Consider the following 139,504-nt stretch of genomic DNA (forward strand, 5'->3'; position numbering starts at 1 on the left):
TTTGTATTAAACAAGTATTAGGTTAAACATCCACAACATGTAAAAAGCGTATGAGAATATGAAAAATTGTTCTGCATCGAAAGTTTACTGAACCTTTTTATTAATTAGTTGAGAAATGCTCAGGAGATTCTCTCAAAAGAAGAATTTTCTGTGAACTCTTTGTTATCTCACTGTTTAATGTCTATTTTCATGTCAACATTATAAAACATTGTACAAAAAATTGAATTCAGCAGAGAATTTATAAAGAATTTTACTTTTAAGAAAATTCATTAATTTAGCATTTCTCTAATTAGTTTTATGCGAGTCGGCAAATAATTTATGAAGGGAAATAAGGATCCGTGCTGTGGGACATTTCTCCATTAAATTGATCTTGGATTGCGCCCCTATTTACTATTGCCGTCCTTTGCCATAAATCCACTGATGAAGAACTGAATTCCGTACAAACATATACCTAACAAAATGGGAAGGCAGATTGTCTGCCCTCCTGTTTGATGCCCTTTCTATCCCCTCCTATTTTATCGATTACGGTTAAGTCACGTTAATATTTTATATTAATTTTTTTATAGAGATAATAAGACAAAAAATAATAAGAATATAAAATGTTGATATGCTTTAACCGTGACCGCATAAATAAAAGGGGATGGAAAGAGCATCCAAACAGGAGAGCAAACAATCTACCTCCAACAAATGGGGTGCATTTATTTATTTATTTATTTATTTTTTTGGCAAACGGGTGCCTTTTTGTTCACCACCGTAACTATGATGTATACTCATCATACACCTAACTAATTGTTATGTGTTCTTTAACCTGATTCTAGTTAACTTCCACATTAAATGTTACTTTTTTCAGTTTTGAAAAAAAAAAACCAAGGTTTGGTACGTGGCAGATTATTAGACGAATGATGAGCATACACCAAAGTTTAGAGTGGCGAGCAAAAATATTTCCTAACAAATTAGGTGGCCCTATTTGGTAATTTTCATTTCACCAAAAGCTGCCACATTTAATGTTAAGCAAGAAAAAAAAAAAAAAAAAAAGACTAATGCTAAAGAAGCCAAAATTTTTAAACTAAATTTGCAAACCAAATGATGCGGTTGTAGATTAACGTGCTTATTGCTTATTGGTGACACATCATTTGATTTACAATTTGATTTAAAAAATTTGATCTCCTTAACATTATACATAAAAAAAAAGTTTAGTAAAAATAAAATAACATGCTTATTTTTAAAGCAATAGCTTCCAACATTTTTTAAAAGCATGTAGGTTACTTTTAAACGTTACTGTTATAAAAAGCATAACTAAATCTTTAATGAATATTTTTATACTCTCGTTAACATTTAAAAATTACATTACAACTAGCACACCCTTCAATCTTAAGAAAAATAACTACTGTGATGACCTTTTTATGAAAAATAAGTCTGATATTGATCAATATGCTCATATTAAGCATGGACATCCATATTTTGAACCCTTTCACGAATCACGAACAAAATGAAAATCAGTATGAAGGTGGTTTAGATAAGAACACATAAAGGTTGTGCAACATCTGTAAATTGACAGAAAATTTATTGACACACATAAGTTGTTATAGAATACGGTGTGTCTGATCTGATGAAGGTGATTAAGTTTTCCCACGAAGATCCTACTAAGTGTAGAAGTAGGTACAAGAATTCCATTTTTAAGAAATTACATGAGGTGTATTACATATCCATGCAAGCTTTGGAAAGCAAATCCTTAACATGCTTAATTACCTTGATTAAGAAAAATGTCCACGTTTGATGCATAAGAAACCTCAATTTCTTAGGAAAATATTGTCTTGCCATGTCTTTCATATAAAAAACAATTCCCAATTCATCAATTACGCTTTGAACAAAAGGACTTAGAAGATCCTATTAATATAATGTCATGACATATAATAACAATATAACCACATCAGCAACATGTTGTTTAACAAAGAGACTAGGTTCAGATGAGAAACCGTTAAACCAAGAGAGGGTGAATACCCTATAAATTTGTCATTCGACACTCTTGTTTAAACCAAGAGAGGGTATATATCTCATATGTGTGTTGATAAAAAAGTATCATGTGCAAAGTTTATGTTTGAGTGATTGACGATTGCAATCAGTGTCGTGCCACTTTCGTGCAAAGAAAGCAAATTTGTTGAGTACTCAACTAACCAGGGCATTGAGGAAAAAGCTGCCTTCTAGTATGCATGTGTAATAAGTTGAGTTTTTGTCAAGTACTCAAGTCCCTTTTGTATTTGTTTGACTTAGAGTAGATTGATTTTTGCCAGACAGAGTGCTCGAAGATTTTATCATTGGTGAGTTTTTTCTTGTTAAATCCTAGACGACTGTGCATGGTGTATTCCTAGTTGATAATATATATGAAGCTAATTACATGATTGCAAGACTATTTTAATAATGCGATATATGACATTAACAAACTCGTGTACCATTCTAGCATTATAAAGCTCTCTATGAAAGAAATCATGTTTCACATCTATTTGTCACAAATCCCCCCTTTTTGTTGCAGCTAAAGCCATTACTACTCCTTCGTGTAGAGACTATAGTTTCCTCTGGTCCCCAATATGATGTTCAAATTATAAAATTAATGAAGAACATAAAAGACTTCCTAATCATATGATTTCTTGATTCACTATTTATTGAGGATATTAGCAGTTGATCACTTGTTACACAAGAAGGATTACTAGAGAACTCTTATATTTAATCACAAGAACATGCATGGGCGCTCCGAACTTAATCGAGATTCCCACTAATATTGAGAAGAGTGATATCAATAGACGGCCGAGTCAGTTGACAATTAGGGTTACACATTTGAACATATATAATAACGCTTATATCAGATCCAAAAGTATAGATCATAAGTGGTAAGTAATAGTAAAGAAAATAAACGATTTAATATTAAGATAATGCTTTTGACAAAAAAAATTTAAATAATGCTAAGAAAACCAAAATTTTAAATCAATTGGCAAATCAAATGATGTGTAACCAATAAAAAATAAGCACATTAATCGATACTTAATTAATAATTGAATCATTTATAATTACATCATTTAATTTACAAATTTTACCGTATAAAACATTTGGTTTCCCCCTCAATATAAGGGTTGTCAGTTTCGGACCTAATAAAATCATGTGTACATTAACTGAGTGGCAGGTGAGTAAGTGCCATTAAAATCGTTACAGTAAAAGAAGTTCTACCAGCACGTGTTTTTACATTTCATATGACGTTTTGACGTAGACGTCTGGTTTTTAAATATCATAGATTAAACATTTTCTCTACAATTTTGGTACTTTAATTTTATTTCATTAGAAGTCTATTCACGTTAGCATTTCTTTTTTTTCCTCCTATTTTTATGCATCTCTTATTATGATGATTTAAGATTTTTTTTTTAATTTTTATTAAAATATTTATTTTAGTAAATTAAATAGAATGTAACTAAACTCGTTTTTAGGTACGTTTGGTTATATCATTACGTTTGATTATAATGATGCATTTAGTTACTTGGTACATTTGAATTTTTTGTCCAGTTAGCTTCTTGGTACATTTGAATTTTTGGTACGTTTGTTTTCAAAACATAAGTTTTATTACTTTTTGTCCTAATAACAAGGAATTGCTTTAATTAATTTCTTTTTATATAGAAAGAGTCGTTAACAATGTAAAAGTTTAAATTACTTGAATTAATTATTTTTTTTATAGAAAGAGTCATTAATCAACAGACAATAGCCTTTTTGTTAATTCAAAATTATATGATTTATCGTTATTATTTAGCAATATCTACAATAATAAGGATTTATCTCTGATCAACTAAAAGTTGTTCTATAGACTTATCTACCAAAAAACAAGACTATCTAGATATCACATCCCGGCCCGGGGTGGATCACTTCCCGGGCCCGCTCCACCACCATAGCACGATATTGTCCGCTTTGGGCTTACCATTCCCTCACGGTTTTGTTTTTGGGAACTCACGAGCAACTTCCCAGTGGGTCACCCATCATGGGATTGCTCTAGCCCCCTACTCGCTTAACTTCGGAGTTCCTACGGAACCCGAAGCCAGTGAGCTCCCAAAAGGCCTCGTGCTAGGTAGGGATGAGAATATACTTATAAGGATCATTCTCCTGGGCGATGTGGGATGTCACAATCCACCCCTCTTAAGGGCCCGACGTCCTCGTCGGCACACACGACCAGGGTTAGGCTCTGATACCAAATTGTCACATCCCGGCCCGGGGTGGATCACTTCCCGGGCCCGCTCCACCACCATAGCACGATATTGTCCGCTTTGGGCTTACCATTCCCTCACGGTTTTGTTTTTGGGAACTCACGAGCAACTTCCCAGTGGGTCACCCATCATGGGATTGCTCTAGCCCCCTTCTCGCTTAACTTTGGAGTTCCTACGGAACCCGAAGCCAGTGAGCTCCCAAAAGGCCTCGTGCTAGGTAGGGATGGGAATATACTTATAAGGATCATTCTCCTGGGCGATGTGGGATGTCACAATCCACCCCTCTTAAGGGCCCGACGTCCTCGTCGGCACACACGACCAGGGTTAGGCTCTGATACCAAATTGTCACATCCCGGCCCGGGGTGGATCACTTCCCGGGCCCGCTCCACCACCATAGCACGATATTGTCCGCTTTGGGCTTACCATTCCCTCACGGTTTTGTTTTTGGGAACTCACGAGCAACTTCCCAGTGGGTCACCCATCATGGGATTGCTCTAGCCCCCTTCTCGCTTAACTTCGGAGTTCCTACGGAACCCGAAGCCAGTGAGCTCCCAAAAGGCCTCGTGCTAGGTAGGGATGAGAATATACTTATAAGGATCATTCTCCTGGGCGATGTGGGATGTCACACTAGAGCATTGTGTATGAATCAAACACATTTTTAAACATTCCAAAAAGATGAATATTCATTTTAATATAGTTTATAATTGGGTACGTTTTAATTCGGGGTTGGTACGTTTTCGTTTGACATTGTACGTTTTCATTTAATGTTGATACGTTTCCATTTGGCGTGGGTGTACATTTAGATTTGAAAATTTCAAATTTTTAGACTTAAATAAAGTTGAAATTATTTAAAATATATAACAGATATTTAAATGTAATTAATTTCAATTAATCTGAAGTAGTTCAAAAGCTTAATCAAAAAATCAAAAAGCATAAATGTTTAGTCTACAAAAGTCTAAAATGAGGCATCTAATTCTAATTTTTTAATTTAATTTCAGTAATTTCACCTGAAAATATAAAATAAAGGAGTAATTAGGACCACCAAATTAAATAGAACCGCAAAGAATTAGGGTTTGATCGCTTGCCCTAGAAACCTCCCCGGCAACAAACACCACCGCCACCCCCTTTCAAATCCGGTAGTACCACCTCCTCTCTCTCTTTATCTCCCTCATCGTCGAAGAACAACGGGAAGAGAGTGGCAGGTGAAGCCCCGCCGAAGCCAATCAGCCCCCGCCCAAACCCGAATCATCATCTTCATCGTCGCCATCTTTTTCTTCTTCTTCCTCCGCTTGATCACCCAGTTTTTCTGCGACGGTGGCGCGTGTTGGAGGTTTGGTTGTAGACCTAATATTCGTGTCGTGTTTTCCGTGTTCATGTCATTTTTGTGACATATTCGATATCTTAACATGTCGTGTTGTTTAACATCCATTAAAGTAAACAAGTAATATAACCCGACCCGAACTCGACCCGTTAATATTATTAGGTAATATGACCCGACCCAAACTCAACATGTATGCCATTTCAAGGGTAATGCTAAGAAGACTAAACTTTGTAAACTAAATGACATGGAAGTTGATGATTAGATTATTACTTAAGTGTTGATTAACATACTTATTTCTTATTAGTGACACATTATTTATATTGCAAATTTAGTCTATAAATTTAGTTTACCTAGTATTATCCACTATTTCAACGCACTAATTTTAAGAGAATGGCCAAATTAATGTGTGGTAATCAATTTCAAGGACAAAATTCATCGATTTTGAAATTCAAAAAAATAAAATAATAAGAATTTAAATCAATTTCAGAGGTTTGATAAAAACCCAAACAAGAATAATATTACTGTAAACCTAATTAAACTCATTGCACATTCAATTCACTATATATCATTAGCCAAAAGGCTGACATCAAACTTTGGATCATCATAAATGACAAGGCATTGTTTTATAACTTGGCTATGGGATTTAGGGTTTCTTTTCTCAATTAGTACGTTGTTCTTAGTTTCTTACAATATTACTGTAAACCTAATTAATATATCCATGCAATAATATTTTTGTTTGAGGAACACCAATTGGGTTTTGGTTTGACATGATGTAATTGGTGATCCCTTGTTTAGCTGATAATTAATAATATACTTTGTAATGCTTGTATCTGATACTCTTTTTTCTTCGTATGAGTTGAAAGGTCCATTAAAGTTTTAACGAGGTCACATTTCCTGCACCCTAAAAAGACCAAATTCACATCTATATTCCCAACCCTAAAAGGATCGATCTTAAAAAGAAAATGTGTATGTTATATGTCATCATATTAGTAGAGAGAGAGAGAGAGAGAGAGAGAGAGAGAGAGAGAGAGAGAGAGAGAGAGAGAGAGAGAGAGAGAGAGATATATATATATATATATATATATATATATATATATATATATATATAAACTTTAACCCCTGAAAATATGGGAAAAGAAACTTCAAGGGTAATAAACGGTCTGATATGATGTCTAGCTGGAAGCGGGACACAAAATTTTGCTTCTTGAACTGCATGTGTATAATGCTCATAAACAATCATAACGGCTCTAACTCTGCATGGTAAATATAACAATCCAAATAGATCATGAACTTCACGTGGGTGTTAAATAAAAAAAGGTTTTTTTAGCCAAAATGGTTACTGAGATTTGCATAACTCATCATTTTGATCTTTGAGATTTGAAATTAATAGAAGTAGTCCCTGGGTTTGTCCACCATCAATTATTTTGGTCATTCCATGAAAAATTATGTTAAATAAGGAACAAAATGACAAAAATACCCTCAATTTAATGAACAATGGACCAAATAATTTGACAAAAATTAAGAGTATTTTTGTCATTTTAGCCTTATTTAATGAAAAATTTTCATGGAATGACCAAAATAATTGATGGTGGATAAACTCAGAGACTACTTCTCCTGATTTCAAATCTCACGGACCAAAATGAGGAGTTATACAAATTTCAGAGACCATTTTGTCTAAAAAGTTAATAAAAAAATTAATAAAAATCCATTTGTGCCCGATATAAATAGTAACGCAATGTGGGGGTTCTAGGTCGTAGCAAAAATCCCAACACAAAATCTTACAGAAAAGGAAATCTAGTTGCTGGCTGCTACCACTCTAGTCTCTAGCTACGTACTACTCCTCATCGATCTTGTCATTAGAGGCATTAAGGCGCATGCCTTCACTTTTGAAGTCCAAACAACTTAAGTAATAATTGGAACTCAGCTAGCTAACTAGGCACCCATTGCCTTTCTGTTTTAATTAGCGTCGCCATTTCCACCAAGATATAAATACTTAATCCGTCAAGCTAGAGAGATGGGAAAGTCTAGTGGCTATGCACCGGAGTCAGGCATAAAGAGAGGTCCATGGACTCCTGAAGAGGACAAAAGGCTTTTAGCTTACATTCAACTACACGGCCATGGAAGCTGGAGTTCCTTGCCCCAGAAAGCTGGTACGTTCTTATGGGTTGGGTTTAGGGATTGTGGTTATTGTGTTTGTGCAGTCTGTAAAGGGTTAAGTTCTAATTTGCTATCTTCCATTTCTTTCATGTAGTTAATTAATATGCTGATTATAACCAACCCTAATTAACTTGGCCTTCTGTTTATATGCATACAGGTCTAAAAAGATGCGGGAAGAGCTGTAGGCTAAGGTGGAGAAACTACCTCAGACCTGATATTAAGAGGGGAAATTTCAGTTTGCACGAAGACCAAACCATCATTCAACTCCATGCACTTCTTGGCAACAGGTAATTAAAAGACATCACTAATATTTAGGGAATGCATGCATGTTGTTGTAGTACTTAATTTGTTAGTTTTGTTTTTGTTTTGGTCATTTGACTATCGTGATATCATTAAAACACACAAAAACGCGTTCTCCAGTGGAAGTAAGTCTTTTCATTGTATGTGAGGTGTTTCTATTGTATTAGAGAGTGTGAGCAAGTATGTCAGTTTTATATGTTCGAATAATTTCACTCTTATACTATTATACTTCCATGTGAGCTAATGGTAAATACATAAATATCGATGTGTAATCTGTAGGTGGTCGGCCATAGCTGCACACTTACCAAAGAGAACAGACAACGAGATCAAGAACTACTGGAACGCACATCTGAAGAAAAGGTTGGCCAAGATGGGATTTGACCCTGTAACCCACAAGTCCAAGGCTGCCATTCTTGCCTCTGCAAATGGCGACCCAAAAATGTTGTCAAATCTCAGCCACATTGCTCAGTGGGAAAGTGCCAGGCTTCAAGCCGAAGCCAGGTTCGTCAAAGAATCCTACCTACGTATGCCTGAATCTGCGCCGGCGGTGTTGCTTTTCGATGATTATCATCAGCTTGCTCCACCAATAGTTCCACAGTGCCTTGACATGCTAGAAGCATCCGCATGGGAAAGCCTAATATCCATGTCAAAGTCATCGTCAAGATCCGCTGCCCTAACCAACGATATAAACGGCCTGGATCATCATCATGTTCATGACCAGGGTCTTAATATGAACGGCCAAGATTGTGGTCCTAATTTTCAGGTTCCAATATCTGATCAACAATTATCAAGCCTGATGGGATTTGATGAAGCAACGGCGCCATCAGCGGCCACTGGATCGATGAATATCAATGAACTTTTCGGTCAATATTGTGGTAACGAATGCAGTGAATTATTGGCGGTACTCCATCACAATATCGGTTTTGAATCCGAAGATGCTTGGACTAGTTTAGGAAAATTAATGTAACAATCAATGGTGGACTTTATGACGTGAACGAACACTAGTCAGATTATAACTTGACGGGGACTTGTCACTCAGCTTGTCACGCAGTATCAAATTCTGCGATGTAGTTTTCTCATCAGAGGAGGGGTTAATTAACAAACTTGACGGGACTTCTGATGGAATAATTCTCCACGCGCAGTACCATCTGCATGAAATAATAAAAACTAGCTGCTAAGGTAAGCGATGGTTTTATTAGGGTTTAAGAAGTAATATTATAAGTACTTTTTGGAGGATTTGTAGGTCATCCAATTAATGATGTAATAATATTGATCACCACTTTTATAATTGATGTGTCTCTTCTACTCTAGTTTAACTAATATTATTGACCAGCCTCTTACTGCCAAGAAAAAAAAGGGGAATGGAAAAGGAACATGAAAAGAAATATATAACAAAATACTTTGTTTGGATGCTTCTCTGAAAATAAGAATTTTGGACTATTTATGGGCAAACACTGCTATATTATGCTTTTCGTTAGTTCTTTTGGCTTTTGTTACAAGCATTTTCAAACATTCCCTTGATTTTCTCAAAAAAAAATTATGAATTCCATAATTATTTTCTTATCTTTGTTTAGAAGCTAGAGTTCTATTGTACATCAACATATAATATATACGTAACACGAAAATTTCTGCAATGCATATCAGCATAACATAATGAAATTAGGGTTACAATCTCAATGGGTATTCTTTTACAAGAATATTCTTCTGATTCAATCTCTAGTATTTGTGTTGATTCAAGGGTGATGCACACTTGATCTTGAATTGGACTTGAGGTTTCTTCAAGGACCGTCAGGGCTTGATTTTGAACGAAACGGGACCATGAGTGTTTCACGTGGTAGCTTCGATTTTAGTGTGGTTGAATTCGCACATGTATTTGTTGTGTTTGTTGATTCTTCACTAGCTTGATAAAGAACATCGGTGTTTAGTTTAGCCAAAAAGCTTTAGGCCTTGTTTGGCAGCTCGGATTGTACTGACTATTTCTGTTGGATAGGATAAATAGCCACCGGATAATACTGACTAAATTAGTCGGGTGTTTGGTGCAGTATCGGACTAGTGACCGTATTATTTATACTGTGTTTGGTATTATACTAGATAGGAGGAATCAAACTTAAAAAAAAAAAATTAAAAAAAGTGAAATCATTTTTTTGTTCCCAGATCTCTCGGCACCCCCCAAACACCCTCCCTCTCTCTCCCTTCTTCTTCCCCGACTGCAGAAGAATCCCAAATAATTGTTCCCCAGCTCTCTCCACCACACCCCCCAAACTCCCTCCCTTTCTCTTCCATATTCTTCTTCCCCGACTAAATAATCCGGGCGTTTTGGTTGGTTTTATTAAGCGGGTGTATACCGTGTTATCTTATCCGACCGGTTAAATTAATCCGGCGTTTATTTAGTACGAGTGAACACCAAACACCCGAGTTCGTATAACTAATCCTATCCGATCTGCCAAACAGGGCCTTATGGTTTCTCCAAAGGCTTTGCTTCTCTCCCATCTCCTCTTTCTTGAAAATGAGCCCAATGTTTATAAGCAAGCAATTAAGTGTTAGTTTAGAACCCCCAATCCGAATCCCATAATTTGCGGGATTGATTTTCTGATTTGATTTACATTGAGCTAATTATTTAATTTAGCTCTTAATTAAACCAGCATCTTTAATTTAGACCAATTCATTTACTTTAGTCATTAAAATCAGAATTAGTAGCTTAGGAAAGTAAACCATAATTGAGGGATTTGATCAAGTAGGGTTAATTTGTTCTTTTTTTTACTTGATTTGATTTGTTTGACAGAGATCTCAAATGTCGACATATGTCACTTTTGATGACTCGTTCGCCTTTGATGAGTCACATGCAATGCGTGCCATTTGGCAAGACCTAAGATTTGCACAACATAAGCCGTAGTAAGTCAAAATTTAATTTATTGGTGAACATTTATTTCACCAAAATTTCGATGTCTACAATATAATATTTTTTAAGTGGTTCAAACATCTGTGAAGTTTCATTATAATCTTAAGCCAGCATATCCAACCGTAAAATTTCAAAAATACATGCTATCCATTTGTCTATCGTAGAAGCCAAGCAAAGGCAACCCCAGCACATTAATACGGCGATGTGACAAAACTTGGTCATATCATCTATATGTATTTGTAGACCGTTAGCTATATATGAATTGGCCTATATATACTAGAATTCATAAACAAATTTAAGCTATGTAATATAGCTGAACTGAAATCATATATCTTTAGAATATTGCTCGTGGGATTTCGGACGACATATCAAATCACATTTGTGGATATTTTCAAGCATTAATGTTGTCTTTCGTCCCAGATACATATGGACCATGCTAGCTATGACTTATGCCATGCATGCATACATTTGAGCTGAGTACGTCGTTGATTATTTATTCAACAATATGTATATATGTCCCCCATGCATGCACAAAGATGGTGAACTGCTTTATTTGTTTAGTTAAGTTTTGCCTTGGCCTTCATAAGCTTCAACATTAAAGCCTCCACATTGATAAGGTACGTACGTTATATATCTTCATGTAAATTGCCGTACGTAGGGTTCAACACCAAAAATACAATACCATAGGCCAGTATCCAAAAGTGTGTCGGCCTATTGCCATTTGTGATGTGTAAAATTAATTAGTTAGTCATCATTTCTCTTTCAATTGTCCTTCAATTGGATACAACAATGTCGACGCCGATGCTTGAACTTTTTCATTCGTTCCTTGAGGTTGTTGTCCGACTCTTTTAATCTTTTGAGATACATAAAGTTTTTCTTCATGCTTGATAGATATAAAAATCTATGACTGTAACATATATCCAAACAGAACTTGCACAAGATAATTAAAGGTGGAAAAACATTTCAAATATGCAACTTATACTTAACCAAGCAGTGAACAAAATAAGTGTTCACAATCAGCAAGGAAAGGCACGTTACCTAGTAATACTTTGGCCATTCACAAATATGGAGAAAGGCGAAAGATTTCGGGTTAGGATATTAGGATTATACACACATATATGTATGAATGTGGATTTTGAACTGTTGCGTTGTTGACTGACTGAATTGTTGCAGTTCTTGGTATAAGGAGCTATAGCTCCATTGAAGAAGTGAAAAGAGGCGTACGACAATATTTCTTCAGTCTGGTATGTCGTTTTAATGATTGGAATTGCGCAATTTAGTTAGTTTTGAATCTTTTGATAGTTTCCGGAAGAAGAAGGCTGCTCTGTGTGTCAAAGTTTTGAAAAGCACACTCTGTAATGCTTCAAATTTTCATGCTTTTTCAGGAGTTCAGACGGGCAGGCTTTGGATACTTCCGATTTTATCAAGGTCAGCGAATTCTGTGGTTTCTCCGTGGGACGGAGTTTTATTGTTCCACGTAGATGGAAAACTTAGTGTAGCCTGATTTAGCAAATATGCGATCAGATGATAACATTATACGGCTTTACCAAAGAAATGAGAGGAAATAGATTGAATTGGGAAGTTTTTATTGCTAACATTTTGAATACATTACACGAAAATGGTCGTTGTGTATATAGAATACAATTATAAGGAACTGATGGCACGGAAAAGCACATTTTTTTTCTTTTCAAAGCATGTGTTTTTTGTTCACTATTTTCGAATATAAGTAGTATAATAACTTCTGTGTCAATGCTTTTAGAATGTGTAGCCTTCAAAGTCAGTATTTCGTTGATACTATTGATCTAAGTATGGCGTTGGGATGTAAGTGCAGATTGAGTATGCTTATGAGTTGCTGACAAATCCTGTGTGGAAAAGAAACTATGACATATTTGGCATTGATGAGCAAATAGTGAGTTCTTACTCCCATTCCAAGCCTTACAACAGTGTGATATAAAGGAGAAAGCTTTTCGAAGATAGACCTTCCTTTGCTAGAGTCTGTTGCTTCTGGTTGGAACTGAACCTCTTAATCATGTTAAAATTTCAGTTACATAACATTTTTTTTTTTGTTCTTATAACATTTGTTAAAGGATAATATTTTCTTTTTATTAGAAACTGAAGACCATGATGGTACAGTCATGACCTCCAAGGATTTTCAGACTATGTTCGAGGGTAACAAACCAAGGCTGATTCAGGTAAAGCCATGTTATTAACGACGCCTTGCATGGCATGGCAATTATATCCGGCATATGCTTATATCTTCTCTTTGGTTTCCATCCCCTTCCATTAGATTTTCACTTTAAATTAACGAGGGATATGCGTAACACAACAGACTAACATAGTTTGATATAAAGATCTAGTCAACACATAACTAGAATGTGCATACATGTTCTGTCATAGATAGCCTTATATTTTCTTGTCATATTTTGTCATCAATAAAACTTCTTGCTTTTCCTTTTAAAAGTATACTGACTCCATGCTTGTTGGATTTTGGACCAGTTGTGTTCATTTGGAAGAAAAAACTGCGATCAATTTTCCGATGTGTGGAAGTAAATTGATACGTTTTCAGTTTGGAGAACCTGGTTTAAGATTCTTTACCTGTATTTGAAATGGTTTCTTGAAGGGTGAATTCATGTTTAGTGGCCAATCCATGCACTCAACAGAGTGGAGACCTTCTTTTATCAATTGATTAGTTGGTTTTGTCTACTTAAGTTCCTTAACCATTCAGTTTGACTGGGAAAATTGTTCCCTGCATTATAATAGTCACAAGTTTACAACCCATTTTTTCCCTTCTTTTCTTTGTTTCCCTCTTTAGATTCCAATTTTGACTCAGATATTATTTTTATGTATGATAATTTTTGTTTGAGAATATGATCTTTTTGTTTTGTTACCCTCTAGCTGCTTATTTGGATGGTGTGGCAAATACTGGTATGTTGGAACTTGGAGAGCTTCAGCTAGCTACACATTTTGCTGAGAGAAAACCAACTGGGCAACCTTTCTTCAGGAATGGTAAGTGGTTTGATAAATGATCAATATTGCATGCTGTTATTTGCCAAAATTTCCGTTCTTACTTAATTGGAGGTCTTGGAATTTGTGAATTTTAACTGAAACTGCTCGAAAATATGCATATTTTGATAAACAAATGGCTGGTGATAGATGAAATTAGGGGCATGGTAGGTTTTAGAAATAAGATACTTGAAACTCAAGGGATATTCATTACATATAATACTGCATGTTTTATTCCTGGGCATTGTATCTGTTGTGCCAACTGGTGTCAGGATTATGGGGCTGCAGAAATACTAAGCAATCGTAAATTTGACCATGAATTCTTTGGGCGGAAACTCTCTTGATGAAGTCTTTTCATTTTCTTTTGTTTCATGTTTCTAACTGCATATCGGTCTCTAACAGGCCTTCCTTCTCTTGTTACATGTCATGTTTCTTTCATTAGTTATGGAATGGCATCTTGGTCTGATCTTTTGTCTCAGGTATGAAGGAGAGCTCTCAGTTGATTCGGTCACAGATTGGTTTGCAACAACCGTACTTGGTTTGCCTCGTATTCTTTACTACTCAAAGAAGACACTGGTAATTCTATGAGAAGCTTTCTTTCCTTCTCCTCTCTAACTTTAGATTAAATACAACTTTGTTCGAAAGATAACTCAAGGTTGATCCAGTATAAGGTTATCCAATGATTCCAATCTGGTTTCTCATCTCATTTTACTTTTGCTTAGCTGATTTACGCGTGTTATTAATTCACCTTTCCTTTTTTGCTTTTCTGCTCTTTATTTTCTGTCACCTTTTAACATACCCGAAAATGATATGAATCCATACTTCAATTTTCAGGGGCAAAAGTTTCTAGCAAAGTTAGTCTTCACAAGGTACTTGCAGATTCAATATTTTGCTAATGCATTTTAATTGATCAACGTATAAATAGATGCCTTCGCAACATGCTGCTATCTATTGTTAATAGGTTGGATAATGGTTTTGTTCTTCTGGTTCACTGGTAAAAGTCATTTTCTTCTAAAAAAACAGGGGTGCGTGCGGCTCCACTCATACGCCAAACTGCTAAAAATTATTGGACTCATGCTTCTTTCGCATTCGTGCTATGGTAAGAAGAGGAATCGTCCTTTTGGTTTAATTCGTGTGTGGCTATCCTAACATTAATCTTCTTGAAAGAGTACAGTTCTCCAGATTTTCAAAATATCATGTGAATTGAGTCTAAAATAACACAAACACTACTATTGTGAGTTCAAACTTGAACTATTACTATAAATTGGGTACCGAAAATTATTCATCTTTGATTTCATAGGAACTTTTATGCTTTCCAACAGGTTTGAGGTGGAATCTGCACCTGCTATATTGATTTTGAAAGGTCCTGGTGTCAAACCTGTTGTGTACAACGGCACGTTACTCTCTTAACCCTTTATAACGATTTGTTAAACTTGTGTGCTTCATGTGATCACCAAAGCTGTATGTTTTGACTTGCAGGATCTTTTAACTACTCACGGTTCTTAAATATTATGGAGCAAAATAAACAACAAGGTACTGTTGTCTTCTCGCGCCGTTCTTCATCTAATATGAAAGAGTGCATTACAAAGCTTAGATAGGTTTGGCAGTTGACCTTAACCTACTGGCAATATACCTGGACTCTCAAATAAATAGTTCAGACCATACATTATATTCTCCAAGCTACTTTGGATTCCCTATTCAGTTACTAAGTGGATCTACATAACAAAAATTAATGCATCAAATTTGCTGGCGGTAGTGAATTGTACTTTTGAACTTTTTGTAGTAATCTGCAGTAAGACTAATTAACTCCCATTTACTTCTCATATGTTCTTTCAGAGCTACCTCAGTTGAGGAGTTCAACATCCATGTAGTTGGGTTGTGATGCTCGAGGCTATTCTCGTGCTGGATATGATACCGTTACTTGGTACTGTTTGTAGCAGGGAGGCATAGCCCAGAACTCAGTAATATGCGTGGAGTAAGTGTCTTTCATATCATTTTATTCCACAATATTGCTCTAATTTTTGGTTCGCGTCGAGTATTTAGAGTTGGTTCAGTTGTCGGATGTAGATCAAGAAGTTATGTCATAGAAGTTACTTGGGTGATGATGTTAATTAGCTAATGAGTTTTCTATGCAATCTAACATTCATAATTTTCAAAACTTAACAATTGGTGCGAATGACATAAGTTTGATAGACCATTCGCAGGGTTGAAGAGAAGTTGTCAAACGAAGTCGAGACGAGGTCAGCTGATGAAGAGCAATCTATAGCACCAGCAGCAGGTGCGCTTAAAAGCAAACGACTGCCATTTGCTTGGCTTGACGGAGAAGCCCAAAAGGTGAACCTTTGTGTGTTGTTCGTGTTTTTAACTGTTAGTTCATTAAGCGCGGTCTTGAAACTTATGTCTGACTAATGATTTAATTTTTGTTCAGAAATTTTGCAAACTTGTGGAGAAATGACAGATATGATTGATGTTCCTCAGTTATTTATTGTACGCTATAAGAGGAATGTGACAGAAGAGGGTGAGAAGCCCGGGAAAAAGCCGAAAACCATATGGGATGCACTGCAAGACCAGGAACTAGATCCTGCATCGCAGCTTGTGGCAAAGTACAATGGTTCAGATGATACTCGGGAGGTATCTAACTATATGTTTGGATTCTTGATGCCGCATAATACTTACAATCAATGCCTCAGACGTCACATAATACAAATTTTCTCTAAGTTGGTGGCCTCGTCTCATACGAGCAGTTTCATAAACTACTCTTTTGTCAAGAGCTTTACTTTAAATTTCAATTTTTGTTTCCATTGCAGAGAACAAGAACTCCTCATTTGGTTCCCGAGGATTCAGAGCCAATGTGGTCAGCAGGTGTCCAAAGAATTCCTTCAACAAACACGATCATGCAGAGCATCCGTGGAATTTTACGCGGAATCTATGATCGCATTGGAGATCCAAGGGTTGGTCCAATGTTGCTTCTAGCAGCATTGATGTCTTTCGGTACCATCTGGCTTCGGAGGAGTCAAGCAACTCCAGTGTCAAGTCAACCAAATCAGCCAAATTCCACGGCGAACATTGAGAGCAAGAAAATAAAAGACCAACTTAGTACTTTAGTACACTTCAACTCATGTTTTTTCATCTTTTCCTCCCCCGTCTTGATCATTCCGATGACATGTCTAATCTCCACCTTACAGGACGAAAGTAGATGAAGGAGAGACCGGGCTGGAAACGTGCTTAATGAAGACCTACCCCCTTCCATCACCGATATGGAACCAAGAGATTCTTATGAAATGCTACTGTCAGGTTCCGATTCCGAGTAGTGGAGATGCTGCCAGCTTTCCGAAGGTTTTGAAGTAGAAACCAAATCCCTGCTGATGCTGCAGAGATCAGGTGCAAACACATTCGTTGAAGGCATGAACATGTCCGAGAGATCATCAAACTGAAGATGGGAAGCCTTGTCGTCGAATTTCGCAACTAATTTTGAGAAAAAAGTTTGCTTTTTTGTAAAGCAGAATCCAAATTTCTGTGTATATTTCAACTAAAGCATGCAATTATCTTTTAATAGACTACTGTTTTACGTATTTGCCTCGATAACCCATGACTGCTATATTAGACATTGAACTCATCGTCTATGAGAGTCGAACTTGGAATAACAGTTCACTCTTCCATTAAACTCAACGATTTTTGCTTACATGGAATAACATTCGTGTACCTGAAAAATTCAATGTTATTCATGATCAAACAGTTACAACAACAGACAAATGACACAAGCTACAACCCTAGAACTCATCATAACGATCGACCAACTTAAGACCCCAGCTCATATCCTCACAGTGCCTCACATGAGGAACCAATGTACCTGTGTCGATTCCTGTCTTGGCCTTGCAATCGTAGAAGGGAGGTGCGTGGAAGCAAGGCTCCATTGACATTGCTCGTCGACAAGGAGGATTGGGTGCTGTTCTGTTCTCCGGTTTATAGAGTATCCACGGTGTCAGCCCCCCAAGACTCTGCGCGACATACCCAAATGTTGACCATGAGCTTGTGACCAACGCATCTGTCAAGCTTAGTAGATACATTTCGGCCCATGCCTTGCGGTTGTGTGTATGCTTCTCAGTTTGTTGATACTCCTCATGACTCGGCTGGAAAATGCCAACCACTTCCCCTGTCACAGTAGGATGCTCCCAGTACATGTCTCTTAGCTTCTCAGAGTAACCAGAGCTTAAAGATGTCATCAGCACAGCTTTAGACTTAGAGGTTCCCGATGGACTGACGATGAAATCCTGCCGGTTGAGTTCAGGTAGCAGCTTCTCCTTCAATGCACAGGATAGGATCTGATCAAACACGTGTTCAAAGGGGCCAATCCCAGTATCAAAGACTCTGATCTGGATGCCTATTCTTTCATCTGCTTTTGCTAAATAAGCTTGATAGTATCTAGTAATCAATCCCCATACGACATTTGTGGGGTGGAACAGGTATCGACCCAAAAAATGGAAAGCTGTTTCCTTCCTTGGGAAGAGTTTATGTAGTTCCTGCTCAAAAGATGGGATCAAGAAAAGAGACGGGACAAAATAGTTATCTGTTTTCATGATCAACCACGGTATCCTTTCAAGGAAAGCTTGATCTTGATTGCAGAAGAAAAGCTTATCTTGATCATCGTAATCATGAGCTAGATGGAGATACACAAAAGATGGTCTCACCGAATCATCTGAATTTGTAAAGTTACTAGTCTTCAGCATCTTCCCATAACAGTGAGGAGATTTCTGATCCAAGCTGTTGAACTGATCCTTAAGGGGGAAATCCGTGGGAAGAAACCATGAGACTTCCGGAAACGGTTCACAGAAGAGGTCAACCATGTCAACTCCAGGGTCCACTAGTAGAACCCGGTTTGTCAAGAGAGCGTAAAGAAACGCTGAAGCTAGGGTCAGTATCCTATTCCCTAATCCACTAAAGGAAATCCATACCACATAGTTACAATCCAAGGAGCTTGTGCCATGGCCAGACTTGAGTTGTTCCAGGGTTTTGTTATAGGCTTTGGTGTAAGGTCCACAACGTTTATGCAGAGCTTCATAGCTTCGTAACTTGGATATAAGGTAAGAAGAAGGTCTGTAAGGCAGTTCTTTACGATATGAAGCTGACTGGTACCTGCTGACACAATATCCTTCATCAAATCCATCAGCGAGAAGGCCTCCAAGCAATTTATCCTCTGGCACCTCAATAGACTGAGAAAACTGATCTTCTAAACCTACGGATGGCAAAAGGAAAAAGGAACGATACAATTCTTAGAACCTATGAGTATTCGAACAACATACGGAGAGCTTTATCACCATCATGGTTGCATCATATAACTCACAAGTAGTCAGACCAGGATCTTTACATGAATAGGATACTTGAAAGCAAAAGAAAATAATTGGAACACAAGAGATCAAAAACAAAGAAATGTGGTAACACACATAAAAAGAATATTTGGTTATAAACAAAATAGTCGGAAATGGAAACAAACAGACAACTAAACAACCTAGTTGAAAAGGGGAAATAGCAGTTGGTCGTAATTAAGCGCGCTAAGTTGGCTTTCACCAACTTGGATAATTCAAAGATCTGAATAGAGCAAATCAGCCATGAGAACACTAATATAATGACCCGAAAACAAAAAATAAAACAACGCGAGACTTCATAAAGAAGAGACTAGAGAAAACCAGCCAATGAAGCTGATGAAGCGCAGGACTTGATCCAAGCTGGAGGCACTAGGACAACAAAATGCCAAGCAGTTGAAAAAGGACAAAACTTTAGCCCAACTCGAACTAGTAAAATTGTTCAGCATATCAGATCAAGTAGTTCCAAGTTCACCTTGCTCCCCAAACTACCAGAATATATGGGTCTGTTTGTAAGTTCCTTTAAAATAACCGAATTCGCTTTCTGATCACCAAAATCGCTTTTGACCATGTTCGGCAGGAAAAGTTAGAAGTTCTTTTTCAAGATTCAGGAAGCGCATGCATTGTTATGAAAAGTTATGATGTGTTTCTAATAGATTATAAAAGTGCTTTTTAAAGAAGCATTTCCAAACGAGAACAGCAATGCAGCTGAACCAAAAAGCTTTAGAAATGTCAATCTGATAGCTCTTCTTTCAGCATACGATCCAATAAACGAAATCTCAAATCCAGTCGAAACAAAGACAAAAACTTGGTGCAAAAATCACAGTGAAACAGCAGAATTACTTCGCAGTAAAACCCATAAGCCAAAGTTTACCAAAACCCACTAGTTAATATTAAAATTTGAGCTCAAATCTGTTACCTTTTCTGGCTTCCACTTCAAGAACTGCAGCTTTTGAAGTTTCGAAAACAGCATCCGAAGGCGGGTCTCTGAGAACCACATTCACTGAGAACAACACCGAAAACAGAATCAAGGCAGCCACAAAGATCCCCATCACCTTCATCGAACCCGACGCAGATTTCCTATCCGGCTCCCTCAGAGCACTACGGGTATCCAAATCCAAATGCTTCGACAAATCATCAGCATCAAGGTTTTGCTTGAACCTCTTCATCTTCTGAAAAACTTCATCTGGGTACTGCGGTGACCCGGATCAGGGTTGGCTTCGAGGAAATGGTATTCTGATCTGGGTCTATTTGGATCTATGTGCGTGGGTCGGGTCGTAGAAGTGTTCTTCCAGTGACTGGTATCGGACTTTGGACTGTCAAGTTGAAGTTTAAGGTTTTTGGGGCGAAGAAGAAGAAGCAGCCGCGGGATGGGATACAGTGTAGCCGGTATTGTGTGAGATTTTGTGCAATCGGACAGCTGGCCAATAGTGGCAGGCACGTTACTTCTAATTTGTCGGTGCTTGCACCATTGACCTGGGCTTTTATATATTAAATTAAGAGGGCGTGTATTCAATTAAGATTTTGAATGATTTTAATTCTTTTAATGAATTTAGGAGTATTCAATCATGATTTTAAGTTATTATCTGAAATTCAAAGTGTATTCAATTAGAATTTTAGGATAGTTTATTAAAATCCTTAGAAATTCGGATGTATTCAATTAAGATTTTAAAGAAGTTTATAACATTCCAGGTTTATTCAATTAGAAATTGATTTTAAAGAATTTGAGAGAGTTGAGGAATTAGAGGGATTTGGAGAGATTTTGTTGTATATTTTAAGCATCCACAAATCTCACCTCTCCCCATGAGATTTCGAGGGAATTGAATCAAAATTTTGTATGAAATCTCTACAAATTAATTAATGGATTTATAAATCCGTTAAAGTCTCTTAAATTCTTAATTGAATACACCCCCACTAAACCTACGGAAAATACTACGCATGAATTTTAAATTAAATGAATAAGAAATAATTATGTTAATTAATATTTAATTAATAATTTAATCATCAATAATTATATCATTTGATTTACAAAATTTGGTCGACCTAATATTACGCTAAATCTACACACCCTTTTTATCCATCACACACATCGCTCGCTGTCGGATCTAATTATTGAAGATGATTAAACAACAAAAAATTAAAAAAAAAAAGTGTGAAAGGTAAAAAGAGATGTATGAATAGCAACACCCTATATTGAATGTCCCAACATTTTATCAATTTTTTTTATAGAAAAACAAAAAAATGATTGCACGAAGGATAATTCTATTCGTAACAACTCATCCTGGAATTTATGGAACGGAAGGTCATTTTCGTAATTTCACTTTAGTTGGGGTACTTATTTTAATTTGTTGTCCTTGTGGTTTTATTTGGTGTTCGAGGAATATCAGGGTCGGGTGTGTCAATTTGATATCAGAGCCTAGTTTGTTCAAAGCATACTAAGGATCTTCTATCACTGTAGTAGTGTGTCAATCATGACATCATTTGGATGTCACGACTTTCGGATTTGTTGTCTTTCGACACAGTTGTGCAACCCTCATACTTCATGAATAATCACATCTTATTGAAGAAGAAGAAAATTCGTGTTAGGATTGTGCCTCATCGGTGACGAAATGGATTGATGGACGACTTTCAACATCAAACCGATACTTTCAATGTGCATTCCCTAGTTGTTGCAGGTAGAGTCAGTGTCTACATTGAAGTGACGCGATTTAGAAAATCTTAGTTAGAGGAAGTATGTTAAGACCAGCTGAAAATATTATTTCTCATGCATCCTAACATGACTTCGTCACCTTCGAGTGTCAGCTAGCACGTGTTTAACCTGGTATTTGGGAAATATCGGGGTCAGGTGTTTCACTATTAACACCCAACAATCTTATGAAGGCACCCCACACCTTAATTTTTTTCACTTAAATTTCCTCCTTTACCCCTATTTAATTTAAGTTAGTAGACAAAGAGAAAACGCAGCCACTTAACTATTTCTTGATGGCAGCCACACCTCATGTAAACAGAGGCAAAAAAGCCCAACTAGTCATAATTTCTCATCACGATAGCACAACTCTCTCTCTCTATTGCATTTGCATCTAATACTCTAGAAGAAATGCCTTGCTTTTTTTTTTTTTTTTAAATTTTATTTTATGTTCTTTTGAGAGTGAGAGACAAAGAGGAGCCACGAAGGGGTAGCCTGTGCGGGACGACGACTTCGACAACGAAGGTGATAAAGGTAAAGGAGTATCCGGGTTGGTGAGTCGAAGTGTTGGATTGTAACCAAAGAACTGGGAGTTTTCGGCCGATGTTTATGGAGGTAATCAGATATACTTGGCTGTCAAATTCGGGCTGCCAAGTGTGCTTTTTGTTAAACGAAATAGTCGACTCCAAAAAGTCCTTTACATTACACGGCGCTATTCAGGAGGATTTTTAGACCATTTCAAATTTATTCAACTGGGTTATTATGCTGATCACATCTCTCATGTTTAACACAAGATTCTGCTTCAAGCATACTACATAAGCAACATAAATTTAAAAAAAAACCCGAGCCTAAAGCATTTTCCTCTATGGAGCATATTTTTCCTTTTGATCTTTTAAGTACTCAATCTTGTGAACTTTTGAGTACTTAATTCTCTGAAAGCAATAAAATTCTCACCGCATAATTAACCAAACTTTATTTGCAACATAAAAATTGATCATAATTTTGATCCTGCTATTTATTTTTAGATACACAAAGTTCGCTTTGGTGCCTCTACAAACTCTTCTTCTCTGTCGTCTAAGACCAGGACGACGTTCATGGACACGTTTCTAGCCTGCAAAAAGGAAATGACCACCGCCAGCTCGGGTCATGTACCGTACATTGTGTGCATGTATAGGTTTTTACAACATTGCTTCAGCCGTACATTGTGTGCATAGAACTAACTGATCGGTCTCGGTTGTGATTGTGCAGCCATGCCTTGTGCTGCAGTGGATTATATATCAGTTGCTCTTTTTAGTGGGGAGGAAGCGCAGATGAGGGAGTCTATCCTCTCTAACTAAATCTAAACAGGCTAGAATATTTCTACTGATAGAGCTTTCAAATCTGCAAGACCCTTCAAACAATTGAGCAGAAAAGTTTCAAGCCTCGCATATTTATTTATTCAATAACTATAAGTTTACCTTTTGTAATTGATAGTTTTTAGTAAGTTGCAGGCAATTTTTCTTCAACTGTGGCAGTGTTTAGGTGTGGATATAGAGAAAGAGAATTGGTATCTGATAGAAAATGCTGGTTTACTCCCCCTTAATTAGAAGATAAATGCTACGATAATTGAACGTTAAAACCCCACTTCTATTGAATCATAAACTTATTTCAGTACAATCACGTTACTGTTGTTATATAGATGTTATGGGGGGCAAGCAGCTTTGATGTTGCATTATTTGTTCGAGCGGGGGGCTCGGATGCTTAATGTGGCAGTTGGTCGTGCAGTGTTTCACACAAATTTGCATTTTCTCCTTATCTGCGGTAATAAAACACTAGTTAGTCTTGTATTCACTTACTAACTGGTTAACTTTTGATGTTCATACATATGAGATAGTTAGAGAAAAAAAGCGAGAGAATCGACCAACGATAGAGAGAAAGGAAAAGGTGGTATGTACCATTGGCAAATTTGGCACATCGGTCTGGCGAGCAACCAAATTTGCAGTAGTGAATTGCAGGATCATTCACATCAACATTTTGAAGCTGAGGAGGGCACTGCACCGAGCTGCATGTAGCACATGCATCAGATAGCGATGGGCAAAAGCTAAGGCATCTTTCGTAATAACTATCATCTGCCCTAGTTGTTACTTGCATGTCCAGTAAGAATCAAAATTACCGTTACCATTAAAAAACTTGCTTGAACACTCTTTCTCTCCATTTAAAAAAAAAAAAAAAAAGAGTTCTGGTACTATTCACTTTACCCTTTATTTTGTCCTTATCATTAAAACTCAAAAGTTTTCAAGTCTATTTTATTAGTTTTCCTTTAAAAAAATCCTTAATATTTCACTTACGAGAACTCTTAATAGAAAAACTGTTAACTTAAAATATCTTGGCTAAACAAAGGATTAGAGACCACCTTTTATATATCTCATTTTCTAAACCTCTCATTGAGTTATTAGGCAGAAAATTTAATTAGATATATGCAGAGATTTTGTTCATATATAACTCAGAAAAATCTCCTAAGCTAGTAGTATGAAGGGGCAAGAGTTTAACGAAATTCCAATTGAGGAAGATTTCAAAACTAATTACAGATTGTGTTTGCAAGTGAAGTTTAAGTCGTTGCATTCACCTATAGGGGTGGATTTTTTTGTCAAATTACCGTGTCAACTGAATTGCCAACCGTACCATACTAATTTTGCGCCAAACTTTTTGTGCTAATCGGTAATGGCACGGTAATGTACCGAACCGAAATTTTTTGGTATGGTATTGGTATTGGTATTTGATACCATTACCATGGTATGGTACTACCATATCATACCAAAAAATATATATTTTAGTGTTTAGGACATGAAGTTTATATATAAAATAATATGAGTGTCAATTACATGAAAACTACTGGGATTTGTGTTGGTGTGCTGCTGCCTGAGCTTTTTACTATGTGCTTCTTGCTGCAGTTTTTTACTGCTTGTGCTTGCTACCTACTGGCTTCAAGTATGATTAAATCATCTGAAAGGTATGAATTAGTTACAGAGTCGATGAAAAAAATTGAAAAAAGTGGGCCTTGAATTGGGTTGATGAAAATTTTGTTTTCTTCAGATTTTGGCCTAAAACACTAGTCCAAAATAAAATGGTAATTATCATTATCATACGGAAAGTTTTTTGGTAATACTAAAAATTTGGCACGATAATGGTAATCGATTTTGTAAACCAAAAATTTGGTATGGTAATTGTTATGGAAGTTTTGGGACGGTAACCGTAACAAAACCACCCTATTCACCTAACCATTGCCAAATATACCAAGCTTGAAAGTTTTCTCCTCATTTGATTCAAGGGTTGCCTGTTTTTAGTTTCTTCCATTTTCAAGTCTTTATCCCGTTTGATACCGTCGCTGGAGTTTAGACATGAATAATTGAATTTAAGTCAGTCTTATAGAATCTAACCCCTCTACAAAGAATTTATAAGGCACAATACGTTATTGTTATTCAATTTCGTATTTCCAATCTCATAAATTCGTTAAACATTAGCCAACACATTAACTCAATTTAATCAAAATAGTCAAGTACAAACCGAACCTCCAAACGGTTACAAAACAAACTAAGAAAAAGAGTGAACCAAACCGTGTTTGCCCACTCGCAAGTTTACACAATCACAAGCAAAGCACGAAAGAGCGCCAACCATTTCAGATAAGAAAATCCCAACAAAAAACTGCGAGGACGACACGTGTCGGCCGCACGTTTTTTCTTCCTAAATTTCTCCGAGATTTTCCGATCCTCTCTGCAGAAAGATTGGTGGGAAGTAAATTGAAGACAGAAAAGAAAAAAAGACCGAACCGTTCTCTCTCACTACGCCGTCGAACTGACCGTTGAAGCCAGAGAGACAGAGATTCAGACGTGGTAAACATGTCGGCTGCTTCACTTTGTTCGTCAACTCTCAAGTCCCAGCAGATTAGCGGACTCGGGGGAGGTCTTAAGCTTCAAAAACCATCTGTTTCTCAACCCAGTTCTCTTACCTTCACAAGGTATTGCTTTTTTGATTTGGTTAACGTTTTTTCGTTTGAATTCCAATTGGGTTTGGTTTTGTTTGTCGGATTATGAAGGCGAGGATAGAAAGATTTGTGCTTTCGGATGAGACCCAGCTGAGGAAAGTAGTATAACGTTAAGAAATTGCTGTTCTTTTAGATTTGCCATTAAGAAGTTTGAGATGGGAATATTTTCGAATGTATTCATTTGATTTTCTTTGTAAAAAGCCGAATTCTTTGCTTGGATTGATGTTCTGGTTATTGAATTTAATGATCTGGTATTTGAATTTTGTGCCTGATGTTTTGTAATTAAGCTTGGCAGAACTTGAAGTGCAAACAATTGAGGGGAAACAGGAAAAGAATGATCATTTCCGTTTCTGATATTGCTTCTGTTATCGTTCCGATTTCAGGAGGAGAAGTAGGACTCTGGTGAAAGCTTCATCTCGGGTTGATAAATTCTCGAAAAGTGATATCATTGTTTCACCATCTATTCTTTCTGCTAACTTTGCCAAGTTGGGAGAGCAGGTTCTTTTCTGTTTTTTATTCTTTGTCAGCATATATTTCTTTTTCGGTTTCTGGATTGTAGGCGAAAACATGGGTTTTGTAAACCTTGAATTGTTTATCATATGTTTTACTGCAAAAACTTCGTTTAAGAAAGATGTTCATCAGATTTTCCAATGTAGAAATATAAGATTGAAACTCTTAGCATTAGAGTTTGACTCTCACTTTATCTAGGTAAAAGCTGTAGAGTTGGCAGGTTGTGACTGGATTCATGTTGATGTGATGGATGGCCGTTTTGTTCCAAATATTACCATTGGACCTCTTGTGGTTGATGCTTTGCGCCCTGTGACAGACCTTCCTTTGGACGTGCATCTGGTATTTTTCGTTCTGCTGGTTTTGATATCTATTAGATACGCTTTGAATAAAAAGCAATGGCTAATGTGAAATTGAAGCGGTGCAGATGATCGTGGAGCCTGAGCAGCGAGTGCCAGATTTTATCAAAGCTGGAGCAGACATAGTCAGTGTTCATGCTGAACAATCTTCCACCATCCATTTGCACCGTTCAGTTAATCAGGTAAGGTTTCCCTCGTATCCTTGTGATTGCATACTTGTTAAAGAACTGATGTAGCTGCATTACTGTTCTGAATTTGGTTAGTGTTATCTTGTCTCTTCTTCGAGTTCATGGGATGTAATATTCCAGTGGGTTGTGAGAAGTGAAGAAGTATGATATACATAGATGGTAAATCGAAGCTAGGGCTACAAGCCTACACGGTCCAATTTAGTTGTTTTTCTTTTTTTAATAGAATGCATTTAAGCGTATCCCTGCAATCGTGAAATTTTTACCAGAAAAGAATATGGTTTGTACCACGAAATCATTTTAGTAATCCTATACTTTCGCTGTAATTCAGATAAAGAGTCTGGGAGCTAAAGCTGGAGTTGTGCTCAACCCTGGTACCCCTCTAACGGCAATTGAGTATATCCTCGATGGTGAGTTTCTCTTTTGGATATAATACACGTTCTGATTCTTTTTGGGGATATAATCGTGGGGGTGCTTTATAAAATTGATTCTTAATGATATTACATGGTCAAGGCTCGTTCCCCTATGTGGTGTATTTTGCGTGTATGAGATCACGAATGGTTTCATACCTAGCCTACCCGAGAGACTAAGCTCCAAACAGCTGAAGTAGTAATAAAAAAGGTGAAGAAAATCTGAATAGTAAGACTGCAAAAGGATTCGAACTTATAGTTTGTAGGGAGGGTATTGATTCTTAACGATATTGACAGGTGAGGAGTTTGACAGAAATTGAGCAGAAACTACTTGTTCTAGTACAGCTATTGTAGATAAGTAAATGTCGCATAAAGGCAAACTTATATTCGAAATTCTGCCAGAATACTCCTCCTGTTCTCAGTCAATTTTGCATTTTACATGATGAGTGAATGCATGGGAAGGGAGAGTACAATAAGAAAAGACGATTGTTGCTCATTATTAACTCATCTGATATATCATATGGTGAAACGGGGTGATATTGATTTTCTTTTTCATGATTCAGTGGTTGATCTGGTCTTGATTATGTCGGTAAACCCTGGCTTTGGTGGGCAGAGCTTCATAGAAAGCCAAGTGAAGAAAATTGCAGACTTGAGAAGAATATGTGTGGAGAAAGTATAATCCCGATTCACATTGATTTAATCTCTCTCTCCCGATGTGGGATTCCATTCATACACTTTATGTGAACGCAAGAGGTACTCACAGGTTTGCTTGTTATTACTGCAGGGAGTGAACCCATGGATTGAAGTAGATGGCGGAGTTGGTCCAGCAAATGCATACAAGGTATGTGGACCAAGTTAATGTACGTGTTATAAATAATGTGACGTGTGTCGTGCTGAGAGCTTTCATAGGATGTAACTAAATCGACAAAAAGAACAAATTAGTCGTGTTGACTAATTGAACATGAACACATTTGTTAAGTGTCAAAGTTGTTGCACGATTTCGGATGTAATGAATCCAGTTTCAAATGCTTTCTGTTGTGGCAGGTTATTGAGGCCGGAGCTAATGCTCTTGTTGCTGGTTCTGCTGTCTTTGGAGCAAAAGATTACGCTGAAGGTACAGATCACACAGATCTCAGAACCTATATTGTTAGTCCAGATGAGCTAATCGACTTATATCTTGACATTGGTTTTTATTTGCAATCTTGCAGCTATAAAAGGAATCAAGACCAGCAAAAGGCCTGTAGCAGTTGCAGTGTGAAATGACCTCCAAATGATCGTGTTGTTTTCAAAACGTGAATCCATTTTCGTCGTTGCCATGTAAGCCATCTTCTCACTCATTCGAGTTTCTGACTAAATGAATTTTTCGGAATATGAAAATTTTCAATCTGTGGTGGGATTACTGCATAAGTTGTCTGCTTAAAATTGATCTGGTTGACGGACTTGAATTTCTGCACATCATGCACGGCTCTTTGAAAGTTTGAAGCATGAGTTTGGTTCCGTTCTGAAAATTTTCGTGACTAACCCAGATAAGTTGTCTTCATATCTGCAGACATTTACGTACGGGCTAGGAAGCATACTCATCACATCATCTTCTCCTCCGATGTGCTTTCGGTTCAAGCAACTAAGTCTGCGGTTCGCCTACGATGCGTAGGTTCTGTACCATTTCCCTGGCTATGTATGTAACAGATCATTCCAATCTTAATGAAATGAAACGAATTGTTGATTGAATACTAGTGTCCACGAGAGGTTGTAGCTCAAGTAATTAAGAGGATTATCCTCGCCCTGAAGTCCCGTGCTCGAGTCCTCCCTCCTTTACTTAAGAGGATAACGCTTGCATTAAAACAGACACCAAGAAAAAGATGTTGAGTATATGAAACATCAATTCCGTGTTAGGGAATCTCAAATGGATGGAGCAACAAACAAGGTTGTCATATGGTAGTAATAGAGAAGATACCCTGACCCAACGGAATCAAACACGCGACCTCGCGGTAATCAGACACAAGACCTCGTTCTCGGTTCAATTCAATGAAAGAAAAGGAATATTCATCACACATGCTAAAAGATTCAGTCTCTTTACTATATTTCTGAAATTTTCTTGGTCAATATTCTTATCGACATGGTTCAATATCCACTGCATCTCTAAAGGGTGCGTATACATAAAACGGAACATCTTCAATACATCACCACAAACCAAGCTATATACAGTTTTCACAAATCCAAATACGAATTTACATAATCACTAAGGGGATAAAAACTTTACTTTGTAACTCCTTTGTGATAAAAATCAACCTGTGTTTTGTTCACACATCTCGTCGGCATAGAGGGCACAAAGCGTGTCTGCTGAGCCACTTGTCCACGCACGCCAAGTGAAACGTATGCTGACACAGGGGCAGCGTCCTCACAATTTCTCCTACTTCAACATCCTGCAGAAACCACATTGTTGTTGTTAAGATTCAGATAGTGCCCTTTTCAGTTAATAAGAAGTGAATTACATTGACTATACGTGCGTAAGGAAACTGAGCTGTTCGTACCTTGATGATAAATACAGAGACATACAAAATTAAGATTTAAGTATCGATTAATCAGTTACCATAGTTTAATCTTCCAAATATGAGAATATCTCTACTGTCGTTGCCGCAAAACTGCTTGCAAACTATAATAGACAAAAAGTTCAAGTCATCTTAGAAAGAGTTATAACCTGCAAACATATCGTACAGCAGCAACCCCGAGCTGCCTTGGTATCCTCCGAAACTACATGAGATGGTAGTTTGTTCATAACATTCCTTGACAACCCCCTGGTTTCAGCTCCTCCATAGACATTATGGTTAAGATCAGCAAGGGGAACCTGCTAATTCCAGCTTAACAAAATCAGATAAATACCAATTGCGCAAAGGAACATCAGAGTTTTGATCACTAAACATGTTTTTTAACTTTCAAAACAGTCAAATTGGTATACTCGGGGTCAGCGGCTGAGGTTCTGAATTCAACAACTACCGAGCCATATGAAATTGTAGCAATAAAAAGTTTGGGAGGCCAGATGCAATCTGGGAACTAAAAATAACAGCCGCGATAGAAGGGGAAACCCAAAAAACTTGCTAGCATCGAACTAAACTAGACAACTTCTATATGCAGCCACAAAATATATCATCATTCAAATGATATTGCCTTCTAAACATAAGCGAAGGGAAAAAAGAGTGGAAACCTGGTTGGCAAGTCCCACTTCCGGCAGTGCTAAGTTTACCTCCTCGAATCTCCAACAGATAAGCTCCTCTGTAATTTCTGCCTGAATGCAAAGATAGTTAATCGGTCCAACTACTTCCATAAAACCGATAGAAACCACGATGATACAACACTATGCATGTATATCCTTAACCATGCGTCCATCGTTGTATCTTCAGCTTATATACCATATTTTAAAAATCATGGATCATTCAATTTTAACCTAAAAACCGAGATCATGACCGGTTCTTAGCAGGTCAGATTCTCATGAACAGCTACACATGTGAACAAATAAAGAGAAACAGATACCTCAAAGCTTAATAGCTCACCATCAATGAAGATCTCCGAGCGCCAGGCCGGCCTAGACACAGTAAATCGCGCGACGCCTCTAAAAGCTCAACAGACAGTACCGCCCCAGCAACAGCACCCAATCCAGCTCCACGGACAACACCACTATCAGAAGCCTTCCCAGCTAAAGCACCAGCAATACCTCCTGTGAAAAATCCAGCTGCAACAAAAAGGACAATAATGTAAAAATGCATATCAAACCCCATTAATTTAGAAAGAAAAACAGAGTATCAATCACGGGCAGTGATGAATTTATGGGAACAACAACATCAATTATCTAGATATTTAAAATAATTAAATTCCACATTAGATCACTTATAATAAAAAAACAAAAAACAAAAAACAAAAAAAAACTGACGACCAGATAAAAAATTCAACAAAAAATTATTTCAAGAAATTAAAACGCAAACCCTTTAAAAATAACCAAAACCCACAAGCTCAAATCATATTTAATAAACAAAACAAAATTAAAATTGAAAGAGGAAAGCAAGAAAAAATAATAAATAAATGAAAATAAAAATACCAAGAGCAAAAATTAAAACCAGAGCCCCAGCAACGAAGTTGACGATGAGGAGCGGAACGCGTTGAACGACTCCGACTCTTTGGAGCTCTCCGCTCTCCATAACGGCCAAAAAGGGCGTCGGATTGCTCGAAAGTTGGGGGCTTTTTGCTGCTGCTCCAGAAAACCGCTTGTACAAAATAAAGTACAGGTAACAGAAATAATAATAAAGATTAAATATTTGGGATACCATTTATCTGTAATTAATGGATTGGATACCCTAGGACCTAGGTCATGAATCGTGACAGAACAACTTAATCGCAGAATGTGATAATGACGTAGATGGAGGGGCCGTTTCCTTACAAGATAATTCTTTTTGGAATTAATTTGGGTCTCGATGAGGAGTTACTTCTCAATTCACTGACCGATTTCTGAAATTTTATGCTTATAATTGAAATAATTTGTATTGTAATTTATTCTGTAAAGATTATTTTTTGTAAAGTATATCAAATATGAGGTTATTTGGTCATTAAATTTTATAAAAATAGATAGATGAATTTGATAAAAAATTACGAATTGTATATTTATTTGCTACAATTTACTAACTGAACAACTTTAGTTTAAGTTGATTTTGTTTTTTTTTTTTTTTTTTGCTGAGATCATCTTAATAGAATAATTTGTAATATAAACCGTTTCAATTATGAACATGAAGTTCTGTAAACTGACCACTGAGTAAACAGTCGCGTGCAATCATTTTCGATAAGCGTTGTCCAAACCTAATACAGGAGCCAAGTTTGTGTGTATTGGTAGCTTTGTCGCTTGGTTTTTTTTTTTTTTTTTTTTTAATAAACGATATTATCTACATTAGATTAGTAATAATGTGATTTTGAATCGTTTTTGGCAATAATTGAATCGATTTTACATTATCCGCCCGAGCAATCGAGGTCGTTGAATGAGTAGAATTTTAGACCGTTGAAGAACAAAATGGTTGAAATAATTTTCAATTATTATTGAGAAATAATATTGTGATTTTAATCATAATGTTATCTCTTAGTAATATATTAAATTATTTGAACCTAATATTTGTCTAAATCCCAATTGATTTGAATGATGATGGAATATGAGGATATGCATTAAGGCATGGTATTAGATAACAACATGCAAAGATATTGGGGATACGTTTTGCACATGTGGTATTGCTTTGGCCACGTGACACATGCATAATTAGGACTCCTATGCAAAGTGTTATTTGATGGTAAATGGCATCTCAAGTGATTAGCTGATATTGCAATTAAATTGCATGCATGGTTGCACATGTGTCGTGGGAAGGAAAGCATTATAGTTTGCATTGGGAGTCTTGGTTATGAATGACAGCTTAATGTGATAAAGCAAGGCTACTGATGGAGTTTTGATAATGAGGTAAGAAGCCTAGGTGGGCTAGGCTTCTGATGTGATATGATAAGCCTAGATAGGTTTTTATCTTCTTTGAAAAGTCACAAACAATAATCTAAAGGATATGCTTTGGCTTCTGACACGGATCAATCTAAGGCCCGCGAGTAAGAGTTGCAGTTGGACTCTACGAAATATCATTTAATGCTAAACAAAAAGTACGGATGCTATAAGCCTATAAATACAAAGTCGCAGGCAACATCTAGGGCCCCTCCAATTCAACACACCAACCACCATGCGTAAACTCTCGCTCTACGCAAAACCTCTCAACAACCTTGATATTTTTATTTTCTTTTTTCGCCAACACATCTTCAGTTTGGATAAACAACACTATGAATGCAACTGGTGACATCTTCAGTTTGGATAAACAGCACTGTTGCCGTAGAATCAGCCGACCGCAAAGCACATTCAGTTTGGATAAAGAGCACTATGTCGAGGCCGACTGGTTATCTATCCAAGTCTCAGTCGAGAAGGATTTTCAAATCCTTATTTGCAGAGGTCATCCAAGTTAGCCTCGACGCAGTGCTGTTTATCCAAGTCGGCCTCGACGCGGTGCTGTTTATCCAAACTAAAGGTGTTCCGCGGTCGGCTGATTCTACGGCAACAATGTTGTTTATCTAAACTGAAGATGTCACTGGTTGCCTTCATAGTGCTGTTTATCTAAACTGAAGATGTGTTGGTGGAAAAAGAAAATAAAAATCCCAAGGTTATTGAGAGGTTTCGCATAGAGCGAGAGTTTGCACGTGGCAGTTTGTGTGTTGAATTGGAGGGGCACTAGATGTTGCTTGCGACTCTGTATTTATAGGCTTATAACATCCATACTTTTTTCTTGGCACGTCATGATATTTCGTAGAGTCCAACTGCAACTCTAACTCACAGGCCTTAAATTGATACGTGTCAGAAGCCAAAGCATATCCTTCAGATTATTGTTTGTGATTTTTCAAACAAGATAAAAACCTATCTAGGCTTATCACATCACATCAGAAGCCTAGCCCACCTAGGCTTTTTACCTCATCATCAAAACTCCATCAGCAGCCTTGCTTTATCCCATTAATCTGTCATTCATAACCAAGACTACCAGTGCAAACTATAAAGCTTTCTTTCCCACGACACCTGTGTAACCATGCATGCAATTTAATTGCAATATCAGCTAATCACTTGAGATGCCATCTACCATCAAATACCACTTTGCATAGGAGTCCTAATTATGCATGTGTCACGTGGCCAAAGCAATACCACATATGCAAAATGTATCCCCAATATCTTTGCATGCTGTTATCTGATACCATGCCTTAATGCATATCCCCATATTCCATCATCATTCAAATCAATTGGGATTTAGACAAATATTAGGTTCAAATAATTTAATATATTACTAAGAGGTTGAAATAATTTTCAATTATTATTGAAAAATAATATTGTGATTTTAATCATAATGTTATCTCTTAGTAATATATTAAATTATTTGAACCTAATATTTGTCTAAATCCCAATTGATTTGAATGATGTTGGAATATGGGGATATGCATTAAGGCATGGTATTAGATAACAACATGCAAATATACTGGGGATACGTTTTGCATACGTAGTATTGCTTTGGCCACGTGACACATGCATAATTAGGACTTCTATGCAAAGTGGTATTTGATGGTAGATGGCATCTCAGGTGATTAGCTGATATTGCAAGTAAATTGCATGCATGGTTGCACAGGTGTCGTGGGAAAGAAAACTTTATAGTTTGCATTGGGAGTCTTGGTTATGAATGACAACTTAATGGGATAAAGCAAGGCTACTGATGGAGTTTTGATGATGAGGTAAGAAGCCTAGGTGGGCTAGGCTTCTGATGTGATATGATAAGCCTCGATAGGTTTTTATCTTGTTTGAAAAGTCACAAACAATAATCTAAAGGATAAGCTTTGGCTTCTGACACGGATCAATCTAAGGCCCGCGAGTTAGAGTTGCAGTTGGACTCTACGAAATATCATTTAATGCCAAGCAAAAAGTACGGATGCTATAAGCCTATAAATACAGAGTCGCAGGCAACATCTAGGGCCCCTCCAATTCAGCATACCAACCGCCATGCGCAAACTCTCGCTCTACGCAAAACCTCTCAACAACCTTGGGATTTTACACTATCGGCTCAATTGCTCGAGCCAATAGTGTAAAATCGGGTCCAAATACAAGTGAAGATGAATACTATTAAACTGTAGTACTAAGTGGCCGCTTCATCACTTAGTTGCTTTGCTCGTAAAATCTTGGAGGTTTTTAGGGTATAAATTAATATGATAAGTTGCTATCGAACTTATTATTCATCAGATTTTGATTTAAGATATTTTACCTACAAATCAAGAAAAATAAATAATAGTAGCACAAATTAAATTGAGGTATTTGTCGATTTCTCTTTCGAAATTGTAAGGAGCTGTCAATTTTCCTCCTAAATTTTAATTTTTAACCAATTATCCCCCCTAAACTTTTATAATTGGTCAATTTCTCCCTTGAGCTTTAATTTTGGCCGATAATCCCCCTTAACTTTTATAATTGGTCAATTTCTCCCCTAAAAAGGTAAATTTTCCTCTAATGTGAACAACATATTGTTTTTTTTTTCCTTCTTCTCTTCCGCTAGTTCACTCTATACACTTTTTGTTTAAATTTTAGGAGGAAGAATAAAGTGGATAGGGAAATTGGCCATTTATAAAAGTTTAGAAGAGGGGGGTAATCGGTTAAAATTAAAATTCAGGGGAGAAATTGGTCAATTATATAAGCTTAGGGGTGGGGTTAATCGGTTAAAATTAAAGTTAGAAAAAAAATTGACATCTTCTTACAAGTTCGGAGGGGAAAGGGGGAGGGGGTGGGGGGAACCGGCCAATCTCAATTAAATTTTACCTAATTTAAAACTTTTTTTAGCACATAGGTTAACAAATAATATTTATGTACTTTGCTATTCTTTATTTATTTTTCATTCAAGAACAAGCATAACGATATATTTAAAGTACCAATAACACCTCAAATTTTTAATGTGTTTCGTGGTTCTTCGGCTAATAAAAAATAGTACTAAAGTTGCATTACAACCTTCGTTTTCTCTCTTTAACACTCTTTTACGCTTGAAAGCTCAGGAGAGTAACCATAAGCTTTCATACTTGCAATCAACTGCCTGAGAATCTCATACATTTCAGTCCTCAAAGGGTGATCATCATCGGCCGAAACGAATTCACTGATGCTCCTTCCCACCTCGATCGAACTGCAACCGGGCGGCCTCCTTTGCTTCATTTGATCTCTAACAACCATCTTCCTATCCCACATGCCTTTGGCCGCATAGATGTTGGACAAAGCAACATCGTCGCCAGCATAAGTAGGCTCTAACTCGAGCAACTTTACCCTTACTTGTGAGCCAAGTTTAATATCTCTGTGGAGGCTGCACGCTCCGAGCAATGTTCTCCACATCACTGCGTTTGAAGGCCCTGTCATCTTCAGGATAAAATCATACGCTTCTTGTAGAAGCCCAGCTCGGCAGAATAGATCCACCATGCAGCCAAAGTGAGCTTCCCGGGGTTTCAAACCGTATACTTGGCTCATGCTTCTGAAATGCCACTTCCCTTCCTCCACCATCCCCGCGTGGCTGCAAGCCATTAAAACTCCTATGAAAGTAACGTCGTTAGGGACAACTACACCGCTTTCGAAATCACCACTCCTCTTGTTCTTCCTGGTGTTTTTACTTGCTTCTTTCATTTGTCCAAAAAGGGTAAGCGCTTCTTCTGCTTGTCCATGCAGTGCATGCCCCACAATCATCGATGTCCAAGTCATAACATCCTTCTCTCGTATCCCATCGAACAATCTCCTCGCCGTTCCAATGTCCCCGCATTTTGCATACATGTTGACAAGAGCATTGTTCAAGCATAAATCTGTATCGAACTCGTACTTATGACAGACATAAGCGTTAATCCACTCTCCCATTTCTAACGCTCCAAGATCAGCGCACGCTGAGAGAGCAACCGTCAATGTAACTTGATCGGGTTCCACATTGTGCATCTGCATCTGCCTGAACAGCTGAAGAGCTTCGTTAGGCTTCTGGTTGTCGACATACGCAGAAACCAAGGTGGTCCAGCAAACTATATTCTTGGAGGGTATTTCATCAAACACTAGGTGTGCATTCCCAACATCACCTGCAGCAGAATACATGTTCATAAGAGATGTTTGGAGGTAAACTATGGATTCAAACCCATACTTAAGCACAAGGGTATGGAATTGCTTTCCCTCGAGCGAGACGGACTTTTGGGTGCAAGCTTTGAGGACAAACAAGAGAGTGTAGCTATCGGTCGTGGCCGGGCTTTTTCGCAGTATGTCTCGAAAGAGCAAGAGAGCTTTGGTAGCGGAGTTGGATTTAAGGTAAGTCTTAAGGGTCTGGTTTGCTTTCGGCGGTTTGAGGTGTGTGTGAAGTTGGGTTTTTGGAAGATGAAAACGCGGAGATGGATTCGCTATCCTTGTTTTGCAGCGGCGGAGTTGAAAAGCTCCACTGCTCCGGTTGAGAATGGTGCTCGTCGAATCGGATACTGGAGAAGACGAACACGAAGAAGAGGAAGAAGAAAGTGGTCTTGAAATGGTGGCAGTGGAAGTGTGGGAGGTGACAACGAGTGTGTGTTTTGTACGGAAGAGCTGCTTCAACATTAGTGATTTTGTTCCTGTTATTTGGGAGACTTTCGTCCCAATAGTCTCGAGTGTTCCAACTTTTATTTTCTTAGTATGAAATAATATTCTTTTGATATCTGCTGCTAGGCTGCTAGGCTGCTAGGCTGCTAGCCGAGTTGGTGCATGATTTATAAATTATTCAGTAATTTCATACTAGTGGTAATTGGCAGTTAGGTTGGAGACTTGTTTTTATAGTTTCGAGCATTTCAATTTTTATTTTCTTAGTATGAAACAATATTCTTTTGATCTCCGCTGCCAACAGTTCTCGTTGGTGATAATCTGTAAATTCATGCGTAAAGCCATATTAATGGCAGCTGACAGTTAGGTATTAGGCGTAAGTCTTTCTGATTTGAGGTTGTGGGTAATACCCTGGCGCTAATGGTGAGAATAACCAATCTCCCACTAAACGTTTTGGAACCTAATATTCTTTTACTAACTGGAGGGAAAATTAAAGAGATTTCAAATACATTTATCTCGTCAAATAACTTAACTCACGTATGTTTAGAGTAAAAGTTAAATTTTTGTTATTTACTGTTTGTCGCAATATAAACATAAAAGAATTAATTGCAATGCAATTGTAACTCAAGTGATTATTAACGCTTATCCTTGCAACAACATTTCTTCACATATCAGATGTTGAGTGTTGATGTAATCAGATAAACTACAAAACTTAAATCGTGACAATTGAGAAAAAAAATTAAATGCGTCGGAAACACGGTCTGGTACACCAAATATAATCATAATTTATTGAAATTTTTTTCATGTTTCCAACCGATTATATTATTACACTTGATGTACCAAGCCGTATTCCCAGCACACTAAAAAATCTTTCGACAATTGAAACTACAATGACAGAAGTGGAACTTCACTCAAATTAGGCATCTTGGTGTTGCTAATCCGTACAGCCAAAACGACGCCGTGGCCTCTTTTATAATGTTATTTCCGTTCCTGGTGCAACAGTTGCGCGGTCAAGTTAGTTACTTATGCTTTCACAAAACAAAGGCTTTTAAATGTCAGTTGAAGCCGTTCCCGCCAACACCACGGCCTCCAGAGCTCTGCAACACCGCCTCTTCTCTCTACTCCAGAGCTGCAACTCGATTAAAAAAACTCACCCAGATTCACACCCAAATAACAATTCACGGACTCACACAAAATAGCTAGGTTCTTGTTCGGATTTTATCGTTCTATGTAGCTTCCGGGTGTCTCCAAAGTTCCAAACCAGACATATCAGATGTGCTTTTCTATGCAGAATAGGAAAAGAGCAAGTCCTCAGCTTTCCTAAGACTTGAATCATTCTTAGCTGCTGAAGGGTATATCAGACGGAAGCTGGAAGGATGCATGAAACGGGAACATCATGCGGAAAAATTGAAACACATTGCAACGTGTGTTAGGTTTGAGACACCGTCACCTTGATGTACCGCTTCTCCCGACAGAAGCATGTCTTCAGCTTTCTTGGTGAGTTTTGTTGGAGTTGATAAAAACCAAAGATAGCTTACCAAGGAAGCAAAAGCCGCATTACATTTGCCCAACGCTTAATATTTTTGGTCAAAATTTAAACACTTTATTAAAGCCAAAGCTACTTTTTTTTGTCCATCTGTGATTGGAGCTGCTGCTAATATTTTTTCACCAGCAAAGTAGTGTTCTTCTTTTTGGTAGCTTACCAAGGAAGCAACCGCATTGTACATCTACTTTAATTTGAACACTTTATAAACGAGTGAGGACTTGGGTTTTGATTTGAACACTTTATAAACGAGTGGGAAATTGGTTTTGATTCGAACACTTTATAATCGAACAGGGACTTAGGGTTTTGATTTGAACACTTGAAGAACAAAAAAAAATGGCCAGTCGGAGCGAGGACCAGTGCGAAATAGCCTTCTTCGACTTGGAGACGACGATGCCGACCCGAACCTGCCAGGACTGCACCATCTTGGAATTCGGGTCGATTCTCGTTTGCCCTAGGAAGCTGGTGGAGCTCGACAGCTACGTTACCCTGGTCCAACCCGCCGACCCCTCCGTCATCAATTCCCTGCCCGACCGCCGCAACGGCATTAACCGCGCCGCCCTCGTCGACGCCCCTTTTTTTAAAGACATCGCCGACAGGGTCTACGACATTCTCCACGGTTAGCTCCTTTCCTTTTGATTTTTGTTTCCTCAGTTTCTAACTCCGTGTTTGGCTGCCGAGAAAATTGAGGGAAAAAATTTGAACTTTTATCTTTAATTTGTATGAGTGAAGTGATAACTAACATGAAGGTTTGATTTTTATGGTTGGTTGTGTTTGGTTGCTGAGAAATGGAAGGAAAATTAGCTGAAACTAAAGTAGTTCAATTTTAATTTTAAAGGGTTGCTTTGGATTTTTCATTTCTGCGGTTGTTGCTGGTGGATAATTTGCAATTTGATTTTGTGGTTGTTGTGTATAGGACGTATATGGGCTGGTCACAACATTCTGGAGTTTGATTGTCCTCGGATTCGGGAGGCTTTCGCGCAGATTGGTCGGGATGCACCAGAACCGAAAGATACAATCGATTCATTGAAATTCTTGAGACAGCCGTTCGGAAGGAGAGCTGGTGACATGAAGGTATTTATTTTCTCTCCATCTGTCAGTAAATGTCACCGGTTAGATTTTGATCCGAATCAATTCTTTAAATTCTCCAAATCCATATTTGAAGGACGAAATGAAACATGTAGTTTTGAGGAGGAGCAGTTGTGCAGTTTCTACGTGTTGATGTATGTTACTTGTGAATGTTATCGTTGATTGATACACACGACACAAATTATTTTGCGCAGATGCAATCTCTTGCAACGTATTTCGGGCTCGGAGACCAGCCACACAGGTTTTTCTGCAAACCTACTTCGAGTTTAAACTAATTACTCTTGCCTTCAATTTGGTTTCCTTGAACTAATCCTTCATGTAATGGTTCGTCAGGAGTTTGGGTGATGTTCGAATGAATCTGGAAGTTCTGAAATGCTGTGCGGCCGTTTTATTCTTGGTAATGATATGATTTTGAAGGAATTGTGAACCCATACATTTATACGAAATTTCATGTGTTGGATTTTTAATGGTAGTGAGGAGCTCACACGCGAGGGGTGCGGTGTTACCATGTTAGAATATAAATCAGTAGTATGTCCTCCTCTTTGTTTGTTTTCAATTTTGAAATATACGAGGAGGCGCGACGTAGACTTAAGACTAGTCTTTCTAAAACAGTACTTGGCTCACGTCCTCAAAGTTAGACCTTTTGAAGCTCAAGTTGAGCTGCTCAACTCAACAAATATATCAATAGTAAGAACTAACTACTGTCTGATCTACTCACAGGAGTCGAGCCTCCCGGACATATTCAAGAAGAATAGTTGGGTTCCTTCAAATGCTAACACAAGAATTTGTAGTGAAAACACCGAACGAGTCTCTAATGTGGTTGAATCTAGCACAGCTCGACCATATGCCTTTTACATGGACCCACTTCGCGATGAAGTGATGCAAGAGCTGAATCAGCCAGACAACGCCATGGTAGAAGTACCTATGCAAAAGTCTGTTGAGAGTTCTTCCCCTATCGCTGCATCGGGGAGTTCCCATGGCACTATGGAGTTTTTACAGCCAGATGAAGTTTCTATTCCTTTTATCCATGCTACCCTTGTTCCGTTGTATAATGGGAGTCAGAGGATAAAGTTGCTACACAAAGATGAAACTTTGCAGCTTTGCTGTAGGCATATGGAATTGCGGTTTGGAATCAAGGGAAAGTATTTTGATCGAGCTGGGCGTCCACAATTGAATATTATTTGTTACGCATCACAAAATTTGTGCAAAGTTCTTGATGCATGTGATGGCATTGTACAAAAGGATTCCGGTAGCAGCTCCGAATGGAAGCCTGCTGTGATCCAAAAGGACCGTACTTATACAGTGAAATTACAGTTAAGTTTTAGCCTCTCACGCACACATGCGCACAAGAAAACACATTATTACTGCAGTCTATTGGCTACTGAGAAAGGAGATTCATCTGATCAGATATGTACTGTTTCTTTGTACAATTTGTTTTTGCAGCATACAGCACACCACAGAGATATATCAAAAAGAGCCTTGGGGTGCAGAGCGGAGGCTCGTCACCAAGTTTGATGCTTCAGAACTTAGCACCCATTTAAAACCGCGGACTTTTATCGATGCATTCTTCTCCTTGGAACCGTATGACTATCAGCAGAGTGGAGGCATTAGGTCGGTGGCAAAGAAATTGATTCTTCTTTCCAATTGATGGAGGAATTTGTATCTCTGATTTCTTTGATGGGGGAAGGGGGAAGTTGCTCTGTAAAATAGTTGTTCAATTTTATAAACAAAAGTGGGAATCAGGGGATGCTGATGGTTGTGACATTTGATTGCAGTATCTCTGATTTATTATTATAGAAATGGTTTTCGCACTTTCTTCGTCTCCTCATGCCCTCCCTTCCCTTCGTCTTAGCCTTTGAATTCAATTAATTGTTATTGTATTATTACACTTGGTGTACGAGCCATGTTTTCGACACATTGAAGAATCTCCGACATTTGAAACTACAATGACTGAAGTGCAACAATTGCGCGGTCAAGTTAGTTACTTATGTTAGCTTAATAAGAACATAGTCAGCGGAATAGAATAATCACAGTACCAAAAGTAACCACTAACCTGAAGAAGACATCTCTTGAAAACTAAGGATCTTCTGCAGCTCTCCTCTCTGAATGCAAAATCGCTCAATGAATGGGATATGAGTTTTCTTTTGTTTTGCGTGATAGAGTGAGCGCAGGGACCCTTGTTTTTATACCGTATACGATGATGATTGATCAGGACTCTTCCCATTATGCAATCCTAATCAATCTAACCTTATCACCGATAAAACCTCACATTCACATCCATTATAAGTGTTTCAACACTATCGTGACTGTCATTGCTGAGACCCCTATTATACAAAATCCTTATCAGCTTACAACCTTAGTTAATTCTAATCTCTTATATCCTCACGTTTCCAAACTAAAGATAATCAAGTGTTCAGCTCTCATTAGAACTTACAACTTATGCTTTCACAAAACAAAGGCTTTTAAATGTCAGTTGAAGCCGTTCCCGCCAACCCCACAGCCCCGAGAGCTCTGCAACAACGCCTCTTCTCTTTACTTCAGATAACAATTCACGGACTCACACAAAAAAGCTACATTCTTGTTCGGAATTTTATCGTTCTATATAGCTTCTGGGTATCTCATTCAAGGACTCACACCAGATGATCAGAGGCCAATCAGACAGAAACGCTGCACATGGAGACGTGTGATAGGTTTGAAAGGTAAATCAGACAGAATCCGGAAGGACTTGCATGAAACGGGAACACCGTGTGAAAAATTAAAAACACGGCGACATGTGATAGGGTTGAGAAACACCGCCACCTTGATGTACCGTTTTTCCAAACAGAAGCATGTCTTCAGCTTTCTTCGGAGCATTTACCCTGTAAAAATAAAACACACTGTAAATTAAATAGATTTACCATTTTACATCTGCCTTCGTCTTCAAGTTTCGTTGGACTTGATCACACAGTAGACGTGGGAGATGGGGACAAGGCTCCGTGTGGGTTTGCTGCTATTAGGGTTTTGTTTGAATCTTTGGTCACACGCCATGGCAAGGAATTATACCTAATATACATTCCCATATTCCTGTCATTCGTGCAGGCAACACAAAGCTTATTGTTGTTCCGTACAAACTACCTCTCGTTCATGCAGTCAAGTCAAAGCTTTTTGTTGTTACGTACAAATCGCATGTACGCAATCTGACGCATATTTATAATCGTCTATACACGTGCTAAATTTTGATTTGTCTGCAAAGAGAAATCACCTATATTCTACACAAAATTCTCTTGAATGTGTGTGATCTTTCAAACTAGGCTTGACAAACCGGTAACCTGATACGAAACGACACGAAAATAATAGTTTTAAGTAAATTCGTTAACAAATCGAATCGTTATCATGCATTAAGAACTTGTTAATTGTTCGTTATCGGATTACCTATGAAAAGCTCAATAAGATATAGTTTGTATAATCAAAATATTAAACATAATAATTTTTTGCATAAATCGTTAACTAACATATTTTAAAAACCCGTCAAGACAACAGAACATATTAGACAAACACGACAAACATCATCCGTTTACCGGGTCTACTTCAATCGGACACAAGACTTTCTCGCGTGGACACTTCTTACATTTGGCCAAGGAAGCAGAAGCCGCATCGTACAACTGCTTTATATAGGAGCGGGGATTTGGACACTTGAATACAAAAAAATGGCGAGTCGGAGCGAGGATCGGTTCGAAATAGCATTCTTCGACGTGGAGACGACGGTGCCGACCCGACCCGGACAGGGCTTCACCATCTTGGAATTCGGTTCGATTCTCGTTTGCCCTAGGAAGCTGGTGGAGCTCGAGAGCTACTCCACCTTGATTCGACCCGCTGACCTCTCCGCCATCAATTCCCTGTCCGTCCGTAGCAACGGCATTACTCGCGACGCCGTCATTGCCGCCCCTTCTTTTCAAGACGTCGCCGATACGGTCTACGACATTCTCCACGGTTAGCTCCTTTCCTTTTAATTTTTGTTTTCTCAGTTTCTAACTCTGTGTTTGGCTGCCGAGAAAATTGAGGAAAATTTTGGACTTTTATCTTTAGTTTTGTACGAATGAATTGATAATTAACGTGAAGGTTTGATTTTTATGGATGATTGTGTGTTTGGTTGCTGAGAAATCGAAGGAAAATTAGCTGAAACTAAACTAGCTCAGTTTTAATTTTTGAGTGTTGCTTTGGATTTGTCATTTCTGTGGTTGTTGTTGGTGGATAATTTGAGATCCATTTTTCGAACGGCATGAAAACTTATTTGATGAGTGAAATTTGATTTTGCGGTTGTCGTGTATAGAACGTATATGGGCTGGTCACAACATTCTGAGGTTTGATTGTTATCGGATTCGGGAGGCTTTCGCACGCATTGGTCGGCCTGCACCAGAACCGAAAGGTACCATTGATTCATTGGCATTGTTGACACAGCGGTTCGGAAGGAGAGCTGGTAACATGAAGGTATTTATTTTCTCTCCATATGATGGTAAATGTTACCGGTTAGATTTTGATCCGAATAAGTTCTTTAAATTAAGGGGCAAAATGAAATATGTGGTTTTGAGGAGGGGGAGCATTTGTGCAGTTTCTAGGTGTTGATGTATGTTACTTGTGAATGTTATCGTTGATACATACATGACACAAATTATTTCGCGCAGATGGCCTCCCTTGCAACCTATTTCGGGCTTGGACAGCAGACACACAGGTATTTCTGCAAACCTACTTCGAGTTTAAACTAATTACTCTTGCCTTCAATTTTGTTTCCTTGAACTAATCTTTTATGTAATGGTTTGTCAGGAGTTTGGATGATGTTCGAATGAATCTTGAAGTGCTGAAGTATTGTGCAACCGTGTTACTCTTGGTAATGATATGATTTTGAAAGGATGGTGAACCCATACGTTCTTGAATAATAAAGCATTTATATGAAATTTCATATGATGGTTTTTTAATGGTAGTGAGGAGCTCAAACGTGAAGGGTGGGGTGTTACCATGTTAGAATATAAATCAATAGTTTTTCCTTCATTTTTTCCCTTTGTTTTTTCAAATTTGAAATGTACGAGGCATAAGACGTAAGACCAGTCTTTCTAAAACAGTACTTGGCTCACATCCTCAAACTTAGACCTTTTGAAACTCAAGTTGAGCTGCTTGCCTCAACAAAATATATCAATAGAACTAACTATAGTCTGATCTACTCACAGGAGTCGAGCCTCCCAGACATATTCACAGAGAATAGTTGGGTTTCTCCAAATGCTACCACAAGAAGTCGTAGTGACGGGAAATCATCTGCTGAGGGGTCTCGCATAAACATGAATACTGAGCACGCAAATCAAATAACAGGGGAGAATCATCCAATAACATCTCTTAGGACTAAAGACACTGAAGAAGTCTCTAATCTGATTGAATCTAGCACCGCTCGACCAGATCCCTTTGACATGGGCCCACTTAACGATGAAGTGATGAAAGAGCTGATTCAGCCAGACATCGCCATGGTAGAAATACCTTTGAAAGAGTCTGTCGAGAGTTCTTCCCCTTTTGCTGCATCGGGGAGTTCCAATGGCACTTTGGACTTTTTGCAGCCTGATGAAATCTCTATTCCTTCTATCTGTGCTTCCCTTGTTCCGTTGTATCGCGGGAGTCAGAGGATAAAGTTGTTACACAAAGATGTAAGTTTGCAGCTTTGCTGTAGGCATATGAAATTGCGGTTTGGAATCAATGGAAAGTTTTTTGATCATGCTGGCCGGCCACGATTGAATATTGTTTGTTACGCATCACAAAATTTGTGCAAAGTTCTTGATGCATGTGATGGCATTGCACAAAAGTTGTCTGTGGATTCCGGTAGCAGCTCCGAATGGAAGCCTGTTGTGATCCGAAAAGAGGGTTTCAATAACTATCCTACAGTGAGATTACAGTAAGTTTTAGTCTCTCTCTCTCTCTCTCTCTTTCTCACACACACACACACACACACGAAACACATTATTCCTGCAGTCTATTGGCTACTGAGAAAGAATATTCATCTGATTAGATGTACTTTTTTGTGTATAATTTGTTTTTGCAGCATACAGACAGCAGTATGTGGGGATATTGCAATATACGCCACAGAGATATATCAAAAAGAGCCTTCTGGTGCCGAGGAGAGGCTTGTATTCACCAAGTTTGATGCTTCAGCACTTAGCACCCTTTTCAAACCGCAGACTTTTATGGATGCATTCTTCTCCTTGGATCCGTATGACTATCAGCAGAGTGCAGGCATTCGGTTGGTGGCAAAGAAATTGATTCTTCATTCCAATTGATGGATGAATTTGTATCTCCGATTTATTTGATGGGGGAAGTTGCTCTGTAAATATGACATGTAAATATGACAAGTAGATTGACATATTCAGGATGATAGTTGTGACATGTAATTGCAGTCTCTGTTAATTTTAATTCTTTCTTATTAAAATTCTGTGCTACCATATATGTTCTTTGACTATGCACTCTGATCAAATTAACTTATTAGTATGAAATTATTACAGAAATGGTTTTCGCACTTCCCTTTTCTTCTCATATGCTCCTTCCTTTTGTCCTAGCCTTTGAATTCAATAAATCAAAGTAGATCAAACAACTGATCCACCGAGAAAGAGAAAACGAGAGTGTGAAAATCACTACTGTAAACTATTCGAAAAGAAAACTCTTAATAAGTTTGCAACTAATTCGGCAACATTGTCTCTTGTGGCCAAGATGGGTCCCAATTTGAGATTTGCGATTGTGAGCAAGAAAATAGGAAACTTGTATACTAATGAAGCCAAAAATATCCTTTTAATCAAACCTTAAAAATTCATAAGACTTGAGCTCCTTCTTGATCACCAAGTTAATTATGGCTCCTGCATGCCGGGCCTGCCGTGCCATGTTAAAATCATGTGCTTTATATTTGTGAGGATCCAGAATCTTGTCCTTGAGATTTTTCAGTTCGGTAAAGGATGTGATGGATGATAGCAAAACAGAAACGGGGGCAGACATACTCTGTAAGCTTTGGAGTGTAGGTTATTTTCACTTCCAATTTTGGAAGGACAACCTTATCCCAACAACTGACTTGTTTAAGGAACTGTAACAATGTTTAGCAGTTGAAAAAATTTGTGTTAACTAGTTTGACTTATTCTGCAATAGGGATTAGTTTCTGCATGATTGAAGATGGCGGCAGACAGACGGGAGGACAAGCCAAGCCATTGCGGGAGAGAGCACGTGTGCCAGAGGAATAAGAGCCGGTCTCTAGTCCACCGGGCAAGAAGGCAGGTAAGAGAGAGCAAGAGTGGCCAATGTTATGATGTTATATTAAGATTGTCCCTGCAGGCCCTAATTAAACATGTTTTGCTGAGCATGTGATTGAATTTTTGTTGGTGGCATGTGCTGTGCTTGATATTTTGTCATTTGGTAAAGGATGTGACGGCTACAATGTATTTCATGTCTGATTCTGTAAGATGCATGTACTTCTTCACTTCTTCTCTGGTAATTTCTAGCTATGTCCACATGATGATTGTATATATAGATATACACAGATCAATACAATGCTCTGCTTCAACGAAAATGGTGTAATTCTGGTTTACTGTAGGTAGCCCTTAATTCCATTTTGATTGTTTCGATCAGATGAATCTCGATTTTGGATTCTGCAACAGAAATACGGTACTCTGCAGATCTGAACATGTGGTGGTTAAGTCTGAAATGGTTCTGCTTCACTTAGTTTAGCTGTTGTAAAGCACGAGACAATGGGGGTTAATCCTTAAAATGGAGAAGGAAATCGGAGCTTAATTTGGAACTCTGAAAAGGTGAGATTTTGCAGTTGGATAAAATCTGAGACATATATATAGACAATTGTTTACAGAATTTACGATGAGATCCTCAAAAATATCTGGCTGGAGGCTGTGAAACCCGACCAAAAGTTTGGTAGACCAAACTTTTTGTTGGGAAGCTGGTGTATTTGTAGCATGGGAGCGAGTCTGATTGCTGCATTGCATGGATATATGCACTTCTTGAGCCTTTGTGTTTTTTGTGTGCTGGTTTGAATTGCAATGGAGAAAGATAAGCAGATCGATATTGGTAACAGCAGCAGGCAATATGGTGGCGGTAGAGCTAAGAGCAAGAACATGTCCGTGGATCGCAGTAGGGTAAGAATTTTGCTGTGTGATCGCGACGCTGGGAGTTGCGAGGAGGTTTGCACATTGCTGACAACATGCAGTTATCAGGGTACGTACACAAACGTAAATACTAATGTACGCGTGTATATATCAATATGATCAGTCCTTTTTTCTTCTGCATTTTTAATTCAAGTTTCCAATCAATTTTTTTTTTTTTTTTTGCGTTCCAAACACCTTTGACAGTAATATCAGTTGCCTCGGCCGTGGAAGTGTTGGATGCGCTGAATGCCGAGTGGTCATTCATTGATATCATACTTGCTGCAATTGACCTTCCTATAGAGGCAAGCATGAGCATGCTCAAGTATATAATGCAGGATCTGCATTTCAAACACATTCCGGTTATCAGTAAGCTTCACTTCTTCTTGTTTCGCCAACCTTCTATACAACAGTTTTCTGCACCATATTCTTGTATTTAATAGAAACGATTGCACTCGGTTTTGCTCACTTGGGGAGCAGAAAAGTGAGCAACTCCGAGCAACACTTAATCTAATGGCTCATTATCCCCTATATCTGGTATCCGGTTTCCACTGGAGATCTGACCGCTAATATTATCAGGTGCTCGCAGACGCTCTTTTTTGTTTGCTTTAGAGAGCATCCTACGTAATGCACTATCTGCACATTATGGAATTCTACGGATACAAATAATATTTGCTTGGAAATCCATGTAAACAGTGCATCACACTTTGCTAATCTTCTTGTTTTGAAGTGCTGGCGACGCAGGATGAAAGCCGTTTCCTTTTCAATTTCTTAAAATTTGGGGCCACTGATTATCTGGTGAAGCCACTGTGCATTGATCAAATACTAAACTTGTGGATGCACACTTGGAGGCAGAGGAAGCAACCTAAGGTAGGCATCCCTCTTGAGTTTTCGATAAATAAACAAGAAAAACGACCACGAACAAAGAAAGATGTAAACATTTCAACCGTTGTTTGGAACTGAAACCTCATGGAAATGGCAACATTGTGGTAAAATCTTTCGATCTTTTCAGGGGCTGGAGGCGCCACAGAAGAACATTGGTCTGGTGGTTTCGTCTGAAGCAACGATGAACAACATCTTGGTCTTAGATGACACGGAAGAAGAGTTTGCAGAGGATTCAAAGCCAGCTATGTGTATCAAAAAATAAACAGCGGGATCAGAATTATGCTGAGTATTTATATTGCAAATAAAATTTGGTTATCGGGTGAGAATTTCGAACCAAATTGTTGTCGGAAAATAAGCATATGCTCCATAGAGGAAAGGCTTAGGCTCGAAAGTGCTTTTAGAATCTATTCATTCTTGTTTAAATTTGATGGTTGAGGCAAAATCTTGGGTTAAAAATGAGATGTAATCAGCACTGAAATTTCCTTATCATCGAATGAGGATCCCGAGAATTCTTCAATGACATCCGTTTATCGTATATCGTACGGTTATCTATGTGTTTATCCTATTAATGAAGCTGGATGTCAGAATGTATTAACTAACAATTAACCAAATGGCAAGTGGTGTGTCTCGGCCTCGAATTCACACCCTTTTTTTAATAAAAAATGAAAAAAAAAATTAAACAATTAATCATACGACATCCGAACAGAACTTAGCTGCTGAAAATCAGCAGCAATTCTTGCTGCTAGCCAATCACATATGAACACGTGTTTAAGCAATTGGTTTTTTAATCACAAATTGGACACGTGGCCATCTGTAATTGGCTATCAGCAGAAGTTACTGCTAATTTTTCAGCAGCCAAATACTATCCATGACGCCCTACATGACGCTAGCTATTAACAAGCATCATGGAGGGAGTAAGATGACGCAATATAAGAAAAATAATTTGTTTTATTTTTATATCTTTCACAGCTAAAAAGGGGTGTTTGTTCTCATTTACTGATCTTTCATAAAAGGTTAATGAAAAAGGCTTGCGATTGATTAGGACCATTCACCTTTGTTATTCAGATCTCTAGTTCGAAATCAAAATTATCAAAAACACAAAATGCATTTTCAAGTTTTTAATTTTTATTAATGCTAATACAACCAAAGTCGAGAACATATAATATTATGCTCTCTCTGTACCGTCAACCTTTCTCCTTCCCAGAAGAACCAAACGTCTGTAAAATTTCAATTTCAATGGTTCCATCTCTCAAACCCTGAAATGTTCATGGGTGCTAAACTACCAAGGCTGCATAAAAATGAATAATCAAGCAAACCCAATGACTCATATGACTCATATTCCATATTTAGAAATTATCGTTGTACCAAGAACATGGTTCTTCGACCCAAAAACAAAAACAAAACAAAACATGTATTTACATCAATCTTGGATCAAATTATCCCAATAAAAAATATCAATGTTTATGGTTGGTCGACATTGGGTGACGCAAGCCATTTAATAAATGCATATACTGGGAACATGTGAAACATGCATGTAAATTTCCGCGAACTACGCATTATAATATTCCAACATAAACCTTATAAAATAATATTCAACCAACAATGATAGTGATAGTGATAATGCATAACATGTTCAAAGCATACATCTAATTCAGAATATAAGCGAAATGTGCTATTACAATGATGTCAAAGTAGAAAGGATGACATGATATCACTGGTAGGGGAATGCCTCATGGCACGGATCGTATGCTTCGTTCTTATGTCCTGAGGGGGCGCAAAACAAACATGAGTGAACCAAGTTTATATATATATATATATATATATATATATATAATACTAAAGAATTATTCATTCATCAACGTACTAACCCCCAAAGTTTTATGAAAACTCAATCATATAATATGTAATAGGTTTTCCGAAAATCCTAGCATGCCATAAAACCTTTCATAAAGCATATATCGTATATAATGTGCTAAATAGTGGTATCATAATCAACAGAAGCCCCTACATCACCCAACCCGTAGGCCAAATAAGCATCATCGCCCGTAGGCATAACAGTGACCACTGGATAAGCACAAAACATTAAATATAATCTTTCCAACATACGTACATATATCTCAAAACATCTTCATAATATATAGTCATCCATCATATATACTACAAAGAACATAAATTCAATAAAGTATGATATTCCAAAATATTCTCAGTAAAGCATGATAATCATAACGTGTAAATCTAAATTTACTCATAAAACGTTTCATAAAACGTAACCAAAAATCATGTTTTTCATGTATGCATTTCTGCTATTAAAACATGCATTTTAGAAGGGGTCCACTCACAACCACACCACCATCATCACCTAGACCTCCCCTCCTTACGTCACCTCTCCGATCTCTCTCTCGGCACTGTGCACCGACACTGTGCACGTGGGTTTTCCGACGAGGTAAGTCGAACTCACCTCTAAATCTTCCTAAATCGAGTTAAGAAAAGTGATTAGGTAGTTTTTGAGACGTTTTGGGGTGTTTTTAGACCTAGGAATACCCAGGGAAAACTCTTTCTAGTTTTCCAATGAAGGTTAGTGAATCTCAGGCCATTTTCCGCCCAATCCCGACCTCGACATGATCTCATCTTGGTACAACTTGAATCCTCACTCTTTTATCTTCATTTTGACTTTTGAATGATGAATTTTGGTCGAAGTTAAACCCCAAAACGCAGTCAGGGAAATTTTTTGGTCGGAATCCGGCTTTCTCTTTCGTTGGGTCCGACGACCCACGAGTTGAATTTAGGCCAACCCAACCCACTTAACCCCAAACCCAAATCCCTTTGAACCTAGGCTGTTGGGCCGTGCCAACTAGGGCATTCGGCCTGCTGAACCCAAGCCCAAACCCGGGAAGCCCATAGCCCTAAACCCTTTAAGCTTGAGACCAAAACTAGGTCTTTGGGCCATAGAGTCCGGCCCAAACTATAGGCCTAAGCCCAAGGAGCCCAAGCCCAAAACCCTCTAGCCCAAACCTAGAGCTGGCCCAAACCCTAAGCCCAGCCATGCGTGAGACCGAGTTGGTGCAAGCACGTGGAGCACATACACTGCCGAGCCACCACCTTGCGGCGACACATGAGGGTACTCGAGGTCCCCTTTATGTTTTTTGATGTCCTGAATCCATTTATGACTTCTTTATGTGCTTAGGTGCGATTATTAGTGGCGATTCCATTCTTCCTATTTCGCACAACTCTTCGACGACGATATGTATGTGTGTGTGTCGTCGGAGGGGGTGAGAGAATAGAGAGAGAGATCTGTGAAAGAGGGAGAGTGTGAGCTGAGAGAGAGAGAGTGAGAGTGACTCGAGGGGGGGGGAAGAGAGAAGGAGGGGGAGGATAGGGGATTGCCACGTGGTAGGCAGAGAGAGGAGGAGAATTTGGAGGAAATCCAAAAAGGGGATCCGGATTGGGTAGGGAATAAGGGGTAAAAATGGTAATTTCATAAATTCATGAATATAAAATTACATAGTTTGGGACCGGGTTTCACATCGAAGATGGTGTTGAAGGTGTTTTTGGGGGTAAAGATGGCGTGGTTGTACTGATCATCATATATGCAACCACAGAGGATACTCCAACACAAAAATGCCTTTTAACAAATATCTCCTGCATTTAGCGTGAACGGGACATCCTTATCTTTCTTCGAGAAATAGGAAGAAACTGAGCCAGTTTTAGTGAGATCAATTTCTGATCGTGCAACTGAGAATGCATGCATGCATCTGCTGAGCTTCCATCCAAGCAACGGTTACATATCGCTTTAGCTATTTTGATCGATAGGTGCAAGTAGGAAAGCTATCTACAACTACAAGTTAATGGTGCTTGGTTAGGCAATAACAGCAGCTCAGCTTCATCCATGTCATGGTGCAGTAAGATGGTCCCAGTCCCCCCACCTCTCAACGTGCGCGATAGATTTACGTCGATTCTTCTTGAAGTTGGCTTAATTGTGAAAGCTTTTCTTTGTTGGGTGAGTTTCCATCTGCCTATTAAGTCAGTGTGTCTTATTGACTACACTTCGTCTTGCATTTATTTTGGCTTCTCCAGCGCACTTGCTGGTGAGTGCATGTATTTGCACCTAGAGCAGTTCGACAGATAGAAAGTTCGAGCAGCAAACCCATTTGGTGAAGAGGGAGTTGGGTGTACTTGGCTTTTGTAATTTCTGTTTGATATCAATGGAATTTCCTCGCCGTTTCCGGACTAGACGTACGCTTTTGCCAAACCAGTACAAATCCTCATGTTATTTCGATTTCTGAATTTATCACATTTTGCCTTGTTTTGAACAATTCCATGCATGTGCTTAATGTGCTTGAAATTTGATTTGGTAAAGGATGTGACAGCCACCTGCTTGCGATATCATTTTGTTAAAAAGCATGTGGAGCAAAAATCTTGGAGAAGAAGAGTATAGGCTAGCAGATACATCCTCTCCCATAATACACATGCAGGCATCCTGCTTACGTTTTTTTATGATTAGAGCGACGGTCCATATTAAACTAGTCTAACTACGATAAGAGATATTCAAATTTGTGTGCATAAGGATAGAGCATATTGTTCTAGCTAACTTGGCTTATCGTGTTCTGCGTAATACATACTTTGCTTATGACTCACCTAAATGTTCTTCTTTAGTTATGGGGGTTGCTCTTGCTTTGTGGTTAGGATGGGTGGGTAGTGATTTTCACGCTTCCAATTCTCTCCTTATGTACTCCTCAATTTTCCGTGAATCTTAAATTTTTTGTAACTTATTCAATCCAAGAGAAAAACAAGGAGGAGTGCACGGGAAAAAAGGGAAATACGCAAATCAATGTAAAATTACAGTTCGGATTGGTTCCATTCATGCATAAAATTAGTTGTATAATATGCCAAATTATTCATTTAGGTAGCAGTTTAGTTTAGTTTGGTTCGGTTATTTTCATTCATAACTAAGTAAGAAAATATTACATATTAATGGATTTCATACAATAACATAACAATAGTTGAGAAATCTCATTACCATCAAAAATTGAGATTTACGCTCTTCTTTAACATATAGTCTTCTCTAGCAAAACCCAAAAAATAATAGAAAAATACTAAGAAAACTCTCTGTCACCTCATGTTTTTTTTTACATAATATTTTATAACGTTACCATGAAAATTAACTTTAAGCAGAGAGATGACAGAGAATACTTACTTTGAAAAAGTATTTCTCAAAATAATATCCAAGGAATAAATAGATTATTATTTTCAATATAAATAAATAAATAAAAAGTGAGTCCTGACTGTCTCTAACCTGAAAGGTTGAAAACACCATTACCAGTGGAAAGTGATTCTTTATGGATTCCTTCTTCTTAATCCATTAAATTAGAGAATTTATACTATTGAATTTTGATCCAACGATTATAAATCGGATTTACTTTAAAAGTTATAATAACTTCAGCCGTTGAATCAAATTTTAATAAATTGGATCCCTGATTTGATGGAACAGGAGAAATGGATCCAGAGAATCCCTTTTTCCTCACCTTTTTGCACTTTTGTTTGCTGTCACCCAACCTTCCACGTCTCCTCCCCTCTATCTTACGCCTAATACTCCCCCACGCGCACGTTTGCGAACCTTACACGTAATATTTATACAGATTTTAGTGAGATTTATTTAAAATTTCACTGTTTTTTTCCTGCTAACATTTCTTTTTTGTTTTTTTCCAACTCCTCGGCTGGTGCCATCGTGCGCCGCTGGTGGCCGATGATCCCAGATTCCGAACTTGGAACTCTTTTTAAGTAACAATTCTATCGGCTTCTCTCCCGGGGTCAACTCGAATTCCCAACCGTCCGATAAGCTTGCTCGGAGCTGCGATTGTACGGACGGGTTTGGGGTTTGGGTTTTTGACTAAGAAATGGTGTCAGCGCTTGGGATTGGGGATTGGAGACCAGCAAAACCCTGATTTGGGATTCTGATTGGAGCCCTGGAGATGGAGCGGTGAGTATTTTGGTTGGATTTATGGAGGTTTTGTAGGATCGGAGAGTTTGCCGGGGGTTTTTGGTGGGTTTTGCGATGGAGCTGAATTTGAACAGAGAGTCTGAAGCTGATGGCAGTGGCGGCGGCGGCGGCGTTTGTGGCGTCGGTAGTGGTGCTGATGGGTTCATCGACAGGAGCAGGGTGAGGATTTTACTCTGCGATAACAACGAGTACAGTTCGGAAGAGGTTTTCACGCTTCTTGTGAAATGCTCTTACCAGGGTATGAACGTATTTTATTTTTGTAAAAGTTCATTACTTTGATCGTATCTTCCTATTTGAAGTTTGGAAATTGTTAGAGCTTATCATTTGTCTGGTTGCTAAGAAAATGGAGTGAGAATTGCGAAAGAAAGGCCAAATTTTTAACTTTTTGATGATCTGAGAAAGAAAAATCAAGTTGGAGTTGCATTTTCTGTTGCTTTGTGCTGTTTTTTTGTTTTCAATCTACAAAGATAAAGTGCACTGAATTGATCCCAATTACGGTATGTGATAACGTGAATTGTTTGATCGTTTCTAACTTTCTCGAGTTTCCAAATGAATCCTTTAAGAGTTTAGGTGAAATATGGTGTGAATATATTCAAATAAGTAAATGTTTGTGAAAAGTAATGCTAAACATGCCACCTGTTGAAATAAGAATTTTGAACAGTAGGACAAGGTTTAGAAAGGCCAAGATGAAAAGCCAATGCAATTGAAGATGATTTGTGTGCTCAATTCTGACTCTCGATTTCATTGCTTTACAGTTATTTCCGTGAAGTCTCCTCGACAAGTGATTGATGCATTGAATGCAGAGGGGCCTGATATCGATCTCATACTTGCCGAAGTTGACCTTCCTATGCGCAAAGGCATGAAAATGTTGAAGTACATCACACGGGATAGAGAGTTAAGGCGCATTCCTGTAATCAGTAAGCATGTCTTATCCTATTGTTTCCATTTTCTTTCAATGATAAATGTTTCATGTTAAGGAAAATTATTGTATTAACCTCACTGCTGATCCTTTTTTTTTTTGGGTCAGTGATGTCGGCACAAGATGAGGTCTCTACTGTTGTTAAGTGCTTGAAGCTTGGAGCAGCTGACTATCTTGTAAAGCCTTTACGCACTAATGAGCTTCTGAACTTGTGGACACACATGTGGAGAAGAAGGCACATGGTTTGGTTGCACGACTTTAATGCTTTTGTTTCTGAGCTGTTCTTCGAATTACCCCTTGCTTTATCAAAATCTTTGTTGATAGAAATAAACACACTAGGGATGCCTAGCAAGCTAGCAGCTTAGAAGTGACCATCATGTAGGAGTTGATGTTTTGTTTGGGCTGTTAGTATCTTTATATGACCCATTTAGGTGGATTTACTATCTTGGATAGTTCAGAACAAAGCATGCAATCAAATTACTTGGCTTCTCACTTCTCAGCCTTCTCACTTCTAAAGCTAAAGTTCGTACTCCTTTAGTTGAATGTACTCTTGTGTATGTAATACCTCTTTTTTTCAAGTTCCTCATCCCTAACTGATGCATGTGCACTAGGATACTTCTATATCCTCTCAAATTAGTAACTAAAACATTTTTATTTTATGTATTTGGCAGCTTGGGCTAGCAGAGAAGAACCTTATAAATTATGTTGATCTGGTGATATCAGACCCTAGCCGATCTAATACGAACAGTACTACTTTATTCTCGGATGATACAGATGATAAATTGGGCAATCCAGAGACTGGAACCCCAGCTCCTGAGGAAGATAAGGTGACCGTTTACTATTTATAAATTACTTTTTGAAGATCAGTTTTTTTTTTTTGGGTTATAATTTTAACTTAATATTTATTATATATAGAGTTAAAGCATGATCGTTAATTAATTAATTTTATTTTTTAGTCTACTCCTGTTATGCAGCTTCCTGTCGAGAATATATCAGAATTTCGGCCCGATGTTCCAGGAATAAGTGACCGGCAAACTGGTGAGCCACTTGTGATATGGAGAAATTTTGTTGTATCATATGTTTTGAACACGTGTTCACTTGAAACACCGTCATGTATGGTTAATACTATTGTGTCATTCATTCAACTTCACTAATTTGGGTAAAGCAAAAACCTATCTTTAAGAAGAATAGTTTTTCAGTATGACATTTTCATCTTTTACACAAATAACTTTTTTTCCATTTTCTCTGATTATATTGTTAGGAAAGTTTTTATCTGCCCCAAAGAAGAGCGAACTGAAGATTGGCGTTGGCAAGTCATCTGCCTTCCTTACGTATGTGAAATCAAGCGAACTAAAAATCAATCCTCAGGTGGTTGCACATATTGAAGACATTGCCACTGAAAATTTGAGGATAGAAGAGAAACAAGAAGAATGTGTTCACCAAGTGGTTGGTGATCCCCAAGTACATGGAAATGGAGAGGCGTGGGAAAGCAACTCACAGGGAGATGACTTGCCAAGCAGTAACAGTATCCCAGATTCTCTTTCTTTGGAGAGGTCTAGTACCCCGTCTGGATCAATGGAACTTCAAAATCAGAGGAGTTTTGAGGAAGACAGATCCTCTCTGGTGCCTGCACATCCAAGAAATGAACCTCAACATGATTTTTCTGGCCTACCCACCCAAGCCGCCTATCAATATTATATGTCGGGGGCTGTCAATCAAGTTATGATGTCATCGTCACCCGAAGTTTATCAAAAGAATCTGCATGACATGCAAAATCATGCTGTGATGCCACAATACAATCATTTTCCACACTGCCCTCCACACCCAAATGGGATGGCTTCGTTCCCCTATTATGGTGTATGCTTGCAACCTGGTCAACAAATGCCGAATGCTCAGCCATGGCCATCATTTGGAAGTTCAGCATCCACTGAAGTGAATCTAAATAAGGTTGACAGAAGGGAGGCAGCATTGATTAAATTTAGGCAAAAAAGAAAGGAGCGGTGTTTTGATAAAAAGATCAGGTATGTAAATAGAAAGAAACTTGCCGAAAGGAGACCTCGTGTGCGGGGACAATTTGTGGGGAAGTTAAATGGTGTAAATGTGGATCTTAACGGCGAGCCTGCTTCTGTTGAAGATGATGAGGAGGAGGATGAAAAGGATGATGAGGAGCTTGCGCCAAGGGATTCCTCCCCGGAAGATGGTGCTTCTTGATAGGAAGTGATTGTATTTGGTTACGTGGGAGAATCATAAGAGTTGAATCCCTTTTCATTACGGACGTTCCTGCATCCCTTAATGTTACCTATATGGATGAGTGGGGATTGGTGTTGCATGGTTCCATTGAAGTATACTGGGTGCATCGTCGTATTGGTTGGACATTGATCAAGGGTTCAAACTACTGGTTCTATTTCAGTAATCAAAGATCTGATCATCGTAAAGTATCGCGCCGTCCATCTTCTTGAATTACAGAATAGCCCAACAGACACTCGGTGAAGAGCTCTTGAGGTCGGGAACCTTTCATCCTTGATTCATCCATGTCCGAAATCCAAACCGGAAATGAGCTCATCTTCAGAATTTTTCTGTCAAGAAGTTTTAGATTTAAACAATGACTTAAACAGGAGAACGGTGTTTTCTCTTCTTATTATCATATGGAATTTTATGGTAATTTTTGTGAAAGTTTTGAAGATTTCTTGTGCCTCTTTCCTTCTTTGACGTAAAAAGTATAGTTTGCAGAACAGAAGACACATTTGTGACTTCCCGAAAGGCGGCCTCTGTGCTCCCCTGATACACGGTCTACCCTGTTTTCTCCGGCCAACCCCGGCCACTCTGTTCGTCTCAAACGAATCCATGGCTGCTTTCTTTCATTCTAACACCAAATTTTGCAAAGATATAACGAAAAGACAGCTCTGTTTGCCCTTTGCCCGAATCAACCAGAAACAATATCCAATAACATACACACCAATATCAGAGTGAAATTCCAGACCAATATTAGCTAGCGCGTAATCTTAAGATAAAGGATAAACAAGATTGCAACGGCGAAGACTCCGATGATGGAGCCGACAATCCATTTATTCCTGTTCATACTCCTCGTCATGGCGGTCAGCACCTTCTTGCTCTTGCTGATACTTTCATCCGCCCCGTGGAGCTGCCAACACAACGAAACGAAATTAGGGTTACCACCTCGACAATCTCATTTTCTCGTTAGCCTAATTCATCGGAGATTATCTAATGTAACCATGGATATATCCCCCTCGTCCTATATCTCTCGTCACGTAAGCAACAAGCATCTGCTTTCCAGGGGAAATGACACAAAGCAAAAGGAGGAGGTACAGGATTAACAGACATACTGTATTGTGAGCATGTAGAAGTGACTGGCGTTGTTGGTGCAAATCTTGGAGGATTGAGACCCCAAGCTCCTCGGTTTCCAGCATTGCTCTTCTACTCTCCTTGATTCTGTCCGTCGACTGATTTAACATGTCAGTCGTCATCAACAATCTTCCTCGTTGATCGTTAGATGTCTGCCACATAACCAAAACATCCTATGAACAAGACCCCTTGACAAGCTAACACGCATTGAGAGAGGTAAGGTATAGAGATGATGCATTACCGTCAAGGAATCTGCCATTCCGGGCTCCAACAGCTCGTCCCGAGCTGCAAAATTCACGACAGGTGATGCGATTCTCTTCAGTTGGCTCTTCAAATTGTTCAAATCAACCTTGTATTCTCTTAGCTTGGCAAGAAGAGCAGCCTTCACACTTGGCTGCAAACTCCTCGCCTCAAGGTCCATTTTCCTCAGCTGGATAAGTTCTCCAACATGGCATAAATCATCAATCTAATATCATAAACAGAAGAAAACTTGGGTACGGTTGCTAGACCACGAAATCCGTAGAGCACCTCTCACAAAAAGCACGAGACCCTCTGTGTTTTGGTTTCCCCAGAACCTACGTTGGTCCCATATGATGTGAGAGCTGCCCTAATCAGGCTGCCCTAATCAGACAACCGTACTAAAGTTTTTCTACGTAAACACAACAAACATGAAACATCTAAACCATGGATTTTGACTGGAGTTAGTGCCATACCAAAGTATCTGCATCCTCTAATCCAGCTTTTACCTCTGCAATTATCTGCTTTTTTTTCTCTGCAAAGCAAGAATTCACATAAGCACCATCTGCATTCTAAAGTCTCTCAAAAGCACCACCTTTTATGTAATTCTAAAGTCTATCGTTGATCGTTTTATGTTGCAAATTTTCAAATTGAACCAAAAAATAAAAGCAACAAACAAATGCATGATGAATCCAACCAACACTCTATGCTTGAATTACAATTCAATATTTTTTTATTGCACCCGACATTAGCAGTTGACCGCTGACGGACCCGAATGCATGTGTCATGCATCATATTCTTATCAAACTCAAAAGAAAAGTGAAAAAAAAATTAAAATGCATCTTTTATTTAGATATATACTGCTCCAGCCAACTATTCTTGTTTACCAGGAACAAGTATCTGACATGGTAAAACAAGTTTAAAATTACTGCTCTGATTAACTGACATAATTCACGTCTAAAAATCTAGTTATCATGCATTGTACACAACTATCAATACTCCTCTAAAAACAAAAGAAAAGGAGAATTATAAAAAATAAAAATAAAAATTGCATTTCATTATTCAGAGATTTTACCACCTCCTCCATCCACGGCGGTGGCAGCCGTGCACTTGCTTGAGAGATTAGCTGAGAGCTCGCAGTATTGGCGCTCGTACCCCTCAAACACCTCACTCATCCTTCTCGATCTCGATTCCACCGCCTACCCATTTCTCCTGGATCCGATTAGTGCCTAAATTTATCAACTTTCCGTTAATCAAGCTCTGAAAATTGAACCAGTTTTCAATATAAGACAAACTGATCGAATTTGAGCTTTTGCATGGCTGGGAGTTTGCGAATGTTCCCATCATGCCCTTGGTTGTTGCGTTGGATTACGTACAAAGGACGGGTATTGACGTGTCGTTGCATACATGGATATACAATAATAAAATTTCATTTTAATCCCCAAGTAAGATTATTTTTTCAATAATACCGTATGTAAAATTAAAAACTAAAAATAGTCCACCATGTGAGATTATAATATTTCATATCACATTTAATAATTTTTTTATTTATAAATTTATGGAATTTTTAGTTTCCCTATTTACCCTTATTTCTCTCTTAAAACCAATTAGAGAAACAAATGTATAATTAACTTTCCAAGAATGCTTAAGTAACTAGATCCATAATTAACATGATCGCAATAACAATAACATTACCATAATCCTCCATGTGTTATTCCAATTAAAGACACCAAAAAACTCAAAAACCATGATGAAAGAAAAAAAGCCAGAAAACTCAAAAACAAAAAATCACGTTGTATTCGGAAGAAAGAAGGAAAAAGGGACTTTTGGATGCCAAATTGACGGTGAATCCAAAGAAACAATACAAATAGAGAAAATGGAATGTGAAATCACAACCTAATTGACCGTACCGAATTAATCGGGCCTACACTATATAGTACCTAGCTGACCGTACCGAATAGATAGGACCTAATTGACAATATCTAAATGATCAATTTTGTATGTAGAACAATATAGTGTACCTATATTCTCGATGCATTCGTTTTTGTTTTTATAGTTTTGGATTCAATAAATTAAAAATGAATCCTAAGATAAGTGAAAAGAACAATTTTGTATGTAGAGAAAATAGAATGTGAAATCACAACCTAATTGACCGTATCGAATTGATCGGGCCTAAAATATATAACGTACCTAATTTATCAGACCTAATGAACTAAAACATAAAAAATACAAATCATAACAAATTGATCGTACCATATCTATTGAACCTAAACTATATAATGTACCTAATTGACCGTACCGAAACTATCGGACATAAATTGTGCATTCTTGTAAATAATTGTAGACAAAAATGATGGCATTCTTGTAAATAGTAGTAAAACTTGTGGTTTTATTATAAGTGACATCATGGTGCATTAAAATGAATGATCTTTTTTTTATATTGAAAACCTTCCGAGTTATATTCTAAAAATCATCTTTGACAAGCCCTTATCTCTAAAATCCCCCATATTATTCTATTGAAATTTTTTATTTGAACTCATATAATCTCTTTCTACACCCAACTTAAACTTTAAATGTGAATTGTCTTTCTTATCCTATTGTATAATTACCATCAAGTACACAATAAGATTAACAATAAAACTAAAATTTATCAATAAACTCACATGCAATAATTAAACCCTAGTTTCACACAATGTTTATCCTACGTTCATTCCGGCCAAAACCCTAAGAGTTCATATAGAGAAAACAAACTTATTTATTTATTTTTGTTTATTTATTTTATTTATCAATAGATAGTGATTTTGAAGTTTTAAATCCTCCAACTAAGGTATGAATTGATTTATGCAATTTTTGTCGTTTCATTTCAATTTTTTTTGAAGTTGAGAAGATGAGTTTTTAAGTTTCAATTCACAACTATCAACGCTGAAAGTTGAAAAGATGAGTTGTAAATGGTGGCGAAGCCATTTGGTTTCCTCGAATCCACTCCATTAGCAAGGTTGAAAATCTAGGGCTAACGTAAAGAAATAAGGGTTTGCTACCACTTACGAAGGTAAATGAGCATGTTGTTTGCTACCACTTACCTTAGATCATGGAATAATTGAAGATTGGTTCATTAGGAGGCAGCAGTTACCACAACAAAGAGACACTAAAATACAAACAAATTAGCTAGCAACAATAGCCATGGGAGCCGTAGTGATGTACGCAGCAGCTCCAGCAATGGGGCACATCATCTTAAGAATTTCTATTAATTTCTACATATAATAATGTTGTACTACATCAATTACGACCTAATACTGTATTGCATTAACGAAAGCAAGCCATACGACTTTATGCTTATGCAATTTGGGATTAAAGAGATATTAGTTCTTTAATAAAAATTACTCAATTGGAATTTTATTTTCTAAATGGGTGTAAAGAAAAATTTACATGTTGAATTGAGTTTGTGAGGGTATATTAGGTAGTAAACTTGGGTTTAAAGAGATATTAGTATTTTTAAAAATAATATGGGTGTAGAGAGTAAGTTTGGTGTCAGCTAGCAGGCGATGTTCAGGCTGAGCTTTTTATAATGCACTGCAAGTGTTAGAAGGATTTCCTGTATTGATATCGAAATGGCAGCGGCTTTTTGTTGCAGAATGCAGTCAGTAGTCGGAATCTCAACGCTTTTTCGTGTTTTTACTCCTCGACAGAGTTCCCTGTGTAGTCGCCGCCCGAGCTGCAAGAGCTGTGTAGCATTGTTTCGAGTGCAATTGGCGGTCTGGATGATTTGGAATCGAGCCTAAATAAACTTACTGCTTCCTTAACATCATCGCTTGTGACCCAAGTAATCGATTCTTGCAAAAACGAAGCGCCCACTAGAAGATTGCTAAGGTTTTTTTCCTGGTGTCATAAGAATTTGGGTTATGGTTTGTAAGAGAAGGACTACAATTTTGGCATTCGGGTTTGAGGACCACACGGCAATGAACATTGTACTCTCTGATATTGTGAAGGCGGGCTGCGCAATGGCAGCTTAAACTTTTGGTCTTGTTGCTGAGGCATTGGTGAAGTTGGGGAAGGAAGATGAGGCATTGGGTATGTTTAAGAACTTGGACAAGTACAAGTGACCTCGAGACGGTGTTACAGTCACTGCCAGTGTCAATGCGCTTTGCGCTTGAGGGCACGTTAAAAGAGCAGAAGGGGTTGTTTTGAACCACAGGGATAAGATTGCCGGTATATAGCCTTGCATTTATAAAAGTCTTTTGCATGGATGGTTTGTGCAGGAGAATGTGAAGGAAGCAAGAAGAATCATCAAAGAAATGAAGTCGATCAGGATTATGCCAGACTTGTTTTGCTACAACACATTCCTTCGGGGGCCTTTGCGTGAGAACTTTAAGCGCAATTCGTCTGGACTTGTTCCCCAAGCGCTAAATGTTATGATTGAGATGTGGTCTTATAGCATTTCTCCAAATTCCATTCTTTTTTGGGAAGAACAAGAATCAAGGAATCTTGTAACATTCTTAAGACTATGAAGAACGGGTTTTACCTTGTTGCAAGAGTGTTGTATTTGTCCGGCAGATTTGGTAAAGGAAATAAGATGGTGGATGAGATGCTTGAACAGGGCCTGCAACTGAATCGTAAGTTCTACTATGTTTTGATTGATGTACTCGTAGGCAAGGAGAGACCACATTATGCTCTGGAGCTTCTTCAAAGGATGAAGGCAAGCGCATTAGGCGTATATTGTCCGGTTTATGATGTGTTGATTCCCAAGTTTTGTAGGGGAGGGGACCTTGAAAAGGGTAGAGAGCTTTGGGATGAAGCCGTATTTCTCTTAGCTGCTCGAGCGATTTGTTGGACCCTTCGATCACTGAGGTTTTCAAGCCAGCAAGGAATGAGGAAAAACTCCGCCTTATCGAATGCACCAATGCAAAGGCTGAGGTGAAAGTTAGAAGGAGGACCGTGAAGACAAAGCAGACGAAGAAGAAGAGAAAGATTTTAAGGGGAATGCTGAAGAAGAAAAAGAAATCCGCCGCGACTTAATTGGTATGCCTGTAACTTGTGCAACTGTTGTTTTAGTTTTCTCCTTGGATGTTTTGTTGCCTTGTATACTTGTTCGAACCCTTGGCCAAATGGATTGAATCTGACTTGGGAAGCGGGAATTCGAACTTTGGACATCTTCCAACATCGAATAAAGAAGTATCACTAGACTAATAGCTGGTCAGTTGAATTTGACGAGGTTGGTGAACCATATAATTTTCAATGGCCAAAACTTATGGTGAAACCTAAGAGAAATTTAGGAGACTTGAGAGGGATGTGAATCAAAGTTTGCTTTCTTTCACTATCTTCACATTTTTGTCACGTTTGTAAACTCTGATAACTCGCCGCATTAAGATTGATTTGGTTGAATTAATTATTAACCCTTTATTTAGTTGGTTGAATCCAAATTCCACATCTTTCCACCTAACTCAGAGTACTTCTGCAAGATTGCACTTTTATTAGGAATCCGGATCTTCATCGGATCCTCTTTGTGAGGATCATGAAAATATGTGAATCGTGTCCATTCATCGTACAGCGTATGGTTATAAATCATTTTAAATATTTTTATTTAAAATTAAACACAAATAGTACTCGACAAAAACTGATTGCACAATGTGCAATGAACGGACACGATTTATTGATTCTCAAGATCCTCACCAAAAGAATCCGTAGAGAATCCTGCTGGTTTTATTAGATTACTTGGGGCGGCTCTAATAAAATTTAAATCAAAAGGCTAAATTGCACAAAGTCGTATGTGGTGTCGGTTTATGTACCCTTGTGGTTAAGCTCGCTGCCAATCTCAGTCCAAATCAAAGTTTCCATCCGATTCACTTCAACTTCGACCAAATGTGTGCATCACCTTAAGTGCCAAAAGGGTCATTCCAAACCTTGCTTAAGAGTCAAACGAGCTTCTATGGCTTAAGGTAACCTTTCTACCCTTTGCACCTTGTATCGTTGCACGCACGATAGATTCTTTTATGGACTTAATTTACTATAGGACAAGCATCCATTTTACAAGTAGTTTACTTTTTTAACATGTGACATTATTTGATAGTAACATTACCGTGACTAAAATTTAGTTGCATAAAAGAATCTCACAACGTAAACCTTGTGAATTAAATTCAAATGAACAGTTGGATTTAAACTGATATCCACAAGGGTGTGATTAGGGGAAGAGGATCCTTTTCGAATCATCTTAGGAGCCCCACATCCTAATCGTTTATCGTACATCGTGTGATCAGTTTTTGTTAGGTACTATTTATGTTTAATTTTAAATTTAAAAAGTCAAATAATTTCTGATTATATAATACATGATTAATAGTTAAAATATGAAGATTTCTAAGATCTCCACAATTTGAATCCAGATGAAATTCAAATCCGTGATTAGGATTTTTTTCAACGGAAGGACAATTTGTGCAACTCATAAAAGGCTGCTAAGATCAGTAAGTTGAAACATGGCACATGGTCCATGAGGATGAAGACACTGACGTGACTGCTGAGGTGGGATCTTGTGGGACACTACTTAAAAAATTAAGTAAAAAGTTTGGGAGGAGGATTCTCTCCTCCTAATTTCTTTCTCATTCTCTCATCTCATACTTGAACAGTTACGGTTAAGTTACGTCAATATTTTATATTAATTTTTTTTATAGAAACAATAAGATAAAAATAAAGTGTGAGAGGTGGGGAATGAATGAGATGAGAATAGGAGGGAAGATAATCCTACTTCAAAAGTTTGGGGAGGTTAAGGAATAAAGATTCTCTCCAGATCAATTTACTCTTAATTTTCGAGACCCTCGGGTAAGGATCATGTTTGCTCGCAATCAGAACGGACCTAAAAATGCTTGCCTTGCGACCAGCAAGCCTGTCTTCCTCTCGTTATCACTGATGTTAATGGTAAGCGTGGCTCGAATTGGCCACCAGCAAATCTGTCTTTATCCATTTGATCGAAGTCAGAGCGATGGTGATAGTTTTCCTCTAAGTGGTCATCAAAGGTGTCGATTAATTTCCAGTGTGCAAGACGCAAAAGTTCTTCTCCATCTTCGATTTCCAAGAGGAAGATGAAAGGAATCTACACGAGGCGAAGAGGAAGGGAAAGAAAAATTTCAGACCGTAGGATTAAAATTAAACAGCTAAGATTACTTGGTATGCCGTGTTCGAAGGACACAGATTTCAAAATTGTGTATGCATTATAAAAAAAAAACTTAATATAGAAAATATCGTTAGTTAAAAATAAAAAAAATAAAAAAATATTTGAAAAGAAATTTCGAAATCCAGATCAGACAATAAAATTTAAAAGACATCAAGCCCCACGACAATCGATGTTGGACACATGTCCTGACATTTCCCCCATTTTTCCAATAATCTCCAAGCCTTCCTCCGCCATGCCCCACTCGTTCGCTCCCTCTAGGGTTTTACACCTCCTCACTCCCCTATAACCTCCCCATACAAATTTACAAATACACCCCCATAAAACACCAAACACACTCGACCCACAAGGCGATTGGATATGGGGCAAGATAGTCCTTTCGCAGCTCAGAAGCGTACCAGCTCGGGCGGGCTTCCGACCACCACCACTGGAACCTCGGCCAACGGCCGTGCGGGCCGCGCTTACGGAGCCCTGCCACGTGGACGGCAGATCCAGAAGACATTCAACAACATCAAAATCACCATCCTCTGCGGCTTCGTCACCATCCTCGTCCTCCGCGGCACGATCGGCGTCGGCAACCTCGGAAGCTCCGAGGCCGACGCCGTCAACCAGAATTTGATCGAAGAGACGAACCGGATCCTCGCCGAGATCCGGTCCGATTCCGACCCCAACGATCCGGACGAGCTGACCGAGACCGAGATGAACCCCAACATCACGTACACGCTCGGACCCAAGATCGCGAATTGGGACAAGGAGCGGAAGGATTGGCTCCGGTTGAATCCGGATTTTCCGAGCTTGGTCAACGGTAAGCCCCGTGTTCTTCTCGTTACTGGGTCTCCCCCTAAGCCTTGTGATAACCCAATTGGGGATCATTACTTGTTGAAGGTAATTAAGAACAAAATTGATTACTGTAGACTTCATGGGATTGAAATTGTGTATAATTTAGCTCATTTGGATAAGGAACTCGCCGGGTATTGGGCGAAATTGCCGTTGATTCGGAGGCTGATGCTTTCGCATCCCGAGGTTGAGTGGATTTGGTGGATGGATAGTGATGCATTGTTTACTGACATGGTGTTTGAGATTCCGCTGTCCAAGTATGATAGTCATAATCTTGTGATTCATGGGTACCCCGATTTGTTGTTTGATCAGAAGTCGTGGATTGCGCTGAACACCGGGAGCTTTCTGTTTAGGAATTGCCAGTGGTCTTTGGATTTGCTTGATGTTTGGGCGCCGATGGGTCCTAAGGGTCCGATAAGGGAGGAGGCCGGGAAGATTTTGACGGCTAATTTGAAGGGGAGACCCGCGTTTGAGGCGGATGATCAGTCTGCGTTGATATACTTGTTGCTTTCGCAGAAGGATCAGTGGATGGAGAAGGTGTATGTTGAGAATTCGTACTATTTGCACGGTTACTGGGCTGGGTTGGTGGATCGGTATGAGGAGATGATCGAGAAGTATCATCCGGGTTTGGGTGATGAGAGGTGGCCGTTTGTGACCCATTTCGTGGGTTGCAAGCCCTGTGGAAGTTACGGGGATTACCCGGTGGAGAGGTGCTTGAGCAGCATGGAGAGGGCGTTTAATTTTGCGGATAACCAGGTGCTTAAGCTGTATGGGTTTAGGCACAGGGGGCTATTGAGCCCTAAGATCAAGAGGATCAGGAATGAGACGGCAGCCCCTCTAGAGTTTGTTGATCAGTTTGATATTCGGCGGCATCCAGTGCAAGGGGGCAGCGGATCACACAGCTAGTGAGTAAAACATCCTCGTCACCTCGAATGTTTGATTATTTGGTAGGTAATGATGTAATACATCAGTTACAGAAGAAGATTTTAAACTCGATTACAGTTCACGGTTACTTTGTATTTCGTCTGTTCAGTTGTCTTTCTACTTGTTTCCAACTTTCAAGAACGGTAGAATAGAATTCTTTTACAATCTTGATATCATTTTGTACTGTGTTCTAGTAAGCCTTAAAGAAGGAATTTTATTTATCGACCGCGGTATACTTTCCCATGTTCTTGTTGTCCCATGTTATTTTGAATACTATTTGTTCGAGATTTTCTAGTTTGATCCGGTGTACAGGACAATAGAAGTTCCGGCATATGTTCTCCTTGTAAGTGCATCCATCATAACCATATTTTCGGTCTAGGGTTTGTCAACTTAGGTTAGTAGTCAGGACTTGGAAGTTAACTTGGAAGCAACAGTTGTTGAATTCTTGAGGTCTTGTTGTGATATGTTGTGCCACTTCAAGTTTTAGTTGTTGCATTGAGCATCGCGTTCGGATGTCCTCAACTCTAGGACGCGATGCTCTGCTCCGAAGTAATTTGGAAAGGATTCGACGAGCTCTACGTGATTGTTTAGATTCTCTTGTTCAAGTTTCTGAGATTTCTACCCGAGCATCAACCATGGATTATCTGGCATTGCTTGTACTTTGTTTCTGAATGTTTAAGGTCTAGAGAAATTTATACTCGGGCTTTAAGATGATCAACGAATAAGTACCAAGTAATTTAGTTACGTTCATCATTTTCTAAAACTATAACTTGTTTTCAAATTGAATGGCAGTGAAAGTTGGGTAACAACAACAAAGCTTGCAGACTCGAAATCGTACCAATCGCAGGCGGATTACGGCCTGTAAATATGTTTCCATACACTCAAGAAACCATAGTTATGTGATAATTCAAAACTAATTAATAATCCACATAAACTTAATGCAGACATTAACACCCTGCAAAGAAAATTGAAGGTCCAAAATATGTTGCGAAAATTCAAAGACAAGCTCAGTCGACCACAGCGAGAGTTTGATGCTCCTTGCCAAAAACGGCTGCTTCCACGTAATGGCGTAGCTAGGATTTTCAAATAATGGGGTTATAGTATCAACAAAAAAGCTTTATTGGGCCATTTCGTCGAGCACTTGGTAAGCAGCTGCCAATTTCTTTCAACACATGCTGCAGTTTATGCCAACATATGTCGGCAACTACTATTATTTGTAGATGTTTGTTTAGGGTGGATGCAAGACACTGGAGTAATGCTAAAGACTGGGAAGGTTTTTCAACTAAAGTATTTCACATAAGAAGAGAGAAAATGAAGACAAATATGTGAGAAGAAAATAGAAGAAGTAGGAGTGGGAGGTTGTAATTTAGTTTGTCTAAACTATTTATCGGGATCAAATACAACATACAAACAAATATACATGGATTTTTTGAAGTTAATGGGATCTAGGACAACCCATGGCCCATGCTGACTACACCACTGGTTCCACGAGATGTCACGGCTAGCGGGATGATTTTCCCGCCATCGTCCAAGAAGAACTTGACCAAATCATCGGAGTTGCTACACGGCCTTGTCGGCCCTCAATCAAATGAACAACAAAATAATAATACAAAATACTTGGGAGCACACAATATTTTTTTAACATTTCAAGGCTTTTATTTTCACTTAATTTTCAACGTTGGGCCAGCTTTATTGAGCTGATTTTCAGCTTTATTGGGCTGATTTTTGTTTGAATTTTGTCGTAATCATTAGATAAATTTATGAGTACTTTTGGTTAAAAGTTAGTTATTGAGGCCGCTATCGTTGGTTTTCCTTGGATTAGCTGATATCACCACCATTGGAAGACACGGCGGCGATACAGAGGGCTTCCATGGAGTTTTCTCGAGCTTTTTAGCCGGCTTTAAAATGGCGGGCGAGCACTTCGATTCAGCGGGATTCGAATTCAAACGCATCCCCAAAACCCAACACAAAGAATGGTCCATGGTCGCCATCAGAGACACTCCCTCACCCAATACTGACTCCTCCGTCTTCCCTCCAGTCAATCACGAAAATCTCCACCATCCATCACAACCCGATCAAAAGCATCCGGACCCATTATCGCCACTGCCGTCGTCTCCGTCGCTGTCATCTTCTTCGTCGTCGTCGCTGTCGTCATTCTCACCGTCCGATTCCGATGAATCGGGCCCGCTTTCGCCGCTTCCGTTCGATACCCTGGTCCGAAAACCTGGCCAATTCACCACCTGGGTAGGAATTGGCTTTGGGTTACTGCGTTCCAAGGTTTCTGCTATGGCTTCCTCATCTGGGTTCGATAAAGTTTGGAGCTTTGCCTCTGGCGCGGGAATGGCGGCTGTGGTGTTCGTGTTATGGTCCGTGTTCTTGCGGGCTCGGCAAAGGCGGTATCGGAATCATTTGAAATTGAGCCGCAAAGAGAAAGACGAGGTTAGTTTATCGTCCAATGGCTTGAATTTAGATGTTGCCTACCAGGTGTTTGATGCATTGCTCCAAATTTGATTGCCTTTTATGTGTTCGATGGAATGCCAATTTGGGTGCTGAAAACTTTATGCCGGAGCCGATTGTCAAGCTTCCTTTTATTTCTTGTTGGTTTGTATGATTGCTTGAAGCAGATATCTTGTTTGTTACTGTCAATGTAGCCTTTGTCTGTGTACTGAATTGTTTGAGTTGATGAATCTGCAGAAAATCAATAAACTGCTGAACCAAATCGCGCAGATGAACGAAGTTCTGGTAGCTCGGCATAAAGCTCTCGCTTCAAAACTGGCTAATTGAATAGAGAAATATAACATCTTTAGCTGCTAGGTTGCTACTGAATTCGTGAAATTAGGATTGACCTCGCAATAACAGAGCTGCAAAACATTGCGGTAGACTTGCAGTGGCACCCCGATGCTCCAGTCATCGCTGAGGAGAGAGGAGACATCTCAAGTTGAAGCACGTATAACGGAAATGCCGGTACAAGTTTGAGCTCTGCAAACGATTTTGAGTGGAGAAAACAAGCTTGGTACCCAAGCTTCGGAGTTTCGAAGATATAGCGGAGAAACTTTGATGCGCAACATTCTTTATGCATGGAAGTCACACAGTCTTATTAGTTTTGCTTGCATTTTAGTTCATGGTTTATGAACCCAGTTGAAATATCTTGTGTATATTTGGTTTGGGGCTCTTTATGTGCATATGTATTGACAAATTTTAGTATTAATTAAAAGTTTAAGCTCATGAGTTCATCCTTGTTTAATTTTTCGTTCGATGTAGTTTAATTTTCCCGGAAAGATCACGGTGTTTGCGTTTGAGTCCTTGACAGTTCGCAGTCACAGATATGATATTAAAGCTCAAAACATATGGATAATTCTATAGATTGATAAGGTTCAAAACAAACTGTTTGGACAACTTAGCAGGCAATCACTAACATCTTACTGAGTTATTAAAAACCAAGAAAGAGAGACCTATCTAAGAAGCTTTTTCCCAAACTGTGAACTAACAGTTCAATCGATGCCATTTTTACTTTGATCGTGTCGATGCTCGTCATCTGCTAAAGCGGAGCATGGAACTCGAACCCGAAGGAACCAGAAGTGCGAGCAGAAAATCGGAACTAGGGCGAATTTCACCTCCCCTGAATGTTCCCTTTTTTAGCAAACGCAGGAGAACCAATTGTCACTCCAGAATCATCACTCACTCCAACAGCAGAGCCTTCCTTTGATCCGTTTTCGCTTGCTTTGTCCAAAGAAATGAGACTGGAAGTTTTATCTTCCGGCAGATCAATCTGCGAGGCGGCCTCTTGAAGCTGCAAAGCATACTCCAAGTTCCACAACACATCTCCCATGTTAGGCCTATCTACGCCGTATTCAGCGAGGCATTTCTCTGCAGCTTCTACAAACTTCTTCAGCGAACCAGAGTCGACTGAGCTAGCGATATGAGGGTCAATTATCTTCTCGATCATGCCTTTCCTGTGCCACTGCATTGCCCACTCAGCCAAGCTCACCTGCTCTCTTGGCAGCGCCGGGTTTATGACAGGCCTTGCGCATAGCGCCTCGAAAAGCACCACACCAAAAGAATAGACATCGGATTTCTCAGTAAGCTGTTGCCTTCTGAAGTACTCCGGATCAAGATAACCAAAACTACCCTTGACGGCTGTGCTGACATGGGTTTGTTCCAGCGTAGGCGCAGCTTTTGACAAGCCAAAATCCGAAACTTTTGCTACGAAATTCTCATCGAGGAGAATGTTTGTTGTCTTTACATCGCGATGTATGATACCTTGTGCGGCACCAGTGTGCAGGTAATGTAAACCGCGAGCAGCGCCAATGCAAACCTCAAGCCTTTGTTTCCATGACAGTGGAGGCTGGTTCGAGCCATAGAGGTGGTCGCGAAGCGGTCCATTCGCCATGTACTCATACACAAGGATCATTTCATTATTCTCATCACAAAATCCGATCAGCGAAACAAGGTGGCGATGGCGCAGCTTGGAGAGCATGTCCATTTCCGTTCTGAATTCGTTAATGCCTTGCTCCGAATTTGGATTCCCTCGTTTGATCGCGAGCTTTGTGCCTTCTTCCAACTCCCCAAGGTACACTTTTCCAAACCCACCAACGCCGATCACTACCTTGTCATCAAAGTTTTGTGTTGCATTTTGTAACTGAGCGAAGGTGAAGGACCTTCCATAGGATGAGAAGTAGCCTGAGTAACCGCTTTTGCTCTTGCGCGACCCAAAGACGCTTGATTTGCGAGAGCTGTTCTTGCTGGAGAAGAAGCTAGATTGGCTCGAATGGAGAGGAAGCAACCACGACGAAAAGCTGTTTCGCTTTTCCCAGCCTTGAGGTCTTTTCCGCCACCGGACAACAACTACAACAACTAACAACATTGCTGTCACTCCCATTGCCAAACCAACGCCGGCAACTATCTTCTTCACGGTGCTTACTCTTCCCGGCCCCTTGTATGATCCATCAACCCCGAAAAGACCATCCAGGCTATCCGCAACGTTGGTCATCTTTAGTATCTCCAATCCATTAAGAAGTGCATCCAGAGAGCCTGACCCAGTAGTTCCGGGACCAACCTGAATTCTGATGGTACTATTTTCGCTTGAGACCGCGGTGGCATTGAGCACGAAATCTTTGTAATACGCAGTGGAGAGCGCGCCGGTGAGTGAGGAAAGGTCAAGGTTGGACGCGGCCATTATCCCGTTGATGTAGACATTGAAGTACAAATCGTTAAGGGTTTTACTCACAATGTCAGCAAAATGCAACCTAATCAAATACGAAAATTCTTCTTCGACATTCAACTTCCAAGTGAGGTTGAAATTCTGCTGGCTCGTAGCAGAGTCTCGCATGTGTTGAGCGGTTGAGTAAACCCAATTCGGGGCAATCAATGGAGAAGCGCCACTCTGTGGATACTTGATGGCTTTCGTAGCCACAGACACGTTTTTAGCTCCTTGTGGAAATGCATTGTATGCACTATCAGGCTCCCAAGTCCTTGACAATGTGTCGTTTCCTGGAGATATCAACTGCCCTCCAATGTTTATGCGGTAACGAACTTGAAAAGCGTAATTAGACAAGCTGTTGAAGTCTCCAACCGGAGAAACGGATGTAGCTGAATTGTTGAACATAGTGTCAGGGGCAGAGACAACCTCAATAGCATTAACAAACGCACACGATTTCTTCTTGGGATTGAAATGTAGTGAAAATCTGTTTTCCGTGACATTGAGGATGTACTCTTTAAACACCAACGTCGTATTGCCTGTCACGGAGAAGTCATGCAAGAGAACATACTTATCCGTGTTCACTGAAAAAACCGCGCTCTTCAGATTATACGTGTTGTGTGGAAGTGGATAGAAGTAAAGCCTGATCCAATGCTGCCCCGGTTTGTTTATATAGAAAGAGTAGGTGGATTTTTCAGAGAAGATTCGCGCAGTGCGATACAAAGGTTGAGAGGAAGGTGGTATAGAGGAAGAGGCATTGGCAGTGATTGAATCAACTGAAGTTTGGACATCTTCGGTTGTGGACAAAAGACTAGACGTGTCGCGGTCTGATTTGAATGTCCTGCCATCGTCAAGCTTGGTATGTTGGGACGAGCCACAATCGATGAGAAAGCTATCGGAGGGAGAGAATGTGGCACTAGGAGGAGGAGGAGAAGAAGGAGAAGATTCGTGACCTTTGGCCGAAACAAAGTTGGCGAGGTTGAAGGCTGACATGAATAGGAGAAGGAAAGGAAGGGATAGGGAGAAGAAAGGCCGAGGCATTGGTGATGTTGCCCCATTGATCATTCTACCCATCGTCGATGTTTTCTGGCAGGGTTTACTTAAGGAGGACGCAGCAACGATGGGGCAATGGTGGCGGTGGTGGCAATGGAGGTGTTGATCATACTATTGGGATTGGATTGGATCGGACACAATATCAAAATACAGCAATGTTAACTCAAGAACAATGGGGGTGGTGAGGGAAGAGGTATACGTGGTTTTTGGGCGGTTTTCGAATGTATAAAAATGGTTAAACAGTTGGAGGAAACAGAAAAGAGAAGATAAAAGATTAGATCAGAAGAGATGATGAAGTTGTTGGCGGAAGAAAACGTGCAGAGATGTTTGTTTCTGTTGCTGTTTTTGTTTGTTTGAGTTTGTGTGATGGATGAGAGAGACTTGGTAAAAGAAATAGAGAGGGACAGCGAGCTATGCGTTGAGCCCTCAAACCTCTATAAATATATACGCATTTGTTATCTTATCACTAACTACCTTACTAATCCAAATCTTGTCCTTAACTCAAAATTATGACGCTACGACATCGTTTCAGACATATCGAACATTGTTCGGCTCCCTTGCATGCAAGGCGCAACTTTTTATACAAAAGTAACTAGTTATGCATGCATGTCAAATTGTGATATAAATACAATAAAAAATAACTACTTAAGACTCGTTTAAAATTGTTCACGTAAGAAGCACTTCTGCTCATAAACACTTACGTTATAAATTCTTTCATTAAAAAACAGATTGATATTTTTACTAAAAGCCCAAGTACTTCATAAAAAGCACATGAAAGTACATAGGAAGAAGCATTTTGACATACGCTTATCTAGAAAGTGCTTCCAATATCAAAAAATCACTTCTAACTTTCTTTTGTCGAAATGTTTTTTATTGCCAGAAAGCATTTTAGTTACTCGAGAATTGGTGCATGCACACTAGAGATTGCAAGTTAACCAAACCATGCATGAGTGTTTCCCATGTCGGTAATTATATGAATAGTAAATCAAGTTTAAGAGGAACAAACCAATAGTTTGACGACAGAGGTGGACGGCTTCGAAGAACTCAGCAAATAAACATATTAAAATGCAAGCCAACTTTGCTTGGGATCTAATGAAGAGTCAACTCTTCAACTTTGTACAATAAAAAAAGGTTGATCTGCTTATCGAGAAATGTTAAGAGATTTTCTCAAAAGTGAGAATTTTAATAAATTCTCTGTCACCTTAGGTTTTTAGTACAATATTTTATAATGTTGACACAAGAATTAACATTAAATTGTTAAATAGCAAAGAGTTCATATGAGTCCCGCTTTTGAATCTCCTTAGCATTTCTCTCGATTTTTTATCTACTAGATTGGCACGTTAAGAAATGTAGTATGTCATCAATTCATTGTTGTTTGTTAATTTCCGTATTGTTAAGTAATCCAGACTATTAAAGAAAAATTTATAAATTCAAAATTTTAGAAACTTGATTTTATTTATGGTAATTATTAAACGGGTTAAACCCAATGTTACAACAAAAAACAAGGGATCCACCAACATTTTGTGGATCAAAGAATGCTGAATTTTCAGAGTATGTAATTTTGCTTGTATAACAATTTAACTTCTAAACTGTGCATTCATATGAACTAAACCCAATTACAGCTTTCCCTCATTGCACTTGACAACCCTGCCCTTCCGCTTGAAGATACATCCGTCCCCGGTGTATTCTCTGCAAACCGAAAAATGGATAAGAAACCGCCTGACAAAACAAACAACAGAGCTTCGCAGCTCTGTAGTTCATACGCCATGGCGTTGACGTATGAACTTATTCTAAATGAGATCTCAAATAGCATGTGTTTGTTGAGAAGTATAATTCACCGGTAGGCCTTACGTGTCCATGAAATCACTAATGCAAAGACGGGAGACGAGTAAAATACCTCTTTTGTATCTCGCAAGCGTAGAAGATCCAACCTTTCATGAGGACGCCGGTTTGATAAGGAGGCAAGCTGCATCCAATCATACATTAATGCCGTTAATAACATGATTGCGCCCTCGATACTAACTGTAAATGAACAGACAATTATAAGGTTACCCAAAAGCTGAACAATTATAAGGTTACCCAAAAGCTGAAGCGTTCAGGATCTTGTAGTGAAGGCATCATCGCTTCCACACCGAGAAGTTTCTCCAGTCGTCTTCGATCTGCAAAGAGACGGTCATACATCATGGGATACCAACATAAAAATAGGGGCAGAAACCATTCTCATGTGCACTGACTTCACATTTATACTCTTGAAAAAGACTAGACGTCATCCCTGAGCATTTTACCTTGACGTGCTGCTCTTTTACCCCGCGCTATCCATGATCGAGCATATTCTGCTGCATTTCTTGCCAATTCCTGCAACTGTACAGATATAGAAGTTAAACCACTATGCACAACCAAAACGACAGGAAAACAAGGAACGACATTATCGTCCTTCTTCCCATTTCGAGAAACCAAATTATCATAAACTTACTTCTTCTCTCGCTTCAGACCCTTCTGGTAGAATGTCTTGTACCCATTCAATCTCTGCAACACGGTACCTGAGAAGCACATTAAAATGACAAATATATTTAGCAAGATGCCAAGAACAGTTACTGGAGACTGAATGAATAGCTAGACAGCTCACCCATCTTGGTCCCAAGATCGAATTATGCGAAACCTTCGCCGACTTTCAATCTGCTTGAAATTTTATTGTTATAAATATATGACTGGCTCTATGAAAAAGAAAATCACAAAATACAGTATGCCATGAAACATAAAGGATAGTAGGTCGGTTTTAGGCATTCAGTTTAAGTAAAACGGGTTTAAGTAAAACGGCACTAGTATCTAACCTCTAAATAAAAACGCCCATCTGGAAGTGGCTCACACCTACATAGATAGTAATTAGTAAAATAGTTATAAGAAAAAAAATCCAAAAAATAGAAATATTAAGAGGCAACATTCACAGCGGAGTTTACAAATGACATTCTGCATAATATGAACTTAAGAAGGAAAGAAGGATGACGAAAGACATACTCGGTAATTTCCACTTCGCAAGCAAAATCAGCTATTGAACCTGTTGAAGAATCAATGATAACCTATAAAATACAAGAAAGTCAGAGTCGGTGAAAGTTATACTTTGTATCAAACTTCATATAGGTACAAAATGTTGAAAAGGAAATAAAAGGACCAGTGACAATAATCTACCATTCCCATCCGACGATTGCCTTCCATTATCCTCCTTACCTGTTGTTTAAGTAACAAGTTAAAAACAAAATCGATAATTATTCTATACAAACACATGGACCATACAAACGTACCAAGTCGATAAACAAAAACTTTGCCAGATAAGTTTGTCAACATAGGTCTTTTGCATAAAATGTACCTCTATGTCTCAATATTTCATGAATGTCATGTAAAAACTATAAATTGCTAACAAACTTACCATAAGTCTATACCGCGGTTCAAAAATATGCAGTGAAATCTTCTGGAATGGGAGGACAACATCCATTACAAAGAGTGGCATCAAATCAACACCAAAGTTTGTCATTTGGTCATTCTCTAACTTCCTTTCGGAAAATTCTTCTGGGAAGTTCTTTTGTATAATGTCATTGAGTGTAACACTGGAAAAAATGAAATAAAAACATTGCATGATGATGATAACAATTTGAACTGCTCCAACAAAATGATTTCCTAGGAAATACAGATTGACAAATTATTAATATAGTACTTGAATTATTATTATTTTTTTTTTGTTTATTTATGGAACCATAAATTTACTAATTGTTATGCCCTGTATTAGAAACACACCAGACTCAGTAAATACAAGGTGAAATGCTGAACCGTTGCCCAGATATGCACCCATTCACCCAAAAAAGAAAGCACGGGTAGAAAAAACCATAAAGCAATAATTACGATGCCAATTGATACAACCATCTCATTTAATTGTTATAAATTAGCAATTTACCTGATTGCACATGTTCTAGGACTAATGAAAAGAACTGTTCGGCACAAAGGACATTTGTTACCTAAGATAATTAACACAGGTCAGTGAAAGAAGAAGGGAAAGGAAGATATATAAAAGCTCAATTAAATAGAATAATACCAGCAAAACACTCACCTCGATCCATTGACTGAAATAGGCATGAACGACAAAAGGAATGCCCACAAGGAGTTGTGACAGGTTCATATAGTAATTTTAAGCATAGTGTGCAATCAAAGTCATCACTGCGTTCTGGTTTTCTATGGCTTCTCCTCCCTGTGAAATTAGCTTGTATTCTCTCTAAATTCTGGAAAGATTCCTGGAGATAATTGCTACAGAATACCACATAAAAACAAATTAGAAATTCACAAACAGAATCTCGTACAGCCAGTGGGTTTGAATAACATATAATTATATCCATTTATTTAGTAATCAGAAAAATGAATAGCGTTATATATTACCTAAAAGGATTAACCTGAAGACCCGAAAGAATAACTTCACGGGCCATTTCATATTTCTCCAACTGCCAATGCAAATGAATGCAAACTAATCAATCACAAGTAAAATGGTGCAAGGGTGAAACTAACCATTGCAGAGAAAAATAATAATAAATAGTTGTAACCTCATCATATTCAATATGACAAAAATTATGAAAAGGAGCCACACAGCGTGACAATTTACAAGTAATTAACCCCTGGGCGCCTCTTCCTCTTAAGAAAAGTATAAAGGTAAAATAAATAGCAAAACATTCTCACCAAAATGAGAGTTTCGGCCTTTAATATGTATGCCTTTTCTGAATTACTTCGAAGGTTGACTAACTTCTCCACATCCTTTAACGCAAGCTGAAGATTTTTTAAGCTCTTTAGAATGTAACCAACGGCTATCTGGTTGAAAAAGACTTTTGTTTGAAAAAGACTTTTGTTTCCTAATGCATAAACAGTGAGCCAATAAGACATACTTCAGCATGTGTTGTGGGATCCAATCCAGTCCGTGCTCTATATTCAGAAGCCGATGCTGGTATGCGTTTAAGGAATTTACTGATCCTGCTTGTTCAAACGGTGTACAAAATTAGGTCAAAATTCATCTCGAAGATGCTTGAGAAAAGCATAGCCTAGACAGTGAATGGCATAAAAATTAAGGTAAACGAATATAATATATAAAATTAACCTGATATAAGCAGCACTTCGGTTGGCAAGAATAATTGGATCACACGGTCTAATGTTATTGGCTCTGGAGTAACAATTAATTGCCTGAAGAAATGAACTTGATTAATCAGCAATGGACAAACAAGAATTCAGAGAAGCCAACCGAAAAAATTTCAGTCTAAAACTTAAAACTCATGAAATTACACAAAATATTAAGCAGAATGATAAAGTGCTAATAATCATTCCAGTCACCAAGAAAAATGTATCATTTGATTGTAACACTTTTTATTACCTAAAGAAATAAGCTTGCCCAATAGTGGCAACACAGTATCAAGGAATACTCCAATGATAATAACGACAACCACAATAACAGTACTACAATAAACCCAAATTGATAACCCTTGGTGCCCCTTAACATAACACGAAACACAGCAAGAAGGAAACCACCAAAACAAAAAGGTTTAAAAACCAAAAGTTACATGTCCCTTCAGTTGATGGAAGAACGACATTGGTTGAAATATCATGTCTTCTTTTGTCAGAACTAGTACAGCATATAATTACCTCTTAAGGAATATACTCAATAAACACTGACTCTCTGCTTCCCGTATACTCCTCTAAGAATCTCATATCAACGACATCTACCTGATCACAATCACCATTTCCAATAAAACTAAGGTTACTAAAAGCCTTGGTCATCTAAGGAAATCCACAAATACAATGGAAGAAGATTATAGTCATCCCTCATATCAGTCCTCACAACTCATATAGTTGGGTAACACTTAGTAGGTAACTCCAAAGACAAGGTTTCCTAGGATAGTTGCAACAAATTAAGAACACTAATAAACCATATCGTGTGGATTTTAAATTTAGAAGCTCGCATAAAAAGATAATGTACACACTCAGAATGAAGGTGATTGATGCTAACATATCACCTCCTCAAAGCGATTCTCTCGAAATGCTTGATTTCCATTCTTCACAAGATCAAAAATGTGACCAAATATGTCCCAGGGCAATGATGGCTCTCCTTCTTTAGCCTGCATTTCAGACATCGCCATACCATCAGATTCATAAGCACTGTCCAAAAGTGTCAACGGAAAAATGTTTTCTCACTTAAAAAAACTGAACTCTTGCATTGGTTTCGGAAAATTTATAGAAGTAAAAAAACTAGTAAGAACAATGACAACGAAACTCAAATTCATATACTCTGGACTTGACTTACAAAAATTAGGAACTCCACCAAACTAAATCAAAAAACCTTATTATGTCGTTCAAGCTTAAAATACATTGCCTTCTATTCTTTATTTTGTTACAAATATTGCACTGACTGAAGCAGCCAAAAGCCAAGATAAAGTTACATACATGGGCTCCAGTTCAAGTTCTAACACTCCACAACAACAACAACAACAACCACCACCAACAAGCCTTATCCCACTAAGTGGGGTCGGCTGTATGAATCCTAAAACGCTACCGCGTTCGATTTTGAGCCATGTCTTCCGTTAGCTCTAAGTACTTACACTCCAATATACAAAAACTTTAACATGCCGAATGTTCCGCAGTTCAAATTTAGCTCAAAAGTTCGAAAAAATAAACAACCAATCAATTGCAGCAGCTATATAAACCAATGAAAAAAAGAATGTGAATTTGACATGATACTTTATTTAACTGGATACAAAGGAAAGAAAACAAGCAAACTAAAATAATCAATTTGTTTTTCAATGAAATCTTCATAGCAGCCAAACACTACAAACAAAACTCAAATCCAATCGATGATGAAAACTCCGTTCTTCGAATTCGCTGGAAAAGAAAATGCCGGGAAAACACAAGAAACTTCAATCTCTCCACCGAACTAAGTTCCCAAATTACATCTACCAAGCATATTGCAGCTAAAATTTTCTTGTTTCCTCCACTCCTACAGCTTTAAAATATTAATAAAAACATCGAGTTTAAATTAAAAAATATATTTTTTCTCCCACATGTTCTTCTTCCATCGATCAAATAACTAAGAAAATCACGTTTCCATCGGAAAAATAAACATAATCCAGCTACAAATTCTCCTCATTTTCCCACATTTTCTCAGCAGCCAAACAGGCCCAAAAAAAATTTAACAGAAAAAAACGCACACTCACCGAAATGTAGTCCTCGACGTCGGCAGGCACGTCGGTGCCGAACGCGGACGAAGATGGCTCAGCCTCGCCGGACATGGAGGAAGCCGAATCCAATCCAATCCGCAGAAAAAATCTTGAAAGTTCGAAGCTTTGAGAGAGAGAGAGGGTGAAGAACGAGGATTTGAAAGCTCGGGGGAAGCGCTTATAGAGAAGCGAAACGGGTGTGAGTGCGAGTGCTGCTTCTGCACGCTTCGTGTTCGTTTCTGTGCCCCTTCATTTCACTCGCGGACCACATTCCACGACGTCGTCTCAGCGGCTTTTCGCTCGAAGCGCTTTTTTAACTAGCTGTTTTTTAGCTTCTTGTTTCCGGATCCTCTGTGGCCCGTTCTATCCGAGCTCGCGATCGCCTCCCGTTCTGTCCAGCTCCATATATGTAGGGAGACGAGTTGTCACTAGTCCGGTACGCGTGTCATACCTTCATTGGCTGATATAATTTCCACGGATTTTATCTCCCGGGAAGCACTTAATAAAAAAAAAAATTCACTAACAATGTAGCCACGTGGACGAGAGAGTTTTTAGTGCATTCGATATACGGGGCAGAACACGACATATTATATAGAATTGGAAAGGCATTTGAAAATAAAACTTTTTCTGATTGTATAATAAGCTATATCACTACAATCGTGCAAGTCATAATTAAAAGTCGAACGCCACAAATAATTAGTTATTATTTTCTTATGAATGCAACAATATACTTATATAAGGGTTAATAACAAGCAGTGATGAATAACTAAACCGTAGTACTAAGCGACAGTAATTATTAAATATTTATGAATGTGACTAGAGCATTGTGAGTAGTTATGTTTCAAACGTTTGGAGGAACATGAATAAGTTGGATACAGAGTATAAAAGCCGTCTTGGTCTTAGATTACCGTTTGCTGGTTGAAACGGCAACCGTCTTACAAATACCATAAGACAAAACTCGTGTTTAAGTTATCCACTAACCCCAATCTTAATTCTTAATAATTATATTAGTGAATCCATGTGAGTTGGAATGAAGACCAAGAATTTACAACTCAATAAAAAATGTGGGTCAAAATGATTTAAAGAAAGCCCAAGAAGAATGAGGAGTACGGGGATTTTTTAATGTCTCGATGACATAATCTGAAACACTATAATTGATTTAAAACTTAAAAAAAAAAAAAAATTTAATCTATAACACTTAGTATTCTGTTGTGTATTCTCGGTACACTGAAAAATTTCTCGAATAATACAGGTTAGGGCAGATTTGGGTAGGAGTGAGTTGGGATTATGTGGACTAGGGATTTTTAGGGTGGTGTTTGATTGAGATAAGGCCACGTTGACCTGGTTATATCCACATTATTTTTTTCTGTCCTTTTGGTTTTATTATTGTTATTATTCTATTGTTAAATTGATAAGCAACTAAGCATCTGTCTTTGTCTTAATTCTGGCCTGCTTTCCCACTCAAAAAGAAGACTTAATTGGTTTGAAAGTTAAAACTGTCATTGTAGAAAGTACTGCTGTTTATAAGCGTTTTTAGATAGTAAAAGAGTTTTTAAGTTTTTTTGCTAAGTAGTTATGGTTGAAATGGTATTTGGATAAATTATGTGGCAAGTTTCGTATCAAAATCCGGTTTGCTGTTCAACGTGATCATTTGGTCTAATGGTCGTTGTTCTAAAAAATTTCGCCTAACACTGTCTAAGCTTCATTTAAACGCTAAACGGTTTACCACCACTTCGATTAATTCACAGCATTTCAAACTATAATAAAAATGCAAACTTAAATGCATAAAACAAACGAGCAAGATTCAAATATTGTCTTGTATTGTATTGTCGCTATGAATTTGGAATCAATGAAACTTGGTCTACCCCAAGTGTCTTCTTCTCATCAGGCATAAATGATGGCCTTATAAAACTGTCTGTTTGTGAATTTGTGATCCACCTTATTTTCAAAAAACAATTATCTAATGAAAAAATGTATCACTCCAAATTTCCAATGAAATAGGTGAATAGGCAAAAAAAAAAAAAATTATATTATATTTTTTTTTCACCTTTGATATTTATTTTTATCTTTTATTTTTTACTTTGTCCCCTCATCATATAGAATACAAGCTCATTGCGACATGTTATTAAAATGACTGAAAACTATTTTGATAAAAATGTTTTTGAAATCAATCCTTAGTAAAATCTTGAAAAAAATACTTGAAATATTTTCTACAAAAGGCACATATTCGGTGGTTCTTCTAAAAAAACACTTAAAACATTTTTGGAACTCAAAATCAATTTCACCATAAACGTTTTCAGTTATTTTAAAAACACTTCTAAACAAACTCATTTTATTATAAACAGATGTGTGAGGTCGAGTTTTGCCTACACATATATAAGCAGTCAATTGTCTATGTAGCTTGTGAAAACGAATTTGACTTTTCATTTGCCCACTTCAAACTGTCCTCTTTTAGTCATTTGTCTAATCGCACTTTACAATGACTTTTTTCAAGTACAAATAATACTCTTACAATGAGGCTTCGTATGGTACGCTATATTAGAGCACTTCCAACGTGAGAACTCAAGACAATACATCAGTGAACAGTAATTACCCTTAATGAATAGTAATTATCTTTTGCATCTCCACCGTTGCACTTCAATAGTCCTGGCAATAGACAATAAAATATTAATATATTTTTTATTTATAAAATAATACAAAATAATTTTATTTGTAATTTCGGATAAGATTTTTAATCGCTCTCATTGCGCCACATGTCATTATCTGAAAAGTTATAAAATAAAACAAAATAATTTTATTTGTAATTTCAAATAAGATTTTTAATCGTTCTCATTGCGCCACATGTCATAAAATAAGATTTTTAATTGTACTTGTTGCGTCACGTGTCATTATCCGAAAATACAATTATTGGTGATGGATTTCCGATAAGATTATTAACCAATCACGTCGGGCCACATGTCATAATTTGTTTACAATATTTGAGGATAGATTTCCATTAGATTTTTAATGAATGACAATATGCCACGTAACATTATCTATAACCTAATCCTTTCTGAATCCTCCATATAATCCATCATCCAACCTCACAAATCTCACACCAATTTTCTCAAGATCTCTATCATTATTCATAGTTTCTACTTCATTCTTCACCAAAATTTCTATCATTATTCATAGTTTTTGCTTCATTTTTACAATGTCTTCTTCTTCAAGGATGATGTGGGAAATTGATCAGCAAGAGGAAGAATTGTTTAACCGATCAGAAGGAATGTTCAATCTCCAAGTGGCCTAAAATGAGAGGGAAGAGGATGAGGAGTGTAGAAGAAGAGATGACAAAGCAAGAATGGGCAGAGCCTCACATTCCCATTGAGTCATCCAAGCTGTGGGTCAAATCTGCATGCCCAGTCATTCCGGAAACCTTGATAGAAGCAGGCAATAACGAGGTACGGAACTCTTGGACGATTATTTTGTCCATAATAATGCATTCCTTGATATGTACTTTAGATGTCGTTTTAGAATGGAATGACATTTGTTCAACAAAATCATGATTGTTGTTTGCAACCATGAATCTTACTTTGCGTAAAAGAATGATGCTTTTGGTGCTATGGGTCTCCTTCCTCAGGAAAAAATTACTGCTGCCTTGCGGATACTTACATATGGAACATCTGCAGACCAAGTGAATGCGATAACGAGGATGGGGAAATCAACCATTCTTGAGTCCCTGCTGAAGTTTTGCGGAGCAATGGAATCTATCTACACCGCAGAGTACCTCTGGAAACCTACTGACATGAACTTGCAAAGGCTTCTGAAGAACGGCGAGATGCGAGGTTTTCCTGGGATAATTGGAAGCATTGATTGTATGCACTAGACGTGGAAAAATTGTCCAAGTGTATGGCAAGGCGCTTATAGGAACATAAAATAAGCAAAAAGTATCATTTTGGAGGCGGTGGCATCTTTTGATACATGGATTTGGCACACCCTTTTCAGAGTTATGAGAGCTCAAAATGACCTCAACATCCTTGCCCAATCCTCAGTGTTCAACGATGTCCTGCAAGTAAAGGCACCAAAATTCACGTACTGCGTCAACGGACATATGTACGACGGGCCATACTACCTAGCAGATGGCATTTACCCAAGGTGGTCAACATTTTGTCAAAACAATGCCACGTCCACGAAGTGCAAAGGAAAAACACTTTGGAAGTTGTCAAGAAGGGAGCATAAAGGATGTGGAGCGTTGTTTTGGTATTCTCCAAGCTCGATGAGCGATCGTCAGAGGTGCCGCCAGATTGTTTGATGTAGAGTCGCTTCAATCCATCATGATAACGTGCATCATTCTTCACAACATGATTTTGGAATATGAGTACGACTATGATGCCATTGATGAATATGAGCCAGACAATTAAAGAACACGTATATATTGTACTCATGACGCCACAACAAAACTCGTGCAACATGAGCATTAGAAAGGGATGGACGTTACAATGATTTGATCATTCAACAATATACTGCACTTTAAAGGCCATATATGCACAATGCCCCGCAAATTGATTTGATAGAGCACCAGTAGAAATTGAAACAAGCTCAAGATACTTAAGTTCATTTAGTGTGTTTGTGTTTTTATTTTTTTTGGTGTGTTTATTTAATTTTATTTGGTATGTTTTTTTTTTAGTTAGTGAGTTTTTAATTATTTGGTATGTTTATGTAATTTTATTTGGTGTGTTTAAATGTCTTTTGAATAAAGATTCTCTTATTATAAATAAATTACCAAATTAAATAAATATACTCTTAGTTTAAATAAAGTACTAAAATCAATAAATTGGAAAACAACATAAAGTACTCTATTCAATAAATAAGAAATTACAACCCAAAGTGATTGGAAAATTATGGGCTCTAATTACAAAAAGTACTATATTCATCATTACTTAACCAATTTGTGGTGCTAGAATGATCTTCTCTTGTCGTGCTAGGATCATCTCCTCTTGCACGCCTCATTCGCACCACTTCTGCTTTCTCCGACTTCCAAAAATATTTAGAATTTGGAGACTTCCCTTCTAAAGGCATGTTCATAATGTCACGATCTCATTGAGCCATTCTTTCTTCTCTAACATGTTTCATTTCTTGCCTAAGTAGCTCTCTTTCTCTCTCATTAGCTTAAAATACTCTCTCAACAGCTACAGCTTTTGCCTCCTCTCTAGCCTTATCAGCCTCAAATTTCGGCATTTCTAGCGCCAAAGTCAATTTACCTTGGCGAGCAAGTTCTTCCATATACTTTGCATAATCATTCTTGGAAGCACTCCCTTTTCACTTTGAAGTCTTCTTACCTTAAGGCCTAATTGGATAACGGGTCGATCCCAACGCTTGTTCACGCGGGGGGGGGGGGGGGGAGGCGTGGGGGTGGGTGGCGTTTCAGGCACTTCTTCTGCTTCATCTTCATGAACATACGAGGCATGATCGGGTGTAGAGTGTAGAGGGGTTTTGTTCATGAAAACTTATGGACCGACAGACACAACTTTGAAGTTAGAACAATCTTTCACAATATTCCAACATTCCCACCGGTTGAATGATTTATTTTTGTTTTTGGTTTTGGCACCATACCAAGCTTATGCTTGAAGTTGCTACACAATGCGGGATAAGAAATAATTATAATGAAAGTAGGTAACAAATAAATAATACAAACAAATAATTATAATGAAAGTAGGTAACAAATAATTATAATGTAAATTTGGGTATAGTACAAACAAATAAATAATATATTGTTACCTGATCCGTGTAATTTTCCCTACTTCAAATATTAGTACTAGCTTGTGTCAATGCGTCTCTCCACATACTAAATGATTGGCTAAGTAATTTCCAACGACTGAGCATTGATTCTTTGATTCTTTTCCCACCCATTTTCTCAAGATAATTGGTATGAATAAGACTCACATTTCTCGCAACTGCATCTCATTACCCGTAAGCGAACTATGAGTAACTTCAACCCAGCTAGTACACAACGCAACATCTTCAAGAAGCATCTAATTTGTACATGCATCGATAGTCATTTTGTTGAAAAAAATTGGATTGAAACTTTGAGAGGAAGATAGGAATGTGGTTGAAAGTAGTTGAGAAAATATGAAATTGTGGTGTAAGGTAGATGATAATGAGAAGATATTTATAGAAAAGTAAAAACATTTTTTTTTTTAATTTTTCAAATTTTTTTTCGGATTTTTATTCATTTTTTACAATTTTTTATTCAACTAATTAATCTATGCCGTTGGATTTAAAAAAATTGAATTCCAACACTCCAGATTGTGCCACGTGGCACAACGGTAACATTTATGAATTTCATACTATTTTTTTTTATAAAGGAGAATAATATCAACCGTTGATCTTAGATCCAACGGTTGATATTAAATAAGATTTTTTTATTTTTTTTACTGTTGCAAATCTGACGGTCTACATTTTCTTGCCGTTGAGATCCAACGGACCATGGGAAGCTACGTGGCTTCCCAACAATAACAATTTGAAACTACGCCGCATGCCCCATTAGCTGAAAACATGTCTGGTGACGCGTCCCCACGCTCGGGTGTAGTGCACGTGCCTGACATAAAAAAATAAAAAACAAGACTAATGCCTGGCTGATGTCAACCTTGCGTTAGCTAGCCTTCGGGCTCGCGGGCTGGTAATTCGTGACAAGCTTGGTGCTCGAGCATGCCTTGTCCCTCGGGCTCCCACACGCTGCAGTCAATAGGCCAAGCTCTCGGGCGGCCTGTCCCCTGAGCAAAAGCCAACGCTGGAAATGCTCTTAGGCATCGAAAATGACTAATAATATGGAGTCGGGTGGTCGGCGTCCATATGTGTTAAATAGACACATGATTAAATAGTCCAGCTCCATCTATTTTATACGGTGTACACCCGCTTAGTTATACACTTTAAAACCACTGTATTATTTAGTCGGGTAGAAAACACTCTTGCTTGCTCGCTCTCTCCGTCCCTCTCGTCGCTCTCTCTCGTCCCTCTCGCATCGCTTGCTCGAGAATCTCAGGTTCTTCTTCTTGCCTCTCTGTTCTCCCCTCCTATTTTTCTTGCAATTTTCTGCGGCAGTTGCTGGTGGGACTGCTGCACGTAATTGGCGACGGGGTAAAGCGGGAGTTGTTGGACGTCGCGCTGGGCTTCTTCCTTGAGATATAGAAGAGCTTGTCCTCGTCCAGGTCGTCGCCGTCACTCAACATTGCTAGGGATCATGTCCCTCTCTCTCTCTCTCTCACAACTCAATTTTGCAATTTCAGATTCCGAATTTCCGAAAAATCCAGAAAAATTGTGAATGCAGAAGGAGAGATTTCATCTAGGTGTTTGGATTAAATAGTAATTGAATTTTTGTTATGAGGTAATTAAACTCAAAATGTGAAAGATTTCATCTGTGCTTTTGAAGGAAATTGAAGGTGGTGATGAATTGATGATAGATTTAAAATTAGGTTTTTCTAGGAAATATTTCAAATTGGGAAAGATGATAGGTTTTGCTGGGAATTGATATTGAGATTTGATGAGAATCGATAATAAGATTTCAAAATTATGAAAGGTTTCATCTGGGCAATTTCATCAGGGAAAGATGATGGAGAGAGGAAGACGATGACCTGGGTTTTTTTTCTTCTTACCCTTATCATTACAGTGCCAAACATTATATAAATAATACGGTAATTAGTCTGATGTTATATCAAAAGTTCGACTAATTTAGTCAGAACAATCCAATTATTATTTATCTTATCCGACTGAAATAATCAGTACAATCCGAGCTGCTAAACGAGATCTAAAATGTACAATTAATACAATCGATCCGTATTGAAATAGCACGAGATACCTCTTTATTTGGTCTCACTTGTTGCAAGTCTTTGTGTGTTCTCACATGTTGTAAGGTTGTGTTATTGTAGGTCATCATTTGGTCTAATATGATTTTATGTTAGTTTTACTCGTCGTTTAATAAGTCAATCCAATACGACAGTGTTAATATGTTCCACTTTTAAAATATATTTCATTATTTCTTAATATTCTACTTATCTATGACATTTTTATATTGTCCTGCGTTTGAAATACATTGAAAATTTTCTCATCTATCAGGAGAGGTGCTCACATGAAAACTAATTGAAATACAAGATTGAAACTGAAATAACGTAAGAATAGTGATATTCAAACACTCATTTTTAATTCTCACATATTTCTCTTAATTTTTTGTTGTAAAATAGAACGAATTGAAGAAGATCGATGATAAAAAATTAACAAGAATGTGTGGAATCAAAAATGTGTGGATACATCTTTCGCAACGTGAAGTGATATAGAGGAGGAAGATGCATGGTTGCATGGATGCCATAAAGACACGTCCGTCTCCCATGCAAATACAAAGTAGTTCGGGCCTAACCCAAAAACTAGCCTGGGCCTATCATTATCAGCCCAATCCTCAGCCAGAGGCCTTGAAATCATCATCCACCATTTCTTTTTCCAACTCCAACTTAAGGCCTAAGAGCTTCTTGCACTTATCAATAAACCCAAAAGGGCAAAATATAGGACAAATAATTAAAACAAAAAGGGATTGTATATTAGCACTCCATATAATATTGAATGCACCCTACATTAGAATTTAATATTATATGACTCATGTACCCTATTATGCAATGACAATTTTGGCCTTTATAGGTTTTGAAAAGAAAAAAAATTTCAAAATACACTCAAAATCACTTTTAACATATTTTTTATCTTCTTCAATTATCAAAACTCATCCCACTCTCTATTGTTGAACAAAATCCTAACCAATGAAACTACAAAAACGTTGATTGGGAAAAATTATTTTTGACGAATGGAACATGAAATCAATTTTGCGAAAGCTTCACATGAGGTAAGACTTCTTATTTTTCATTGTTTTAGTGATTTCAGAGACATCTATAATTATTAAATCTGGCTTTTGCTGTGTTATTTAAGCTTCTTCACTCTTATTCATCTTTTAGGGAATACATGAAGAACATTCAAATGAAGTCTCAAATCATTTAAGCTTCTCCGTTCTTATTCATCTTTTAGGGTAGTTTGAAATCGTTGTTATTGTTATTAAAAACACGTTCAAATGAATCTAAATATTTTTTTTTTCAAATCACTCAATTTGAAATCATTCGGCAAACTAAACATTCAAATGTTTAGATTTGGTCTCTGAAAATTAAAATGAGTGTTATAAGATTTGAAAAATGTGGGTGTATGTAGAAAATGTAAGATGTATGTTGAAAATGTGTGGTGTATTATGAAATGGAGAAGTATGTTGGGTGTATTATGAAATTTTAATTGTAAAGGCAAATGTAGAGTGTATTAAATATGTGAATTTTATTCAACAATATGTAGAGTGTTAATATAATAAGCCAACAAAAAGTGAAGACAAATTAATTTGGATCTGTAATCCTAATGTTTCGTCAAAGATAGATCGATATATATCATGCTAAAATTATGAGGAGAATTTCTTACATAAAACATTGAACATATATCCAGCTACACTCAAGTGGTTCTCAAGTAAAAGACGTCAACCACTTGGTGATAAAGGAAGCAACACAACTCCTTATAAGCGTGGAGAATAGAAATTGGGTGACGAGAAGCACGTGTGGCCGTTGGGCTTCACATGTGGGACAATCTGCTTTGATACCATGCAAAAAGTTAGAGTTCCACCATAAAACCACTTGACAACAAATCACTTCGCAAAATAAGGAATAACCCAACTCATTATAAAGTCTTACATAGTTTGATCACTCACTGTCATGTGGGACTTCATTCTCACATTCTCACATTCTCACATTCTCACACATCGGAGTGCTATAAGTCAGTTGACTTAATCCATTGACACATAAGTTCGATCTAATATATAGATTAGCATGCCTTAACCACCAAGTTTATTTAGATAAATGAACCCTCTTCAAATATTTTTAGGCACTTATGAGAGATTTGGCAAGGTGTGTGGATGGGATCCAAACAATAACGTACTTAATCAACTGAAAAAATAATTAGTAAAGGTGGTGCAGTTTCTTGGTGGATTAATGTTACAACAAAAGACAATAGGATTAAGTCAAAATAATCTTCCCGCTAACCTGAGTTCATGGTAGCAGTATAACTTCAGGCAAGAAAGCAATGGATGTTTTGGTAAGTTTCCACTCAAAATGTGGAGAGATTCTTGGTTTTTGTGTGTGTGGCTTTGGTGAACAGATGACATGACATCGAAACCCTCACACAAGAATGTCCCCAAGTTGAGTTTAAAATTAGATAGTTTTTTCATAGACTGAGCTAGTAATTGATGGAAATACGAATGAAATCGGTATTGCGGGTTTTTTTTTTCGTAGGAGAGGGTATCAAATATGTAGGGGCCTGCCAGACGAAGTTCTTCTTATCTTTTAGTGTATGCATTTTTTCGTCTTTTTTTTTTTGGTGTGTGCAACTTTTGTTATTTAATCATTTTTCTCTTGTGTGTGTGTGTGTATATATATATAAACATTAGATGATGAAACTAATACATTGTATTATTGAAGAACCAAATATGAATAATAGGGGTTGTCTTGCTGTTTATACACAGATTACAACCCATGTGTGTCTTTAATTTTTCACAATAAGAAAATGAAAAAGCAATTGATCCAATAATTAATTTGGTAGATCGAACAACTCTTGGCAAATAAAGTTCAAAATCAAAATAATTAAAAACAGTCACTTGATGTGTATTCTTGATTAATTTATTGTCAACTTTATGCAAAGATGTATATATCTCACTTGTTGGAAAAGGTCGTTAATCGCAATTAGGGTGTATTTATTATATTTGGTCATTTGTATTAAATAAAAAAGTTTATTCAACAAAGCTAATTCTGTTGTACCCCTATTTTACTGAGGGAAAAGCAAGGGGGAGAACTAGCGGCAAGTAATAACCATATCGCAATACTGATTCATTGGTTAATCAATTGGATTGAGTTAGTTAAGACGAAGTTGTTAGAAAGGGTAATTGAGTCATTTTGTAATAAGATATTAGACCATCTTTAAAGAAGATGTTAAATTTTAAACCTAAAATTTAAATTTGAAAGCTTACGTGGCACTTTGACATCTTTTGAACTTTTGATCTCCAACCAATATGTCAAATTTTAAACATAAAATAATAATTCATATGTATTTTCTTTGCATTGGGAATGAAAAGAAACAAAAAGGTAATGGTTTAAACCAATAAAAAAATTAATAAAAAACATTTAATAATTAATTAAAAAAATTTGAAGGTGCTGTCAAATTTGATAGCAAGGGGGAGAGATGCCAATCCATGTCATGCCACATCAGATTTGGTTTCTCGATTGGAAAACATTAATATTGTCTTTTGTTACTGTTATTGCTGATTTGGACATTTTGACATCTCCTTTGAAGATACTCTTAGTCACTATAAATAGCTGATATAGCAATCATTGAGATTGTATTGTACTTCATATACTCTTTGAAATATGCAGAGCTTTCTCTTCTTCTTCTTCGTTATTCTTTCTACTATTGTTCTATGCTTTGAGTTTATCATAGTTTCTTAGGTTAATAGCAAGGAGAAGAGAGAGAAGGGCTCGAGAGATTCGTGAGTGTTATTCATCATGCATTATATCTTTATTTATATGCTTTTATTTATACTAATAAGGAAGAAATAAATTTGTTCTCTAAGTAATACATGTTGTACAAGAAAACTATCTAAAAGATAATGCAGAATCCTACATATAATTTACTAGGATTTAAACAATCACACTTTTAACGATGTTTGGATTGCAACACCCCCTTGAGTGTGTAAATACTCAAGTAAATTACACATTAGGTTTTCATGTGATGATGTAGAAATAGTTGATGAAGTAGTCTTGTCAAGTCGGCACAATGAGTGAATGCGAGCCTAATAAATAACGAAAGAATACATAAGTAGTAAAACTCACAAAACCTGACTATGGTAAAACAGAAGGTAGGATAAATCTCACAATCTATGGATAATAGTAAGAAGTTGCATTAAGTCAAAACTAAACGTTTTTAGGACGCAAGTAGAACGCACACAAGGGTATGGCCAACCCATAATAGATATCTCATTAAAACCTCTCTAATCGAGAGAGGGCCCACTAATACATGTAGGTTCCATCTCTATTAAAAAAATTTATACGAAAAATGAAATAAAAGTATCATTTTTGTTGTTTATTTATGTGAAGTTCACATGGAATGTAGCTGGGTGAACTCGTAATCCTTGTACAACACATTTTTGTTTAAATTATCTTTAAGTTAGAAGGTCACCACAAACACAGACACTTGACGAAAGCAACCAGCTCATTTTATATCCCATAGAAACTAAAACTAATGATTGGAATATTAGCATAAACTCTGTAATTAAGCTTATTGAGCAATCCCACTCTTAATCTACTAAGATTTAAATAATCACACTTTTAATGAGATTAGGATTGCAAGACTCTTTGAGTGTGTAAATACTCAAGTAAATGCACATCATGTCTTCATGTGATGCTGTAGATGATGAAGTCGTCACAATGAGCGAATGCAAGTCTAAAAAATAAATGGAAGAATGCATAAGTAGTAAAACTCACAAAACCTAGTTATGCACAAGCTAGAATAAAACTCATAGTCTAAGGAGAAGGTCAGACGCTGCATTAAGTCAAAACTAAACGTCTTCAAGATGCAAGTAGAATGCATACAAGGATATGACCAACCCATAATAGATGTCTCGTTAAAACCTCTCTAATTGAGGTAGAACCCACCAATACACATGATTCCATCTCTATTAAAAATACGGTACGAAAAATATGATAAAAGTAGTATTTTTGTTATTTATTTATGTGAAGTTGACATGGAATGTAGCTAGGTGAACTCATAATCCTTATACAACACATTTTGGTTTAAATTATGTTTAAGTTAGAAGGTCACCACAAACACAGACACTTCACCAAAGCAGGGAAGTAAGCACCCAATCAAGTCAAAAGTCTGCGCACCAAGCTCAACCGCATGATGAAGACGATAATCCCTCATCATCTTTGTACATATTGGGCCATCGGAATAGGTCTCCTCACCTAAACATACCTAGTGATGTTGATTAACTCAGCAGAATTTCACTAATATTATTTCATTTAATTATTTAAGTCAATAAAATTTAAAAACCATTTCCTCTCATACTAACACAATTTCTCCATTAACAACACTTTTCTTAAAAGTTCAACATACTTATAACACGTATAGGACTGTAAAATCAAGTTATTGACAATATCAATAACATATGCGACATAATAGTTATCAAATGATTGAACAACCGGACGTAATTTATTTACGATACTTAGTTGACATTAATAAAACGTATCTAATGAATTATGAGTTCGATACATCATGTTTAGCAGAAAGACATATTCCTTGCTCATTATCAAACAATCACTTATTCACAAACCTTATGTGGGGCTAATAGTTTTCATTTCTCATCTCATGGAAAACCCTTTTCGCTCCCTTAGCTCTATCCCTGTAACTGCCTTAGAGAAAAAAATGGCATTTTAGCCAAAATGGTCGCTGAGATTGACCTAACTCATCAATTTGGTTATTGAGATTTGAAATCAATAGAAGTGGTTCATGCGTTTGTCCAACATCAATCATTTTGTCATTCCATGAAAAATCTATGTTAAATAAAGATCAAAATGAAAAAAAAAATACCTTCAATTTAATAAATAATGGGCCAAAAAATGGATGATGTGCATTTACGCAGAAATTCAAGAGGTGGAGGCATCTATCAGTGGATCTGATTTAATATGAAAATCGACGGTGAGGATTTATGTTAAAAAATGATAGGGTCCTGTTATTATCATAAATAATTGTTGACAGAACAAGAAGGTAACACATCTTATTCTAAACCAATTTGTATTTAATTTATTTCGACATTTCATTTTCCTTTTTATTTCGTACGCAGCTATTATTATAATTATATTGCAAGCTAAGAATTATACTATTCCCACGTGAAACATAGGACTACTTTACAGGTCGCGTGAAGGTCAATTGTTTGTCTATTTATCTTATAATTTACTTTCAAGAATAATAAAGTTAACGATAAAAGCCCCAAATATTTAAACCTTAACAAAAAAATTACTCATATAACTTTGTTTAATGGTTATGACAAAATTCAAAATTTTCTGTTTTGTTTGTTTAAACAGAGTTTTTGCTTGGTTAAATGTTCATAAAATAAAATAATGTAGTATATTCAACAATGCAAAATCTATTTTTGAAAAAAAAAGAAAGTAAATTCATGAATTTTATTTGGTTAAAAAAATACATAGATTACAATATAAAATATTTTAGAAAATAAAGAATACCTTAATAAATTTTTAAGTTATTAATTAGTTGAAAATTAATAAGGTATTAGTTAATTGATAAATTAATAAATTATTAATTAACTGATTATTTAATATTCTCTATATTTATAATTTTTTTTCCTATAGAAGTTTAATTATGGTAACTTGCAACTAGCTGATCCCTTTTGAATTTAAAAAAAAAAAAAGAGTAGTATTCTACCTTTTATCTTTTACAAAATTCATGCATGTATAGATATGTTTGGCAAACAACAAGATCTACCTTTGTCTTCTTAGAGTTGAGTCTTAGAGTTGAACTCAAATTTTCATATATATATGATAATTCATAAATTAGGAGATTGTTATTAGTATTTAGTATTCTAATAGTCATCCTACACTCTTTCTTCTTTTACTTTTTATTCTGGAAGAATGCAGAATAACTTTTTCAAATACTATTAAACATGGGGCGGATATGTGCCACCACTTTTTGTATAACTATTGACTCACATTTTTGTGGAACCTACTCTATAATGTGTTTTAATAATCGAAATTGTTTATGTTTTAGAACATCATCAATAGATTATCCTTACAAAACATTAGATAAGTCCAAAACCATTAAGACATTCATTTGTAGCGAAGAAAATGGATGAATACGGCTCTACAAAGAAACCCTAAACTCTTACTCCAACAGTTATATAGGTTTAGATTTAGGTAGTTTTTGGTAGATATGATATTTGAGGACAGACCTAAAACATAGACACTTAATATCGTTGAAATATATTACAAAGTAGGCCCCACAAAAACGTGCGTAAAAATTAGTGTAAAAAAGTGGTGCCACATATCCCTCCCCAATAAGAATTTCCAGAAAAATATGTAGGGTTTACATTTTCATATGATTTTATATCCAAATCAAAAAACAGTTCTTTGAAGTTAAGTCAAGGAAAAAAAAATGATGCTATCATCATGAAACAAAAAAACAAAAACAAAAAAAACAAAAAAAAGTATACTTGAAGCAATCCAAAACAAAGGTTTCTTTCTACTCAAAATTTTACTCAAGAATTTGCCACAACATCCTCCTTTGTCCAATTACATTATTGGGAATTTGGAGATTACAAAGTCATAAAAGGCTCCAAATATTTCTTTGATGAAAACAATAGCCTTCCCAAACAACTCCACCTCTGCAAATTTGTTAGTTTTAGTTGTTGGCCAGTCCTTGCATCCAAGACACCAACCGAGAGAGAGAAAGAGAGAGAGAGACCCAATTAAAAAATTTGGGAACAGAAGAGAACCGACATTTCTCTTCTAATACACACCCAAATCTGTGATTCACACACCCAGTTTCATACCAATTTCCTCTCCCTTGGAGTGCAAGAAGGCTCAAAAAGTTCTTGCAATGGAAAAGGCAGGCAGGATTATCAGAAAATCAGTCCACACATTCCTTCTAAACTACCAATACTTCACCTCAATTGCAGCAGTCATTGCCTTACCCTTCTCAGCCTCAGTTCTCATCTCACAAGCACTTCTTCCGTATAGCTCCGCCCTCTTGCCCGCCGTCTACAACCGCCTGCACAGCCTTTTTGACGCCGCCGGCTTCCCTCCCTCCTTGGAATTCTTCACCATTCTCAACAACAAGCTCTCCCAAACCATCACCTCCTCAATCTTCACATTCCCATTCTCCCTCACCTCCCTCCTCATAACCAAGGCTTTTGTAATCCAATCTCTCAGCCACCACCAAAAACCGAATACCTCGTCACACCCATCGTTTCTTTCCACAATTTCTCTCTACACCCCACTCCTCCACACTCATGTCTACAACTCGTTTTTGATCCTCTCTGCCAATGCAACAATGTTTTCTCTCTTGTTCATCGCCTTCAATGTCCTCGAAGGACTCGGTTTCTCTTCTCCGAACACCCTCCTCTTCTTATCGGTATCTGGGGCAGTTCTGTACTCCATTGTTCTTGCCAATGGACTCATAATATGCAATCTTGCATTGGTTCTATCAGGTGCACAAAAGAGTGGTGGTTACTTGGCACTTCTCAAGGCTTGTCTTTTGATCAGAGGAAGAACTTCAACGGCTCTCTGTCTTGCTCTGCCTGTCAGCTTAACCCTAGCTGCAGTTGAAGCATTGTTCCAATACCGAGTCGTACGAGCTTATCATTTCGCAGGAAAGCTCGGATCTTCCATGGCTATGGAGGGTGTTTTCATTGCTTATTTGTACTCAATTCTTGTTGTTCTTGATACTACTGTGAGCTTTATGTTCTTGCAAAGCTGCAAGCCGAGTTCTCGGCGGATCGAACACAGAGACGACGAAGAAAGTCGTGGAGATTTGAAGGCTGTCAAAAGTGCTTCCATGAAAGTGTTTCCATGAATTTTGGTTCAAGAAATTCAAAGGACCCTTCAAACTTCAAAGTTCAAACCAATCCATTTTTAGTTCTTTCTTTGTTTATAGAGGAAAGAATATAAAAAAGGCATTGCAAAAAAAAAAAAAAAAAAAAAAAAAAGCTTATTATTATTTTATTCCAATTTAATTTAGTTGCTTTGTTAAGTTAGATTGTCAACTTTAGCAGTGTGGATGATCCATTTAGGTCTCTTTGTTTCTTTTTCCTTTTTTGTTATTCAAGTTAGTTTTGTGTTGATTTATTTATTTTCTTTTAAATTGTGGACCAGCTGGTGACAAGTGCTTATAAATCTTGATTAGTTTTGTGTTGGCTTAGAATTAAACGAACAATATCGGTCATATTCCAATGTAAATGTACCGGAGTGATTGAGCAATATGAAATTTACATTTTGCAACCGTTTATAAATTCTTACAATTCATGCATGAAAATTCATAGATGTTTCGGCCTGCGTAAATTGTTCTCTAATTGTGTCTGCAAAAGATCTTGTGAAAACTCGCGATCGCATTTTTTATGGCATTTTTCCAAAAAATGTAGCGCAAGGATTTTTCATATTGATTTTGCGAAAACTACAAAAATCATTCGAAAACATAATTTGTAAGCATTTATCATTGTTTGATATTTTATAATTTCTGGTGTCTCTCGACCTCGCGCCATTATTTTGTAATTTCTCTTTTCTCGGGCTATTAGCCCCTTTATTTAACCAAAAAAATACATTTCATGAATGAAGTATACTTTTCGACTAACAACCATAAGGAAACAACAGTCAGTTTCTAAAACCAGCCTATACTTATTTTACAATTACCCTAAAAAATTAAAGAAATTCCCCGTCGTTCGTCTAGTTTCTTTCTGAACCTGATCACCTATACAACGCCTATCACGACGGGGTCTCCTATCCAAAATTTCAACGTAACGAGGAACTAAATTATATGTTACACGAACATGAATTGAATTCTAAACTACAGAGAGAGGGGTTAGCGTGATTTGTACAGGATTTAACGGTACAGCAGGAATGCCGGTGCTTTACAGATCCCAATGGCATCTTCCTTGGTGTGTGCTGTACATTTTATGCCAAACGAATGGTGAAAGCCGAAACCTGATCGCCTAGGCTGAACCGAGACTGAACTTTGCTCTCACAAGGATGCCAGAGGGGCCAGATCCGACATCATGATGGCAGCCGAAACCAGATTGCCTCAGGGAACCCTTGCTTCTCAATTAATGGATAGAACTGTCGAGTGAAAGCCAAGGTCCGGTCTCTTTGTATGATATCCCGCATGATTGATCAGTTGGCCGTGATCATCCGATTGAACATCTTGTCAAGCATGTATAGTTAAGATTCATGCATAGTTCACAACTTCGAATGCTGCAGGACTCGACCAGTTGCCCCTTCTGCCCTCATCCAAATAAATCTCGAAGGGCTTTCCGTTGCACAAGCTCTGAGAAAGGGATTCCAACCAGGGTCCTAAAAGCAAATATGCTCCTTGCAACTAGTTAGGAACACTGCGACCGAACACTGGGTCCTAAAAGCAAGTATGGCAGGAGAGCTCAACTTCCCATGTAGCGATATAGTGACTATAATCTTCACCTATTTTGGTGGTTTTTTTGTGAGGTTGATGCCCTTGGCCTTTTCCATTTCAGCTTCCTTTTCAACTTTCTTCTTCTCCAATTCAGCCTGTTTGACATTCTCTTCGTGTGCTTTCCGAAACAACTTAACGAAATTTAAGAGAGTCACAGTAACTGCAGTCATCAAAAATGGGTTTTTAATACGATGATAGTTAGTTTCAGAATGTCTACATGAAAAGAGTTAATTACAGATTGTGCGCATCCAGAAAAACCCCCGTCCCATAAAAAAAATAAAGGTTCCACCGAAAACATAAACTCCCTTACCAAATCCAAAATCTAAAAACTTAAAAAACCCTCACCCCCATCCACTACTAACCTTGCTCAAATGGACAGCGGGCGGGATCCTCACCAAAATACAATGCAAGTGCATCTGCATTTCTACCCTGTCCACCAAAAGCAAATGACAATGCTGAGATCATAAAATACAAAATAAGACCGGCCACAAGGACACAGTTGATAATTAGCGTATTACCACCACAGAGTATAGGTTCGTCACAGATACCACTTCGGTCTCAGCAACAGTAATGAACTCTTTCAATGTCTAGAAATTCAACAATAAAAACAAATACCAAAAAAATTGTTAGGGAACCCATAAAGAAACCAGAAGAAGAAAAAGACTGGCCTTTTAGCATTAAAAGGGAAAGATTTAATACCTTACGGAAAACCTCTGACACAGGGCCATCATTTTCTGATGCCGTCAGCTCCTGATTGAGCTTTTCCAACCCCTTGATTATGGCTTGCATTTCTTCTGCTAAAGACTTCAATTGTATCTGCATGGAAACAAGATTTGTCACATGCAAAATTCAACTACAATGCTTACAATTAAATTAACACCAAGGAAACAAATGGGCACCTTTGTTGCAGGTTCCAGGCTGACAAGGTCCTGGTGAAAATCAAGAAGTCCCGGTGATTTAGATGCAAGGATCTAAGACACAAGAAAGCCAAACCTTAGAATCAAAATTTGATGGTAAGTTCCGCTTACACAAGAAACAGAGACAACATATCCATCTGAGAGAAAACTTGTATACAAAAACATTTGGCAAGAACAAGAAATTTTGCACGCAATCATCTCTTATTTGTTAGTTCTCATCAGACAATAACGCATGAGTGTCAATATATTCACTGCATAACCCAAAAAAAATAAAAAATGAAACATACCTTACAAAGATAATGCATGAGTGTCATCTTACTAGTAGACGCACGCGTATCATAGAGCTTCAGTAGACTGTCTAACTTAAACCCAACAGCAGCACCTGTACAAATAATTTAACCATTCATATCATTTCACAAAGGCTACAAAAAAATAAAGCTAAGCGCAGATAGGAATTTAAAATGGAATACGAAATAGCTGGTTTCAAATAAAGGATGCTTCTGCCGGTAACCCTTAATTCTCCAGCATGTTTCACATAATTTATCTTAATACTTCCCAATCTACAATAATACGTTATCTTAAAGTTCTTACTTTAAGCAACATATAAAACAACCTTCCTACATGCTCTAAAGTCAACAAACATAACAAATTCCAAAATAACATACCCCTTGCAGTTCCTTGGTTCAATGTGTTCCCCAAAAAAAGAATCTTCTTCATAATCTCCTTCAACTTAGCAGAGTTCCGAACCTAATTTATCAGTAAAAGAGTAACTGAGTTAATATCGGTATCTATATACTGCAGGAAGCGATTCATTATTAGTACTGACATACCTCCTCACATGCAGAGTTTACTGTGTTCAAACTTCTTTTAAATTCCGAGACCTGCAAAAGAGGTCAAAAATTAGATAATGATGCAAAGAGAAAAACATTAGGTCACATTTACTAACATCAGGAACAAAATAGCACATACTACCAAACCTGAGTGCCGAACTGAATCTTGAAAGAAAAAACTCTCATCTTTGACTCCACCCGAGGCACTTTCATCAACTCCAAAAAATACTGAAACATTACAAATATACAGAGACTTTAAATATCTGACAATTAGTTATAGCTGTAAATATGTAAGGGAAATTACAATCCAATATGCACTCAAAACATCTGACACATAACTGCTATTATTGAAATTCTCCAAGCAACATAAAACATAACAATATTCAAAAACTTAAGTTTATGTAATGCAGAGCACTACTATCACAAAAGTTGGGAATATCTCCAAGAAACTAATCTGAAATGATTCCACCTGACCATTCAATAAAGTTTATGTAGTGCCTCACTAATTTTCTTTGTGGTTTTCCTGTATCTAATTAAGACACCGATTAAACCAATAGAAGTGTAATTTAGCATCTTACACAAGGACAAGCAAATTATATCCCTTAAAACATTGCAAAACATATCATTTCTTGGTATTAGATGGAAAAATTCCATATATTGTACGCAAAAAGAATTTGGTCCATCTCAAAATCTTTTATTTTTCAACAGTCAAGGGAAATCATTTATTGATGTTTACCGATTATCAGCCATCTTCAAGTCTTCCATTGCCGCCACATTTACAAGTGTAATAATATTCGAGAATATTTTTAAATTAAACTGAATAAGTGGTGAATGGACTAATCTCTGTCTCCTTAATATTATAAATTAATAAAGCACAAGATCATGGGGACACAATAAGATTTAAATCATAATTTATAATATTCAAAATCTGGTCAAAGCTTTTTTATATGGCACAGAAAAGGCCAGCGACTTAGAGCATCTCCAATGGGAGATGCACAATCCCTTGAATGTGTAATATACATTTTTGGTTGGCCGGAAAGCTCCATTGGAGATGCAAAATATCCATCTTACCATTGGAGATGCTCTTATAGTCATTAATCTACTAAGACAAATACTTCGAGAATATACTATGATCTGGTTATACCTTTTCACACTTCCCCAGGGTCTCCTTGTCACCAGTGTAGTTCTAAACGACAGAAATCACAAGCAAGAAAATATATAATTGATGAGGAGATGAAGTCATTTCAGATTGTAAAAAGGGACTATAACCGTGCAAAGGGACTATAAAAATAACCAACAAAATCGTAAAAAAAGAAAAAACAAATTGTAAAAGCGAATAAAGGCCACACCTTAAGAAGTTCCATCTCTTCTTTAGTAGGACAAAATTTAATTAAATTTTCCACCTGATCAACATCTAATACTGAATCATCCATTGCTAAAACGGCAGCCTGAGAATGTGCATATAAATACATAATTAGCTAAGTATGAAAAGTGTTCATTTACAACATCAGCATTAAAAACATTAGGGAAGTAAAAGCCAATTGAGAAGACTCATCGGATAAGCAAATTATCTATATTCACGAACCACGAGTAAGAAAAAATTCAACTGGATCAGCTTACCATCATATCAGGAAGTGGCATCTTAACTTTTGTGAGCATAATTTCTGTGTTGTTTGCCCTTCTCAGGTCAATCTACAATGTGGTACAAAGAGAATCACAGTAAGAAAGTAGAGAAGTAATAGCATCTGACATTATATTGAAAAATGAAGAAAAAAAATATTCATCAGAACAAATCTCTGCTCTAACGAATATAGCAAACATGCAGCATCGTGCACACCCAACTTATTAATATAAGTGCAACTATACAACAAAAACTCTGGCGACATGGAGGGATGGATGATAGATGGTTACATTCTAACAGAATAATCAAATCCCATAACTGGTAGGAAGACCCAGAAAGTATAACAGGAAAAGAATCCCCTTTAACAAGCATAACTTTAAGAAGATATGATTTTACAGTAAAATAACCAATTGTACAAAATTACCAGTTGGACTTTCTCAGGTTTAGAACCAGCAGACTTGCGGCGCCCTCCAGATTTATCTGAGTTTGCAGGCTTTGGAACTATAGCAGAGAAAAGGCTCTCTATCTCTGACACATCAAATTCTGGCTCACTAGATTAAAAGAGAAGCACATTAGTGATTTGAAATGAACAATCTGAAACAAAATACAAGGTTGCATGTGTTAAACATGTAAGATCCATCAAATCGACAACATAACTTTATGGCAGAAAACATGCTGCTAATGGAATGATAAGTTGAAAAATAAGATGGAATACTTTTGAGTCTCTCCATGTCTTTGCAGTTCCTCCCACAGGCTTCCATGCAACGCCCTTGTCACCTTGCTCCAATGTAGTGGTTTACAAGAGGACCGTCGGGGCGCTGTGGCAGGTATCCCACGTCCGCGCCCTCTACCAGCAGTAGCTCCTCTGGCACCTAATGTGGGTGGCGGTGGAGGAGCACCACCAGGAAGTCCAGGTGGAGCAGGAGGCCCAGGAACACGACCTCCTGGAGGTGGTGGTGGAGGTGGTGCTCCAGGCAGTGAGGGAGCGCGACCTCCACTTGGAGGTGGAGGAGGAGGTGGTGCACCATGTCCTGAAGGTGGTGGAGGTGGTGGAGGTGGCCCCCCATGCATTGGAGGGGGCGGTGGAGGTGGGGCACCATACATAGGCGGTGGCGGAGGAGGTGGGGCACCATACATAGGAGGTGGCGGCGGAGGGGGGGGCCCCTGCATTGGAGGTGGTGGTTGTGGTGGAGGTGCTCCCTGCACTGAAAATGGTGGTGGGGGTGGTGGAGGTGGAGTTCCACGTAATGGTGGTGCCGGTGGTGGAGGTGGAGCTCCTTGCATTGGAGGTGGTGGGGGCGGGGGTGGCGGAAAAGCTCCACGTAATGGAGGTGGGGTTGGTGGACGTGGAGTTCCTTGCATTGGAGGTGGTGGGGGTGGGGGTGGGGGTGGTGGAGGTGCACCACGAGTAGGTGGTGGCGGAGGAGTAGGTACTCCAACTCCAAAAGGCTTGGATGCACTTGCAGCAAAAGGAGGTGGAGGGGGAGGTGGCGATGGTGAAGTTTGAGAACTTGCCACCGTAACACAAGCAGCTGAAGAGTACCCAACCTTCCAAAGAGATGAAGAAGGCTGTGGAGGCATTATGGTGCCACTATTCTGCCCACCAGATTGTCGTGAAGGAGGAAAGGGAGGTGCAGGGACCAAAGCTATACCAATATTCTGCGTGCTAGATGATGAGGCATAAGGAGGTGGAGGTGGAGGTGGAGGTGGAGGTGGTGGTGGTGGCAGGGGAGGAGATGGGAATAAGGACGAGGCTGAAGAGGGCTTTGAGAAGACAGAGTTAGCACTTAGCAGAGGTGGCAGTGGTGGTGGTGGAGGAGGTACAGCTACCTGTGACAATGGGGTAGCTGGTGAAAAAAGCATAGGAGAAGTGTACAATGAAGATATTTGAGACATAGGTGGTGGAGGGGGCGGGGGAGGGGGAGGGGGAGGAGGAGGAGGAGGAGGAGGAGGTGGAGGTGGAGGCGGAGGCGGAGGGGCCACTACTGGTGCATCAATATGTTCTGTTTTAATAGAGGAAGGCTGTGTCTCTTGGATTGGTGGTAGTGTCGATGGCAGGCAGGATGTGGATGCCTCTGTAAGTGTCTCTGGTGCAGACTTTGAATGCTTCAAAGGGTCCACCTTACTATGTTTCAGTTCAGTTTCCACATCCCTTGAAACCACAGTTCCAGAAGAAGCTTTCAATCTAGCATTTGCATTTGTATCTTTTGAAGAAGCAGTACTGGCAAAACCAGCTGGTGCACTATTATATCTTGATGGTGGATAGTAAACATGCATTGAATTAGTATAAGAGCCTTTGTTAGGGGGAATCCACCTAGATACCGCATTTGGTTTTGCTATTTTTGCCGAAGTGCCCTGAGTTTCTTGTTGTTTAGTCTTCTGTTTTGCTACTGTAGTTTCTGCACCTACTTTTGCGTTAAATGAAGGCTGTCTCTTATAAGCAGGTGGCTGCAATCTCTCAGATTTCAGTCTAGAGATCTCAGCACTCGGTTTTGATTGTGCAACCTTGGTCTCTAACCCCTTCCGTGGACAGCAGTCTTCTTCATTAATTATATCTTCCATCTCTTCCAATTTCAGACACCCCTCTTCTACCACTTCCTTAGATCCAGTATGACTCCGCACATCAGCAGCAACTGGGATGAAATTTGACTTCATATCTCCATCATCCACAGCAATGTCTTTCACTGCATCGACATTGGAATCCACCTCATTGAGCTTGTACTTCACATCGTCAACAGCAATGTCCTTCACCGCATCAATATTAGAATTTGCCTTTCTGTCCTTTCTGTGCTTCCCATCATCTGACGTACAGTCTACAAATGCCTGACGATCTAAATCCTCCTTCCAGATTTTTTTCTGATCTATGTCTTTAGGAGTATTGTCGTGAACCATGGAAGTGTCTAAATCCGCCTTCACTTCGTGTGAATCCAATGCATTGCTAAATATCTCTTCCACCTCAAAAAATTCCTCGGGTGATGCATTCCCTGCCTCACTTTCTTCACTTGCCACAACTGTGGTGATATTAGGCACAACAGCATCAGCGTCCAGAAAAAGTACCTGATACAGATTTGAGTATGCATTTAACTCCTATAGCTTCAGAAAAGGACACCCATATAAGAATAAACAATGACATACCTCTGCTCTAAAGTCCTTTGGAAACTGATCCTTGGCATCCCAAAGAATATCAATATCATCACGACCCAGCATCAGTATATTTGATCGTACAAATGCTGTGTGGAACATAACCCGGAGCATCATCTCCTCGCGAACCAGATCTTCATCTAGGTGGATGCATTCAAGAACCACATCCCCTCGAACACGGCAACGAATATCAATTTTCACCAGCACACACTCTGCCTGTGATTAGGATTCATAAGAACGCTAAAAAATATATCATCTTATTCATCAGATTTTGTTGCATGAAGTAGACATTACCTGTACATAGAGGTGGGTATTCTTTTCATTCCTTAAAGTTGGAAAGAGAAGCTTAGAGCTCCTGTTAGCTGGTGTAGAAGGATCTTGACCAAAAACACGTATAAAAGGCCTGCAACCTTTTCCGTCATCAAAAAGCGGTAGGTTTCGAAGTATCAGGCAATCCAAAAGTAGAGGTGTATCTGATGGAGGCCATTCAGAACCCAAATTTCGTCGCGAAATGTACTGAAGATATCTCATCTGCGAAGGCTGTGGGTTTAAAGGAGATAAAATATTGAGAAGTTCCCTAGGAGCCTGCTTGTAAACCATTTCAAGAGTCTTCTGCTCCCCACTGTATTGTTTACGGTACAACAGAAGACCCGCAACCATAAACGCGAGAACAGGCCATCCTCCTCTTTCACAGTGCATCAACAACACATTCTGTTGCCCCTCCAATGACAACCAACTCTCACTCGAACGAAGGAAGTGATGAATCATCTCTAGTGGCAACAGCGGGCACCCCTCATATTGCCGAGGGTAATCCATTACTGTCATGTCATACTGCGTAAGCACGTCGGAAATTTGGCTCCGCTTATCCCCTTCTCTGAAGTTAAACACCATGAAAGAAGCATCTGGGAAGTAGTCTTGCAGCTGTGCTACAATGCCACCCAAGTATACTTTGTACTCATCTTCTTCTAACACATCGGTCGAGAAGCAGCAGTCGAAAACTGCAAAATTCGGAGCCAAAACAAGTTAAAATCAATCCACATTACACTAAAAGGTTCACAATTTTGAGCTAAAACAATCCACAAACATATATAATGCGCGAAAAAACAAAATTTGATCGAATTCTAAGCAAATTCAATCGCATTTCAACAAGAACCCCAAAAAAAGACTCTGAATTTCCATCAAATTCAACCGCATTGGCCCAAACATCAACAGATTGAGCACAAAAAGACCAGAATTTGGCAAAATTCTCAAGAAAGACGAAACGGCGACGTACCGTACACCCGCTCGGAGATCTCAAGAAGCCGATCCGGCGGCTTCCGATAGAAGAATCGTCTGAACAGCGCCATCTGATGGCGCTGTTTCTCCCCCGATCGGATCCAAAACGGTAATCGAAACCAGCTCCAATTGGATCACAATTCCGATCCCTAGCAATATACGCAGCCAGATCTCGCCGATTCTTCAACGGTCCAAAACCCGACCCGAACGAGCCAAACCCTTCCGGCGAAACGAAAATCCCGAAAAAAATCGCCAATTGAGAAAAAATCAAAGGGGGGAATTGAATTCCCGAGACGAAGTGAGGGAGTGGGGGTTTTGGGAAGGGAAAGCAAAGGGAATTCTAGAGAGAGAAAGAAGAGAGAGAGAAGATAAGTGGACTGAGAAGGAGAAAGCAGCTACAAGACCCGACCCGTCTTCTTCTCCTTGTCTCCGTGGGGGCACCTCTGTGTGTCTTCTGCAACTCTCGCTTTCTTTTTTTATTTTTTGTTTAATTTAATTTTCTTCTTTTTTTGTTTTTCCGTCTTTCGGGTGGGGCAGCGCGGCGGAGGGATCGGCCGGCAGCTGTGGCAAATACGATAGTGGTAAATTAATTAATTGATGAATAAAATTCGTTATGAGATAATTAAGACCACTGTCACTGTCTGAAAAGGGGAAAGATTACGTTTGTGTCGGAAAAAAATTTTCTTTGGATCTCTTTCACCAAATTCATCAAATCCACTTAATCATTTAATTCGGATATTTAAAATTTGATCAAACGGTTAAAGTTATTATAACTTTTAAAAGGACTCATGTTTGTAGCTGTTAGATCAAATTTCCGTTTCTTAGGTCTAAGGTAAAAACCTTTTTTTTTTTTTTTTTTTTTGGTATTTACAGTTTAGTCAAACTTATGCTTTCAACATAGAAATTATTATTCGTCATGTAGTACTACGATCTAATGATATTCATTTTCACTTATAAGTGAGAGGTATTATGTTCGATTCTTACTAAAGGCAAGTTTGAACCATATTATTGCTAGCCCATTGTGAGGTTAAGTTCACCTACTCCCCTTAATGTAAATAATATCGTTTGTTCAATAAATAAAAAAACATAGAAATTATTCATGATTGACAAGCATTGAGAAAGTTTACTTCCTTTTAAGAGAAATGTCAAAGAGACTCTCCTAAAGTTTTGAATTATTTATAGACTCTCTGTTATCTTACAATTTAATATTAATTTTTCTAGCAATCTTATAAAATAATGTGCTGAAAATATGAGATAACAAAGTGTCTATGAAAATTAATTTTTTAAAGAATCTGCTTAAAATTTTTCTCCTTTTATTGCAATAGATTAGTTGGGTTGGAAACTTAAAAGTGTTGCAAAGCAACGACTCAAGTTTATTTCGAAACAATCATTCTCAAGATAAATTAAGAATTACATAATTGATTTGCGTGATCCGACTTTTGTCTTCTTTTATGTATTCCAACTATGAAGTTGTTTCAGAATGGGACGATTTACTTCGAAATTTCTAAGGTACATAATTATTTTAATTTGCTTTGATTTACCATCCAAGAATTTTCCAAAGTCTTAAGTCCCAAATGTTCATCTTTTGAGGATAGTGGAGTAAAGAAATTATATAATCATACCACATAACGTTTCAAAAAAAGGTCATGTCGTCGAATAGCCAATCCCTATGTGCGCGCAGTGCGCTGACTCTCTCCGCTATCTGGGTGACTTTCTTTGTGCCAACATGATCCTTTCCGGGTCGTAAAGATTTTAGAAATTCGTGAATTGTATTCGTTTATCATATATTATGTGATCAATTTTTGTCCAGACTGTTTATTTTTAATTTTAAATAAAAAGATTAAAAATAATTTTTGACCTTATAATATACGATGAACTGACAAGATTAACGAATTCTCGAAATCCTCACAAAGATTGACAAGATTAGTTGTGTCGGAAACTCAAAAGTGCTGCAAAACAATGACTCAAGTTTATTTCGAAACAATCATTCTAAAGATAAATCAAGAATTACATAATTAATTTGTGTGATCCGAGTTTTTTTTTTTTTTTTTTTTTTTTTTTATGTATTCCAACTACGAAGTTATTTTCAGAATGGGACGATTTACTATGAAAATTCTAAATTCTGGTACATAATTATTTTCCAAAGTCTGAAGTCTCAAATGTTCATCTTTTGAGGATAGTGGAGTAAAGAAATTATATAATCACACCGCATAACGTGCCAAAAAAACGTCATGTCGTCGATTACCCAATCCCCATGCGCGCGCAGTGCGCTGACTCTCTCTGCTCTCCGGGTGCGACGCTTTTGACACGTCATCAGATCAGATGGCACTTGTCTCATCAAATCAAAACGTTTCTTTTTCGAACCGCTTCTATTTCCTATACATTCTCATCCTCTCTTATTATTTTGTGTAATTACGATTAAGTCACGTTAATATTTTATATTAATTTTTTTATAAAGATAATAAGATAAAAAATAATATTAATATAAAATATTAACATAATTTAATTGTGATCGTATAAATAAAAGAAAATAAAAATGTATGAAAAATGAAAGAGCAGAGTAGCTAGGTCCTTCTTTTTCCTTCTTCTAATTGTACGTTTCCGTTTCCCGAAATGCCTTTTGCTCGTTATCGACTGTACGACAGCTGTTGAGTCCCGAGGGATGTCGTTTAGCACTTGGAGCCGGAACCACCACGTGATTGCTCTCTCACGTGTATTCGTTTGGACCGTCTAATTTGTTTTCATTCGCGGTCCAATCACCGCCGTCCAATCTTTTACTTTCATCCAATTCAACCAATGGACGGTGACAATGAAATATAGGGTGGTGGTCAAGCAACTTTTGTTATATAGTAATAATCTAAGACACATCATGTCATAAAAAATTAAATCAAAATCATTGACTGGTTGTTAGTAGCCTACTCTCCAATTTATATGCGCAAGAGAAACAATTTCTCTTGCTGGGCAAGATGAAGTTCGCACGTTATTTTGATTTGTGATTTTTTACCACAAATCATTGACTGGTGCTGATGGATGATTGCTTAGGGATCTCCAAGGCTTGTTTTGTTTGTTCGGATGTTGTTTCTTAGTTTTGTTTGGGATTTTTGACCACATTATTTACTTAAGTTGTTAATTAGTATGTTAATCACTTTAAATTTCCTTGTAACCAAAGAAACATTGTCATTACAGAAATCAGAGGCACATGTTGGGGTGAAAAGCTAGGACCACTAAGGCAATGAGATCCAGATCCAGATCCACGTGGCGTACATGCAATGCAACTGATTTATCAAAGGAGGTAGATTGTCTGCCCTCCTGTATAAGTACCCTTCTTATCCCTTTTTATTTGTGCAGTCACGGTTAAGTCACATCAATATTTTATATTCCTATTACTTTTTGTTTTATTATCTCTATAAAAATAATTAATATAAAATATTGACATAACTTAACCATGACCACATAAAATAGAAAAAGATGAAAATGACACTAAACATGAGAGCAGACAATCTGGTTATTTTGTCAAAACGTCAGAAGCATGAACGGTGAGATTACTGTGATCATCTTAAAAGGGCCCCACGAAATGATTACAGCCACTCCGTGCATGCCATGTGCACCCTAGCATATTCTGAGAGAATATTTATCAATTGGGGAGATGATTCGTGAAAGCGAGACCTCACCTTCTAAAACCTTCACCATCATGTGTTTGTCTTAAGGTAATTATTATGGTAACAGTAATCCCAATTGCTTCAATAACTATTTTTGATAACCACTTACTTTAATTAATTCGATGGTACTGATTAGGGATTTGTTTGAAAACGATTTTAGAGAAAATATTTTTAGGTTCTAAAAGTACTTGAAGTGTTTCCTGCAATAAGCATCAGCGCTTCGAGTATTTTTCGAGAATTCACTTGTATTTTTATTAAGGGTTTGGTTCTAAAAATACTTTTATCAAAAATATTTTTAATCATTTTAAAGATACTTTTAAACGAGTGCTAGTACTTATTATTAAGTAACAGAACGGTGTTTGTAATAAGGACTATTTTGGTGTTGAGCAAAGCGAGGGTGTGAGTGTTGATTGATAAGCCTCGCACCTGATGTGCACTGTTAACGACCACACATAGAAGAAAAACTTTCATGCGACAAGAATATCATGGTGATAATATCTTAAGTCAATCACTTTTATGTGATGAGTTTAACGTACAACAATACGTATTTGGCTTGAAATATTGTTATAGAGACAAAAAGATGCAGGTACATTTCTTTAACTAGCTTAAACAATTGTACGTTATGAATTGTACTTTCTTCAAATTAAGCTGTTAACAATGCTCAGCAGTTTCTCATGCGGAATGCGATCTTATTAGTGCCCGTTAGGTGTGGGTGTAAGTGACCAATCATGCACTGTATTTGAAAAAGTCAAAACACATAATAATGCGTGATTAACTTAAAATATTGTTACGGACGCAAATTTATCTTGAATAATAGACTAGCTCTGACGATGAGTGTGACTTGAAGGGTTTGAGTGGAGGAAAACCAGATAGACCCCTTTTTTATCTATGGCAGTGACAGATTTGGGCCATTGGTTCCCTTTCATGTTCCCCTTTACAATAATGGAGGTTGCAGAGCCCTTCACTCATGCTTTAGTTTTTCATCTTACGTTGTTTTCTATTTGTTTTCGTCCAATTGATGCAAAGCTTACAAGTTGTAATTGTAGCTAAGGTTTTGAGATATCTAGTAGACTTACATGAGACGGGGACACCAAAGTGACGTGCTAAAGGTGTCCCAAACTTATCATGTCTCCATATGTATGAACTTTGTTACACGACAACACATAATTGATTTGGAACACCATCACCATTACATCATTGTTTCGGCAAAGTTATTCTCTCAATTACGGGTTAAAAGCTACATAAAATCGAGTGCACTCCTTAAGTATTTGTCTCTTTCTTCATGTCTCACGTACGAAGTACATTGTATAAACCTGATTTTAGGTAAGTCTCTCTCTCTCTCTCTCTCTCTCTCTCTCTCTCTCGCGTAGACATGAATACATGAGCCACCATGATTTCTTTAGTCGGTGATACAACATCATGTGTAAGTTTTTATTTACATACGGTTGTTTTACTAACACGGGACACCACAGCAGCAGTATACTCACGCCTTCGAGGTCTCCATCAAATGAATGACTCTTCCTAATCCACATGATAAAAATTGGATTGGACTTAAATGTGAATGTGAAGTTGGATCGGTCTTAAATCTGAATGTGTTTCAGATTTTGGGCCTCAAAATGTTGTATGCGTGCAATAATGTGAGCCTGTCAAACGTTTAAATATGTAAACCTGCCGCGAGCTAAGAATCCTTCCATTTTTGCTGTTCTTTCACTTCAAGACTCTTCTGAAAGCTGAGAAGTTCAGAAGAACCAAAGCTATAACGATACGAAGAGAGGCCTGATGCCCTAACCTACGAAACAAGAAACTGTACACTGCTTTCCTCGGAAACCATTGCTACGAATCTATACATTAGCCCAACGGGACTTTGACAAAACAGGAAACCAGGAGCTAATCTGGCAACAAACAAAAAGTTTGAACAAGAGAAAGAGACCATGCCTTCCTCCCCTCCCGAATATTCTAAGGTGGATCGGTAGTTTCTCTGCTTGCTTTGTCACCGAGTTTGTGGCGGAGATTTTCACTTCCTCAACTAGTGGATGCAGCCACCTAGATGGAAATGCCAGCAACCAAGTTGAACTCTTGTATAATCTGTTTCTCGTCGAGACCTGTTTCCTTTTCTGGTTTACTCAAAAGTCTCTCCATCAGGCATTTACTTCCCCTGCTTCTTACCTGCAATTCAAACGTCACATTATTTAGCCGAAGACAGCCATTGCAATCATCACCTATATTTAGTCAGCTACATGATAATGTAGTAATGTACCCTTCTCCATCCCCGACCCACTAGGTCTGTGGGGAAAACCAGAAGATATATGGTAAGTTAGTAGTGTTAGTCCTGTACCTCTATGAAACCATGAGTTCCGGGTCGCCCTTCTGATGCGGCGCTCATGTCTGTCCAAAAATTCATCAACTCTATACGGTTGAGACAACAAGGGTCCGGAAAATTCAACTTTGTCTCCTTGATCTTGAACTTGAAACCCCTGTTACAAAACCAATATTAATGAGGTTAAAGACGCCAGGTGATCATATATAACATCACCAAAAAGAAAATTTGTTTGCCTTACAACTTGTATTCAACTCGACCAAAAAAATGAGTAACTACGAAAAGCTAAAAGATAAATGAGACGGTATTCTTGTGGTGTTCCAGGTAATGCGAAAACTGGGAGTTATATGTCGAAAGTCATATAATTGTATCTGATTTCTGTATTTACAAACTTACTGCATCACTTTTAGCTGCCATTTCCTCTCTCTGATAAAGTGCCAATGATAATTCCTGCGAATGGTACTCCTCGGAAGCATCAAAGGAATCTGGATGCTCAAGCTTGCCCCATTGTTTCAGCATCGCAAGCTTTGCAATCTCGTATGAATCGTGCCCTCTAGAATCAGTGCACCCCTTGTACGTAAGTTCCCCATTTTCATGCATTCTTGAGTCAAAGTTGCTCCTTGTATGCACTGTGATCGAAGATTCTAACGTGTTAAAAATGTGTCCTCTTGAAATAGACCGAGTATGAGATCTTCTAGCCTCATCTTTTCGTCTCTTTGCCCATGCAAAGCCACTTGATGTAGAAACCTCTAATGGACCGGTGAACGGAATGTCTCCTTGAGATGCATTTTTTACATGCGAAGAGTCTTCTGCTTTACCAGCTGACGGCTTTGGAAGCTCCCTACCTACTATTGAATTATCTTCCTTAAGAATATGTCCATTGGTGCCATTAATTTTATGAGAACCTCGAGACTCAGCTGCCAAGTCCTGCAAGATAAGGTTGAGATTATCAATAAGAACCTTCAAATGGTTACCATTAAAACACACAGACCCGCGAACAACATACAAGAGAGAGACCTCTGCTGGTGCCAATTTACTAAACCCAAGTGACTTTCTTGCTGGCTTTCGTGTTTCAGATCCACGAACTCGCCCACCAATTTTTTTCCTGAAAATTCAGCGACCGCACTAAATTTCAATTTTCATACTTTGGTGAGGACTGCACTAATTTTTTTCACACAAGAGAACGAGAAGCACTCACCTATTTGCCTCCTCCCGGTTGTTCGCATCTATCTCCTTGCTAGGTGGGTACATAGGCAAGCTTGACGGATCGCATGCATGAGGCTTCATTTTGAAATACTGAAGTGGGAATAAAGAATACTGTATTAGGAAAACCTGAATGATGAGAACCAACGCATAAGGTACATATTACATTATTTTGCACGTTACCTCGGATGCAAGAGCGGAGGAGGCAGTCCCACGCTTGTGTGGTTCTACAGAAAGGAGAGTCTCTAGTAGGTTCAAAGTGGCTGCAGGAAAATCTTTAAAGGTATCCCGCAGAGAACTATCGTAAGGTTGTTGTGGTTTAAATAGAGTAGCGTGAGGAAGTTTGGACTTTTTCCAGTAATCTTCTGGCGGGGAGCCACAAAGCTTGAAAATCTTGTGTAATTGTTCAACCTGTCAGTGGAAAATGCATATAAGAAATCGAACAGGAGCACCAAAGCAAAGTATGACAACAGCAATCCTTGTACAACTTTAGATGCTTACATAAAAGAGGACTAATATAACGCATCCTAAGAGAATCAACGTGTTAGTTCTCATAAAAATATGCACTAATTAAGAGAATCAGATCTTTAATTTTTCGATTTATGCAAGCATAACGGAGGACTCCACATTCTGACTATTTTTCCAAGACTGATAAAGAAAAGCAATGTATTTCGATTCGTTAATCACCTCTGTTCTCCCTTGAAGAACAGGTTTCCCCATTAGTAGCTCTGCAAACGCACAGCCAACACTCCATAGATCTATAAAAGCTCCATAATCAGTCGATCCAAGCAAAAGTTCGGGAGGACGATACCATAGAGTTACAACACGACTAGTTAGGGGTTGCTTATGACCGGTATTACAGAAGTTTGCCAACCCAAAATCAGCCACCTTCAGAATTCCTTCATTGCTCACCAGAAGATTTGATCCTTTTACGTCCCGATGCATTACACCCCGCGAGTGACAATGCTCAAGTCCAGATAACAGCTGCTTCATGTAGCATTTAATCTACAAAATACAGCCAACACCACCAATTTGAGCTTCAACATGGACGGAAAGATAGACGACTAACTGTGAAGTAGAACATCACGAAAGATGAATCCTACTAAACTAGCATGACAACTATTCATAAGAGCAATAGAAGCAAACCTGTGCCTCACTGAATTTGATGTCAGGGTTAGACAAGAGTCCGGTAATGTCATGTTCCATGTACTCGAACACAAGGTATATGCTACATGATAATCGGGAAGTAATTAAGCCCTCCAGTTTAACGACGTTTGGATGGTCAAGCCTTCTAAGAATCAAGATTTCTCGTGCCATAAACCTGACGCTCTCAGGCTCAAAATTGTCAAACCGCACCTTCTTCAAGGCAACTATCTTCCCAGTTTCGAGGTCCCGTGCTCGGAACACACTACTATATGTACCCTGTCCAATCTATTCAAGGAGTTGCGATCGAATAAGAACAGATAAGAAGAAAGATGGTAAACTATCAAGAGTAACAAAACATATACCATGTAGATATAGTTTCTACAATTCACAATCAATTAATACTTGCAATGAAGAATACAAACAATAACAAAAGTTAGATTATAACGATCCTATCGAAAAATATATCATGTAGATATTCCGGGACAGCAAAATTAACCATGTCGAAGGTTTGGACAAGAAAAAAACAGTCACAGAAACACCAGTTTGGATTTGAAGGCCTTGCGTTTTACCAAACAATCTGCAAATGGTAAGTTGTTGTAAGCTGACTCCGATGCACGCCATCGATTTCAAGCAAGTGCTTAAAGTGTTTAGCTTTTTAACCAGTCGATATTCTAAACTACTCTAATTTAGACGGGATCAAACACGGGTTCAAAAACTACTCTAAACAAATATGCCAACTTCGCAAGTAAGTGTAAGAAAATGAAGTGTAAATGTCTCACTAGCTACATTGAATTTTAACGTTTGTGCTCAACATTTTTGTGAAATCCAAAACCTTTTTAAACAAAAACCAAACAATCAACAGAAAAACTCAAACTTCGCAAACAAAATCTAATAAAATGAGTGAGAGAGAGAGGCTCACTTTCTCTAACTTCTCATAGGCATCGGCACGGAGTGGGACCCACCCTTGAATGGCTTCGCCGGCGACGGCGCTGAGCCAAGTAGGCCAGCCGGCGGCCACCTGCTCACCCTCCACATACTTCTGCAGATTGCTTAATCTAAAACTCAGAGACTCGGAATAATTATTATTGCTCTTGTGACAATTCCCGCCACCGCCGCCATTCGAACTCGCTCTTCCTGACTCACCCAACTCGCTCCCGCTCAACTCAGCCCCCTTCTTACTCTTCTTCTCCGCCTCCCCCAGCCCGACCCGACTCCGACCCGAATTCCCCACATTGTCCCTGAAGGCCCCCGAGTGGTCGAACGCCGGCGTCACCGACACCGCTTGCTTCGAGCTCACGCAACCCATCGCCGGGCGCCGACCCAATTACCATGCACGACCTACCCGCCGAAATCTGGGTGTATCGGGAAGCCGCCGGCTCAGCTCGGGTTGGAAGTCCGGAGCAACCAACCAGGGAACCAACCAACTGGTTTGCTCAAAACATCAAATATGGAAAATGTAGAGCTGGAATTGAGGAGCAAACAGAAACTGGGTTTTATACAAACAATCCAAAGATAGAATGTTTGTTTGTAATTATATTCATTTCATCACTTGCTTTCTCTCTCTAACTTTTCTTTTTTTTTTGCTTTTTTGAAAATTTAATTTTCTATTTTTTTTGCGGTAATCGCGGGGATGGGGATAGAGGATTTTAATGCGCGGTTTTCTTCATGCAGACGGAACAAAATGTATATGTGCCCTCCTCGTGCTGCCAAAATTTGAGTCTTTTTTCGTTTTTTTTTTTTTCGTAACACAGAACGATATTTTATGCGAATTTGCGTTAAAGAAAATAAAAAAAATGTTTGAATCTGGGATGCAAGATGTTAAAAGATGAAGACTTTAACTATCAAAGTAATTTACATACGGTTTTCTTTCGTTTTTTAATGTCGCTTGTATGTGGTATTTCTCTTCACTCCTTAGGTGATGAAAATGTCTGAAATTTAATTTAAATTGATGACAAGTTTCGTATTTATTTATTATAACTAACTTATAGTGTAGCTTCACACAAATATCTCACTTATTCAGCTAATCATATCGTTGTCTAAAAAAGAAACGATACTAATCCACATTACGTTTTGATTATGTTTTTTCAAGACGTAAAAAATGTTACTTTTCTTTGCTTTTTTTGTAAACAAAATGAGAACGCGTCATGCGATTGCCAACGGGAGTTTTTGTGGGGACTGTTCTTGTTTTGTTTGCAACCATTTTATTCTCTGGTTTTTGTTTGCATTGCTATTTTTCTTTGTTTCCATTCCTAATTTGTGTGTGTTCAAAGTTATTGAGGTTTGTATTATGTAGGCCACCATTAGGCAGCTACATGGGGTTGCATATTGCTGCATGGGAGGGAAATAGACTGGCATTACACAAGTGGGGTCCCAATCAAGTTTGGGGATTGGGAGCTAGTTTAGTGGTGGGTCATGAGTCATGAGGTCATGAACTCATATATGGGGTAGTTGTTGTAATGTTGACTAATGGTATATGTAATGGGGTTGTGATCGTGTTTTGGGTTATATAAATTGATTTTGAAGCAACTAGTTCTTGGTTTAATGGTAGTTGTATTAATTTAGCTGGTAATGTTTTAGGCTCGATTCTTCTAGGTGCAAGAATAATACATTTGGTAGTTTAATTTGATGTTGACAGCTGTCTCTACTCGTCTTAAGTTCGACTGACTTACTTTATTAGTATTTGTGATGAATTCAATACCTAGTTGTAACTAGCTCAGTTAAAGTAGTCTCTTAGCACCTGTCTTCACTTATCTCAAATTCAACTCACTTAGTTTATTAAGACCTATAACGAAATCAATATCTAGCTATTATATAGTTATGACTAGCCAAATTACAGTGACGTAATTTTGTCGTTGGTGTGGTGGCGGTAAAATATTTATACAAAAATCATATATATTTCAAAACCAAATATATCTGATTTTGTAAAGTCTGTTTCAAGCTTTGGCGTAGGAGTAGGGGTTGGGTTTGTGGATGGATCCAAGAAAGGGGAATGGAAGGAAAGAAAGGGAGTTGATTAAAGAAGACTTTTGTTTTTTGGTGAACGATTAAAGAAGAATTGGAAAGCAAGAAAAAGGAGAGAGGAAAACTCGAACAAAAGGCCCTTCCTTCTCCATGCTGTTCTTTTGCCCATCTCCCACTTCTAAGTTTCTGACATTTCTTATGAGGCCTTCAAACTTCATTTGTCTCATGGCCCCACATGTTGAGTTTGATGGTGGGATCCACTAAATAATTGGGACAAAGCATCTCTATGCTTAATCTTAGTTTAGCAATAAAAAAATGATAAGGAGACTCTCTCAAAAGTGAGATTTTTTATGAACTTTGTGTCATCTTATATTTTTTGTACAATGTTTTATAATGTTAGCACGAAATTAACGTTAAATTGTTATGTGATAAAAAGTCCATAAAAAATCCGACTTTGGAAGGGTGTGCATAACATTTCTCTTTGCAGTTGTAGCTCAAGTTGGTTTGCTGCATCTGCCCACCAAAAGGAAGAAATGAATCATCTTAATTATACTATCTGTTTTTATCTCAGTTTGGTAGGAGTATCTAAGTCCCTAAATGTAAAATTTAATATCATAATATCTAAATATTGATGAGTGAGATTGACAACATTTCATTTATTGAAGGAGTACATTTTTTGGGTGCTGAAAATAAATGAATAGTGGGGTTTTCACAATTGACACTTTCATATGATGTTTTGAGGACATACAATTGATGAGATGTGAAAAAAGTAGTTAGCTAAAAAGTAAATATATTTAAGGGCATGTCTGAGAAAGTGAGGAGCAATGCATAAATGTAAAGTTGTGATCTACTCAAACCACATCTCAATCACAAAGTAAATCCAAAGCAATTATGCAGTACAATGGATGTTAAAAGTAATTTTTCTTAGTTTAATATACATTGTCGGCGTATTTTTTTTACAATTTAAGGGCTAATTTGGAAGCTTATTTAAAATAATTGAGAGTGTTTTTGGAAAAAAAATGTTTTTTGGTTCCAAAAGCAACAGGAAATGCTTTTCAAAGTTTCACTAACATTTTTACTAATTAAAGATTGGTCTAAAAAACATATTCATCAAAAGCGCTTTCAGCTATTTTAAAAGTACTTCCAAATTAGCCATAAAGTTTCGAGTCTAATATGGTATCAAAGTTTTAGTTTTTTCATGAGGTTTCGTTGTGCCGTGAATCTGTCTCTACTTAAGCTTTTGAGGCTTAGTAGTTATCTAATATGATATTTCATGAGTTTTTGTTGCGTTGTGTATCTTTCTATGGTTAAAACTTGGATTCCATGAGGTTTCGTTTTGCTGTGCATTTTTCTAGGCTTAAGTTTTTAGAGCTTAATCTTATGGAGCACGGCAGTTGTCTAACAATGCTAATCCTTGATTTTCAAGCTTCCCAGTTACAAAGATAGCGAAGCCGACCTTCTTAAGTCTGTTCAGCTGAGGTTTAACAAATACTTGTTGAAGTGAGGGGTCTGCTGCTTTGGTAATCTACGTGCAAAATACGCAATATGTTAGCTTATTTTTTGGTTTCCACGAAACAATATCTGCATGGAGTTTCGTACGTTCATATGACATACAAAAAAATAGTATAATCTATATCAATTTTACTATTTTAATTAGCTAGCTGTGATGCTACAACCTGGACCAATCCATCAATGGGATGTATGTATTAGCTATGTATCAGGATTCTCTCCTTTCTTATTCTTCTCTCATCCAGTCTCCTCCCTCCCTTTTATTTTTTCTTTCTTTCTCGCTCCATAATAAAGACAACATAAAATATTATCATGGTTTAATCGTAATCATTTAAATATGAACAGACTCGAGAATAAGGAAAATGGAAGAACAGAGAATTCTACTCCATAGCTATAATTAGTTGGTTAATAAGATTATGATGATCCAACTTTTACGTACTTAAATTAAGAATTTGGCATGTGATGTGTGTGCATGCCAGTTGCCACCACTACCTTGAACTCTCACCCTTAAGTTATGATTGCTGCTTCCCATGATCCAATCAAGATCTCTAGCCACTCATCGATAGCACTCACGCACCAGAAAATATAAGAATTTGGTTATCATATATTTTTTAATTTACAAAAAAACTAGGTTATCATATTAATTTGTTTTTATTAATTATCACATTGAGGCAAAGAGCACCACTAGCCCTAGAGCTATTTTTGCATTGACCTAAGGCTTACTTTTGAATATTTCTTGATGACCTTGAAACCTACTTTTCGTAAGAAACCCCAAACCCTAATTCTGAAACTAGAATCTTCTTTTGGATATATGACCAATTTTTCTTCAAATGTCTGAAATTTCTAAGTTCAGAAATGAACGGTAAAGTTTTACTCTAAATTATGAATCAAATGATAAAAATTACTTAAAAAATTAGACTACTTGTTAGACTTGAACTACAAAAGACAAATCCGGAAACCAAATTGCACAGTTAACCTTAAAGAATTAGGGATATTTGATGGGGTAGTTGAAGGTAGGTCTAGTTGCATATGTGTCACTTCCAAATACCACATAGTTCAACGACTTCACTCATATATAATATAATTAAGATCATGGTGTAAATATATTAAGAGGAGCTAATTAATCAACAGCTATATATGTCCTTTGGTGAATACATTTTTAGTATCTTATTTATGGGCAAAAGATAGAAGAACAAGTAGGACAGGTCACAGACTAACAACGACAAGACAAACAAATAAGTAGATTTGTGGTTTTTTGGTTTAGTTATTTAATTATGCTTCTGAGACTGTTCACTGTTAATCATTTTAGTTATTTTGTAAAAATTTTTTTGTTAAATTGAAGAAATCACTAGTTCAAGTGGAGGGGTTCATTTGACAAAAATACTCTCAATTTAACAAATATTTTTCACTGAAGGATTCAATTGATTTACTGTGGACAATCACATGGACCACTACTATCAATTTTAAATCTCAAGAATAAAAATAAAAAATTATGCTAATCTCAGAGACCATTTTAGTTAAAAAAATATATTTAAATTAATTTTTTACAGATATTTTTGACTCACAAATAATAAAAAAAGAAGAATATATATATATTCACGAATATGCTTTTAGGTTTGGTTGCATGGACTTATCAAATAATAATACGCTTTTAGGCTGTTAGGTTAGGTTAATTATCATTGTTATAATTAAAGTTACTCTATATATAATGTCAATTCCAGTAGAACATAACGAATATATATATATATATATATATGACGGATCCGTGACATTATTTTTTTACACAAATTTGGCACACGTTTTGTAGGATCCACTTCATTATGTATTTCAACAATCAAAATTGTCTACATTTTATAACATCATTTGTAGATCATCCTTGTGAAAAATTGAAAAAATCTAAAATTATTAAGACATTCATTTAATACCCAAAATTGATGAGACACATTATTGATGCATTCTACAAGTTTTAGTAAACACAAGATTGAGAATCATACTTATTCACATACATGACGAGAAAACGTGCCCTCAATTGCGCCCAAAATCAAGTTATTTTGGTAGTCTGGTATAATCTAGTATCAAACTTGCCAAAAGATATAAGGTTCGCTTGAAAGTGCTTTCAAAACAACTGAAATCATTTTTGGTGAAAATATTTTTAGAACTAATTCATAATAAAAACGCAAATGAATCTTGAAAAAAGCATTTAAAATGTTTTTGAAATCTAAAAATATTTTATCCTAAAACGATTTCAATCATTTTAAAAATATTTCTACCGAGCTCATACTCTAGTCTCTCCCTAAAATGAGCTTTAAGATTCATGATTGCTTGGAGCTAGACTTGTACCGTAGTCGATGGGTCAATCAAGAAGGTAGGTCTCAATGGAGATATGACCCATTATTCTATTATGTCCCCTCTACATGATGTTCCTACTATTTATTTGGTTTAAACTTTATTCCAACAACCTTCAATGATTAGACGGTGGTGTAGCATCAATCGTGCATGCTTAGATTTTTTATTTTATTTTTAGAGAATTTTTTTTGACAATTTCTTGATTTATGCGTGTCATCTTTGCGGAAAGGCTATGCTAATTTTCTTTGTATCGTTCCAATTTTATCAGATGTCCCTAAAGGGACTGCATGCTTAGACCTTAGAAATGCTTGAATTAGTAATGTCCCATTCACTAATCATGTATACTAAGATTTTATTTACTTAAGTAGGAAGTTATCTCATGTATGTTAAGAGACGGAAACACACATGAAGGAGAAAACAAACTTTAAGAAAATATATGAAGTACTTAGAACTAACAAAAGATATAGCGCAAAACTGAATGAGTAGTGTTTTATATTTCATACAGCTAACCTCACTTAATAGAATAAAGCTTGGTTGTTAATTGTTGGTGTAAGAGACAGAAATAGACACGAAGGAGAAAAAGAGATGTGTTGTAATCATTTTCGTAAAACAATGAGTGATACTTTAACCGTTTCCATTGACTTAAGCAAGATAAGAAAATTTCTTTGATGGGGGAAGATAAATTCCAAACATTATGTCAATGGCCATGATGGTACAAGGAAAGTTAAAATTTGATTAACATGTCTAATCAGACATTATACAAGTTGACCCAAATTTGTGTGCAGGGTCACAAGTTGAATTGATGAACTCACTTTAAGTCTTACAAACTAGTAATTGGGTGCTAAAGAGCCCAACCTATGGCAACTTGCAAGCAGCTGTTTGGTCTTTCGACTTGTGCTGTCCAAGCATCTCGGCTACAGTTCTGCATCGGCATTGGTTTCCTGGGCGGATCACGTCACCATATACGGCCATTTCGATTATGTCAAGCTCCTTATCTGCAAGTAAAAGAGATGTGTGATCATGAGATACGAGTCTCACCAGTTCTAATAACGAACTAGCTTCCAAGTAGGCCAGAATGAACACCAAAATACCACTAGGTTGAAAGCAATGTGCCAACAAAGAAAATCACAACTGTGTTGACTCGGATAGAAAGGCAATCAGAAGTTCGTACAAATGTTTTTTGAATGTTGAAAGATTCAAATTACTCGAAGGTTCCTCCTCTTCTCCACCATTTTATGAAGTAAATCTTGCAATAGCTGGGGTCTTGGAGAAAGCGGCCCAAGTTGAAATTTTCCATTCCCTTTTCTTTAAATTTGGAATTCGTTGAATGATTTACTTTGTATAATGAACAAATAATCAAATCTAGGTTTATGAAAATATTCCGATAACAAGATCTGCTGCTCTTTATGTTCAAAAACAAGCACTAGGAAGTCAAGGATATGGGGAAGGATCAGGGGAAAAGGTTTTTCTGAGAATAATTGCAGAAAGTAATTATGAAATTAAGTGGAAACGTTGTTATCAGAAAAAGTTCAGAGCAAAGGTATAGCCTAAACTACAGTGTGGCATTTTCACTTTGGATATAAGCTAGAGACAATGTACATCCCGCCCTTCTGCTTAGATAATTGATCATGAGTTAATGTCTCTAGACATAAAGCTCCGAACTTTTTCCATAACGAAAGGCATACTAGAACAGTAGTACGAGTGAACCTGAGTAATTTGTATTTCTGATTTCATATTTACACCAATAAGAATATGATATGATGTCAATTCTCAATCGGGAAAAATGATGAGGTTATGTAGCTCAACAAAGACCAAGCTAGCCAAACTTAACCCCTCAGTCCATCCTATAAACTAACCCACAACCCTCTTAGCACACCTACATTGTGAACAGTGACCCCGACTAGAACATTTACAAAGCATTGGACATACTGAGATGACTAAAACCAGTATTGTACATATGGACCTAAAACATATATTCTCATTGCGAATCTTTGGACACTTTAGATCAGAAAAACAGTTAACAAGAATTGTTCAAAATGGTGACAAATTGCGGATGACACCCATAATTGTTATCAATGGAACGTAGGAGCATCAGGTCACGTAGATTCACGAAACACGTTCTAAACTTTGATTATAATCATGTGCACTCGACTTGAAAACAATCGCCCCTAAAATCATTAGATACGAACAACAATGATGAATTGTGTTTATGATTCAAAGACAAAACCATTATGCTCGACCCAATAACCACAATTCTGGGTTCCAAACTAAATAGATCAGAACTCCGAATCTAATAGTAACAGTGAAGAAGAGAACGCGAAAAACTTACCTGTAAACTTGACATCACAAGAGTAACCTTTCAATATATTTGTATCGATTTTGTCTTTGTCTGATTTGAATCTGTTTACCCTTGTTTGAAGAATCTGACAATTTTCTTCTGTGGATTCACCACCTACAACACAACCCCAAATCTCGATTAACTCAAACACCAAATTCGCTGACAGATTAAAGCCCACATTTGCATGGTTACTGCTGAGGAACAGCAAAGAAAAAACTTCCGAAAATTTTTGCCTCATAACGCCACGATTTTGAATTTGAACAATTCAAAAAGTGAAAAAATAAAGTAAATTACATATCAATTAGAGTCAGCTATGAGAGCAAGTGATTTTCAAAAATAAAACCCAATAAAAGCACAAATAACAATATCGAAATTCAGCTCAATTAAGTAGTATATGCACTAAAATGCTAAATTTCAAAATACCCAGTTCAAAAATCATAAAAAACCAATCAAATAATTGAAACTTGGCAACAAAATTGCTAAAATTCAAGATACCCAGTTCAGAATTCATGACAATCAATCAAAAGATTGAAACTTTGTGGAAAGAATTTGAAACTATCTAGTTGAAAAGAGAGGAAGTTCTGACCTTTGGAGAAGGGAACGATGTGATCGTACTCGAAGCAGAGGCAGCCCTGGCAGTTGCAGAAGCGCTTACAGACGACGTTGCCGGCGGCGTCTTGCCGCCACCGCTCAGGGTGTCGACCCGGCACCACATCCGCGTTTGCCCAGCACTTGCTCTTCGTTTTTGAATCGAAGAACCGTGGTCTTTCGTCACCCTTGCTCTTCGGCGAAGAACTCATCCCCCCCTCTCTCTCTCTCTTCTTGAACCGGAAGAGACACAGAATTTGAGAGTTTCTAGAGAGAGAAACTTTGCCATGTCAGATCGCTGACGTGGTCCCGACCGCCAATCATATTGTACCACTTGTAATAACCTCCCGCCACTTTCTTAGTTCTGATCTGATCCAACGGTTAAGGATGACACCCTCAGTCGCTCCCCTGTTTTGCTTTTTCACTTGTTTAGGGTAATGTATTTACTTACAGACAATAAGAACTGAAATCTGATTAATTCTTGAGTTTTCTGCGTTTATTAAAATAGAGGTAAGTGAACCACCTCTTAATTTTTTTTAGTATTTACTTACAAGTGTAGAATCATAAAATTTTAAGTTTTTTCTTGAAATCCCTAATCACATACTTAAAAATTAAGAATTAAATTGACAAGAGATGACTAGTTGGTTTGAATCTCTTTCCTTACTTCTCCTATTGTTTGCAGATTTTTTTGCGGGAAGTGATTTCTGCACATACTTTTTACCGATAGTTTGAACTTTGAACACTAACTTTTTGTTCTCTCTTAAATTCTTGCCCAATCTGATGAAAAAGCTAGGAGTCTGCATGAATCATTTTCTTTTTCTTTTGTTTCTGCAGTTTCGTTTTGTTTTGTGTTCACAAGTTTTGCATATTTGAATAGCATAAAAAGGATCGACTGTCACAATTCTTTGTTTAAGATTTTCATATTTTCCAAAATATAACGAGTGTAAATTCGAAAATTTTCGCACTTCCTCAAAATTCTTCTACTCGAATGGCAACACTGGGCATTTCACAGGCATCTTTCGGCCTTGGTTTCTTCACACCGTCAACGAACCACACTACAAACGTGGATAATGCATATCTAGATGTGAGTCACATGTTGAATTTTTAATGTGTGTATATATATGGAGATGGATCCATGATACTATTTTTTTTGCACAATATTTTGACCCAAGTTTTTCGAGTTTCAATAATGTATTTCAACAATCCGAACCGTCTTATATTTTAGGTCTCCCTAAAATACCATGTCTACAAAAAATCATTCAAATATGACACCATATAACTATTAAATTAAGGGTTTAGGGTTTCGTAGAACCGTATTCGTCAATTTTTTTCACATTAAATGAATATCTTAATAATTTTGAATTTGTCTAATTTTTTTTGAAAGGATGATTTATGAATAACATTATAAAAGACAGAAGGTTTGGATCCTTGAAATATATTAAGAGTTGGGCCATTAAAACTTGTGTCAAAAGTTGTGTAAAAAATATGGTGCCACATATCCATTCCCGTTGTATATACCATTAATTACTAAGAACAATTGGACTTAGCACACAAGTGCGCAGGCATATTCTTGTTGTCCATCTATATGTCACATTGTCCAACTACATTTGTTGCTCCCCATCTTTAGAACACAGAAGTGTTTAAATTCTGCCGAACGTTTCTGGCGATCAACCCAAAGCACTGGCGGAACATACACAGGAGAACCTTCGCCTTATTCTGCAGCGCATCCTCCAAAGCAAATAAAACAATGTTTCATTCCATCATTAATCCCCAGAATTCACATCAACTTTTCAGGAGATATAACTGACTGGGAAACATGGGGGAGACTGATACAAAACCAATTGAACCAGTCCAGGCTGCATTGTCCCTGTTTGAAGAGAAGAACGATCATCGGAAAACCCGGCTTTCCGGCACAGATGTAAGTGATCGTGTGTGTACACATGAACTGGTATGGTAACAGCCTAACAGCTCAGTTCGATAGGAAGATCCTTTCCCTTAAGTTTGAGTTGTAAAATATGCAGATGGTTTCCTAGTCCAAACTCATAGCTTCATTTTTTTTCTTCTGTTTATGCAATTATGCTGTGTAGTTAAAGATGTGATGGCATAGTCAATTTGGATATAGCAATCTGCTCGTACTTTTGTAACTAAGTTTAAATCTCACTCTTCGTAATTTGGATTAAATTAGAATATTGCTCGAATAAAATGAAAACAAGTGATGCATGATCATTATTAGGTAATTTCTAGAATTAGTAGGGTTCCAAATGTGAGGATAATTCGCATCGGAAATTTAAAAGTCTTGCAAGAGTTTATAAGGAGCTAAGCTACTCCCACTATTGTCAATTGTTAAGGAGTTGTGCTCTATGTCACCCCAGTAAAATTATTCATGTATTAGGCTTGAAATTTTTCCACGCGTGAAAGGGGATGTGAAAGATTTGAACGATTGTCAGACATTGCAAGGTTAAGAAACTTTGCAACAGTAAAACCTCAACTTTCTTCACCAAATTTGATTTGGTAGTACTTATGGAAATGTATATTTGAAGATGGTAATTAATACCAGAACTGATTTACTAAATAAATAAGGACAATCTGGTAGTTTGTATGTAACCATACTCTTGATAGGCTGTTTTGGCATGCAAATATTGTTCTTAAGTTTGTTGATTCCGAAAATATTTTGCAGAAGGATAGTGAGAAAGAAAGAGAGCTTGAAGGTGTGTTGAAGGATTTGGCCAATTACAAGGTGAAGCTGGAAGCAAAAGATGCTTCCTACATGCAAGCCCTTCTCAAGCTGCAACACCACGAGTACACAGCGGACGAACTCCCTGCCCTCCTTGAAAACATCGAGTTCGAGAGAGATAAGTGCGTCGAGGAATGTAAAGAGGCTCGGGCGCAGATATACCATCTTGAATCCAAGGTAAAGGAAATGGGGGATCAGCTAACTGAGACTCAAAAGGTGAGAGAGCACCTCATGCATGTTTTTAGGGAGTTGAAGGCTACACAATCAGAGCTGCTTGGCATGGAAACAAAACTAGCGGACGCTAGAGATTCGGAGCTAAAAGCTCTAACTCAAGTGGAGCTAATGGAAACAGATTTCGTGATGGAAAATGAGAGGGTGGAAGAGCTTCTTAAACATGTCTCGGAGCTAAGTGAAGCCGTGGTTAAGTCAAAGGTTGCTGCTAGTGAGACAGATAAAGAGAAGTTGGCGATATTATCTGCGAAGGATACTGAGATTGAGTTAGCTACACAGGCTGCTCTTCAAGCGCAGGAGCAGCTCGAATATTCTAAGAAACAAACGGTGAAGATGGAGGAGTTGGAGGATCAGCTCCTCGCCAAGTCTTCGTTCATTGAGATGCTTCAGCTGGAGATTAAACAGGTGAATGAAAACCTTAGCTTCTCTGGGATGGCGTCTTCTGACGCGATGAATGACTTGAAGCAGCTGGAAAAAGAGTTAGAAGAGAAGGAAAGAAAGATCTCGGATCAGGAAGGTTTCATCGAGGGGCTAGAAATGGAACTGAATCAGTTAAAATTGGAGCTTAGTGATGCAAATCAAGTGGCCAACAGCCTGAAGCGCGACATTGAAGTTCTTACTGAGGATTTACAGAAAGCTAAAATAGAGCTTGATGAGATGGCGGAAAGGGAAAACAATGCGCAGGTTGAGATAGCAATGCTGGAATCTGAGCTTCATAGAGGGAGGTCAAAAATTGCAGCAGCAGAGGCAGCTGAAGCAAGAACCGAAAATGTTAAATCGGGGTTGTACCTTGCGATTCATCAACTAGTAATAGAAGCCGAGACTGCCAAGATGGAAAACAGAATGTTAAAGCAAGGAGCAGATAGCGCAGACGAAGAAACGGACGAACACTCTCCCCTTTTTTATTCTAATGAAGATGCTGAGGTTTCCAAAATTGGTGAACTTAAGGAAGAAGCTGAAGAGCGACAGGAAGAGAATGATTCCCATGTAACAATTTCATTGAAGGAATACAAGTACTTGGTTAAGAAGGCTGACCAGGCTGATCAAATTCCTTTGTCATTGGTGGAAGCCTTTAGTCGTCAGTTGAGCTTCAGCACCGCAGGAGATAAGTCTGAGTTGGAACATTTGAAGAAGGAGTTGGAAGCTGCAATGGAAAAGGTTGCGCAATTCAGGAACCGGGCTGAGCAGGCTACTACTAGGGCTGATCTTGCCGAGAGAGCGAAAGAAAGACTAGAGGACCGGATAAGGATTTGGCGAAAGGTGAGGCAAAAGAGAAGAGCTGCTCTTGCTGCGCTTAGGGAGGTGTCTCTTCCTAAACAATTTAGCCCTCCCGCATATGAATCTCCAGATGAAATTAAGCCTCCTGCATATGAATCTCCAGATGAATTGAAGCCTAATGCATCAGAAGAAATACAAAAAACATATCCGCAATTGCGTGACGTACTTAAAATGAAATTCTAGCTGCTTTTTCTTAAGATTAGACTTAGCTAAATAGTTGTTCATGTGAGAAGCACATACTGCTTGTTGAATTCATGTATTCAGTTATCATTATTAATTACCATTTGCTTGTTTCTAATGTGCTTTTCCTTTCCAAATGCATTCCTTATGCTTCCGTTTGCACGCGTTCTTCTTCCTTTCTTATTTTTAAGTGATCCGTTTCCTATGTCAGAAGGTTCATTCAAACATTTCAAACGATTGACAATTTGAGTGCTCCGTGAACCCGGCTGCTATTGAAGCGCGGATGGAAGCAAGCCGAATTCGGGAACTAGAAGAAAGCAAGCGTGTTCAAAACATAAGCCGGTCGGAATAGTTACATTATTGTTCAAACTTTGTACAAAACCATTGAAGATTATGATTACCATCACAGGTCAACATCTGCAAATATCAAATCGTACTTGTGACGTGAATTCCCCTTTCTCTAAGTTTGACTAGAGGTTCGTTTCCTTGAATCCAACGTAATTTGCAGAAAAAGATTGTAACATCAGTTGATCTTCACAACCTGTCACATTGAGAAAACCTACCACAGCATCTTTACCCTATTAGGGAAATCTAAGCCGGAACGGATTCAATCTGAGGATTAGGAATTGCGAAAACTTAAACCCAAAAGTGGGTTAACAGATTTGAGCTTAACTAAGTTGACTAGAACACTGCACTTATTTTTGCACCCAAATTCTGTTTCTCCTTGTAGTTTAGATAAATTTAGCGTTCTATCATTTGTCAAAAAAAGGAAAAAGCCGACGTGGGTTTTGGGTTTTGGGTTTCGAGCTGTGACTAGCAGCGTAGCAGGCACGTAATTGGTAGGAGCCCTAGTGTGGACCTGTGAACTTAATTTTTCTCCATATACTACCACTGACGTCAAGTCTTATATAAAGTTTGAACTTGGAAGGATTTGGAATGCAATTTTTAGACCAGAAGGGTCTGAAGTTTCTGCACACGGGTAGTGTGGGAATTGTTTTACATGCTTGACCATACTAATTACGTTGTATTTTGACTGGGATAGTCGTGACCCCACTATCGTGGTAAGGACCAAGGAAAAAGGATGTATTAGCACTCTTCTTTTCTTTCTTTTTTTGTTTTTTTGTTTTTTTTTTTAAGAAAACCTTGACCAAATGACAGAAATTTTATTAATAACGAAAAAAATAAGCTACACTTAATCATGGGGACATGAACTTAACTCGTCATGGTGTAAGAAAAAATATAAATAAAAAAAATAGATAAGGAGGACATAAATTTACCATTTTCGCTCCCTCTGTCTCATTCTCCATCTGTATCTCTCCCTCTCTCTCTCTCTGCCAATCTTGTAACAATCCATATGCCTCCTCAAATCATCACCATATCAGCTCTAATTCAAGCTCCACGGTACTGATTTAATTCAACAATCAGTCGTCAAACCATTGGGTGTGCCTGTGACAACTGGGTTGATTTGTTCATTGTATTTTTATTTTTAATTAATAGTTGACAAAGTTAAATCGCGTTAATTAGTTTGAGGACATGTGTCAAGCAATGAGTTAAGACACGTGGAGATCAGAAAGAGTTTTGGAGGCCGAAGATTTGGACTCGTTGATTACCTTGTAATTTCATTTTCCATAATTAATTAACAAATACCTACAACTTGGGGATGCATGCAGTCACTGTAAGCGTGTGAGATTTTAGTATAAATAAATTTACTTTCTGTGATTCTAATTTCTATGACCTTTGTCTCCTGTTGTATTAGTATCTTTGTTGATCTTTCTTTTGGCTTTTATTTTTCGACCTCAGTCCAAAACCATATTTTTGCATGGAATTATTAAATGGCCAATGGCCGGCCATCAAAATTCAAAACCCAATTAAATATTTTCTGGAACTTTTGGCTGAGAGTGTAAAAGTAAATTGAGCTGCAAATATATATGATTGAAATCTCTAAATTCATTAAATATAAGAGAAAAAGAACCCATTTCTGTATGTCCAAATTCTATTACATCATCATCAGTAGAGGATAAGTGCTTCAATTTTATTTTTATTTTTTATTGTGTTGTTTTCATACTCTTAATTTCTTTTTCTTTTTCTTTTTCCATGATAATTTATGCAGGCAAATTTTAAAAGAGCTTCCTTATGTGCAACAAATGGTTCTCTTATTTTTATCAGACTTATTATATGCTTGAGCTTGACTACATTGTGCTTGGCATTTTCTTTTATTTGACTTATTTATTTGAATGAGTTTGCGATAGTTGCAGTGATGACAACATAATTTTTTACTTTATAACTGAGACGCGTCCAATATTAATGAGTAATAAAAAGTAATATAGAGTAATAATATCATTTACATCGGTGAAATCCTTGTGTGAAAGGAATATTTTCAGTTATATAAAGATTTTCCAAACAACAACACGTGTGACTAGATCGGAACAAAAGTTGTCTGATGCTCTCCGTGTCACACCATACAAAGATAATACATAGTTGACAATAAAAGTCTTCACTTTGACTATGAACTTGTAAATTACTCAATTAGAATATGATAATCAAGCAAATTAAGGACCACCCCACGTCCCTTTAAGTACATGACTATGCTGTGAATCCAAATCCACGATCACGACCGCTGGCCGACCCACAGATGCCTTTGAAAACCTCCAAGCACGAGAAATTGTTCAGTATCTTGAGAAGATAGTCTGGCATTTCAAATATCAAAATACAATTGAGTGAAATTTTTTTTTTTTTAAGTTTTTAACAAATTGTGTTATAATATTTGTAGTATCAAGCTGTATTCTTAACACACTAAAAAATCTCTCTAAATACATGGACTTGTTTTCGTAGGTTCCGACCGCGCCCTGGCTTAGATAAACTAATTAGCCCATGAAAAATGAAAAAGTAGATTAAAAAAATGTCCTTTGACCGGTCAATTTTATTTCTATGGATTTACATTAAGGAATTAGTTTCCCCTTGGATTCTCACACCGGGGATACCAGAGATCAATTAATAACAATCCTATCATCAAAGATCTTGCAATTACAGTTTTTTTTATTTATATTTTTCAAGCAAAACGAGCTTGCCTTACTATTGAAAATATAAAAAGCATTTAATTGTGATTGCACGATTTTTGATAAACAGTTGGTATTAATTGATCTCCGAAATCCCTAATGAAAAGATTCGGAGAGTATCCAATTCCTTACATTACGTGCAAAAACAGTTTATAAGAACCCTAGCTTTATGTCGTTTTCTTATTAGTTTTCTCTGATCTATATGGGAATTTTTGCTTGTTTTGTACTTAGTACATGTAATATTTTTGTTTTATAATAAAGTACTGGTATTAGGACATTTTGGTTTTGATATTTAATCCCAAAAACGCGAAACAAGCATATTTTTTTTTTTCACACAAATTGTAATTCGAGAATCACCACAGTGTGGTTGGGAACAAATTTCATATTCGTATTCTATACGGACGTCCTGAGTTCGATTCTTAGTACTGATGTATCACACGATCGTGGTTAGGAAAAGCTGAAATACTACGCAAGTCTTTCTTGTCTCCAAAAGAATGGACACTGGTGACGAAGCCACCTGTTATTATTATTATTTAAAAAAAAAAATTGTAATTCAAGTCTCATCTTCAAAAGCGTTATAGCCTACATGAAGTGAAAAATCAATGAAAAGTTTGTTCTAATCTCTTATTTATAAAAGTAAAATAACATCCCTAATTGCCCAGCTCTATCAGTGTCTTGAAAATAATTTTTCTTAGACTTGGATTGTCACATCTCGGCTCGGGCCCCTACCACATCCTGGGCTCGACTCCACCGTAGCACGATATTGTCTGCTTTGGGCCCCGACGACGCTCTCACGGTTTTGTTTCTGGAAACTCACACGAGAACTTCCCAGTGGGTCACCCATCCTGGGAATGCTTTCGCCTGAACTCGCTTAACTTCAGAGTTCTGATGGAACTCGAAGCTAGTGGGCTCCCAAAAGACCTCGTGCTAGGTAGAGATGTGAATATATATATAAAACTTACAGGATCCACTTCTCTGGACGACGTGGGATGTTACATGGATTGCATGAGCAAAAAGACCAACAAGCATATATGTGCTCCTTCTCACATTGTAAGGGCCCCATATATTAGATCCAGAAGTTGTTGGGAAATACCTAAAAGCTTAGGGTTACGAAAAAGAAGGTATTAGTTATCTCATAATTAAACAACCAAAGGTTCTGGTTTTGAGTCTTTTAACCATATCATTGTTGGCTTCAAGTTTTGGACAAGGATCTCTCAATGGTTTTGGGACTTCATCATTTAGTCTTGCTGGATAGTTGAAAAATTTGAGTGCCCAGTGGGTCTATTTATTAAATTGATTGATCGAACGACTGCTCTCATATTCCATAACTATCTTACAAGATATGCATTTGAGAAATCATTGTTTCTATTGCTACCACAAAAGAAAAAAGTGTAAACCATTTCATTTTCTTTTTGTATATTAATAAACTAATAATTTCATGTTTATCTTTATAATTTGTTAGGTGAGCCACCACCATAGCACACGTTAGTTGTAGCCTTTTGTTAATAAAGCTCCAATCTGCATATTCAAAGTTTTGTCCTCTTAGCTTGCAGTAAAAAAAAATTATTTCAAGCCTTCGTGTGGAGATGTCCCCAGCTATAATTGTTAATTTAATTAACATTAACTAATACCAACTTTCGTTCTTTTGCCAACATCATTGACCAATGCAAACAGCTTATAGTATGCATAGCAGATTGCAAGTTGGTTTATGTCTATGGGGAGAAGAACGTTGTTATGGATTGCCAATTGGAATTATAATATAAACCTTGGGTATTATTATTTTGAGAATCCACCCGAATGAATTGAAACTCATTTATTTAATAATATGATCAGAGTCTCTGGAACCCGAATTGTTTGTAATAATTTATTGAGTTGGTTTTAGGGTCATCTACCCCTTATGTTACCTAAATTTTTTTTTAGAGCTTAATCAACAGTTAGGAACCGGGTCTAACTCGACTTCTATATGGATAAAATTTGAGAGTATTAAGGGGGTACTAATTTTGTAGAAGGTTTTGCATCAAATTCCAAAACCATGGGTGCCCTTTTGACTTTGAAAAATATTATTCCCTTTATTAGTAATTTTGCTTGGATTATTAAAGCAAAACATGCCAAATGTCAAATCTTAGAATCCAAACAAACGAATGATTTTTCAATGCATTCGGAATATAGGGTCAGGCATCATATGCTACTATGGTAGTATTATTTACATATTTTTTTTTACTTTTTGCACACATCTGTTAATTTTTGTCAATGATTTTCTTCAATTTTTTTTTCATCTCAAAAACGGAAATTGAGAGTGATGGTTGAGAGGTAAAAATAGGCGTATGGATAGCACCACCCATGTTATTATCCAAGTGGACGGAAGTTTTTTTTTTTAAGTATCCCTCAATTTATGTATCAAAAATGATGTATGTGTCCGTACTCTAGACATTCTGAAATCTCAAACAAACCAACGTGAAAGCATGTAGACATGGACTAATGGACACCTGACCGGACTCTTCTTTCCGTCTATCTTTTTCTCTCCCGAGTGAAATCCCAAAGCCGGTTTAATCAAACCGGTCAACATGGGCGGCTCAACGGCCCCCAGCAAACTGTATTAGCAGAGAGATTTTAAGCTAATCAACGCAATCAAGCAACGTCGTTAATATTTTTAACCACTAATTAATTGTTATATTAAATCACTTAAATATAAAATAAATACAGAAGAAAAATTCTTTGTTTCAAATTCTGCTTTCGTTTGTATACGTATTGCAGACTGTGTGCCTTCAAAGACATTCCTCCGACATTTTCAACCTTCATACATTCTTCACCTGTAAATAAAAAAAATATACTTTAATCTCTACAAACACATTTTTCATTCGATTGTAGCGCCTAATCAAGATTCAATATCAAAGTTTTGCAAGTAGCGAGTGGAGCAGAAAATAAAAAAGTTTGCATCATGTACTCATCGATCACGAAAAATAATTCATGGCGCGCAGTGTGTTCTATATTCTTGGTCTTGGTTGTGATCATGATCACAGGTACTTACTCCAACATGTTGCAGATTTTTAAAAAATCATTTTTTTTGGTAAAATTTTAAAAGAATCTTTGTCACGGGTACTTTTGTTTTTTGATTTTTAAATTCACCCGTTTTCCAAGGATGATTATGTTGATTTAGTTTTTCGAGAATGATTCTGTCATGTGTAATGAAAAAGTGTTTTTCAAGGACGATTATTATTTAATTTACTAGTTGCTAGCCCGACTTTGAAATCTTTAACAGTTTTATCGTTTTTCGCAGGTGCTTTCATGGTAGCCGGAGATTCTCTGAACACAGACAGAGAAGTTCTGCTGAGCCTCAAAGCATTTCTTCAGCAAACCAACCGCGTCAACCAAGGAATATACTCGCAGTGGAATCAGAATAGCAGCAACCCGTGCGAGTGGCCCGGAATTTCGTGCAACCATGACAGCAAGAGAGTCAGCGGCGTTCAGCTCTCCAACCAACAAATCACCGGTGAGATTTTCCTAAACTTCTCTGCACTGACAGCACTTTCGCACCTCGACCTCTCGAAAAACACAATAACCGGAGCCCTCCCGGAGGACTTGAGTCAATGCCACAGCCTCAAATACCTCAACTTGTCACATAACACTATAGACGGTGTGCTGGACTTGAATGGTTTGAATCAGCTGGAGGTTCTTGATTTGACTGTCAATAGATTTTACGGCGATCTGGAGATGAGCTTTCCCGGAGTTTGCAGTAACCTAGTGGTTGCGAATCTCTCAGCGAATAATTTTAACGGAAGGATTGATCACATGTTTGATGAATGCTTCAATTTGCAGTACTTGGATTTGAGCACGAACTCTTTTAGTGGTGAGATATGGAGTGGATTCAGTAGGCTTACGGAGTTTTCAGCATCAGAAAACTATTTCAATGGCGCTATTTTGCCTTCTGTTTTTGCGAATAATTGTAGTCTTGTCGATTTGGACTTGTCCGAAAACAGTTTTTCTGGTGCAGTTCCTGCAGAGATTTCGAAATGCCAGAGGCTGGTCAAATTGGATCTATGGGGGAACAAGTTTACGGGGCCAATCCCGTCTGAGATTGGATCAATTTCGAGTCTGCAGGCCTTGTTCTTGGGCAAAAACAGCTTTTCAAGAGATATCCCGGAATCCCTTTTGGATTTGAACAGCTTGACATTCTTGGATTTGAGCAGGAACAATTTTAGCGGAGATATACAAGACATTTTCGGGAGACTCAGACAGGTGAAGTTTCTTGTGCTGCACTCAAACTGGTACACCGGTGGGATCTATTCCTCTGGCATTCTCAAGTTACCAAATGTTACGAGGTTAGACCTCAGCTACAACAATTTTACTGGTCCTCTGCCGCTTGTTATTTCTCAGATGCCGAAGTTGGAGTTTTTAGTCCTCGCTTTCAATCAATTCAACGGAACTATACCACCTGAGTACGGAAACATTCCAACCCTCCAAGCCCTGGACCTTTCCTTCAACAGCCTAACGGGAGCAATTCCAAGCACCCTCGGAAACTTGAGCTCTCTCTTGTGGTTGATGCTTGCGAACAATTTCCTGACTGGTCCAATTCCACACGAATTGGGAAATTGTGGTAGTTTGCTGTGGCTTAATCTCAAGAACAACAAGCTCTCCGGGCCAATCCCATCTCAACTGACAAAAATTGGGAGAAATGTTAAGCAAACATTCGACAAAAATAATCAGGACTATGATAAGGTCATAGGGGGATCAGTAGAGTGCTTGGCGATGAAGAGATGGATTCCTGCAGATTACCCACCATTCAGTTTCGTGTACATGATCCTCACTAGGAAGAGTTGTCAAAGCATATGGGACCGGCTGCTTAAGGGAAACGGCCTGTTTGAAATATGTGCGGCTGGCTCTTCTGTACGGACACAACAAATTTCGGGTTACATTCAACTGAGTGGGAATCAGCTTTCGGGTCATCTCCCACCAGATATCGGAACATTGCGCAATTTTAGCATGATACATTTGGGTGTCAATAGATTCCAAGGCGAACTCCCTGCAAATATCGGTCAGTTGCCACTTGTAGTGTTCAACATCAGTGCGAACAATTTTTCGGGTCAAATTCCGGAGGAGATTGGGAATATTAAGTGCATGCAGAATCTTGATATGTCATACAACAATTTTTCTGGCATATTTCCTGTGAGCCTAAACGGTTTGACTGATCTAAGTAAGTTCAACATTTCGTACAATCCGCTCATCTCCGGCGTAATTCCTTCGAGCGGGCAGTTGGCAACGTTCGAGAAAGTGTCCTATCTCGGTGACCCCCTCCTGAAGCTTCCCATATTCATCGACAACTCCACGTATCCAGCTAAAAAACCATACAGGAATCCGAAAAAGCCTAAAAAGCTTGCTGCATATGTTTTGGTCTTGGTTTTGCTATTTGCTGTCTTGGTATGTGGAGTTTTGTCACTTGTAGCGTGCTTATCCGGAAAGAGCCCGCCACAGCCCCCAGGATACTTGTTGCAGGACATCAAATACCGGCATGACTTGGCCTCGAGCTCTAGCAGTTCATCCCCGTGGTTGTCGGATACTGTTAAGATCATTCGTTTGGACAAAATGGCTTTTACACATGCTGACATTTTGAAAGCTACACGCAATTTTTCGGAAGATATGATTATAGGGAGGGGAGGGTTTGGGACAGTGTACCAAGGAGTATTGCCGGATGGGAGAGTAGTAGCGG

General features: G+C 37.8%; 18 protein-coding genes, 1 non-coding gene and 2 pseudogenes across 24 annotated transcripts in view; 12 read left to right on the plus strand and 9 right to left on the minus strand.

The window, feature by feature from the left end:
* The first annotated feature begins 7,573 nt into the window (after positions 1–7,573).
* On the plus strand, positions 7,574–8,983 carry LOC137712390 (transcription factor MYB106-like). The gene is made up of 3 exons (XM_068451478.1): positions 7,574–7,709; positions 7,874–8,003; positions 8,296–8,983. Exons 1-3 carry the CDS (start codon positions 7,574–7,576, stop codon positions 8,981–8,983), a joined length of 954 nt encoding a protein of 317 aa, XP_068307579.1.
* Positions 8,984–11,980: 2,997 nt separating this feature from the next.
* On the plus strand, positions 11,981–17,325 carry LOC137712391 (uncharacterized; annotated as a pseudogene).
* Positions 17,326–17,577: 252 nt separating this feature from the next.
* On the minus strand, positions 17,578–20,735 carry LOC137713627 (galactoside 2-alpha-L-fucosyltransferase-like). Its single transcript, XM_068452950.1, has 2 exons — positions 20,198–20,735; positions 17,578–19,151 (listed from the first exon to the last, which is right to left on the minus strand). Exons 1-2 carry the CDS (start codon positions 20,445–20,447, stop codon positions 17,689–17,691), a joined length of 1,713 nt encoding a protein of 570 aa, XP_068309051.1. The 5' UTR covers positions 20,448–20,735; the 3' UTR covers positions 17,578–17,688.
* A 4,965-nt stretch (positions 20,736–25,700) lies between these two features.
* Positions 25,701–29,174, plus strand: LOC137712499 (ribulose-phosphate 3-epimerase, chloroplastic). Its single transcript, XM_068451574.1, has 10 exons — positions 25,701–25,958; positions 26,369–26,483; positions 26,694–26,834; positions 26,920–27,033; positions 27,368–27,446; positions 28,010–28,119; positions 28,231–28,287; positions 28,491–28,560; positions 28,655–28,763; positions 28,996–29,174. The coding sequence occupies exons 1-9, from the start codon at positions 25,840–25,842 to the stop codon at positions 28,702–28,704; spliced, it is 855 nt and encodes a 284-aa protein (XP_068307675.1). The 5' UTR covers positions 25,701–25,839; the 3' UTR covers positions 28,705–28,763; positions 28,996–29,174.
* Positions 29,175–29,499: 325 nt separating this feature from the next.
* LOC137712500 (NEP1-interacting protein-like 2) lies at positions 29,500–31,829 on the minus strand. 2 transcript variants are annotated; one of them, XM_068451576.1, is made up of 5 exons: positions 31,537–31,829; positions 30,995–31,173; positions 30,649–30,729; positions 30,145–30,291; positions 29,500–29,869 (listed from the first exon to the last, which is right to left on the minus strand). In XM_068451576.1, the coding sequence occupies exons 1-5, from the start codon at positions 31,763–31,765 to the stop codon at positions 29,747–29,749; spliced, it is 759 nt and encodes a 252-aa protein (XP_068307677.1). In that variant the 5' UTR covers positions 31,766–31,829; the 3' UTR covers positions 29,500–29,746. The 2 variants fall into 2 exon arrangements, with proteins under 2 accessions (XP_068307677.1, XP_068307676.1); XM_068451575.1 differs by having other exon boundaries at positions 30,145–30,294.
* A 4,216-nt stretch (positions 31,830–36,045) lies between these two features.
* LOC137712392 (putative pentatricopeptide repeat-containing protein At1g74400) lies at positions 36,046–37,623 on the minus strand. Its single transcript, XM_068451479.1, has one exon. The coding sequence runs from the start codon at positions 37,621–37,623 to the stop codon at positions 36,046–36,048; it is 1,578 nt and encodes a 525-aa protein (XP_068307580.1).
* A 411-nt stretch (positions 37,624–38,034) lies between these two features.
* LOC137713586 (protein NEN1-like) lies at positions 38,035–42,023 on the plus strand. Its single transcript, XM_068452901.1, has 6 exons — positions 38,035–39,764; positions 40,062–40,219; positions 40,429–40,475; positions 40,568–40,631; positions 40,955–41,547; positions 41,678–42,023. Exons 1-6 carry the CDS (start codon positions 39,482–39,484, stop codon positions 41,880–41,882), a joined length of 1,350 nt encoding a protein of 449 aa, XP_068309002.1. The 5' UTR covers positions 38,035–39,481; the 3' UTR covers positions 41,883–42,023.
* Positions 42,024–43,861: 1,838 nt separating this feature from the next.
* On the plus strand, positions 43,862–46,660 carry LOC137713302 (protein NEN1-like). Its single transcript, XM_068452587.1, has 6 exons — positions 43,862–44,203; positions 44,544–44,701; positions 44,896–44,942; positions 45,035–45,098; positions 45,436–46,145; positions 46,293–46,660. The coding sequence occupies exons 1-6, from the start codon at positions 43,921–43,923 to the stop codon at positions 46,525–46,527; spliced, it is 1,497 nt and encodes a 498-aa protein (XP_068308688.1). The 5' UTR covers positions 43,862–43,920; the 3' UTR covers positions 46,528–46,660.
* Positions 46,661–54,950: 8,290 nt separating this feature from the next.
* Positions 54,951–58,864, plus strand: LOC137712556 (two-component response regulator-like APRR1). The gene is made up of 6 exons (XM_068451636.1): positions 54,951–55,502; positions 56,020–56,181; positions 56,292–56,425; positions 56,855–57,010; positions 57,140–57,221; positions 57,445–58,864. Exons 1-6 carry the CDS (start codon positions 55,319–55,321, stop codon positions 58,392–58,394), a joined length of 1,668 nt encoding a protein of 555 aa, XP_068307737.1. The 5' UTR covers positions 54,951–55,318; the 3' UTR covers positions 58,395–58,864.
* Positions 58,865–59,065: 201 nt separating this feature from the next.
* On the minus strand, positions 59,066–61,061 carry LOC137712557 (vesicle transport v-SNARE 13-like). Of its 3 annotated transcripts, none has more exons than XM_068451640.1 (5): positions 60,862–61,061; positions 60,260–60,318; positions 59,788–59,976; positions 59,528–59,698; positions 59,066–59,325 (listed from the first exon to the last, which is right to left on the minus strand). In XM_068451640.1, the coding sequence occupies exons 1-5, from the start codon at positions 60,956–60,958 to the stop codon at positions 59,173–59,175; spliced, it is 669 nt and encodes a 222-aa protein (XP_068307741.1). In that variant the 5' UTR covers positions 60,959–61,061; the 3' UTR covers positions 59,066–59,172. The 3 variants fall into 3 exon arrangements, with proteins under 3 accessions (XP_068307741.1, XP_068307739.1, XP_068307740.1); XM_068451638.1 differs by having other exon boundaries at positions 60,260–60,348; XM_068451639.1 differs by having other exon boundaries at positions 60,859–61,061.
* A 1,902-nt stretch (positions 61,062–62,963) lies between these two features.
* LOC137712393 (pentatricopeptide repeat-containing protein At5g61370, mitochondrial-like) lies at positions 62,964–64,796 on the plus strand (annotated as a pseudogene).
* A 2,309-nt stretch (positions 64,797–67,105) lies between these two features.
* On the plus strand, positions 67,106–68,943 carry LOC137712695 (probable xyloglucan 6-xylosyltransferase 5). The gene has a single exon (XM_068451827.1). It carries the CDS (start codon positions 67,300–67,302, stop codon positions 68,680–68,682), a length of 1,383 nt encoding a protein of 460 aa, XP_068307928.1. The 5' UTR covers positions 67,106–67,299; the 3' UTR covers positions 68,683–68,943.
* Positions 68,944–70,487: 1,544 nt separating this feature from the next.
* LOC137713949 (uncharacterized) lies at positions 70,488–71,825 on the plus strand. The gene is made up of 2 exons (XM_068453311.1): positions 70,488–71,139; positions 71,395–71,825. Exons 1-2 carry the CDS (start codon positions 70,606–70,608, stop codon positions 71,482–71,484), a joined length of 624 nt encoding a protein of 207 aa, XP_068309412.1. The 5' UTR covers positions 70,488–70,605; the 3' UTR covers positions 71,485–71,825.
* A 297-nt stretch (positions 71,826–72,122) lies between these two features.
* On the minus strand, positions 72,123–82,464 carry LOC137712394 (probable receptor-like protein kinase At5g61350). Its single transcript, XM_068451481.1, has 18 exons — positions 82,183–82,464; positions 80,989–81,090; positions 80,079–80,161; positions 79,870–79,954; positions 79,667–79,753; positions 79,373–79,434; positions 79,050–79,243; positions 78,897–78,957; positions 78,375–78,552; positions 78,137–78,175; positions 77,966–78,027; positions 77,782–77,818; positions 77,577–77,626; positions 77,424–77,490; positions 77,236–77,311; positions 77,030–77,109; positions 76,848–76,916; positions 72,123–75,061 (listed from the first exon to the last, which is right to left on the minus strand). The coding sequence occupies exons 1-18, from the start codon at positions 82,255–82,257 to the stop codon at positions 72,311–72,313; spliced, it is 4,158 nt and encodes a 1,385-aa protein (XP_068307582.1). The 5' UTR covers positions 82,258–82,464; the 3' UTR covers positions 72,123–72,310.
* Positions 82,465–97,890: 15,426 nt separating this feature from the next.
* LOC137712395 (uncharacterized) lies at positions 97,891–98,865 on the plus strand. Its single transcript, XM_068451482.1, has one exon. The coding sequence runs from the start codon at positions 97,891–97,893 to the stop codon at positions 98,863–98,865; it is 975 nt and encodes a 324-aa protein (XP_068307583.1).
* Positions 98,866–99,536: 671 nt separating this feature from the next.
* Positions 99,537–108,812, minus strand: LOC137712613 (formin-like protein 20). Of its 3 annotated transcripts, XM_068451719.1 has the most exons (17): positions 108,253–108,812; positions 107,274–107,977; positions 106,974–107,195; positions 104,554–106,895; positions 104,263–104,389; positions 103,838–103,909; positions 103,567–103,665; positions 103,362–103,403; positions 102,365–102,445; positions 102,218–102,268; positions 102,053–102,134; positions 101,675–101,769; positions 101,370–101,441; positions 101,170–101,286; positions 100,989–101,057; positions 100,833–100,899; positions 99,537–100,630 (listed from the first exon to the last, which is right to left on the minus strand). In XM_068451719.1, the coding sequence occupies exons 1-17, from the start codon at positions 108,323–108,325 to the stop codon at positions 100,479–100,481; spliced, it is 4,467 nt and encodes a 1,488-aa protein (XP_068307820.1). In that variant the 5' UTR covers positions 108,326–108,812; the 3' UTR covers positions 99,537–100,478. The 3 variants fall into 3 exon arrangements, 2 of the variants coding, with proteins under 2 accessions (XP_068307820.1, XP_068307821.1); XM_068451720.1 differs by lacking the exon at positions 108,253–108,812 and having other exon boundaries at positions 106,974–107,191; positions 107,274–107,411; XR_011065232.1 differs by lacking the exons at positions 99,537–100,630; positions 100,833–100,899; positions 100,989–101,057; positions 101,170–101,286; positions 101,370–101,441 and having other exon boundaries at positions 101,715–101,769; positions 102,360–102,445.
* A 4,317-nt stretch (positions 108,813–113,129) lies between these two features.
* On the minus strand, positions 113,130–118,132 carry LOC137713142 (protein IMPAIRED IN BABA-INDUCED STERILITY 1-like). Its single transcript, XM_068452402.1, has 9 exons — positions 117,499–118,132; positions 116,580–116,864; positions 116,121–116,438; positions 115,617–115,844; positions 115,429–115,526; positions 115,248–115,335; positions 114,627–115,157; positions 114,249–114,387; positions 113,130–114,079 (listed from the first exon to the last, which is right to left on the minus strand). The coding sequence occupies exons 1-9, from the start codon at positions 117,883–117,885 to the stop codon at positions 114,060–114,062; spliced, it is 2,094 nt and encodes a 697-aa protein (XP_068308503.1). The 5' UTR covers positions 117,886–118,132; the 3' UTR covers positions 113,130–114,059.
* A 5,444-nt stretch (positions 118,133–123,576) lies between these two features.
* Positions 123,577–123,679, minus strand: LOC137714012 (U6 spliceosomal RNA). The gene has a single exon (XR_011065355.1). It is a non-coding gene; the product is annotated as a U6 spliceosomal RNA (small nuclear RNA).
* A 333-nt stretch (positions 123,680–124,012) lies between these two features.
* On the minus strand, positions 124,013–126,547 carry LOC137713143 (uncharacterized). Its single transcript, XM_068452403.1, has 3 exons — positions 126,320–126,547; positions 125,725–125,847; positions 124,013–124,390 (listed from the first exon to the last, which is right to left on the minus strand). The coding sequence occupies exons 1-3, from the start codon at positions 126,531–126,533 to the stop codon at positions 124,251–124,253; spliced, it is 477 nt and encodes a 158-aa protein (XP_068308504.1). The 5' UTR covers positions 126,534–126,547; the 3' UTR covers positions 124,013–124,250.
* A 1,307-nt stretch (positions 126,548–127,854) lies between these two features.
* LOC137713955 (WEB family protein At5g55860-like) lies at positions 127,855–130,828 on the plus strand. Its single transcript, XM_068453317.1, has 2 exons — positions 127,855–128,239; positions 128,999–130,828. Exons 1-2 carry the CDS (start codon positions 128,138–128,140, stop codon positions 130,745–130,747), a joined length of 1,851 nt encoding a protein of 616 aa, XP_068309418.1. The 5' UTR covers positions 127,855–128,137; the 3' UTR covers positions 130,748–130,828.
* A 5,744-nt stretch (positions 130,829–136,572) lies between these two features.
* LOC137713828 (probable LRR receptor-like serine/threonine-protein kinase At1g74360) overlaps positions 136,573–139,504 on the plus strand; it is a 3,708-nt gene continuing 776 nt past the window's right edge. Inside the window, exons 1-2 of the mRNA XM_068453183.1 lie at positions 136,573–136,820; positions 137,078–139,504. The exon at positions 137,078–139,504 is cut by the window's right edge and continues 776 nt beyond it. Of these exons, the coding sequence (XP_068309284.1) occupies positions 136,739–136,820; positions 137,078–139,504 (2,509 nt within the window). The 5' untranslated portion in view covers positions 136,573–136,738. The remainder of the gene's footprint in view (positions 136,821–137,077) is intronic.

This window comes from Pyrus communis, chromosome 13 (assembly GCF_963583255.1).
Source record: "Pyrus communis chromosome 13, drPyrComm1.1, whole genome shotgun sequence".
NCBI classification, from domain to species: Eukaryota; Viridiplantae; Streptophyta; class Magnoliopsida; order Rosales; family Rosaceae; genus Pyrus; species Pyrus communis.

Bases quoted from the DNA above. Each gene is read 5' to 3' on its own strand.
- LOC137712395 (XM_068451482.1), top strand. From the start codon at position 97,891: ATGGAAAAGGCAGGCAGGATTATCAGAAAATCAGTCCACACATTCCTT.
- LOC137712499 (XM_068451574.1), top strand. From the start codon at position 25,840: ATGTCGGCTGCTTCACTTTGTTCGTCAACTCTCAAGTCCCAGCAGATT. The intron at 25,959-26,368 runs GTATTGCTTTTT...TTCCGATTTCAG, and splicing joins AGTTCTCTTACCTTCACAAG to GAGGAGAAGTAGGACTCTGG. The intron at 28,288-28,490 runs GTATGTGGACCA...CTGTTGTGGCAG, and splicing joins GTCCAGCAAATGCATACAAG to GTTATTGAGGCCGGAGCTAA.
- LOC137713627 (XM_068452950.1), bottom strand. From the start codon at position 20,447: ATGAAGAGGTTCAAGCAAAACCTTGATGCTGATGATTTGTCGAAGCAT. The intron at 19,152-20,197 runs GTAACAGATTTG...TGCCATCCGTAG, and splicing joins TGAAGTGGAAGCCAGAAAAG to GTTTAGAAGATCAGTTTTCT.
- LOC137712556 (XM_068451636.1), top strand. From the start codon at position 55,319: ATGGAGCTGAATTTGAACAGAGAGTCTGAAGCTGATGGCAGTGGCGGC. The intron at 55,503-56,019 runs GTATGAACGTAT...ATTGCTTTACAG, and splicing joins TGTGAAATGCTCTTACCAGG to TTATTTCCGTGAAGTCTCCT. The intron at 56,182-56,291 runs GTAAGCATGTCT...TTTTTGGGTCAG, and splicing joins AAGGCGCATTCCTGTAATCA to TGATGTCGGCACAAGATGAG.
- LOC137712390 (XM_068451478.1), top strand. From the start codon at position 7,574: ATGGGAAAGTCTAGTGGCTATGCACCGGAGTCAGGCATAAAGAGAGGT. The intron at 7,710-7,873 runs GTACGTTCTTAT...ATATGCATACAG, and splicing joins TTCCTTGCCCCAGAAAGCTG to GTCTAAAAAGATGCGGGAAG. The intron at 8,004-8,295 runs GTAATTAAAAGA...TGTAATCTGTAG, and splicing joins CATGCACTTCTTGGCAACAG to GTGGTCGGCCATAGCTGCAC.
- LOC137713143 (XM_068452403.1), bottom strand. From the start codon at position 126,533: ATGAGTTCTTCGCCGAAGAGCAAGGGTGACGAAAGACCACGGTTCTTC. The intron at 125,848-126,319 runs GTCAGAACTTCC...GTTGTGTTGTAG, and splicing joins CATCGTTCCCTTCTCCAAAG to GTGGTGAATCCACAGAAGAA. The intron at 124,391-125,724 runs GTAAGTTTTTCG...TTTTACTTGCAG, and splicing joins TTGTGATGTCAAGTTTACAG to ATAAGGAGCTTGACATAATC.
- LOC137712392 (XM_068451479.1), bottom strand. From the start codon at position 37,623: ATGTTGAAGCAGCTCTTCCGTACAAAACACACACTCGTTGTCACCTCC.
- LOC137712695 (XM_068451827.1), top strand. From the start codon at position 67,300: ATGGGGCAAGATAGTCCTTTCGCAGCTCAGAAGCGTACCAGCTCGGGC.
- LOC137712394 (XM_068451481.1), bottom strand. From the start codon at position 82,257: ATGTCCGGCGAGGCTGAGCCATCTTCGTCCGCGTTCGGCACCGACGTG. The intron at 76,917-77,029 runs GTAACCTTATAA...GATTGGATGCAG, and splicing joins CTGAACGCTTCAGCTTTTGG to CTTGCCTCCTTATCAAACCG. The intron at 75,062-76,847 runs GTATTTTACTCG...CAATCCCAATAG, and splicing joins GCTTGCGAGATACAAAAGAG to TATGATCAACACCTCCATTG.
- LOC137713955 (XM_068453317.1), top strand. From the start codon at position 128,138: ATGGGGGAGACTGATACAAAACCAATTGAACCAGTCCAGGCTGCATTG. The intron at 128,240-128,998 runs GTAAGTGATCGT...AATATTTTGCAG, and splicing joins CCCGGCTTTCCGGCACAGAT to AAGGATAGTGAGAAAGAAAG.
- LOC137712557 (XM_068451638.1), bottom strand. From the start codon at position 60,958: ATGAGTGAGGTGTTTGAGGGGTACGAGCGCCAATACTGCGAGCTCTCA. The intron at 60,349-60,861 runs GTGGTAAAATCT...TTTAGAATGCAG, and splicing joins CACCGCCGTGGATGGAGGAG to ATGGTGCTTATGTGAATTCT. The intron at 59,326-59,527 runs GTATGTCTGTTA...TTGTGTTGGCAG, and splicing joins TTCTACATGCTCACAATACA to CTCCACGGGGCGGATGAAAG.
- LOC137713586 (XM_068452901.1), top strand. From the start codon at position 39,482: ATGGCCAGTCGGAGCGAGGACCAGTGCGAAATAGCCTTCTTCGACTTG. The intron at 39,765-40,061 runs GTTAGCTCCTTT...TGTTGTGTATAG, and splicing joins GGTCTACGACATTCTCCACG to GACGTATATGGGCTGGTCAC. The intron at 40,632-40,954 runs GTAATGATATGA...ATCTACTCACAG, and splicing joins GTGCGGCCGTTTTATTCTTG to GAGTCGAGCCTCCCGGACAT.
- LOC137712500 (XM_068451575.1), bottom strand. From the start codon at position 31,765: ATGGTATCCCAAATATTTAATCTTTATTATTATTTCTGTTACCTGTAC. The intron at 31,174-31,536 runs GTATTTTTATTT...TTTTTGTTGCAG, and splicing joins GGTTTTAATTTTTGCTCTTG to CTGGATTTTTCACAGGAGGT. The intron at 30,295-30,648 runs GTTTCCACTCTT...AGCTGGAATTAG, and splicing joins AAGTGGGACTTGCCAACCAG to CAGGTTCCCCTTGCTGATCT.
- LOC137713142 (XM_068452402.1), bottom strand. From the start codon at position 117,885: ATGGGTTGCGTGAGCTCGAAGCAAGCGGTGTCGGTGACGCCGGCGTTC. The intron at 115,527-115,616 runs GTAACGTGCAAA...TTCCCACTTCAG, and splicing joins CCTCCGCTCTTGCATCCGAG to TATTTCAAAATGAAGCCTCA. The intron at 114,388-114,626 runs GTAAGTTTGTAA...GTTTTGTAACAG, and splicing joins TGGCAGCTAAAAGTGATGCA to GGGTTTCAAGTTCAAGATCA.
- LOC137713302 (XM_068452587.1), top strand. From the start codon at position 43,921: ATGGCGAGTCGGAGCGAGGATCGGTTCGAAATAGCATTCTTCGACGTG. The intron at 44,943-45,034 runs GTATTTCTGCAA...ATGGTTTGTCAG, and splicing joins CTTGGACAGCAGACACACAG to GAGTTTGGATGATGTTCGAA. The intron at 45,099-45,435 runs GTAATGATATGA...ATCTACTCACAG, and splicing joins GTGCAACCGTGTTACTCTTG to GAGTCGAGCCTCCCAGACAT.
- LOC137713949 (XM_068453311.1), top strand. From the start codon at position 70,606: ATGGCGGGCGAGCACTTCGATTCAGCGGGATTCGAATTCAAACGCATC. The intron at 71,140-71,394 runs GTTAGTTTATCG...ATGAATCTGCAG, and splicing joins GCCGCAAAGAGAAAGACGAG to AAAATCAATAAACTGCTGAA.
- LOC137712613 (XM_068451719.1), bottom strand. From the start codon at position 108,325: ATGGCGCTGTTCAGACGATTCTTCTATCGGAAGCCGCCGGATCGGCTT. The intron at 103,404-103,566 runs GTGTGGCCTTTA...TCTGTCGTTTAG, and splicing joins AAGAGATGGAACTTCTTAAG to AACTACACTGGTGACAAGGA. The intron at 102,269-102,364 runs GTTTGGTAGTAT...CCTCTTTTGCAG, and splicing joins AGATTCAGTTCGGCACTCAG to GTCTCGGAATTTAAAAGAAG.